Source organism: Populus alba, chromosome 13, assembly GCF_005239225.2.
Source record: "Populus alba chromosome 13, ASM523922v2, whole genome shotgun sequence".
Taxonomy (NCBI): Eukaryota; Viridiplantae; Streptophyta; class Magnoliopsida; order Malpighiales; family Salicaceae; genus Populus; species Populus alba.
The window spans coordinates 1,278,228-1,399,228 of NC_133296.1; the positions used below are offsets into that span (position 1 = coordinate 1,278,228).

A 121,001-nucleotide genomic window follows, 5' to 3' on the forward strand; every position below is an offset into this window, starting at 1 on the left:
GATTATTTTGATAGACTGATCTCAAAATTAATATTTAAAAAATAAAAAATATATCATTTTAATATATTTCAGTACAAAAAACACTTTAAAAAATAACCGCTACAATATTCCTAAACAAGCCCTTATATTAATTACACGATCAAGGTTAAGGTAAAATAATTTATTCATTTATTTTATATTGATGTACTTTTTATTTTTTAAAATATATTTTAAATTATGTTTTACTTGAAAATATATTAAATTAATTATTTTTAAATTATTTTTATAATTTTAATATAGTGATACTGATAATTAAAAAATAAAAAATTATGCAAGGATAGCAAGAACAAGTCCGATAACTAGTAATAGCTTTTACCCCAAAGGCGTTTTATTTCTCAAACCAAGAAGGAAAACGACAGCACAGTAGTAACCCATATCTTTATTACAAGTTGACATTAAACTCGTAGCATTTATTTTTCTTAGAATATCATCAACAACTCACGACTCCCTGTCATCCTCACCCCCGATCATCATCCACATTCAATGTCACTAGTAACCTGTTTTCAGACAAAAGCCATGCACATTGTTAATTAACAAGTATAGATGCTAATTCAAAAAAAAAAACTGTGTGATTGCAGCAAAAGTGACGAAAGGGGCCATAAAACCAACTTGATTGCAAGAATTACGTGTTTTTCTTACCTTTTCGATTAGTAAACTGAAGTCGCCGCCAAGGCCATGGCAGCATGCCCAGCAAGCAATCTTGTCACCAGCTTCAAAACCACTCTCCTTAACAATGGCGGCCCAGTCATTTCTCAGCAATCTGAAGCTCTTGTCTCTGCTTTCATAGTAAACTGTCACCATTCTTTGACTAGGAGGATGCATCCTCACTTGCAATCCCTTTGTAGCCATTTCATCGCAGGCTGGTGTTGGCAGGCTAGTTAAGTAAGCATACGAATCTCCGACAAGAGTTAAGTCCACCATATCATCTGGGACCAAAGTTTTTGTGAATAAATGTTTCAGTTCCTCGTCAACTGGAAGTGGTCGCAGTTCCATGTTCTTGGCTGTTTATGTCTCTTACCCTTTCATCGATAAATTTAACATTAAGGCCATGGGTAATTAATGAATCTTGAGAGGGATTATGCGTGAAAGAGTTGGCCTAGCATAATGCATGATACATGCATGAAATGTTTGCTTCCCCGTAACCTAATCATGTGAATTCTATTGACAGCTACTGACTTTGCTAGCAGCTCAGATTCTTCACTGATGAAAAAAGAAGAAGAAGAAGCACTGTTTACAGATCCATAATGACACTGACTTCACTAGCATCGCAATGAGATTAACGGTAAAACAATGTTTTCGTTTAGTTTATTATTAGCTATTTGGACCTTCGCTGGTTGGATATTTTTTTTAATTAACAAAAAAAATTTATATATATATATATATAGGTTTTTTTAATGTGTTTTTATATATAAAAAAATTATAAGTATACATTGATATACATCAAATAAAATAAATCATGAACTATAAATGTGTGATATGTGTGATATTTTGAATTTATAATTATTTTTTCTCTTAAAAAACATATTAACGATAATTGAACATTTCTTTTTGTTTGAAAAAAAAATAATCTCACCCATTTTTTTTAGTCTTTTTATTTATTACCAGATTCAATAAAAAAGTGATTGTAAAAGATAAAATTATTAAATGCAATCATGTTTATTATCCATGTTATGAAATCCATAACCAGGTTTATTGTGCATGTTCTGAAATTATATATCTTAATAAACACTCATTTCTAAGTTTTTTAATTTAATATTTAATTATCATTAATGATTTTTTTTATGTTTATTATCATATATGATTCTTGATTTATTTATTTAAATATATACATGAAGGTTTTTGATTAATTTGTTATTATAATCTGTTACTAGTGTGAAAACAAAACATAGAAATACATATATATTCCTTTCTTTTTTTTGTTGAAAAAAACTTTATTTACCCGCAGCACGGTCCACTGAATGAAAATTAGTATTAAGAAAAAGAAGAAAGGATCTAAACAACAAGGATTTTATAGTTTTTAAAATTAAATTAAAATGCAAACAGATTTTATAAACTCGCTTGCAAATTAATTTCATGACTCGTGTATGAATAATGAAGAAATGAAAGCCAATAATGTGCAATCATAGCTTCACTGGAAAAGAAGATGTTTTTTTTTTTAATTATAAAACTTAAATTTAAAATTTATTGGATAGAATAATTGAGTCGGATTATATTTAATAAAGTACATGTAAAAGAGTTATCAAATGAAAGTGAAAAATTGAATTGTTTATATTTAAGCAAATTTTAGTCAGGACTATGTCCAAATAATGAATTTAAAAAGTTAATAAATAAATAAATAAAATTTGCATCGTAATTAAGATGTGTCTTTTATTATTGAAAAAGCAAAGTACAAAAAAGTATTTTTAATTGCGGGGTTAATTTAGAAGTGTGGTTTTAATTGTATTTTAAAATATTTTTTATGTCAAAATATATAAAATAATTTTTTTATTTTTAAAAATTAATTTTGAAATCAGTGCATTAAAACAATTTAAAACATACAAAAAAAATTAATTTTTAATAAAAAATTTATATTTTTAAAAAATACAACCATGTTTTCAAATATTATTATAAACTAGAAGGCTTTTCATTTATTAAAAAGTAACTTTCAGCATGGTCCGATTTTTTCAAGTGGCTGGCATTCAATTTCTCTGACATTAGTTTTCACAATTAAAATCTTGTTTAGACAGATGTATTTTTTCTTTATTTAAAAAAAAAAAAAAAAAAAGAAGTAAAGAGTGGAATTCAATTTGTGCTTCTCTGAAGACATGTCGTTTATAATTACGCAAAACTACAGGCACGTGGCTTGCTTTTTCAAAGGTATTTGTTTCATATTTGCCATTCGAACATCTAAATTTGACTATGAGTGTAATCTGGTTTTTTTTTTTAATTAAGTGAAAATTGATCTCACGGTTAGCTCATTGAGTTATCTAGATCAATATAAATAATAATTTAAATTAAAACTAGATCCAAATTAATAAATTTACTAGATAAATCAATTAAGTCAGGACTATATTTTGAATATATTTAAAAGGGTTATCAAATGAAAGTAAAAAATTGAATTGTAAATATATTTAAGCAAATTTTAGTTAGAATAGCCAATTCTATGTCCAATTGAATTTAAAAAGTGAATAAATAAATAAATAAATGGGTTTTTTATTGCAACAAAAAAAATACAAAAAAGTACTTTTTAGTCTTTATTGTAGCCTAAAATGCTTTTTATTTATATAAAGTAACTTTCAACATGGTAGCCCCACCTCCTTCAATCTCCCACCCTAACCATTCCTTATTAAACAAGCACCATCCTTTTAAGTGGAAACCTATTTCAAAAACAAAAAATCCACAATTTAGTTGTAAAAACACTTTGATTGCAATCTCAATACCGTAAAATTGATTAATATAATTTTCAAAGTTAATTTGATTATAAAAAAATAGCACTTACCTTTTCAATTAGCAACCTTAAAATACCATTTGGACCTTGTTCAACATTGTATAGTGCCCAACAAGCAATTTTTTCACCAATTTTGATCCTGCTTTTAGTAAGAAGATCGACCCAATTATTTGTTTTCTTCAATTTGGAGCTATTGCTTGCCCTTTCATGGTAAATTGTCAAGCAATGTGTCATATTTGGTGTGCAAACTTCTATGTCAAGCCCTAGCCCTCATGTGGTTATTTCATCTAGCAATGGCTTCGGTAGACCTTGTAAGTAGCTGTTTGAATCCCCAATTAGAGTTAACCCCAACACGTCATCACTATCCAGTGCTTTTGTGAACAAAAATCTTAGTTCCCCACCAAGTTTATGGTGTTGAATTTGGTTAGGTTGAGGATTTTTCATATTCTTAATCTTAAACTTGTTTGTTGAGAATCACTTTGCCTGATAATGTATGAATTTAATTCCACATATATGATGGAGGTTAATGGTAGTTGTGCTTCAATGTCTTTTCCCAATATAATCCATGTGATGCATGCATAAGATGTGAAAGAAGAATTTCTATTGCTTCACTCATGAAATTAACCATGTTATCTCTATTTACCCTTCACCAATGATTATACAGAATATTTGAGTGTTTGGAAATATAATAATAATTGATTTTTAAAATATTAATTTTTCTTTGAAAATGTATTAAAATAATTTTTTTTTATTTTTAAAAAATAATTTTATATCATCATATTAAAATAATTCAAAAAACATATAAAAAAAAATTAATTTAAGAAAAAAAATTCAAATTTTACCCAACCCTTGTTGAAAACTCAATGTAAAACAAGCTAAATTCCCAAATATTTGTTTTAAAATGATTAAAAAAACATAAAAAAAAATATTTTTTTTTTTTCAAATTTTGCCCAATCCTTGTTTGAAATGCAATGTCAAATAGGGGCTCAAGTCTTCAAATATTTGTTACTAATATCAATTGGATCCTCAAAGTCCCATAAAATTTTTCAATTGAGTCCTCTCAGTCATATATATATATGCTAGTGCATTTGATTAAAAAGGCTTAGCAATGATGAAAAGAAGAAGAAGAAGAACAGAATGATGTACCGTTACTACTCCTTGGCCTTCATAATAATTTAATTTTGCATGTAATTGTCTGAATTTCTTTTTTTGTTTGGGTTGAGTCTTATATACTCTTATTTATTTATTGAGTGAAAAAATTGATCCAGCTAGATATTTTTGCCAAACATGCAGCAATCTACGGATAATGGGATGTTTGTTGCGTTACTCTTTTGGTTTTCTTTATGCAAACCTACACTCTGCAACATAGATTAAAACATGGCTTGACACATGACATGGCTTAAGATTTAAGTTATGAGTTGAGTTGTTTAATTAGAGTAATTAAAATTATTGAATATTTAATATGAGTCAATTAAAATAATATTATTTTATTTTTTTTAAAATTTAAAACAATATTATTTTGATTTAAAAAAAAAAATTAAATAATACTTTAACTAACTGATTAACAAGAATTAACCTTAAGTAAATTAAATTAGCTCTAAGTTTATTTTTTATATACCCAAAGTTGGGTTTAATAAGCATGATATACAATGCATGTCATATAAATACACATTAAACTAATGAAACAAAACTAGTTCGAGAAAGATTTTAGAGAGAAAATAACATACTTAGAGTTGTTTTTCTTAAATTAGAAAACAAGCAATGAAATAAATATGTTTATTATTTCATAATGAAAAAATTTACCAGACATTAATTGGAAACATTAAAATATTAAAATAAATATTTCACCCTTTATAGTTGTTTGGATAAGCCTCAATTTTAATGAAGCAATAAAATAAAATAATTTTAATATGCAATAAAATATTTTTATTTTCATTCATATTCTATAAAAACAACTTTTGAAATGTAATATAACTTCTTTTTTTTTAATTATCATTACTGCTCCTAAAAAAAGCCAAAAATATAATCTAATCTCTACCACAGTTCAATTTTATTTTTTAGGGGTATTTATGCTACTTTTTATTTTTATTTTCACTTGAAAATGTCTACACACAAATAGATTACATGAGTCATGCATATAAATATTTAGCAGCATATTTAAGTAAAACTTTTCATGTGATTTGCAGAAAGAAACAATTGGTCATAAATAGCACCTCGCAAATACATCCAACATAATCATTTCATGAAAAAGTTCATTAAGAAGAAGAAAAAACCCTTGCTGGATTAGAAAAAAAAACCCCAATCCTTTAATAATTAGTATAGACGCATCAAGCCCATATGCTTAGGCTTGTGGGCTTATAGTTTTTTTTTTTTTCTTTTCTTATATCTACTATTTTATCATTTATTCAATATAAATTTTCTCCAAAAAATAATTATTTTTTATAAAAATATCGTTGAATATGTGTGATATTTTGAATTTATAATTATTTTTCTCTCTTAAGAAACATATTAATGATGACTGGACATTTTGTGTTTGAAAAAAATTTAATCTCGCCTACATTTTTTTTAATTTTTTTATTTATTATTTAGATTCAGTAAAAAAATTGATTATAAAAATAAAATTATTAAATACAACTAGGTCTATTCTCCTTGATTTGAGATCTATCATTTATGTTATAAGATTATATATCTTGATAAGCACAACCAGGTTTTGTTATTCATATTTATCTACAACTGGGTCGGGTTTATTGTGCATGTTTTGAAATCATATATTTCGATAAAAATTTATTCTTTAGTTTTTTCAATTCAGTCAATTTTTTTAACATAAAGTTTTTAGTATTTGTTATTATAATTTGTTACTATTGTAAAAAGAACACAGAAATACTTGTATTTTTATTTTATTTTTGCTGAAAATAACGTTATCTACCCGCAGCACGGCCCATTGACTGTAAATTAATATTAATAACAAGGATTTTATAGTTTTTAAAATTAATTAAAATTCAAACAAACCTTATAAACTCGCTCGCAACAACGTGCAAGCACTATGCATATTTCATCTGATGAAGTATTCTCCATATCCTTGTAAAAACGACAATCTCTGATGTGGGAAAGATGGAGAAAAAAGTCACTAAACATCGAGTTATAAAAAAAGTAAGCAAGAAGCATACAATTGCGAGTAAAATCCAGAGGAGAAGATGGATGATAGCGATTAAGAAAAAAAAGTATACTCCTACTATCTATCACGACAATGAAGACGACTAAAGGTTCATTGCACCTCATTATTTGATGGCCGAGAAGGCAACAAAGATGGTCTCCGGGCATTTTGCATGTTCCTCAACTTGAGCGGACTCCATACCAAAGATTTTCGTTGCAGTGCAACTACTGTCGGGTGCTTCGGCCTCCATGAACCTGCCTGTGTTGGAGGACTGCCCATGAATCTACTACTGTTTCTCATAGGTGTAATCTCTGATGCAGTCCTGAACTCTGGCAATGGAGAAAACAACTTTGAATACCTTGGCTTTTTGGGGTCCCTGACAAATGATTGCCTGCCAACTACATTCCCGTTCTTATATCGAGAGGTTTGAAGTGGCGTGCTTATGTTTGAGGTTGACTCTGGACGGAAGGTAGCAATGGATACACGTCTCTTTGGCTGGAAAACCTGTGTTGACATTGGAGGAGGAGGTCTGATTGCAATGGACATTCGCCTGGGTTTCATAAGGCCTCTTGTATTTGTCCCTGACATTGTTGTTCTTGAATTGTTTTCTTTGTCATGCATTGAAGATACAGCAGAATTAGTAATGGTGGTTTTCTGTTTCTGTAGGGGAGATGGCGGAGGCATGAAATTGGTGATTCTTCGCAATGGCATCCTGAATTTTGAAGGACCCAGAGGTGGCTTTTTGTCTGTTTTGCTCTTCTCTACTACTTGTTTCGTAGTCTGAGAAGCAGCTGCAAAAGCTCTTGTTTCTTGTTTTATTCTGATTTTTCTTTCCTCCCCCAACTGATTTTCGAGGTCTCGAACCTGTTGCGAGAAAAGAGTTACTTGCATAGTCTAAAAATTATATAGAAGCCAATTAGGGAACAATAAAAGCAAGAGAAAAAATGTTTCAAGTAATTTACCACTTGTTCCATAACAATAATAAATGAGAAGCAGCTGCAAAATGGAACCTCGGTCATCATTACCTTTTCTTGGAGAGTTCTGCAGATATGTTCTCTAGCAGCAAGCCTCAACTGCAATGATTGCAAGCTATCCTGTAACTTCTTTGTTTCCTTTTCATCATGCTTTAATTTTTCTACCTGCTTACATGTAGTTGAAAAAAAGAAAAATCTGAAACGAGACGAAGTAAACTGGAATAAAAGAAATTTCATCAAAGCACAAGAAGAATACATACCATTTGCTTGTATTTGGAAAGTTCAGAGAGATCAGCCTGTTTGCGAGCAGGACCGCTTTCAATTCCCCGCACTCGACTTGCAAAATTTAGTGAACAAATGGTCTCTCCAACGTCAGCAGCGCTCGGACTTATCTGGACAAACATCAAGGTCTTGCAATCTCCTCCTGCGTTTCACATTTCACTTGGCATCTTTCATTGACAAAAAGGTAACAAAATGTTCAGTAACCATAAAAAATATGCCAAACTTGCTCACCTAGAGAGCTCTGTAGCATATGAGTCAGCTTTGAGTTCCTGATAAGCAAAGAGAATGAATCTTTTCATTAGAATGGTAATTGGATAGTAGGTTTACAGGAGTAATTGGATTGCTAGGTTTACAAGTGAGTGTATGAGATCCACCTGTAGGGAATGTGACCAGTTTTGGATGCAAGAGCTGCGATAACGTCACCAAGTGCTGAAAGAGATTTATTAATGAATTGTGATTCCTTCAACCTTTCACCTTCAACATCAATCTTTCCCACACGCTCACTACCAGCCAAATCAACCATCCAAAGGTGACTCCTTGTCTTCTGCCCATCTATTAAATTCTCTCCTCTTACTGTTACTCGCAGCAAACTGCAAAGCAACAATATTGTGGGCATTATTACCATAACCATTGACTTGATTCATGCATAGTTGGGATTTATCAATCCAAAAAACCATCTTCAACTTCGAGAATCAATGTTCACAAAACAATTGTTTTGACAAAGAAATAAACTAAAAAAGAAGAAGAAAGCAGCAAGTTCATTATTACCAATGAGAACGACTGCTAAGTTCATTAGCGCTGGTTGATCCAACAGATCTAGCACGACTTCCAGACTTGAGCAGCTCCCACACATCCTCCGTGCCATTCACCTGAGCTTCCACAAGTCCTGGGACTTCTTGTGTTCCTTCAGCTGTTTGCTTTATCTCCAACCTTTGTGCGTGCATAAACAAAACTAAAAATTCAACAAACTTGATTCGTCTAACACAATTTATTATCGGTTATCTTTTGCAAAAAAAAGAGAGAGAAAGAACTCGAATGAAAATCCTGCCGATGAATAATTTCCAGTCTACTTTTCTTGGCAATTAGCATGACATTTATAATTTCCCTCATCAAGAAGTAAAGTAAAATCATATATCCGTCTTGTAGCAAATTATCAGTATAAAATTTTTGCAGCCAGAGAATTTGACAAAAATGAACACATTTTGATTGACAGAGCAAATAAAAAACTAAACTAACTTTTTAGTTGGTTGGTTGGAGTTTTCAACCAAGAGGTCCTTTATCTTCTCATTGTAAACCTCCAACATGCTAACAAACAGCTCATATCTCATAACACCGCTTCTTTCTTGGGAAAGTCGGAACAGCTCATCCAATGTTCTGTAGTTGACTCCCCTGTTTTCTGGATTGCCCTCCATGGTAAACGTCTTTCCAGTACCGGTTTGCCCATAGGCAAATATGCAGACATTGTAGCCATCCAACACTGAAGTGACTATTGGTTTAGTTTGGGCAAAAACAGCCTCTGCATATCATTAAGATAAGAGATTATTAGATGCTTCGATAATGCAAATAACAGATAACAAGTTATCTACAGTAGCAATATATAGATCACCTTGGTTATCCTCAGGCCTAAAAACATGGTCGAACTTAAATTGCTTCTTGGAAGAATCAGAGGAAATGATTTGCAGCTCATTATCAAGGGAGGAGTCGAATTCAACGACATGGTTACAACCATTTGTAATTTCGACTTGATTTAGTGGTCTACATCTACAGAAGACTTTGATGTTCCCTTTAAGCTCGATCACCTCATTGTAAAGTCGTTTCCTCTCAGACAACTCTTGTAAATATTTCTTCTTTAAAAGTTCATATTCATGACCTGTCACCAATATTCCATCAAGTAAATATTTAAATTAAACAAGAAAAAAAGAAACCAAAGTCAATTCACTATTCAATACTCACTGAATTTCTGAAGACTGTCTAAAATGTCAGGACCAGGTACTGAATCTTTAGCAGTCTTTACTTGATCAGAAAGACTTGCATGTTCTTTCTTCAAATTCTACAGTGAAAAAACCCCATCAGCATACTTGATGCAAAATCCTAATTTACTGGCAAAAACAATGTTTTTGTAGGTTCTTTTGAGCTCAAGTCAAGAATTTTAAAACTTTACTAATTTCTACTAAAACCAAGTTCTTAATTCATCTTATCCTCCAACTATTATAGCATCAATAGAGCTTAAAAGTTGTACCTGGATTTTATTGCTCAAATGGATAACTTTCTGCAAAATTGGCAGCGTGGGTCCTTGAGTTGGAGAAACTTCTCTGTTTCTGCTACTTTCGTTCTCTTCCTCCGAATTAATAGTTTCTCCTGAAAATTCATTTAAAAAAAAAACCATTCAAATTAAAAGATCTTGAATCAAAACATGTTCAAGAAAGAATATAAAATGTCTACTGTACTACTGCCGAATTTGACTCAATTTTAACTTCTTTTTTTGTAATTAAATTTTATGAGAAAGCAAAAAAATATTTGGGCATTTTAGAAACCCTAGAATTAGAAAGATATCAACAATTGAAGTCAGAAGTCACAATTGAATTCGAAAACAAATAAAGCAAACAATTGTAAATTACAATTTCTAGGTTTAAACAGAAGCAAGTCAAAGAAATGACTCAATTTAAAATTTCTTTAAAATTGAAGGGCTGAAATGAAATTAACAAAGAAAACCAGAAAATTCACAAACCTTCTTCGATAGTTTCAGTCCCTGTGATTTCCTCTGAAGCAAAAATAAAAAATAAAAAAATCAGCAATTAAATAAATAATCTCTAATAATTCAAAAAAAAAAAACCTTAGTTTTATTTCAATTTTAATGAATCATATTTACAGAAACTAAAACTATTTTCTTGACCTGTGGTAGAAGAAAGAGAAGGGTAGGAATCAGAAATTTGAACAGTTTGGATACGATCACAGATCTCTTCGATCATGTCTACCGTCAGATCTGAGAGAAATTGAGAATTTCGATCTATATCAATCAAGAATCATAAAAAAATAATCAAGAATTGATGCCAATCGACAGAGAAAGAGATAGTACCAGTCATTTTGTTGGCCTTGAAATTGAAATTGAGAAAGAAATATTAGAGAAGTGAAAGACTTTTAGGGTTTAAAATTGGGAATTTGAAGTTTGAAATGAGGGGGTGAGATTTGATAGCCGTTAGATTAAAGAGAGAGAGAGAGAGAGCTGTTTATTGCTTTCTAACGGCTATGTAATGGAGCGCTTGATTTAATTTGAAAGAGAGATATTTTGGGCTTGAACAAAGAGAATTTATTGGGCCTACTTATGTGTGATGGGCCTTCTGCTGATAAGGTAATACGTCAAGGCCCATTAGTTATATATATAAATTACTCCCAATCCTCATGAATATGCATTACTTTAGATCATGAAAATATTTATATTCCATGCGACATAATTTTAAAACCCTAGAGAGAGTTTGATCTCGAAGCAAGGTCACGGGTCAAAAGATTAATCTAAAAAAATATTTTAATGATCAAATCCAATATTTTCCTAGTTAAAACTTTTTAAAATGATAAAAACAATGTAATTGTGATTATTTTTTATAAAAATCAATTAGATTTTTGTATGGATTATACCAAATTAATTTTTTTATTTAATTTGAATTGATCTAAATCTCAAATTGATTAAGTTTCAGGTCAATTTGTCAATTTAATTTAAATTTTATAACTATGACATGTGATCTAGCAATAAATAGATTTTCATCCTGCATTTTTTACCATGGAGAAGAGATAAATGTTTTTGTAAATATATGATTTGTATAAAACTTAATTGAATAGAGATTTAGTTTTATTATGAAAAAATGGTCTCAAAATATTTCATTAGTTGAATTAATGAAAAAAACACTAGTCATGTATCTATATATATAGATTTTTTTTTTCAGTTTTGACAAGGGAGATTTGAGAATTTTAGTGTTATTTTAATAGTTTGTCTAAGAATGTATGTGAAATTAAACTTCAATTAATTGAAAGAAAATCAAGATAATTTCACTTGGCATTTCTAATTTATATTCTCTCATTGTCAACTGATCTAGTAATTAATCATATCCCAATTACTGTAACAACATTAAAATAAACTGTTAAAGAAAAATGAGAAAATTTAGATCAACTAACAACATGAAAAAAAAAAGTGTATGTCCTCTAAAAATAAAAAAAATAAAAAAAAAACCCTATATTCATCAATAAATGAGAAATGATTGGTTAGAAAAAAAGAAATTTATCATAGAGGAAAAAAATTCAAATCAATTATTTTTTTACTAACATGGATATTTGAGTCAGCTTACGTGTATTTTGATTAATCTTACAGTTTTTAAAGTTAATAATCATGTAAATTTCTAGTAGCCCTGAGATTTATAAAACTTAAACTGATAATTTTTAGAGAATAAATTTAGAATCTAATCAGTTGAATTATACCCTTTAAAATTAAGGTAGTTTTATCTAGTGAGGTTGTAGAATAACTTACTGAAATTTGAAAAAACTTATTTTTAGTTCCTTAATACATGATTTACTTAAATAGAAGTACTTTACACTTAATTTTCAGTAACAAAGGTGAATTTATCCTCTCTCTTTTTTGTGCATGTGTCTGCTTTGTCTCCAATTAATTCACATAAAGCTTGCTTCACTAGCAACAAAGAAAAGAAAAATAGCAGCTCCATTGCCCCCCATAAATTCTGATAAAAATTCATGTCCTAAGCAGCTTGGCAGTTGGTAGTTAGCTTAGCTTCAATGGCTACTTCAATCCCAAGCTGTTCCTTCCACTCCTACATGGCACCATCAATAATACCAAACAACTCAACCTCCACCACTCACTTTACCTTATCTTTTCCACACACTAACTTAAGTGGGATTTCACTTTGTACAAGAAACTCATCAAGAATCTTGGCAAAGTTTGAGAAATTCGAAGGTGATGATGCTTCTCAAGATAACCTTGAAGAGGCCATGGAGTTACAAGAACAAGCACAAACTGTTCAAGAAGAAGATGACAGGTAATTCAATTTCTTTTGGGTATACAACTTTTCTTGTTTTGTGCTGCTTTTGCTTTTACCTCTAAGTTGATGTAGAGACACAAAATTATAACGATACCCTTTTGTTTCTTTACTTCACTCAGTTGATCCAGCAATTGACTTTGGTTATCAGCTTAAGCCTGCAGTTTAGTGTGGTTAAAATTGGTTGAATTTCCATGTCATAAGCTTGAAAATAGTACTTCAATGCATGTTCTATCTCATATTGAGTTTAAATCTGTATCAGTCAGATTGGGTTATAGTTGATTTAGTGTTTTCCAAAGACTTATCAGTTCATAGAGTAATTCTTCCATCTGTGTATGTATCAATCTATAGAGAAAAATGTGATTTCCTGTAGCACTAGAAGAAAATTGTTCAGATTAGGTGATATTGAGTAGGGAAGGAGAAGGTTTTCTGCATGAATTACATGCAATTACTTTGGATTTCTAGTCCATTATGTTATACTGTATTGGTTAAGCAAAAGTAAAGTGGATCAGTGGTATTAAGATCTTTCAGCATTCATGTTTGCTGACTTGTAATGCTTTATATACTCTGGAGAAATGAAAGCATACTGAGTGATGTTATTTTCTTCATTTTTCAGCTGCCTGCCTTCTGACTTGGAGGGTGCAGTCCGGCAATCTAGCCAAGCTAGTGCTTTGTTTGTGTCTTCAGGAGGAATGAGAGCCATAGTATGTGACATAGGGAAATGTAATCTTATATTTTGAAGTTGAGATCATCTCTGTTTGGAATCACTCTGTGATTTTTTGCAGTGTAGTTTTTTTATAGTGCCATCCTTAAGGTCTAGTTAAGTGTAATCAAGAAACCGAAAACCTTAATTTGTTCTACGGAACACTTGGGTAGGGTTTATCTGTCCAAACCCAGGTCTAAGAAGAGTTAAGAGAGAGTATGAAACATTATTGCATTGCTGGAACTAGGTATTTCAGTCTTAAACCTTTTTGCAGATCCTGAACTGCCTCCTATTACTGAGCTTCACATCAATCAACCTTTTCAATCAAATCGAGAAATTTAGCTTTTAATCTGTCCAGGTTGAGCAAGTATAGGACATGGCTCAGTTCACTTTGCCTGCAAGTTTAAAGGGAAGATATCAGATTCTTGAACTTTTGTAATGGTGGTGAAATTTTTTGCATTAATTGCAATTGAATCACTTAATTTTCTCCATTTTAATTGCTTTTTTTACCTTTCAAGTTTTTTCTAACCCTCTAACTCTTTCCAGGTCGAGCTCTTAATCCCTCAGCTTCAGTTTCTAGACGATGAAGGTGCACAGGCTGAGCTCTGGGAACTGTCAAGGATTTTTTTGGATACACTTATTGAAGAAACAGGAAGCCAGGTATATTTTTACTTTAAAATACTATTGATTATGAAATGTTCCCTAAAGCCACAGTATATGAACAAAATTCTTTATTTATACTAATCACGAAAACAATGCAATCTAAGGATGATTAATTGCTAGAGGGAAATTGATGGCCAATGGTGCCTGACTTCTTCCACTTACATCTTTAGCCACCACGTTCTTGATTCTGAACCTTGCTTGCTAATATTCAATACTCAGAGAATCAAAGCCATTTTTCCAGATGCCGGTGCTGCTGCACTTCTAAAATACCTGTGGAAAGATGCAGCTTTTGGGTTTTCAAGGTAGTTTCCACCATGTTGATCAAATCCTCTTTGAGTATTTAGTTCCTAAAGTCTACCTTGTCCAATTGAGTCTAGCATTTTATTGCATCGGACTTGCATATTAATTGCAGTGAAAGAGTTTCATAGTCGTTCCTTGTAAATAAGAATCTGTACATTTTTAAAGGTTGTACACTTGTTTGAATTGATTCATATTCTTGCATTTATGTCTGAAACTTTGTGCCTTGCTGTTTTACAGCTTAGGTGACCGGAAGCCTGTTCAGATCGAAGATGACATTGTTGTTATGGTTGTTCCTGATTATCAGATGTTGGAAAAAGTGCAGAAAATTGTATCTGATCTATCAGATGATCCGGCATGTTACTAACACATACTTCTTCTTTCTTTCTTTTCTTCATCATGTTCATACACCTCAAGCTAGGAAGGATAGTTTATCTGATGGTACTTCCTCATATACTGCTAGCCAAGGCCTATTATCATGTGGAACCCGCGTCTCATCAGTGAGGATGTAGGAGTTGGGATTAATGTACGGAATCTAAGGAGATACTTTCTGAGGTAATTTTTTTATTCACAAAATATTGCATTAGTCTGTGATTATGTGACAGTAATCCGCTGTATATCATCTATTTTGCAGCACATTCACAACAGTTTATTCAATGAGACCTCTGCCAGCCGGTGCTGTCTTTAGGTGTTATCCAGGGTAAGAGTCACTTGCCACTAAGAACATTTCCACCACCTTTAGGCACATGTGGTCTAAGCTCTATACAATATTCAGCCATATTTCCTGTGGTGTATTGATTCTCTCTGGTAGTTGCATGCACTCCTCATTCTCTCCACCCTAATCATTTCCAGGATGTGGAAGGTCTTTTATGATGATAAAGATAGGCCAAACAGATATCTTCTTGCACAAGAATTCGTAAGACGTCCGGATTCGGAAGAAATCGAGGTTAGTTACCACCAGAAAGTTTTGAAGTCCCCGCATTGAATTAGCAGGGAAAAATAAGATTCTAATGAAAAATTATGTATATTGATTACTTATTTATCGTCTGCAGATAATATTTGGAAATGCAGAAGAGAAATCTGAGCAGGGACCTTCTTTATTCAGCAAGGCAGCAGGCATTTTCTCTTCACTTAACCGATTCATGAGAGTAATTTCCAAGTAGTTTCCTGTTACGAGGGCATTAATTTGGAGGCTTGGATGCGGAAACCAAGTTTTGTGCCCTTGCTAATATTTGTAGCATGGATTTATACATTGTTTAATATAAAATTCTTCACCCTTCAACCTGAGTTTAGCCTTTTTTTATTACCAGTATTAAGAAATATTGGCAATGTCAACCATTACTTGTCACTTGAAAATTTTATGATAACCTTCTTTGGTCTCACACTTTGCAGGATCATCAAGTTCATGCGTTTAAACACTGGTTTTCAGCCGCGTTGAACATAAAAAACATATTCTCAAATCAAAAGACTGAATTCTGAAGAAATAATCTTATAGAGAGGAAGTCATAGTAAAAAAGGTGTAATGCGTATATATTGCTGCAAGAATTAATCCGTCAAGCCACTATGAACACCCTTCTACTATATGCTTTCCTTATAATTTTCTCTTAGCGGCATTGAATGCGATCCATAATGAAGAATACATATTCTTTGTAATGAAATTATAACTAAACAAAAGCTTTAACACGTTAAATTTCACTGACATCGTCAAACACTGTCATAATCATATGATTCTTTTCCAGCCATGCTTTTTCTGTCAAATCCCATTTCTTTCCAAGTATGCTGAAGCTCTCCCGTGACAAAAGAGATCGGTGGACGCCTCAGTGGGTTCTCTTCTGTGCACATCATCCCTGCATTTAGCACTTGAAGACAGCATTGCTCCAGCTTTTGTAAATCACCACTTGCATCTCCTGAAAGTGACTCCTGCTTTAATGACATGTCTACAATTTCCAAAATATGGTGAGGAAATGCAGCGTCCACCCACTTCCTTAGATCAAGTCCATCTGCAAACATTTCGCTTGTTGGTTTCTTCCGTGTTATCAATTCAAGCAGCATGACGCCGAAGCTAAATACGTCTCCTCTAGATGATACTTCAGTACTCTGTCCATATTCTGTTTATAAACAGCAAGTACCCTCATCAAAATGAAAACAAAGAAAGAAAAATATACATCTCAGTCAGATAAATCTTAATGCACTGCCAGGTGAATAGAGTATGTAGACTAGTTTACACAAGTCAATGAATCATTACCACAAGCCAATCAAACGCATACCTGGAGGAATATAACCAACAGATCCTCGCACAACACTTGATGTGGTAGAATATTCAGTTGGTTTATCAGCAAAAATGAGCTTTCCTATCCCAAAATCAGCAACATGGGCCACCATATCATCGTCAAGAAGAACATTTTGTGGTTTCAGATCACAGTGCACGACTTGAGTTGAGCATCCCACATGAAGATACTCCAAGGCATTTGCAATATCTATTGCTATTCCTAATCTTTCCTTCAATGTCAATCGACAATTTTCTCCTTCAGATTCACTTGGATAAAGATGCTGTTCCAAGTTTCCATTACCTACAAACTCAAGGATAAGAGCCTTGAACTGTGAACTCCAGATTGATCCCATCATTTTAACCAGATTCCGATGCTTAATTCCTGACAGTATTTGGCACTCCCTTTTTAGACTCTTGTAACTCTGCCTATTGTCTTCATTTAGAACCTTAACCGCAACACAAGATATGCTATCATCAATCCATGCTTTATAAACAGATCCAAAGCTTCCTCTCCCCAAGAGATTGGCATCATTGAAACCATTGGTTGCAATTTCAAGCTCTCTTTGAGTCAAATTTCGGCCTCCATGAAAGGATGGGGAAGCCATTAGAATTGGCTCTTCAGATTCTGCCTCGGCTTTCTTATTAAATAATTTTCGAACCCAGACCCAAACAAATATCAAGAGCAATAAAGAACTAATCGTAAATGCAAGCAAATAATATGCCCATTTCCTTGCCTTTCTCCTTTTCTTCTGAACTACACATGGCTGGAGTCTCATTAGTGCAGAACCACCACACAAGCCTGCATTTCCTATCATTGAGCTTCCATTAAGATTTTTAAACCTTCCCGTACTTGGAACCTCTCCTGTTAATCTATTATAGGAAAAATTAAAATTCTGCATCACTGAGGCATTGGCAAGCCAGATCGGAACTCTGCCTGTTAATTGATTAAAAGACAAGTCCAGGACTTTCAAATATGTAATTTGTTTCAAGGATTCTGGAATTGTACCTTCAATCATGTTCTTGGATAGGTTCAAGTACTCCAAAGATGCACAACTTCCAATCGAACTTGATATCATGCCAGAAAATTTATTCACTGACAAGTCAATAGCTTGTACAGATACCAGCTTTCCAATACTTGCAGGTATTTCCCCATCTAGATTGTTATTTGAAAAGTTGAGGAAGAGACCCAAGTTAGCCAAAAGGGTAATTTCTGGTGGAAGAGGCCCCTGAAAATTGTTAAAAGATAGATCCAGCTGCATCATGAGAGTGCACTGGCTGAGTTTGATGGGAATATTTCCTGATAAGCTATTCTGAGATAGGTCCAGGTATCTCAACTGTGAGAGGTTACCAAGTGAAGATGGGATTGACCCAGTTATGGAGTTATTACCAAGATCAAGTAAACCAAGGTTTTCCATCTGCCCCATTTCATCTGGAATAGAACCTTGAAGCTTGTTTCTCCCCAAATATAGTCTTTGCAACAGCTTCAGCTTTCCAAAAGTTGCTGGAATTGTTCCATCCAATCGGTTGTCCCACAGATGGAGGGTCACGAGGCCACTCAAGTTGCCAATACTATCTGGAATCTCTCCCCTTATACGGTTATTCAAAAGATTGAAATAATAGAGGTCTTTTGACAGATTCCCAATGGAAGCTGGTAAACTCCCGGCAAATAAGCACGAGCCTAAGTGCAGTTTCTGCAGAAATGAACAGTTTGTAAGAGCAGTAAGAAAACCGAGAGAAGAATTGCTAACCAGGTTGTTGCTATGAAGGTAAAGGATCTCAAGGTTCTTCAACTTCCCCAGTTCCTGAGGAACTTCACCCTCTAAGTAATTGATACTCAAATCAAGCAGTGTTATTTGTGAAAGATTTGAGAATGTCACTGGAATCCTGCCAGAAATGTTGTTGTTCATCAAATACAACTTCTGCAAGTTTTGGAGCTTGTTCCCCATTTCGGCAGGGAGTTCTCCTGATATCCAATTCTCAATCAATGAAATTTCACGTAATGCAGTGCAATTACATAGTGATGCAGGTATTGCTCCCTCAAGAAAGTTCATGTGCAAATACAAAATCTCTAGCCTGGTCAAAGCTCCCAGCTCCGATGGAATTTTACCAGTAAAGTAATTCACAGCAAATTCTAGTCGGGTCAATTCTGTCAGGTTTGATAAAAAGGCTGGAATGACCCCAGTGAGGTTGTTTTGAGAGATAGCTAAAAATGTCAGGTTCTTCATCGAGCCAAGTTCTTCAGGAATGACCCCAGACAGGCTGTTGGTAGTCAAGTCTAGAAATTTCAATCTTTGGCAACCATGTAGTGAAGCTGGAAAGGCACCGGTGAGCTTATTTTCACTCATATTAAGATATTCTAGCTGTGAGAGTGCTCCCAAGGTAGTTGGGATTTCTCCATGGAAACTATTACTCTGCAGAGAAAGCTTGGTGAGAAGAGAAAGATTGGATAGAAATGGTGATATACTTCCTTGTAAGTCCATGTTTGTGAGCTCAAGATCTATAACCCGGTTTTGGATAGATTGGTGGCATGTAATTCCAGTCCAGTTACAGAAGGGATTGGCTTCCTTCCAATCTTGGAGTTGACCTTCTGGATCACTTATAATGCCTGCCTTGAATTTGAAAAGGGCTTGACAATCAGTAAAATTGCAAACAAATGCTGATTTTGCTGGCATGAGATAACAGATGAGACAGAAGACTGTCACAGTGAAGTTTTGATTGTATGACATCCTCTCTTTTGCTCTTTCTTAGCAGAGATAATGGAACAAAATGCTTCTTGATGAGCAGACACAATAGTGATTTTGTTTATACTATTTCTTCATTTTTTCTAAGACTTTTAAGGTAAATATTAACTTAATATGTGAAGAAAGCCAAGAAGAATTAGTCAAACCACCTGCCCTAGTAGAACCCACTTGCAAATTGCTGCAAGTTGATCCATTTTCCCAACTTGCTGGGTGATAAATATTAGGTGAATCTATCATATTTGATTGGCAACACATCAATTCTCTGGCAGCAATCGAGATAAGTATTTTATGGTCCTCACTCATACATGTCAGAAACCTGAGTTAAGGACCCCAATGAGCAATTAATAATATGAGCATCGGTCATAGCAAGCAATAACCAAGTTCAACACACTACTATTATTCAATCCTCTTGTCCTACCAGTTGTTCAGTGGTCTCTATAAGATGCCCACAGTAAACTATAGCCAGTTCAAATTAAAAATGTCAAAGGGAGGAGTGCTTATCATACAAGACACTGGATCCCAAAAGGAACAAAATATGGAACTTTATTCTCTGCCTGATACACCTAAAACTTAGCACACCTAAACTGAAGATATACCATACAAATCCCCTACTCAACGAAGTAGGGGACACATTAATCAGGGAACTTAAGGGATGCATTGCTCAAGGAGTGGAGATGTACAATGCAATGAACTGTAGCAAACAGGGAGTGGAAGGGTTGTACAGCCTGCGTCTACAAAGCATTTCTGTTGTTTGAGAGATGGATTGGGACCAGGTACTGGAGGCACAGGGTTTGAAGAAGAGATCCCCCATGGATCCTTTGCTTTTTTCTTCCAGTGATATATTGATATCAGAAAGTCTCCCATATTAACCGATTGCAGACTTGGTAACTTTTTTGAACTTCAGTATTGCATTTTGAGTCCTAAGAAGCACACAAAATCTGGAAGTATTGATGTCTGCTTCACTGAGAGTTTCAAAGTCAAAACCAATCTACATGTTTGGTTGAGGTCTTTGGTTGCTTCTTTGGCTTCCTGAACCGATTGTTCTTGAACCTAGCTTTAACGATAAGTGAATAAAGCAAGTCTGCCTCAGCTGAACAATCATAAGGCACCTCCAAGATACTGCATTATCAATCCATGCACCAATTAATGATAAGACATAAGAAGTAAACCATAATGGATTAATGGTGAAGTGGCTTTATTTTCTTTGTTGAGTCGCTTCAAAGAGCCTGTAGTTCATCAGCAAAATTTTCCGGGGAGTGTGAAAAATAGTTACCTGTCAAGTAATTCCTCAAGTATAATTCTCTGTGAAGGTGTAACATAATGAATACAGCTTCTGGGGCATTGACCAACTGCAAGCTGAACTTGGTAGTCTTCGCCATGCCCTGTTTACACCGAATTTAAAACCGAAAATGTTAGTAAGAATTCATGTCCTTAATTGGCACTCAATCACACACCAACATTTCTTTGCCATTTTTAACTCCAAACTATAGGATTGTTACACTTTTGAACTGCAATTTTTTCATGTCTCATCCTTCTGTGTAGCTGCTTTTTCGTAAAGGCAAGCTCAGAAAGACCCAGACACCAAAAATTCTGATCACTAGATAGTAGACCAACCTTGAGATGTCGCCCGTGCAGTTCCAGTTGAAGAAGCATAAGTGAAGGCATAAGAGGCTCTTTCTACGCATGAATATGGACACCCTGCAAGTATCTTGAATGGTACAGGTGAAAAACTCAAAAGGGCTCTGACCCAGTTATGGTCCTAACTAGGAATTGAAGTGACAGAGAGTTCATCAACAGTCTTGTTCCTCAACATGTAAGCTCGTGAAGATTTGAAAACCTAAACTCTCATTTCAGACAAGGTTAGAAGATGGCATATCTAGAATTAACGTTAATACCTTTGCCGACACAAAGAACTTCATTAACAAAGATATCAAATGCTTCACACTCTGGCTCTTCAAATGGATCCAAACATTCCCTACAAATGCATCTCCAAGCATTTAGCAAGTCAAATAAAAAAAAATTCAAAAAAGTTAATGACCAAAATCCTCAAATTTCACCTTTCAATGATCTCTGGTCGGCTGAAATTAGACAACATCTACAAAAATCATTAGCACAAACAAATCACAATCATCTTCAAACTCTCACTAATCATCACAAATTCAAGATTTTGAGTACCTCATACGCTTGAATTACGCGGCGAATCATTAAATCAGAGACCTTGCCATCCTTATTAAGATCAGGATGAAATTGCTTCACCTTTATACACCAACAAAACAAAATAATCGATGACATTAGATTTTCATTAAATGAATGATCAACTATAAACATATATTATTATTATTAAACAACTACCACTAATCTTAGCACTATCTTTATATTACATCAACTAAATCAAAGTGAATGTCTTAATACTTTAGCCCTGAAAGCTGCTTTGATCGCGGCAGCAGAGCAACCAGGCTTGATGCCAAGTACTGTGTAAGCTGAAGAAGTGGAGAGAGGGGAATCCTCTTCAGCTCTCCCTAAGCAATGAGGCTTGAATTTAGAAGAAGTTGAAAGAGAAGGGAATAAACGAAGTGGGATTGCTTTGGAGGGAAAGTTGTGACAGTTATTGGGATTTGTAACGGTTTTTTGAAATGGAGGGATTGGAGGGAGAGAACTGTAGAAACACAAGGACTCCATTTTTCTGGTCTGTGGTTGTGATGGTGTTTCTACCTGCTTTTTAACTAACTAGTGGCTCCTGAGAGATGGCAGTTGGGATTTTTTGTGGAGGGAGCAAAACGGTGCGTTTTCAAGGTTCCTCCTCTGGCGTTAGTGATTTCCGACTTGGAAATTGATTAAAAAAGAGAAACCTCGATTTAGTCCCAAAAATAAATATATTCATTCTCAGATACATCTCAAACCTTTAAATTTATCAATTAAATCCCAGACTTTTTCTTTACAGTTCTCAATTATCTCCTTTTGTCTATTAATTTTAATAATTTAACTTTAATGTGCATATTTTCTGCACCAAGATATAATCATATTGAAGAAAATTTGAGGGAAAAAAGTTAATAAATGTTAAAATTATCGGTCTAATGTGCATATTTATGCACTAAAGCAGGCATCAATTTGAAGAGAAATTGACAAACATGTCAATGAACATTAATAGAAAGATGCGATTGAGAAGTTTTTGAAAAATTTTGGATCGAAACGATAAACTTTATAGGTTTGAGACTCAATTGAGAATGAGTTTTTGGGTTTGGGACTAAATTGTAGTTTCCCCAAAAAAATCTGACTTGGTAATTAACTTTTGTGGAACAATTATCCATGCAATAACTTTCTTTTCTTTTCTTTTTTTTCCTTTTATTTTGATAATTGTTTTACTAATTATAACACTTTTTCATAGCAAAATGGATTAAATTGACAAATTATTTAGTTTTACAAGATATCTCAACTGTGAGAGTTTTCCAAGCCAAGATGGGATTGAACCAGCTATAAAGTTATTGCTAACATCAAGAACACCAAGTTCTTCCATCTGCTCCATTTCATCTGGGAGAAAGCCGTGAAGTCTGTTGCTCCCCAAATTCAGTCTCTGCAACTGCCTCAGCTCTCCACAAGCTGCTGGAATTGTTCCATCCACGTAATTTTCCTGCAGATTTAGGGTCACGAGACCACTCTGGTTGCCAATACCATCCGGAATCTCTCCTCTTATGCTCTGTTATTCAAAATATTGAAATGATAGAGGTCTTTTGAAAGATCTCCAATGGAAGCTGGTAAACTCCCAGCAAGTAAACAAGTGCGGAAGTTCTGTTTTTGCAGAAACGAACAGTTTGAGAGGGTAGTTAGGAAACTGAGGCAGGAATCGCTTATCAGTTAGATTTTTTTTTCAATTTGATACTTTAATTTTCTGGCAACTAAGCTTCAGATTTTTTTTTTCATTTTGTTTTCTATAAAAATATTATGTTTGTTTTTATTTTTTAACTTTACCATTAAATATTAAAAGGATATATTTTCATAATATTATCAAATTTTTATTTTTTTAATTGACTATTTGTTAATTATTTTGTTAAATTAATTGTGTTTATTGAATGAAGTTGACTCGAATATTAATTTTTTTTTAATTTTTGAAAAATACTTGTCTCAATATTTTTTTTATACTAGAAAAATTTAACTAAACCTACAACATAGCATGAACCATCAATCCAGTGTATTACATAATTTATATTTTTTATTTTTATGACTTCAAATAACCATTATTTCAGTTTTTTTTTAATTACAATTCACTTAATTTATTTGTCATAATAAATAAATAGGAGTAACAATAACTTGAAATCACTATAGCAAGCAGCATCGCTCTTAATTAAACCCAATCTTAATAATTATAGTTGTTAAAATCAATTTAGGTTGATTTCGATGCCAAACTCAAATTATGAATTGGGTGGATTAATCCCTAGTCAATTAAAAAAAAATCAAAATAATATTATTTAAAAAAAATTAAAAAAAAAAATCAAGGAGCAGCATACTAGGTTAATTGAGTAAATTCTAATTTAACTTTTTGCCAGGACAAAGGGCAAGTCAGATAGCTCCGGATAGACCACCTATAACAGTGATGGCTAGGGTTTATTGAGAAATATCTTGAAATTAATGCATCTAACAACTCAAATACAGGAAAAGAAAGAATGATTGAGTTCTGGGGCCGGAAGAAGCCGTCTAGACGGTACATTTTAGTCTTTTTCTGCTTAAAGAGAGGTTTATTTACCTTTCGACGCTGTGGAAGGTTTACATTTGATGCCACTAACATACCCCACTTGCAAGAACGATCACTGTGGACCTCCATTGATGTCAGATTATGAACTATGGTCATAGCTTGCAAAAGCTGACTAATTTCCTTAGTTTAAGTCAGGTTGTGAATGATCATTAATGGATACCCCATGCCAGCAAGAGCAATGAGCTGGATGCCATATACGCTCTAGCTGTCTTCTAGTTTGAACATTATGATACTGGGCATAACCCAATTCAGCTATCATTAACAGATTCAATTCGGGGTCGACTCAGTTTGTAGATTAGGTAGATCAACTTAAATTATGAATTTAAAAAAAAAAAAAAACTTGAAAAGCTCGTTTTAGAGAATTTTTTCAAAAATAAATCTGAAACCACGTTGTTTTTGGTAGAAAAAAAGTTGTTCATCACATCAAAACAAGGCTCATCATTTATTCAATAGTTGAAAAAATTATAATTGGAGAACTCGACTTACAAAATTCTTGCAGAGATTCAGCCTTTCTTTCCAAATTGATTCACGTAGGAGAGAATGTATCTCTTATCTGACACATAACCTTCATCTATCATGTGCCCTAGCAACTCTGCCAAAACTCCATATATGATCTCAGCTTGTGGGTGCATTTTATCTTCGACAACAAAGCTGTGCAAGTTACTTTCAATCTCAATCCAACTTATTCCAGTTTCTTTGGCAACACACATTTCCTTCATTCTCTTAATAGTCTTTGCTCTTTCTTTCCATCTTCCTTTAGAAGAATATATATTCGCCAACAAGATGTAAGGAGAAGGCTTCTCAGGTGCTGATAAAATTAACTGCTCAGCTGCATATTTCCCCATTTCAGGATCTCCATGAATGCCACAAGCTCCTAGCAATGCTTGCCAAACAAGCACGTCAGGCTTCTTAGGTAATCCCTCAATAAAAGTCTTAGCTTCATTAAGAAGCCCTGCTCGACCTAACATGTCAACAGCACAAGCATAGTGCTCCATTCTAGGAGTGAGCTTATGAACTTCAGTCATGGATTTTAAGAACTCCATGCCCTTTTCAACTAAGCCTGCATGGCTACACGCATGAAGCAATGAGAGAAATGTAACATCTGTTGGCTCTACACCTTTCAATCTCATCTCTTTATATAATTGCAGTGCTCTAGAGCCATCCCCGTGACGAGCAGAAGCAGCTATCATAGAGTTCCAAGAGACTGAGTTCATGCAAGGCATTTGACTGAAGACTTTGGTCGAATCCTCCAAATCTCCACACTTTGAGTACATGTTAATAAGCCCATTGCCAACAAAGGGATTAGAACCAAAGCTCCGTTTGATAACTAATGAGTGAATTTGCTTGCCAAGACCCAAGGACGTATCTGCACCAAAAACCCCAAGGACAGCTGAAACCATGTTCGGGTCAATCTCAGTTCCTGCCTCTAATATTTTCACAAAAAATTGCATAGCTTCTTCCTCAAACCCATTTTGTGCAAACCCCGCAAGAATTATAGTCATGGAAACCTCATCAAGTTGTCCTGCAGACTCAAAAATCTGCATAGCATCTCCCATGCTTCCACATTTGGAATACATGTCCATTAGCGCACTTTCAACACGGAAATCTGATTGAAGACCCAATTTCCATAAATGTCCATGAATTTGACACCCTTCTCTCAATGCCTGCAAACCTGAACATGCCATCAATGAACTCAAATACGTCAAAGAATTCGGTTCTACCAATCCATTAGTCATTTCCACAAACAATCTCAAACTATCCCTGTATAATTCACTTTGTACTAGCCCTGATATTATTGCAGTCCAGGTAATAACATTCCTTTCAAACATCTCATCAAAAACTTGCATTCCTGAACTAGAAAAACCACATTTAAAATAAGATGTTATCAACGCATTCCCTACACTTATTTCCCTCTGAAAACCATTTAAAACCGCCAAACAATGCACTATCTTGTTAACAAAACCAAGCTCAGGCCTATCGCAAGCTGATAAAATCGAGGTCAAAGTTGCTTGATCTAGCCTATAAAAACCCAAACTTTGCATCTGTTTAAAGAACCCATAGCCCACATCAAAACTCCCATCTTTTAAAAACCCAGAAATCATTATATTCCAAGACACGGTATCTCTCATGGGCATTTCATCAAACAGCTTAGCAGCATCAGTTAAGACCCCATTTTTTGCGTACATAGAAAGGAGAGAATTCCAAATGACAAAGGCATTTTGTTCTAGGGGATTAAAGAATTCGTGGGTTTTGATTATAGAGGCAAGGAGAGAAGAACCTAAATGAAGGCAACCTTCTCTTCCACAAATGGACAAGAGGCGGCCTATATCTACATGGTTGAGAAGAAAAGATGAAGTCTTTGAAGATGGGGTGTGATAGGTTTTTGCTTTGAGTGGAGATGTCAAGGAGGTCGCCCATGAGAGAATATGGGAATTCAGTTTGTGGATTACCCATTTGGATTTCATCCATGAAAACTGGAAGCTTGTAGACTACCAAGTGTGCTTTTGACTAGAGGGAAGCAGGGGTGTTTAAATTTTGACAAACCTCAATTTTCCAAATCTATCAATTCTAAATTATGCTGAACTAAACATGTTTTCAATCAAGTCCCTTAAGGATCAAAAATTTCTTAATTGAGTCCTTCCATCCGTGTATGTTAACATTTTACAACATTTTATGCAATAAAATTAAATGGCATATTTTTAAGATGAGTTTAGACATTGTTTCTGAATTTTAGTTCTCATCCAATAAACATTGTTTCTTTTGTTTTCAAATGAGAAATGAAGAGTTCATCGCCTTGGCTTTTAACCTTAATCTATTTTCAGGTTCCAACTTCTTAATTGCCAGAAGGGCCTGTCCCTGGGGTCAGACTAGTCGATGATGACATGCAGACATGACAAAGGTCAGCTCAGCCTAGCATTCCTGCTACAAGTGCAAGGTGATGCTTGTAAATGTCTGTTTGACCAAAAATATAAAAAGGCAAAGGCTTCGTTGTCTTTTACTTCTTTCCTCTCCATATCAAGAAATGAATCGAAAGTAGATGAAAAGGCACAGAAAACCACATCAAATGCTGAATGCAGTTCTTTGAAACAGTCATTTACAATTGGAAATCAAAATACGTACTACTATTACGATATATAACCTCAAACAATAGGAAGTACAAAAATGAATCTGAAAGCTCTCTGGCACCCCTGCTTTATCTTCAATGTTAACTTATACAAGCTCTGTGCTGTGCAGGAAATGAGATAACTTTGAGTCCGGAAGTTGAATCTTTTTTTTATTATTTGATTGATCTGAAAGACCACTAACAATCAAATGTAGAGGAAGTAATCTTACTGAGCTCAATAAACTTCGTGTCCACTGTGGTAATTCCAGCCATGGAGTCTTATCCGTGGGGTAACACCTGGAGGAACTTCAAAAGATATCTTGATGGGCATCACCTCTCCGGGTACAAGTGAAAAGTAGTTGTCTGAGTAATGGACTGGGAGAATTCTTGTATCTTCTCCTTCCTTGTGGCCTGGTTTCGAAGCATGAACAGAGAAATATAGGAAAAAAGCAACTCCTTCATCAGAGCCGTTAATTTCAGAAACCTGCAAATCATCAGTTTCCCCTGAAAAACGTCTGTAGATCCTCTGGAATAAACTAGCCTCCTGTTTTTCCTCAGCTGCACTATTTACAGGCTCCACTGAGGCCATGTCAAAATCACCATCACCAATTCTGGTAACAAAATTATTCTTGTAGGTTAAACTTTTTGAGTCTGGCTTTTTGGACTTGTTTTCGACATGCATTTCCATTTCATAAGTGGACCCTTTGATAAAAGTGGTCGATCTAATCTTAAGGGGAACTCTCTTCTTCCTGTATGGCTCCAACAATTTGTAGTCTCCACCAGGCAGATGCAACCAGTAAAAATTCCTAGATATAACCCCATAATCTGACATCTTGTAGAGTTTGAGAAGAAGAAAGTAGACTGGCTTTGGGTTTTTTGATTTTGGATATTTCATCTCAAGTATGGGTACTGTTTTCTTTGAAGGAACAGAGAGCTTTTCATGCACTACATAATATGGGCATGTTCCTTCGAGATCCCATACCGATGCTTCAATGGCAACATCAGATAGTTGATCTGACAGAGTATTAACAACCTGTTTATGGCAAGAGAAACTAGAGAAGTCAGGGTAAGTATTCCGGAAGCAAGGAATGGATCGTGCCATGTGTAGCACTGTAAGAGATAACTATGCAGTTGGAAATTTCAATTAGATATGTGCCCCAAAGACGTGGAAACAATACAGTTCTAGTATGGTCATTTACCTTACCTCAATAAAATACGTAGCCAAATTTAGCTGGACATGGACTGGCTCTGCAGCACTGCGACAGCCATAAAAACCTGCTGTTTGGTCATGGAGATGGTCATAAAACTGACCTCTAAGACCTGTCCAAGGATTCTGAGTCTTCCAAATCAAAACACCAGTGTATTTGCTCCACATACGGGATGTCCAGCCTTCCAATAGAGCTCTATACTGAATGTAGTTTACAAGCTGAGCCTGAGATGATGGTTTAAACAGGTCAGTACAACAACAACAAAGTCTTAATCATACACCAAATTTGTCTCAATAAAAAGTTTAAATCCTTTGGAGCCGCTTCCATTCATGGAAGTTTAAGTCCTTTGTTTAAACAAGTGGATAGAGGCTTGAAAAAGATTTAAGCAATTGTAAGTAAATAGATGAAGATTTTATATACCTTCAAGCAAAAATCATTAAGATCTGTTGGGGTCCCATATAGTAGAATCTGATTGTGAACCTTGCCTGGTTTTGAATAAGGAATGTATTTGTGGTATTCCCATATGGGGTTTGGCACTTCTTCTACATACCCATCTGGAAGCTTCTTAAACAATGGAATTTTCCATCCTTCTGGCGGCATTGTAGCTTTGATGGTAGCAGCAACTGGCACTCCAACAGAACCAACCTCAGGATTGAATCCATATTTGTAAAAATCATCCTTGAAGAAACTTTCAGGGTATTGTATTTCATAAGGACCATCAGTGAAGTCCCCCTTTCCATTTGCAAAGCCATCCCACATTGATCCTTGGATATAAATGCGTGTACCATCAAGATAATTACTAGGATCTTCCGCGCTTGCAGACAGTTCTTGCACAGACTTGCCGGTGTTATGGAGACTCTCAAAATGAGGATGGAGCTTCAGCTCATCCTTTAAAGCATTGTTGATGTCAGGTGGTGGAACTTGTTCATTTCCACCCACCCAAAGAGCAAGACTAGGATGATTTCGTAGAAGCTTGACAGTGTCTCTTGCACATAGCATAAAAAGGTCATGGTCAAGTGGACCATTTGGATTTGAAACAGGGACACCTCTTCCATCAACATCTCCAGTTATCCAAAATTCTTGCCACACCTACAAGAATTACTACAGTATATGATTCATAGTTTAAAGACTGGGCCTACATATCCCATTAACTTTTAATAGAAAAACACCAATCTAAGGTTGCACATTGGAATTTGAAGCAGGATAATAGGATTAGCAAAATTATCGTCCAGCTTTTAACTGAAAGTATACCCCAATGCAAGCTACAAAAATTAATGATTTAAAGCCCAGCATAATTTGATAAATTCCAAGTCAAAATTCACTCTTGAAGAGACATTTTCAAAACATGATTACATTAAATCACATAGAGAGAATTACCAGCAAACCATAGATGTCACAGTAATGATAGAACTCTGGCCTCTCAGCTAATCCACCACCCCAACAACGGATCATGTTAAAATTCATATCTGCATGAAACTTGATATCTGTTTTGTAGCGTTTTTTAGAAAGCCTTAGCAACCCATCCGACAATATCCAATTACCACCGCGGATAAAAATAGGCTGCCCATTGACCTTGAACAACCTGTTCAGCCCAAAAGATATAAACATAGTTGTGGAATATGAGGCCAGAACTTTTATAATCAATCTGTTACATAAAATTTACACATTAAATACCTTCCACCAGTTGCACTATCAATATAGCTCTCAATTTTACGGAATCCATACATATGGCTCCATGAGTCGGACTCTCCATGTCCCTTTACATCAACAGTAATAGTGACATTGTATAATGCTTGCTTTCCCATTCCATTTGGCCACCATAAGTTGGGCTTGTAGAAAAAAAGCTGCAACATCACACAGTTTAGCACTCAAAAAGAAGTAATGGAAACCAAAATTATATGCATGCAATTAGTTGAAAGTTGAGAACAACGGACAGTCCCAAAGCATAGGTATTCGACATTGTACACGTCTGATTTTTATTAATTTTTTCATGGGTAAACATAAAAGGGCACTCATTATGTTTCCGCATATTGGCCTCAGTAGTAAAGAACAAAAGGCTGCTAACTCTTCATGTTTGTATATTCATTGCAAATGTAAATGGAATTAAAAAGGTGGTTAGTTTCCTCCACTTCATCCCTAATCGAGAATAAAATGCATCGTAGGAAGCCAGGAACTCCCACATTCTTACAGCAATATTCAGTGTTCATCTTATTAAAAGCAGAACTCTGTTTGTTATGAACATGAAATTTGGGTCTCGAACAATCACATGATTTTAGCAGTAAGAGATGTTCAAATGGGAGGATGTATTATCCAAGGCAGACATAAAACTAAAAGAACAAAGAAGGGGAAAATAGAGTGGGCACAAAAGTAATCCTATAGCTAAAAGGGCAGCAACAATGAATGCAAAGAAATGCATTAAGGAACCTCACAAGAAAATCAAGAGGATTATTCAAGTAAAAACATATTTGCACTAGGTTAGGATAAACAACAGGCTATGAGGATTGAATTGAACATGCTTGGGCAAGAACAAGTCAAAAATAATTTTCTTGCCACAAGCTACTCAAAAAAGATCAAATAGATGAGTTCCCTTCAATAATCCCCAACTAGTCATGAAAACCATTTTTATCCTTCATAGTATTTCTATAACTTAGAAATGCAACGAAAGGGCAGTCTGCTCAGAACAACAAAAGCAAATAATGTAATTCACCTGAGGAAATGTATGTTGAACACGTTTTCCAGAGGGGATAGACAGATGTTGAGTCTGAAGATGTTCTACTATGCAAACACCTCCTTCAAGTTCTGATGTCACTTGGATGTTCAGATCACATTCAACAACCGAGGAACTTTTGTTTTCCAACTCTGTTGAAGTATGCAGATATACCCTCTTGTAACCATCAAAAAAGGTTGAAACCAAGTGGGGATCTATTATTTTCACTGGCTGCATCAAATTGGAATGTATGAATATATAAGAATCCAAGCCTTCACGCCTTATACTGATAAGCTTCTCAAACGATATGAATCTTCCAATGTTACGAGGACATAAATAAGCAGGTCATGAAAGGAAATGCAACATGGTATATTAGACTCACCCCAGTGATGGAAATCGATACCTCATCCCATATGCCAGTGTTCCTATCCCTGAAGTAATAGAAAGGCAGCATTAGTTTTCTCATTCACTGCTATAACATAGGTCTGTGATGTTTGAAGGAAAAAACTATAGGATGTGAAGAAAGAATCTGAGGCAAACCACAGTTTTGAAGAAAAAACATCATAAGCAGCACAAGTGCAACAGTAAAATTTATTTTGCTATTCATCGTGAGGTTTTAAAATAGAGCACCTTCTCTTTTCCTGATGCATAAGCTACTCTCTATCCATATAATAACCCACAATCAATAAAAAGGATTTGTATGTGCAATTAAAAAGAATTACACTCTTCAGTTCAAAAAATAACCTTATAGGAGCCATCCAATCCCAACCCTCAACATATTGCGTGGCAACATCTTTTCCAATCTGAAATGAAAAAAAAATAATAATAATAAATGGATGTTAGCTTGAAATTTCTGCTCTCATTAACTTGTCAATTTACTTTCAGCTATTAACCACCCCAGGAAAACCAGAATATCTTTCTGTGGAAGAGGAAAACAGTTAGGAACAGGCAGAAGATAGAATTCATTAATGAGGACTACAGAAATGGTAGTGCACCTCATGATCACCACCCTGCCCCCCTTCTTGGGGAATTGTACCAGGATGATCTGGAGGGTGAACCAGAACAGCAAGCAAGTTTTGACCATCAGGATGTAGAATATCAGTAACATCAAGAGAATGTCTTCGAAACATCCCCTTTGGCAAGATCTTCTTGTTTCCATTTAAATATAGATCTGCCGAGTAATTGATTCCACGAAAATTCAGATCCAGATGCTGGTTTGCTGACTGTGAAAAGTCAAAGAATTAGAGACAATCCAAAGGAAGATTTTAAAAATCAATAATGAGATAAGAAAAAAATAATAATAATGACAAGTCATCATACATTAAAATGTTTGAAAGAAACTCAAATTTCAGCAATGTTTAAATAAGCAGGTTATGCCTCTTCTGAGGTTTCATACAATGCCGCAATCCAGTACCCATATTGATCAATTACAAGATGTAGAATATAGAATGAAATAGTTTGGGAGAAAATCTGAAATCAAGATAGATTCCAGTACACAAACCAAACTGCAGTTTTAATTCATAATTAACCCGAACAGGCAGTGAAGTATTGCATACCAGCTTACACTGAAAATCTGTGAAGAACCAGAATGTATAATACTCCCTTCCAGAATCAGCTATATCAATAATCGCTTCGTTTTCTAACCCATAAAAAGGATCAGGAACAACTTTGTTCTTCACCAGGGTTCCCAGAACACTATCAAAAAAAAGAAGGAAAAAAATAAACAGTAGCGCACATATGTTAATAGCGTTGCTATTGATATTCTTAGCAGATATTACATAAAGATCAATCATGCATTAACTAAAATGCAAGATCATTAAACATGATTGCCATCATATTAACTATTTACGATTCAAAAATTTCAGCAACTAAGTTTACTAGCAAATGTTAAAGAAGGAAAAAAATCTACACTAAATTAATCTTATGCATTATAATTTTAACACCCATGTTAATTAATTACAATTCAGATATTATTTATAAACAATACAGTCACAAAAATAAAAGAAAAAATAAAAAGAATCAGATATTTACAGAAACTGGACACTGGATTCAAAGAAGTTTAAATACTCCTTAATTGATTACTGATATAATTCAGTGATTTGGGCCATTAAATAAGCTTAAAAAAGGTAGAACTAGGATGAGACATTAAAGAATAATTAAGGATAATTGACCAATTAAGTCAACTGGGTCAACTAATAGAGCATTTTTTATCAAACTGAAAACCGATTCAACCAAACAGGGACATCAAAAACCAAAAAAAAAAACACAGAGGGACTATAAAAACATGATCAAATCCAAACAGAAATAAATGGGTTTCTCAAAAAGTAGCCAGATTCAAAGAAAGACAATGAATTTAACAAAATAAAAGGCAAAAATTGAAAATTTGGTATTAATGCATTACGTTCCAGGAACAGCAGCTTCCATCCATGGCTTATCAAGACCAGAAGGAGAATGAGTGGTAGTGAGTTGGGTCCCACTGAGATGAACCTCAGTTGATCTAGCAGCTAACCATCCTGAATCAAGCACTGTCTTCCCTATCTCTGCCATTCACTTTTTCAAAAAAATTCTGAAGGAAAAATCCACTCCAGATCCTAGAAAAAGTGAAGGGAACTCAACACTTCTCAAATAAAATGTAAGAGAAGATAAGACAGATAAGAGAGTAAAGACTCTCTCTCTGTTTATAGACAAAATCCGACAGAAATTAAATAAAAGACGTGACTTGCGAGCCGTGTCTTTTCGTGAAGACGGAGATTTCCATAGATGCTGTAGTTTAACCGATTATTATACAGCCAAGCCAGACAGGTTGTCTTTTTTACCGTGACTGGAAGCATAGTTTGAAGACCTGGGTCGGTGGCCGGCCTGATTCAAGGTTTGGATTCTAGATTTTAACTGAATTATCAAGTTTTGATCGGGTAGTTAGGTTGTTTTTTTAAAAAAATCAAAACGATATTATTTTAGTTAAAAAAAAGTCAACAGATTTACAGCCTAGTCTTGCCGGGTCGATCGGGTCGTCGGGTCAACCCGCCAAGTCAGCAGTGTCACACCAGGTTTTCCCTCTATTTTTTCTTCAGCCTGGCCCGGTTTTAGTTCCGGATCAATCAAGTCCCGGTTCGACTCGTTAGGCTGGGTTTCAAAACTATGACCGGAAGCATATCATTGATTGATTGAAAGAGATTGGCTTTAAGGTCTGAATTAAGTAGTTACGTATTTTTTATTTAAAAATATATTGAAATTATTTTATTTTATTTTTTAAAAAATTATTTTCAATATAAAATATCAAAATAATTTGAAAATATTAAAAAAATAAACAAAAAAAATTCAAAATTTATTGAAACATGGTTTGTACTGCGTTTTCAAACACCTCTTAATGTGTGTGAACCATATTTCTAAAAATTTTGAAATTTTTTTTGTTTGAAATGAAAAAAAATATGTTTTCAAATTATTTTAATATGCTAATATCAAAAATAATTTTTAAAAAATAAAAAATAAAAATTTATTTTGATGCATTTTTAAATGAAAAACACTTTTAAACAGCTACTACTACCACAATATGTGTTTAGGAACGCAAACCGCATTCTCAAAAATTTTAAAAAATTTTTTTACTTAAAATGAAAAATATATATATATATATATATATATATATGTTTTCATATTATTTTGATGTTCTAGTATCAAAAATAATTTTTAAAAATAAAAAAATATTTTAATATATTTCTAAATAAAAAAATATTTTAAACTGTAAGAATCTCCAACATAACTTTTGTTACTGAGAAGTGTTTGGGATCAAAGTTGTAGAACGTCTCTACATAATTTTGAATTTATTTAGGTTTAAAATTAAATTATTATAATTATTATTTTAATACATCACATTAAAAATAAAATTAGACAAGTATTCTTTTAATATATTAAAAAAAATTCTTTAAAAAATAATTTTTACAACATTATTAAATATGTATTTGATATTTTTTACTGCTACTTTGTTTTTTAATTAAAAATATACTAAAATAATAAGTTTTTATTTTTAATATTAATATAATAAAAATCCTAAAAAACATTAATTGAAATCAAATGTTTTCTTATACAAAAAATAATTTAGAAAATTAAAGCTACCACAATGACACGGGATAAGTGAATAAATAAAATAATAATAATAATAAATTATTATTGAAATGGCAATTTTTCACTCTAATCATCCCAGCTTTTAAAAACTATTGAAAAATGATGGGGTGTTTGGAAACATGGTAATGATTATTTTTTAAAGTATTTTTTATTTAAAAATATATTAAAATAAAAAATTTTATTTTATAAAAATTATTTTTGACATTTACATATGTTCTGAAAATATTAACAAATATTAATTTAAAATAAAAAAATAGTTTTAAAATACAAAAACAAATAATAATAATGTATTTTAAAAAATATATAATGCCAGAATTCAATCAATAAAAGTTTTGTGAAACGATGGTACCCGTAAAATTTCGAGAACATGGGGAAAAAATTGTCGATAACTATTTTATATATATATATAAACCTATAAAAGAAATGCATTGTAGAGAGGAAACACTTTGGATTCACATGGTGTTTCCACTCTCTTTTTTTTTCTTCAGTTTTTCTGATTATTTGATTTCTTTTTTTTTTATTTGATCTTTTTACACTATATTAATTTAAAATTTGGTTTTGTTATTTATCTTATTTGGGGTCTTGACTTCTCATGCTGTAAAGAAACAAAGTCAATTCTAAGTTTGTACTCGATAAATATTTATTTACATAAGAAAGTGCCACATATCGCTTTGTCCACCGCAGCACAAATCAAATAACCAGCTATGAAATTTAGATGCTCAATTTAGTAAATTAAATAACATTAAATTAAATTAAAATAATTAGAGTACAAATACCAAATTTTTAACGCTAGCAAATATCAATGACTAAATTACATGAAAAAAATAAGAGATCCAACCTCTTTTTTTTTCTCTTGATTTTATTTTAATTTGATCATTTCTCATTTAGTTTATTTGGAATTGAACTTGATAGTTTTTTTTTTATGTTGTGATTTTATTTTCATTACTCAGGTTACAAATTTGAAATGTTAATATAAGTTTACACTAATTTTTTCAAGTCCTTTTTGTCACATCAATTTTTTTTTTTCAATTTCATTATTTAAATGATAGTTTGATAAAAATTAGGCTTTGTGACTTTTTTTTATATTTTCTAAGGATTTACCATAGTCTCGTGGCTTAAATAACAAGTTTAGCATGCTAGTTTGGGTTGACTAGAATTTTTTTTAATTTTTTATAATTTAATATTTTTTTTTATCCTAGTCTTCGGTATTGAATAGTCAGGTATTGAACTTCATAATTTTTTCTCCTTTTCCTTCTATTTCGTTATCTCATTCATATAATTCAATCCAAAAGGGTTTAGTGGACTTACCCTACTTTGTTAGTGTTTTTTTTTTTTTTTTTTGGAGAGTCATTTATTTTAAAATTGATTTTTTAATTTTAATTTTTAAAATTAAGTTTGTTGGGAATTAGATATCATAATTTTTTATTTACTTTATATAAGGTTATCCTTTATCTTACAACCCAAGACACGTGTTCAACATATTAATTCGAGTTTACTCAAGTTATTTTATTATTTTTTTATTTTTTTTTCATTCAACATTTAAATGGAGATGAACTGATGCTAGTAGTTCTTTTATTTTTAAAAATATTTTTTTTATAAGTCATTGGAATCACTTTTTTTTTATTAATTTACTATTGTTTTTAATCATATAATTAAATAAAATTAGTTTAGTTATAATATAGCATATATCATAATTGGTATATCCTCTCCAATCAATTGTCGAACAAATTATTCACAATTGAACCGGTGCGTTTGCTTGTAAATATTTTTACCACGCGAGCAAATAGCGTAATGGTATTTAATCGATGATAATAGATATCATGAAATTTGAGATTGCTTTCAGCCGTTGAATCCATGGTCATTAATCCTAACTGGCTCAGCGTGTTGATCGGGGAAGTTTGACACCAAGCTTGGTTTTACTTAGTTTTCTAGTCTTCCATGAGAGATCGAGTCTTCCATTAGAGATTGATTGATTAAGCCTTTTCTGCCTCGAACCATGCTAGGAAGTTCACACCCATTGACCAAGCTTATTCGATAGTATAATTATAATTATTTTTTAAATAATTTTTATATATTAAAATATATGTTAATTATTTTTAATATCAACATGTTATGATCTAAAAATTCTAAAAAATATTAATCTAAAATTAATAAAAAAAATTAATTTTTTTTTAAATATTTTTAAAACATAAAAAATAAACATGCCAAAACAATCCCGGTATAAAAGCTTGGACAATTTACTAAGCATGCTCCTCAACAGTCCATGGTGTAGGACCCCGTGTTACAGACAATAAGCCTTTTGTACAAGACATCCCCTTTCCGTTTCCGAGAGTTGAAAGAAGCTTCCATTTGAATAAAATTCGGGAGGGAGCAGCTACATGTTAGAAAACTGGCTAGCATGGACCCATTATAGCTTTTTTTTTTTTTTTTTTTTCTGTATTTTAAAAATATTTAAAAAAAAATTAAATTTTTTTTATTTTTTATTAACTTCAAATTAATATATTTTTAGTGTTTTTAAATCATTTTGATATGCTGGTGTCAAAAATAATTTTTTTAAAAATAAAAAATATTATTAGTACGCATTTTAACACGAAAAATTATTTAAAAAACAATCACCAAACATGCAAGGTTGTTAAAAGGAACTTAATGTTGCTTTTAACTCTTCTTTCCATGGAGTGGAGAGTGCATCACTCTCCATTATTCACTTAAATAAATAGTTGAGAATGACTTCTATTGTTTCCGGCTAGATCTGATTTGGTTTAAAGTCAAATGCATTGAATCGAGTCCGACCCAGTAAAGTAAAAAAAATATTTTTTATTTTAAATTATGTTTTATTAAAAAAAAATTAGTGTTTAATATTATTCAATGATACTACATAAATTAAACATGGATCGTTTAATGATGTGGTGTTTGTAGAATTTGATCGCAATCCAAAAAATTTTTTTGCTAATATTCAATCTGATGTTGTTGCTCACTTAAATTTTTTTTTTAAATATAGTTTTTGTTTGATATATTTCACAAATGATAGAGTTGTAAATGGTTTAATAAAATAATAAAAATTATTTATTTTATAATGAGATGGCTAAAGGCAAATCCTTCTCAGTCCACTGCCTCGATCCTTTACAGAAAGGCTTGCAGCCCACCATTAGGCTCACAAAACCAGACACGTAGGCCCGCCAAGTAGTGCAATCACAGCCAAGTGATAATTTCAAGGTAATTTTTACAAATTGAGATTAAATATTTTTTGTAATCAATTTTAGGATAAATTAAATCCATGGCCGAGCTAATACATAAAAAATTACTTTACATGATTTTCATCTGTATTAAAATCAGAAAGGATAACATAGGGAATAAAAATCCATCAATTACCCGGTTAAAATTAAGATAGATTATAGTCAATGAATATTAGGAATGTTGGACGTGTTTCTATATATTAAAAAAATAAATGGAATATTTTAACCGCGTGGCATTATTTCTTTACAAAAGGCACCACGACACGTGGACAGATCTTGATCAATGATTACGGTGAATTTTATAAGTTCGAAGATCGTAATAAGTATAAGTTTGAGACGTGCAATTGGCTTGGATTTGACAGCTAGTAAATAATTTATTAAAAAACATCGTCTAGTTTTATTCCAAAGAATTTTTATTTTTAATTATTACCATATGCTACAAAGAATCATGACATGGTCTTAAACATTATTATATTTTAGACTGGACCTACCATAAATCAGATCTGATCAAGTAATTAAACCCGAGCATTAATTGATGATGGGCGACCCCTCATCAAAGACTTAGGACCAGATTCAGGATAGTTTTGAATTTCAACACGGTAAAACCTATGCCTGGCCATAAACCCCTAAGGCTTTCGATTTTTTTTTAGAAATATCATTATTTAAAAATAAAATCTAGCAAAATAACACAATTTTAAAAACATCAATATAAATTTTTTTTATATATATATTATGATTGAAAAATATGATATTCAAACTTGTTACGGTTAAAAAAAACATTACATTTTAAGTAAATTATAAAAGAAATTGCATGAATTACGAGAGAGAGGATAAGAGTAACAAGAGACTTTAGATGTTATTGGAACTTTAATTATGATATCATTAGTGTTTAAAATTTTTTTTGACTGGATGAATCCAACAATGCTAAAAAAAATTATCAATAGTAACCCGAGTACCCCGCACTTACCACCCGCATTCTAGTTATTATTGGTAATTTTTTTGGTATCGTTAAATTCATCTTGTTGAAATATTTTTAATATTATTAATAATGTTATAATTAAAATTTTGACGTGTTTTTAAGTTTTTTTATTTTCTTTTTTGTTTTCTCTTCTTTTTCGTGTAGTCTTGAAGATAGGGAGAAAAAAGATTGTAGTGACAGACCCGAGGCAAGTGGGTACTTGTTATATTTTAACTACAAATGTGGCGTACTGCAGTTATTATTAGTAATTTTTTTTGTGTTATTAGATTTATTTTGCCGAGGTATTCCATAATATCAATGGTATTGTAATTAAAACTTTAATATATATTCGAGATTTTTCTCTCTCTCTCCTCTCCATCATCATAATTTCCGCAACTCTTGAAATTTCCTTGAAATATTGTATTTTTCAATCACAGTAGATCTTCAATCCGTGCTATTTTATTGTTTGTTTTTAAATGTGTTATTTTATTAAATCATTTTAAAAAAACCGTACTAATAAGCGAACATACCCTAAGCTTTCTGGGTGGACCGTGTATCATTAATAGAAAGGACATTGCATTAAAATCTGTCCTGCTAGTGGATGATTTTTTGTCTGGAGATTGAAAGATTATCAATGAAAATTTGTATAGAAATAATTTTTAGTTCTTTTACTTTCAAAACACGTCGATGCAAAAAAAAAAAATATATAAAAAAAAATAAAGACTAATAATTCATCGATATGGAAACAAAATCAAGAGTACTACAATAATTTTTAAAACAAAATCTTACAAAATAAAACATAATAAATACGGAGCTTTTCTTTTTTTAAGACGTGCAAATATTTTCAAATTTTTCTATATATGAATTTTTATAGTGTTTATAAAATAATTAGTAATATATTAGTAACTACTTTCTAAGGTTTGTGTTAAAAAAAAAATAGACACGAATAAAAAAAAACATAAAATCCACGACATCCTAAAAATAATAATGATATTTTCACTTAAATTTTTCTCCCCTGGTTATATCTCTTTATTTTTTTTAAGTGGGCCCATGAAAGTAACTATTAAGTTATTCACTGAGCTTCGTAAAATGAAAATTTTCATATATAATTTTTAAAATATTTTAATTAAATAACAATCACATCAAAAAATAATATTATAAAGTTTGGATAAATTATCTTTATTTTTTTCCCTGGGTGTTTAATATAAAATCTTACTGTTATTAAAAGCTTATTTATTAACGTGATGCACCATGTTAACAAACATAAAAAGACTAAAAATCAAGAAAAATATATAAATTGCAAACAAGTAATTTAAAGGTTCAACCAGGTAATGGTTTGCTTGGAAAAGCTATGATTCGTTACCATGACTTTTTAAAAACTATAAATTATAATTTTTGAAAATAACACATGTAAATAATAAATATAATATTATTGTTTAAAAAATCTAAAAACTACAAACATAGATAAAAGCAAAAATCAGCAAATTAGTAAACCTAAACAAGCACTAAATATAATGTGATAATAATTGCTTTTCAAAAGTATATTTTATTTGAAAATATATTAAGATTATTATTTTTTATTTATTGTTTCAAAATCATTATTGAAAATAACATATCAAAACAATATAAAATATAAAAAAATAATTTTAAATAAAAAATAAAAATTAAAAAAAAACACAATTTAAAAGCTTTCCCAATCATACACTAAATGTATTTATATATAGTCCACCCCCCACCCCCCACCCCCTCAATCCATCAAAGTGGGTGGGTCCTTAACAGACATCTTTCCTTTTCAGACATGCCAAAATAATAATATTTAGACCGCGTTTGGGTGACGCTCAAAATCACAAACGGGAGTGCGTAAGTCACAACAACTCGATTAGCCATCAACACAAGCAAAATATAGCCATTCTTGAATCACTCCGGATATCACGGAATTGTTATTTTATTTTTATCAATTAAGTCCTCAAAAACTTACAAAATTCTGAACAAGTCTTTCAAGCTCCGTCAATGTCAGCAAATATAGTTGATTAATTCTATCAAAATTCACATGGAAACAATTTTTTTTTATTATTAATGTGGGTGTTTGGGTTAGTTTCTGTGTACCTCGACTAATTCCACGGACTCTGAAATTAATAACCATGTAAGTCTCTAGTAGATATTATATTAACAATTATATGGCTCGAACCTGAAACTATAAGAAAAATAAACCCGTTTATTTTAAGTTCTTACCATTATGCTATCTACTAAATGGTAACATGAAAATATTTTTTTGACATGGTGCATGGAGAACAATAAGGTGATTTGTTTGATACAATTATGGCATTTAAAAAACCGTTTTATGTTGTTTTATTTTTTATTTTTAAAATTCACACAATTTCATTTCAATAAAATAATTAGGTTGACCCACATCCAATATGATATTTTTAAACTTTAGATATACCTCCTAACTTGCTTTAAAAAAATACTCTACAGTAATTATATATATATATATGTGTGTGTACGCTACTTATTTTTTTTTTTTACTCCATTGTTTTTTGTTTTTAAATTATTTTAATATATTGATATTAAAAATATTTTTTTAAAATAAAAAATATTTTAACATATTTTAAAATAAAAAATAATTAAAAAAACAACTATTATTATAATATTAAATAAGTTTTGGTCAGTAAAATTAGGTCAGTGTTGGTTGTGCCAAAACCCACGATTTCAAGTCGGTAAAATGATGACTTAAAGGAAAAAACTTGTTTAGGGACTACTTAATACTTTCCAAGAGGACTAATTTGATATTTGCCAGCGAACCCTACCAAGAAGTGGACCTCATCTTTATCTACTTTTCTGCCATGTCATCACTTCGTCTTAATCCCCGTGCCCACCCGTCACGATCACATTCTTCAATAATTATTCATGACTTCCTGAAACAAAAAAGTATATCACTTCCATTTATTTTCTTTCCCTCCAAACAAGCAAACACCGAAACATAATTTTCCCGAGAAAATTATTTTCATTCTCTTTCCATGGATTCACCGGCTCAACGTCGTCTCAAATCTATCCAGAATCACATCCTCACTTCCATCTCCGCCGATCAATCCGACTTCCAAGCTAACCTCACCTCCTCCTCACAGTTCGTTCACCGTAATATCTCTCTCTTGATGCATTCCTACACTTACACTTATACTTGTTTATAAGTATCAACTTATGTTTCAAGTTTATAACATTTTTTAGATCGCTAGATTTTATGCGCTTACTGATTTTGAATATGTATTTTTTTCGCGGTTTTTGCGTTGTTTTTTAACGGTTTTAGTTAGTTTAAGCGGTTAAATGAAGCTCCCAACTGTTTTTGATTGCTTGCAAATAAATAATTACTATCATTTGGATAATTGTTTATTTATTTTTAAATATTTATGTGTTATTCTTTTAATGTTTTGATGATTGAATTTATTGTTATTATTATTTTTTTATTTGCTGAGCAGGTCAACAGTACAGTGTTTGTTTACCGGAGAAATTGCAAACAGGGAAGTGGAATGTGTATAGGTAAGCAATGCTTAATTTGCTTCTTGTTTTTTTTTTTTTTAGTTTAATTTCGATTAGTTTGAACTTAATTATTGTTTTTTATAGTAATTAATTGGTTAAGAATTGCTTGATTATGAATTCTACTTGTTTATGTAATGGTAGATCTGCACGGTCGCCAATGAAGATTGTAACTAGGTTTCATGATCACCCTGAGATCGAGACATTACATGATAACTTTGTGTAAGAATCTCAACTACTCATTTTATTGCGTATGTAGTTTAAAGGGTCTTTAATTTTGAAATTGAAACATAAATGGTTTGGTCAATGAAACAGTTTAAGAACAAATAGTTCTAAGGTGCTTATCATAATTTTTTTTCTTTTTTTTGGTGTTTATAGACATGCTGTTAAAACTTTTGGAGATTACAAGTACTTGGGCACACGAGTTCAGGCAGATGGAATGATTGGAGAGTGAGTTGTTAATTAATGGAATTTGATTCTATTTTTTTTTCATGGATTAAAAATTTGACTTTTTATATATGAAAGTTATACATGGATGACATATGGAGAAGCTGGTGCTGCTAGGGAAGCTATAGGTTCTGCCCTTCGTTTTCACGGGTTACAAAAAGTGAGTCATTTTCTAGATAATTTGGATTTGTATTTTGTAGGAGTTATTTTTTTTCTTAAAAAAATGCGTGTAATTGTTTTCACATGCGTATGTAATATTTGATGTTCTGTTATCTAATACTTAGCTTGTGTATTAGCTGACACTATGTAGCTAGCCTCTTCAGTAATGCTCAAATCAAAAATCATACTTCCATGTGACATGTTACTTTTAATGTAGTTGCTTTGACATCAATTTGTTTCTTGTGGAACAGGGAGCTTGCATTGGACTCTATTTTATAAATAGACCAGAGTGGTTGATTGTGGATCACGCTTGTACAGCATATTCTTATATTTCAGTTCCCTTATATGACACACTTGGTACGTACATGACTGATAAAAAATGCATCTTTCTTGATACATTTGTCCTGTTCTTACAATGTCTGATTCTGTGCGCAGGTCCTGATGCAGTTAAGTTTGTTGTGAATCATGCTGATGTGCAAGCAATCTTCTGTGTCCCAGAGACATTGAACACCGTGAGTTTAATCTTTGCTTTTTAAATCTACCCTTCTACATAGTAGAATCCATGTCTAGCTAGGTAGCATCACCTTGGGTTCTTAGTTCACTTCTTATTCTTAAACAAGACTTCGATACATTTTGACTAGGTTAAAGGCCTGTACATTATGAAAGAAACTGGCTTGCTGTGAATTATCTTCACTAAATCATCAATTTTCTGTTCATGCTCAATGTGCATTGAGTTTAACAAACATTGCTAGATGATAGGTTGTTAATACTTGAATCTAGTTGTTATAAAACTTGTCTCAGGAGTAAGGTGATTCAGGTCTTCCAAGTACTTTTCCTTGTTTTCCCCCTCTGCTTCTCTCTTCGTCTCCCTCTCTCGTACAACAGAAAAGGCTTAAATTTTCTTCTACTAATTTTTGTTGCATATTTTTCTGCTAGTTTATTTTGGGAAACGGGAGACACCCATACTCAATGTACTTGAATTGGTTGTTCTAGATTCCTCTGTTCTCATAACATGAGATGATGATATAGTAATGGGTAGAACTTTCTGATAAATAATTGATAACTGAAGCTGGAATCCCGTGGCATACTCGTATTTGGCTATATTACATGTTCTTATCTCATGTATATATAACCTATGAGTTTAGCAGATCTGATGTTAGCTTGATTTGAATTGCAATGTGTCTCATGTTCTCTCCTGGAACTTGCAGCTGCTTAGCTTCATATCTGAGATTCCATCTGTACGACTTATAGTGGTATGTACTTCTATGGTCTTTACTAAGTTCCTAATCAACTAAAGAATACCATGGACCTTATTCTCATTCTGTGTTGTATACTTTATGGCAGGTAGTGGGAGGTGTAGATGAACACTTACCATCACTTCCTTTGGCATCTGGAGTGAAGCTCAGATCATATACAAAACTATTCAGTGAGGTAATTTTTATTCTGAAACTTTGCCTTTCTTATTTTAAGTAGGCTAGCAGTATGTGGCTAAATTTTTTTGGTATGTGGACCATATTAGAACTGTGTAGCTTGAGACAAGGAATCCCTGTTTTAAAATTGAATCTCTTTGAAATTCCTTCTAGAATTTTTTGATTGTTGGTTGTTGAAATATGTTAAAGTACTTAGTTGATTTGACTTGGATGGTTTTTGTTCTCTGGATGGCTAATGAATCATTGTCTCCCATGGTATAAAAATAAGTGATCCCAATCTCTACTTATGTTTTTAGCATTGAGAAATTGACAATATAAACTGAACAAGCCAAACTGTTAGGATTATGTTGATGAGTTTGACGTGTTTGACAAATCAATCACTTTTCCAGTTTAGCGATACATGTACTTTCTTTTGTGTGTTTCTAATGCTTATTGCATCAGATATTTACTTGTAATATTAGCAATAGTTTGATTGTGGACAAGATTTCCACCTTAATTTAAATTCCTAAATTGAAATTGAGAATGGCTTTGTAAATGTTTCTCAACAAATTTTTTATTGTAGACCAGCTTTCTATCTTAATTCAAAATTCACAATCAGACCGGTCAATTCTCAATCTGCAATGCAATAGAAATTGAGCATGTCTGTTATAACTTAAAAAAAATTATGCCACCTTACAAATGGTTTTTATTTTAGGGCTGCAGTAGCCTGCAACCTTTTATCCCTCCTAAACCTGAGGATGTTGCCACCATATGCTATACTAGTGGTACTACTGGCACACCAAAGGTACGATACATGTTTTTTGAAATATGGTTCTCAGCTTTTGCTGCTACTGTCTCATCTCCACAATGATTAGCCTTATATTTCTCTGGAAGGGAGTTGTCTTGACACATAACAACTTAATTTCAAGTGTTGCTGGTTTCTGCATGGCAATCAAATTCAACCCTGCAGATATGTAAGTTTCATCTTCAATTCATATTAAGACTTTGTTGAAAGATACTTTATATACTTTTCTGATTTGACTTCTATTTATCTTTTGCAGTTATATATCCTATCTTCCTTTGGCGCACATATATGAACGGAGTAACCAGATCATGTCAGTTTACTATGGTGTTGCTGTTGGATTCTACCAGGGAGTATGTGACAATTCTGCCTGATACACACACACACACACACTTGTTGTCATGACTCTAATTCCTATTTTAGTTAGGGATTAGTTAAAGAATTTTTATGGTTTGGCCTAGTTCAAGAATGCTGTTGTGAGGTAGAGAACTTTGTCAGGGAGGTTTTATAGTCAAGTCATTATGCATAGTAAATAGGTTTTATCATAGTTTTCTTGGCACAGTAGGCCAAAAGATATCTTGTCAGGAGACCATCTTCTGATCTGATATATTTGTGTCACAACTGTTTTGAGCATGAAATAACCCTTGTAATGAAACTACACATACATTTGAAGAAACTAAAGACTAAACGTTGGTCTGCAGTTAATACAGCTATCTTTTTCAATGCTTAACTAGGTACATTTTGGGTGTCTTCATACAAACACACTTGTGGCTTAGTTTCTCAAACTTGCAGGACAATTTGAAATTGCTGGATGATTTGTCTGCTTTAAGACCAACAGTATTTTGTAGTGTTCCTCGGCTGTATAACCGTATATATGATGGGTAAGATTGTGCTTGAGGAGTGCATAATTTATATTGTTATAATCTTTATGGTCATTCAGGCATGTTTGATAAATTTGATTGTCTCAGAATCATAAATGCGGTGAAAAGTTCTGGGGTTTTAAAGGAGAGGCTATTTAGAGCTGCCTACAACTCTAAGAAGCAAGCATTGATGAGTGGTATGTATAGCCAATGACTAGTTTTTAACATTATAGTTGATATCTTCTCATTGGTGCCCAACCTATCCAGTTTAGTCATTTGTCAGAACACACCACTGAAGTTCTATTAGTAGGTTATAAACCTGATCGCTACATTCCTTAAATAGGAGGTAGTTAACGTGTGGATTCATATTTCTTGTTGTTAATGTTTAGTATCAATGCTTCAGGCCGGAATCCATCACCAATGTGGGACCGATTGGTATTTAACAAAATAAAGGAAAAACTTGGAGGACGAGTGCGGTTTATGGGATCAGGTGCTTCACCTTTATCTCCAGATGTAATGGACTTTCTGAGGGTGTAAGTCGATTCCTAACCTAATGCATTATTATATTTGAATCTCTCTCCCTCTTTGTGTGTGCATGTGCACTTTGTTTTGTTTTTGTTTTTTTTTTTTTTGGGGGGGGGGGGGGCGCATTATTAGCAACTTACATATTTGCTTCAAACTTTATCACTGTTTATAGGTGTTTTGGCTGTCAAGTACTTGAGGGATATGGGATGACCGAAACTTCTTGTGTCATTAGCAGTGTGGACCAGGGTGACAATTTATCTGGTCATGTTGGGTCGCCTAATCCTGCCTGCGGTGAGTGTTACATACTCGGTTGTTGATAGCATAATAAGTTTGCCATCTACATGAGCTGGTATATGAAATTGTAGCATGGATCAGTAATTACAACATGTAGTAGTTTGCTCTAGTTGATAAATATCTATTTTAGTTGTTATCCCATAGTTTTATCGTTTATGAATCGGATGCTAACACATGATAAATAATGAATTTCAAAGATGACCATCACAATTACATCCTTTTATTCATACAAAACATCTTGTGCCTTGAAACTGCTTTGATAAAAAACTGCTTTGATAAAAAGGCACAATGGATTCTAGAAAAGAAAGGAGTGTTGACTAAGTGAATTGGTGTGATGTAAAAATCCTAATGCTATATGAAGATAGAATTTTGGTTACAGAGGCTTTAGTAGAAGTTTAGCTGAAACTGCTGGAGATGCTTTAAATGAAAAAGAACAGCAATAAGCTGGAAGGAAAGCTTAAGAGAAAAAACATTTACTGATTTATATTATTAAAAATGTTGATTATTGACTATTAGTGGATGATTCACCAAAAACAAATAATTACTATTTGGTTGAGGAAGTTTAGTGGGCTAAACACATTAACAAGAGAAGTTCTAGGAAATTCATAATTATGGCGTCCAACTTAGGGTAAGATATTGAACTTTTGTTTTTTAGGGCAAAAGTTAGGACCACTTGATTTCCTGGTACCATGTAGTTGGTCTGAGTGCTTGGTTTATTCATGGTGCTAGGGTAGTCAATCTAAAGAACTTAACCATTTGAAGTCAATGGACTGTTTAATGTATGATCATTTTGCATGATGATCAGCAGATGCAGGACCAACCTGTAGGCTTTGGCAGGCACTTTCTTGTATGTTCTGTGATTCTCTCATGGATATGACAATGGGTTATGAGTTTTAATTCTTAACTCTATATCATTCTTGTGTTTCTATGTGCACATGATTGATTTATGACCTATTGAGGACATATGATTTCTTTTAGATTTTCTGACATGCGTGATTTGTGATGAAAAATTATAATTTCTAAACCCAGCAAAAGGCCATTTGTGAAGATTTTGAAGTGATTGTTGGAAAATTACATAATGAAATTCCTACTAGAAGTTGTTAATCCTCTATCTTGTGTGCCTGGCCAGTTGGAGTGTAAGTTAGTTATCTATAATAATTCACATTTACATTTCTCTTTCAGAAATAAAACTGGTGGATGTTCCTGAAATGAATTACACCTCTGAGGATCAGCCTCATCCTCGTGGAGAAATCTGTGTCAGGGGTCCCACTATCTTCCAAGGCTACTACAAAGCTGAAGTCCAAATGTAATCAACTTTAGTATCCTATTAGATCTTGTTACTGAGATGTTTTGCAAATGATTAGTCTACCTGACTGCTGGCTTAATTGGACAGGAGAGAAGTAATAGATGATGATGGTTGGTTGCATACAGGAGACATTGGGTTGTGGTTACCAGGAGGCCGCCTCAAGATTATTGACAGGTTGGTTGTTTACCTTGGTTTTGTGTGGAAAGATGAATAAAAACAATTACGATGTGCTTTTAGTTTCTATTAATGGAAATTTACTTTTAATATCTTAATATCAGTTGTCCGTGTCCTTCTAGCAATACCAACTATATTGATTGAAGTTTGAATCCTGTCACCTTATTGAAACTGTCAGTTAATTTATGACAGGAAGAAGAATATTTTCAAGTTGGCACAGGGTGAGTACATAGCACCGGAGAAGGTTGAGAATGTGTATACAAAATGCAGATTTGTTTCCCAGTGTTTTATATATGGTAAGAGCATGGGTTTTACATAGAATATCAATCTTCTCAGTTATGATTTATTCCCTGATGGCTTAATTTGTTTGTAGGTGATAGCTTCAACTCCTCATTAGTGGCTGTAGTTGCAGTGGAGCCAGATGTCTTGAGAGATTGGGCCGTGTCTGAAGGGATCAAGGTTGTTGGTTAATTTATTATTTAATTATTTTTCTGTTGGTGACAAATTTCACCCTGGGAACTGTAGTCAGGAGTCTTTTTGAGTGTTATTAAATGAAATAAATTTTGGTGGGGATTCTACTGCTCGCTATTAAACCTAAATGATTGATTCTGTACATAATTTACTCAATGTTACTCAGATCATCGATGATGTCTTTTTGTCAGAAGCATGGTAAGAGCAAATTATGAAACAGCGCATGATGGTTTGAAATGTTGCATCATAATCTATTACATGTTATTAAGAACAACTCTGTAAATCTCAATTTACTGTCAGTACTATTGACAGCAATTTTTTTTCTTTAACAAGCCCCTGTTGTTTATAACACCTGTTCCTCAATTTTGTAAAGACTACAATTTATGAATGCACATTGTCCATGAATGCCGTTGGCCAAACTTAGAACTTATTTCACTGTTCAGTGTTAAGATATCATGGCAGGCTGAATTCTTGAAAGTGGATTGGTCTAGTTAAATACTGTGCATAGAATTCTTTTTGTGACTGTACAGTATGTTGAGATCATTGATGGCCAAATGGCACTGCTTTGCGGTTTTCTTGAACTTTCCTTGTGCAGTATGATGATTTAGGACAATTATGCAATGATCCAAGAGCAAGGGCTGCAGTTCTTGCTGACATGGATCTGGTTGGAAAGGAAGCACAGGTAACTATTTTAGACAATTATGCTTTGTAACCCTTCAATTTGCATTTCCTTCGATATATTTTTAATTACTCGCGTACAAATCTACAGTTGAGAGGTTTTGAATTTGCAAAAGCCGTTACTTTGGTGCCTGAACCATTCACCATGGAGAATGGACTTCTCACGCCAACATTTAAGGTAAAGCTGTCACTAAACATCCTGCCTTGGACAACCTCTAGGCCTGGACAACCTCGATACATGTTTTGGATGTAAAGAGTGGTTATAACTTAAAAGCTTTCATATTGTCTTTCTTACATGCCACTTGTAGCACCAAAATGTGACAGCAATTGCACAGAGAATTCCTTCCGTGTTTTGATCTGGGTAACCTTGCAGGTCAAGAGGCCTCAAGCGAAGGAATACTTTGCGAAAGCAATATCAAACATGTATGCTGAACTCTCTGCATCGGATCCGAAGGTGCCGAAGTTGTAGCGAGCTCACCATATTGGCACCACAGATCCATTTGATTCGTTCTCGACACTTGCAGTTTACAAAGAAACCACAAGTAGCTGACTGTTCTCCAACTGTCGGCCGAATATGCTGGTCACGCAAGGATGAGACCAGCTGTTGTAGTCATCTATTTAGTGTTCCGCAGATTTTTATCTATTAACTGAAAATCGGGAACATTTAATAACATAGAAATCTTCTATTATTAATGATTTCTTCAAAAACAGTAACTGACATGGAGGATGTTTCCTTCCCTCTTAGGTCTCGTGTCGGTCAATTCAACCTAGCAGCCTTGTTTGGGAAATACGGGTTTTTAAACCAATGTTTGTGGTATACTTCAAAAGAAACTTGTTTCATCAGCTAAATGGGGAAAGCTCTAATAAGATGCTGCTTTTGGGATTTTGAAATGCTTAGAGTACTGTTTTCATAGAAAAATGTGCTTCTTTGTCAATTGCAATTTTATTTGTCATTGGGCTTTCAACCCCCCTTTTTTTATATATAAAAAAAGTACAGAATTAAATTAAAGAATACAATTTTTTGTTTTTGTGTTGAATTGATTCTGGTATAATGCATTGCAAATTGCTTCAACTTCACGTGTCCCTTGTTTGATGTTTGGTTTCGAGGAAAATCTTCCCAAGATTTGGACGCTTTCGTTTGTGGAGAGAAAGGAAATGTGATAAATACAATAGGGTCTGGAAATCTAATCACAGGGCATATTAACCATTCTTACATTGAGGCTTTAGCCCAAAAGATGGGTACCGTGAGGTTTTTTGCAATCAAGCCCTGTGTTGAATAACGCCAACAATTGTATGTAACGGCCATTTCCTAAGCTTTTCACACAAACGGGAATAGTTTTCCTTCAATCCTCAAATAAGCCTACTGCTGAATGCAACCATTTACTATACTTTACCAACAGCAGCATGCATTAAAAAAAAAGCAAAAGAACCGCTCACAAATTTCCTCAAATCCCACTTCATATTTCAACCATTCAACATTCATGTAGAAAAAACAGCTCTGTATAGTACAAATGATGCCTTATATTATATGTACAGATAGCTCATCACTCAACAATCCAAAAGAAACAATGGATAGACTAAACAGGATCACTGTTTGACTAGCGGTCGTGTGTTATTCCAAAGCCATTCACGAGCAGAACCATCCAGCAGCGGTGAAACCTGCAAGTCTCTATGGTTAATCTGGGCAATTGTAAATGCACAACTACAATGACTAACCATCTGCCAAAATAAAAATTGCCAAAAGAAGAGGAGGAGGAGGAGGAGGTTTCAGCCTCGTTCATGAGAAGCACGAATTGAACTAAAACATTGTCAACAAATTCATAGACCAACTTCTAAGTTACAAATAAAGAAACATCAATGCTTTTCTTTCTTCTCCATTTCTCTTATGATACAATCAGTTATGTGCAAGTAAATTGTAACTACAATAGAAGCATGTGACTGTTTACAATATTGGTTGATGTGCACTTGCCTTTTCCCAAACTTGGGCGTGGTAATTATTGAGCCAATCGACCTCCCCAACAGAGAGCAAGGACAAGTCTACTAACTTAGTCTGCAATGACCAGTGACAGAAGTTCGTGACAAGCAAGAACTGGAATATAGTTACTACTTCGTAAAAAATAAATCTAGGGATAGAGTGTATCCAAAACACAAAATTCAAGAAGAGATAAATGCTACAAAAAAAATAAAAAAAATCAAGATGAGAGATCAAAATAAGATACTGAATAAAATCAACTATTCTAGCAACCTAAGGTTATATTCTCACTCTGACTTAAGTTCCGGCAGGGGTTCAATTTCTCTGTTGTGGTGCAAACAGAGGAAAATTCAATACTTTTGTCTCTTTGACAACTTCACAATTTGCATGTTAAACTTTACCAGGTGATCACTAGCATACCTGGATGGGGACATAAGTGAGTTTTTCAAATCCCAAATACTCTATTCCTCCATAGCGGTTTGGGGTGTCAACCTGTTTAACACAAAGGAGATTCTGCAAGAAGAGCACCAAGATTAAACACAAGAAAATGCATGAATAATGATGAAGATGTTATATATCAACCATTAAGCAGAACAGTGGACAAAGGCAACAAATATCAACTGTACCATCAACAATATCCAAATAAATGTACAAACAAGGCCAAGCAGAGTATATATGTCCAAGTGTGTTTGCATGGGGCATGAAAGCTCACAGGGGTATATGGAGTGTGATAAGGCATATACTCAACTAAGCTAATAGAATATACAACTCTAGGGCTGGCTGCATGAGTCCCCCTACACTTTGTGTGTCTACCAAGCACTGGACATTTCTACAAAGCAATAAGCCTACTGCCCATCCAATCATGGCAAGAAACAAAAGAGAATTCAAAGAAATTTCCCAACCACCAACTCAAGGTTTACAGCAAATAAAGTATTGAAAAAGTATGACTATCAAGTATACAGAATTCCCCAGAGTGTCAATGACAGAGAAACCATGCTTCCTTCAAACTACATTAATAATGTGGTTGTTCTGCATCTATTAGTATTACAGTACAGATTCTTTCTTTTCTATCACTGTATTTATGGTGCGTGATCCTTGAGAAAAAAATAGCATTAAGGCCCTAACCAAGAAATACTGGACGCGAGTTTCAAATGAAATGGACAAACTCATTATTAGAGTTAAACAATCAAGTGATGTTGTAGCAACGGTAGATTTTCTAATCCAAGGAGATGTAGCTGGATTATTATAGTACCTCAATTCGAATGCCAAAAGCATGATCTTCATAGTACCCTGGTTCATTGCTTACTATCATTCCTTTCTGCAAGGGAGTCATATTTCCATATCGAAAGCTAATACTTTGAGGACCTTCATGAACATTTAATGCTGCTCCCACACCATGCCCAGTACCTAATAGATTGAAGGAAGAAGGAGCATGTGAATTAAAACTTTATTCTTCCTCCTCAAATCAAGTTAGAAATGTATCCCCTCACAAAATTTCCCTTCACAAATTAAGTCCAGTTACAAGTTGGCAGGACAAGTACCATGCCGGTAATCAAGCCCTATCTTCCAAAGAGATGAACGGGCAAATGCGTCCAATACAAAACCAGGGGTATTTTCAGGGAATACTGCCTGATCCAGAGCTATATGACCCTGAAATGTCATAGTTCATTAGAAGATATCAAATTGTTCCATAAAAAAAAGTAAGAAAAACCAAATATAATCATTGTACATAAATCATAGAGACAAATGTATCCAAAGCGGTATGCTTCAAAGGGAGGGAGGGAGGATTTTGTGGCATAAATCTTATCAGTCTAAATAATAATTTTGTAACCTATGATGCCAAATTATCTGTTCTCCTCAAAGCCCCTTCATATGGTGCAACCCTGGGCATGTACTATATATGAATTAGACCAAAAAAAGATCCAGCACCTGCAAAACCCGAGTGAAGCATTCCTTTTCTCGTGCAGTAGGTTCCCCAAAGTGAACTGTCCTTGTTATGTCAGTTGTTCCGTCAACATATTGAGCTCCGCTATCTAATAAAAAGAGCTTTTTTGGATCCACAACACTACAACTCTCTGGTTCAGGTTTGTAGTGTATGATAGCACCATTTGCTCCAGAACCTGCAAGGTCAGATCATCCTAATAATGAAACAGATTATAATAATGATCCTTTTCAATGTGTTACTAGTTACAAAAAAGTTAATATACCACTTATTGTATCAAAGCTAGTATCGATGAAACCAGCCTGCTTTGAACGGAATTCAAGAAGTTTGTCCGCGACATCTACCTCTGTTAGTTTCACATCCTTGTCAATTTCCTCTTCCAGCCAGACCCAAAACTCTGCTAGAGCAGCTGCATCCCTGCATATTAAGTATCACAATGAGCATGTGTTGTAAACGTCATTAGCTATTATTTTTTGGCAAGTAACAATTATACAAACAGGTATAGAACTGAAGATGCAGATGCTTTTCATCCTTAAAGAACCATTATCCTGTGCTCGCTTACTATCTTTTCTAGAAAATTTCATCCAAAGCATGATATCATTCTCACTAAGAATTCCACAAATTTGGCATGATAACAACATACATAACGAGATACAAAAAATTCTCAAGGTTAACAAACCATAAAATTTTATTCCACACATTTAAGATGGTGTATACTAACAACACATATGGATGAGGCTTCATTTTTAAAGATAATTTTATTGAAAGTTATTCCAAGGAGAAGACAGAATCAAATGAGTAGATGCAGAAAAGACAGAAGCTTTGACTTCATGTAATTGCGTATAAAACTGCTCGGAAAATTTGACCTTTGTTGAATAACACCATTTTCAATCTCAGTTTTTAAGGCATGCTAATTTGTGCAGAATACCCAACCCTGGAATTCAATTAACACAACATTCAAGTGTTGGACAGACAATAACATACAATGCACCTTTCACAATCATGAACACAAAATAAGTTCCAATGACAGAGGTAAGTACCTTAAGTGAGAATTGTGCATGCCTTCTAACTCAGCAGAATTTTTCACAGCTTTTGCTAGAGAGATGGGTGAAGCCCTGTAAACTCCAGAAGGTCCCCAAGATTGATCATTGGAACCATTATGTAAGTTACCTTTACGATCACTTGCATGGATTTCAAAATGCCTATCACAGGCAGACTTATATGTGTTGACTATAGCAGCATTAACGGAAGATGTATCAAACCAAAGTTCAGCCCCTTTTGCAGCCAAACTGAAAGAGAGAGAAAATGCATCTTTCAGAGTATGGTCACATAATAAGCCTGCCAGCATATATAAGAAGAAGCAATTCCAAGTCCAGTGCCAGAGACAAAATCACACATTCTAGACTATGCTACACATCTGCATAGGCATCTATGTACATATTATGAAACATGGCACACTTCATTTTGTCTCACAGACACCAGTTTAACATAGGCATATAAAATGTTGACAGCCAGACTAGTCGTCCATTCATCAATAGAAACAAGCTTCTTTAAGCATGAACATAGAGAGTACCTTCTACCTAATAATATCCAGCAATAATACATGGAACGTTTCCTGTGCTGCTGGAAAGAAAAAAGCTATAGCATTTACCTTTCTATCTCAGAAAGGATGGTGTCATATGGCTTCAATTCAACACCTGCATTCTTCAGATGATTCAACACTTCTGGCGTGACTTTAGAGTTATCCACAAATAATTTGGCTCCATCAACCTCTACGATTAAGTATGCATACATAACAGGTGAATGAGGAACATCACCTCCTCTCTGCAGAATAAATAGATACACAGATCATCATTTAGAAATAACAAGTACAGAAGTAGGAAGTATAATTGAACGACTAACTTAAAATTGAATTCTTGCTTTGTGTAAGTTTGACAAATCGATAAAAATTCCAGAATACAATGGCACTGCCATTATTTTAGATTAGTTTTGAAGTAGCAAAGATTACAGTAATGTAAAGATAAGGTTTGCAAGCACCTCTACTGCTGCAATGTTTAAGAGAACGTGTCCAAAAAAGAAGGGGCAGAGGCAATTACCAAATTCAGCAACCAGGCAATTTCATCAAGCATGGAAACAATGATTGCAGATGAAAAAGTATCAAGGAGCTCGGACCTCAGGAAAGACAACTTTGATGCAACATCCACACCAGCATATTTTAGTTCATGTATTCTTATTGGTTTGTTTGGAGGCATTGGCCTTGATCCCTTCCATATTTCATCCACGAGATTTGGATTGTACAGGTAAACCAATTTGTGATTTTTCTTAGCTATAGCTTCTTTCAATTCCTCGGCAGCATCAAAAGAGAAAAGAAACTGCTCCCTTCACAAAGTCAAAGACATGGCATCATACATTGGCAAGGTTGAAGAATGATAGAGTTAATGCATATCATAACTAAACTGATGGTTATAGACACAGAAATTGAGTGGAAGGAATGATTAGAACAATTAACATTTGGAAAGCAAATTATTTCAATAGAAGGAAAAAAGTTTGCAAGCTAAATTCGCACAAGCTCACATGCAGAAACAGAAAATGATTCAGCATGTGCTAAAAACCAATGAATGATGATCAAGTAATGAATACCAGAACTTCAACGTAAATTTACACCAGAAACATAAGAGCAGGAAACTAGGGGAATTCAATTGGAGAAGGTTGAGAAATTGCTCACAGGATCAACACCAACTTTGGCCCCAGGAGCCAAAACATCATTAAGCCATTCGCTTGTTGTCGGGACTCCAGGATTACCAGCCCGCATGAGAATCCAATTAGAATTCAATTGCTTCTCAGCCTAATCATTATAGGAAAAGAAAAATTAAAAATACTATTTCATCTCCAGTTGGAACCACAAACTCCACTTTAATTAAAAATAAACTATTCTTTCAAACCTGGAGAAAATATCGACCATCTGTCCAAAGTGCTGCTTTCTCCTTTGTGACAACAGCAGTGCCGGCACTACCAGTGAACCCTGATATATACGTCCTCCGCATATAACATTCAGCAATGAATTCACTCTAGCAACCACAACGGGAAAGGCTAATTAGAAGTAATTACAAAGCCCCAGTAATATTGTAGTAATGCATGAGCCGGACAATCCTAAAGCATATCCAGCAAATGCAGATGCTCTAGTATCAATAATTCATTAATTACATTCAAAAAACACAAAATTAGCCAACACTAGAGTGATTAATAAGCTGAACTATTATAATTCAACCAACTAACACAAAGAGCATAATTCCATTTCGTAAAAACTCCAAATTCTACTACTAAAAACACCGGAAAGCACCATTTTTTCAATACGATAGTAAAAAACAAAACAACCCATTTAACTTCAAATAAAAATACACCCAAGAAAAATAGACTTTAGCTGCATATCATAAATTCACAGCATGCGCCCCTACAACTTCAAATCACTATAACATTCAAACACCAATACAAATGCATAAAAACATCCAAAACCCAATTGAGTTTTAACAAAAAATACACCAAAAACAGAAACCCAAATAAAAGCTTAGCCAAAAAAGCCTTACTTGGTGAGCATCCTGAGAAGGTATAATATAAGCATCAATACCAATCCCAGGCTTAGAAAACAACTCACGTAGAGCTTGAAGCTTCTCGTCCGGTTCCAACTTTTTTGCACGGCTCCGTCTAATTTGTGAAGATGGTTTTGCAGAGACTGGAGGGCTAGTGCAATTTCTGATAATGATAGGGACTTTAGTGAAATTTTTGTCAAATCTTTGGTGGGTTGTTTTGAAATTTGAAAAAAAGGAACTTGGAATTAAAAGTTTTTGAGAGAGAAAGCGAGAAGAAGCTGAGAGAGAGAGAGGATGCATCACAGCTGGTAATGGGATTGAGTGCATGTTAGAGAAACTCACAGAGAGAAATTGAAGGGAAAGATAAGGTCTTTTTTAGTGTAAAGAGCAATAAAGTTCGCTCCTTTTTTTATTTCTTGCAGAAAATCATGATGACACCTCATAAACGACACCCTGTTTAGGATTTTTTTGTCTGAAACTGTAGATTCTTTCAATTATGCTACCTAATGATTACTATTTTAGCATTCTGGTCCCTCTTTCATGTTCTATTGGGAAAAAGTTAGCGGAATTGGTTTATTTTTTCCTGTTCTTTTAAGTCAAAACAAGACTAATTGGATTTGGAAGCAAAATCTTTCTTATACACACAAACACACACTGTTTATGTATAAATGATTTGTTAAAAATTTGAAAAAAAAAGATTTAATCTTGGATTTTATTAGGAATATCTTAATCATTAAAATAAAAATACTATAAAGTATGAATCAATTCAATATCTATTCTTCAAGGAAAAAATGAAAATTATATTATAATTAAAATAAGATTTTTTTTTTCTACTACTAATAATACTTTTAAAAGTTAATCATATTGATTTTTCAAAATCAAATGAAAAATAAAAAGATATTAAGTTGCGTTTATAATATCCAACTTGTATTTTTATTTATTTTTCTAATGAAATTTTTTTTATTAATGATATAATTTGGCATGGAATACTGTTTTATAAATCAATATTTTACATAATATAAATTAGGGGGTGAAAATTAATATATTCCATTATCCTTTTTCAAGCCAATCAAAAGATTATATTGGTGGAATAATAATAGTTGAATGGTACAATTACAAGAAAATTTAGTTTGATGGTTAATATGAAATATCTACCATATATAGGAGCTGGAATGTAAGTGTAACTTTTTTTAAAAAATTCGATAACTTCTTTGAAATTCCTCCCTTTTTATACTTTTGGAGTGTAATTTGCAGTTCTCGATCGATAGATCTCTTCTTGTCTCTTCACATTAACAATGGCCATAATCACAGAGGAACCAGAAATACAACCTCAAAATGACCGAGAAACAACAGAGGAACCAACTTCACCTTCTAAAGATCCAAAACGAAAGCCGAAACCAAAGCCAATGACACAAACTAAACCACAAACACAAGCACAGACACAGACACAAAACAACCCTTTTGTTTTCTGGTTCTATTTCACTGTCTCAGTCTCACTTGTCACTTTTTTAGCTATTGGTTTGTCCTCTCTCTATTCAAATCCAGACCCCAAAAGTTTCTTCCTTTCCCTCTCCACCCCACTACGCCAACACTACTCAAAGGGGCGTACAATTAAAGTCCAACTGGCTCAAAACCAGCCATCAAGTGAGGTTTTTGTGTTAGAGAGTGGTAAAAGAGATTTTGTGAGTGAAAAAGTTGTGATTGTTCATGGGTTGGGTCTAAGTTCATTTTCTTTTAGGAAAGTTTTAGACCTTTTGGGTTCAAAAGGGGTTCATGGGGTTGTGTTTGATTTACCTGGAAATGGGTTTTCTGATAAGTTTATGGAAGCCAGTGAAGAGAGAGGAAATGGAGTTTTCGAGAGGTTTAAGGATGCCTATGCACTGATTAAAGAAAAGGGTATTTTTTGGGCTTTTGATAACATGGTTGAAACTGGACAGATTCCATATGAGGAGATTGTGTCTCATTATAGTGAAAAAAGGAGTGTTGTTAAGCCTATTGTATTGGGTAGTGAAGAGATGGGCTTGGTTTTAGGCCAAGTGATCGAGACTTTGGGGTTAGCTCCTGTGCATTTGGTTTTGCACGATTCGAGTTTAGGAATGGTGGCGAATTGGGTTTTGAAGAATTCAGAATCGGTTAGGAGTGTGACTCTGGTTGATACAGGGTTGAGGCCGGCTTTGCCTTTGTGTGTCTTGGAAGTGCCAGTGGTCAGAGAGGTTGTTTTAGGCGTTAATTTTGTGTACGAATGGTTGATTAGAATGTGTTGCTCAACGGGGATTGGTGGTTTGGATGTGGCGGCACATAGAATGATGTTGAATGGGAGGGATGGGAGGAGAGCTGTTGTGGCTACAGGCAAGAAATTGAATTCAAGTTTTGATATTGCAGAATGGGGTGGTTTGGATGGGGTAAAGGGAATCCCAATGCAGGTTGTTTGGTGTAGTGGTTGGTCAAAAGAATGGAGTGAGGAGGGACATAAGGTGGCCGATGCGCTTCCACAGGCTAAATTTGTCACACACACCGGTGGGCGCTGGCCTCAGGTGAGAATTCTTACTGTGCTGTATTGTATGTTTTTAACTGTTTATGGGGATTTGTGAGAGCATAAATTTAAATTTTAGTTTACAATGGATGTTTTTGGATATCGCAACATGCTTGGTGAAAATGGTTCTATATGAACGCGTAGACCAATGGCTGATCTTGGATCTTGATTGGTTTGACAGATAACTAGAATGAACGACATGTAACAATGTGCATAAGGTTATACCCGTTATCAAATCATCTGTAACCATTTAGTATAGGTTGAAGTTGGGTTAGTGGAGACTTTGGTTGCTCGACTATGTTAGATATTAGAGTTCCCTACAATTAGGTACCAAATTATTGAACTACTGATTGCCATATGCAACATGTTTGGAGCCAATGTCAATGAAAAATGACTGCTTGCCTATGTTTTTCTCAAACATGTTCCTGGTTCTAACCAGATATAACTAGGAAACGTTTTTTTGGATGATTTGATCCATTTTCTAGATGGTATTTATATTTGTTCCTCTTAACTCATCCCCAATTGATGAAAAGAGCAAATTGTCTGCTTTGTCAAAACTGTCCTCCCTTTCCAATGAGCTGGTTGCAAATTCTGGATGTTCTCACAACAAAATTTCCAAAAAACATAATCTCACTGGTCTTCGAAAAGAGTTTCATAAAAGTGTTAGGTTTTCTATAAGATTTACCTAGTCTTTTCAGTGAAAGAATTGGGCTTGATCTTGGCTTTTGTAATGGCTCTGTTTGTCAATTTGTATTATTTGCTGAGGAATTAGAATTTATCTGGGTGTCTGCATGCCTATTTAATGTTTTGACTAATAAGAGGAAATCACAAATAACCCAAAGCCTCCTTTACCCATCTTCTCAATATTCCTTTCGTTGTTTTAAACCTGCATTTTAACTCGTTTTTGTTCTTTTTCTACCAGAGACCTTGAACCTATCATGTGATGAAGAGAGAACATAATGTAACTCTCTTGCATGGAGAAATGCATGTAATGGAGGGAATGATATGAGCCTAGTTGCTTTTAATAAGTTTTCACTTAGTGACATAGGCTAAATCTTCACATTTTAATATCTATACTTGCTTGATCTTAGACATTGTATAGTTTGACAGATCTCTAACACACATAGGTGCGTCCGAAAAAACTGATAAAAAAACAACTGAAAAAACCGAACCAAGAGAAAAAACTAAAGAAACTAATTTAAAAACAAAAAAATCACTCGGTCCGGTTTAGTCTCTATTTCACAAAGCTGAAACCAATTGAACCAGTTCAACCGAATTTGACCCAACTAAAAATACAAGGGGTATAAATAGAAACTCAACTAAACCCTAAGATACCTTTTTCATTTTATTTTTGTTTCAACCGCTACCCCCCTAACCTCTCTCTCTCTCCCCCCTGTGATTTACGTAACTATTTCAATTTTCATGTAATTCCTTCTCACTAGCTTGTCTTGCTGCTCTTAAATTTGATATTGAAGATTCAATCCCAAGATTTGTTGTATAATGTGGACCATCTTATACTTCTTATATGAATTGTGGCCTCCTGTTCTGCACATGCCCCTGGCTCTCTTCCTCCATCCGTGGGAAGATTTGAAGCAGTTGCCTTGCCCTATCCTATTTTAGACAGTATCATCGTCCTTTCTATCAAAGAGCCTAGCAACAACTGACTCTGATTCCGCGAAAGAGTCTTGCTCGATAATGACTTCAAACAATCCCATCACCTAGAGCAGCAAGCCTACAGTGGTGCGGGTGCATCAACAAAGGTTTCTGCTTGGGTTTTCCTGTACCACATTCATAAAAATTAACAAAACAAGTTTAGGATTTCAAAGTAATAAACCATTTGAAATCTTGCATTTAGTTTGTGCTACGGATAATAAACCATTTAGGTTGAAGTCGAGTTTAGTTGAGCATTGCTGGTAGTTTCTAGAGATGCCTGCATTTAGTTTGTACCACGGACTACTGATAGATGTATAAGATTGGTTTGGGGCTGACTTCGATGAACAATAACTACTTCCTACTATTTCATAAACAGACTGCATCACCAACCAAATAGAACTGGAGAATAATTGTTGTGATGATTAGATTTCAGGTTCTAGATGTTACTTATCTGTTCTTCTTGAATCATCTCATCCATAATTGGTAACTTAACAGGAATTTATCTGCCTTGTTGAAACTGTCCTCCCAATTAGATGAGCTGATTGCAAATAGTGAATTTGCCCCCAGATACTTCTACAGCCAACTTAAACCTTAACATGTGTAGATTGTTCGAAGATATACCCTAATCTTTCCATAGATGCTCAGTGCTATACTTGAAAATAGAATTTGATAAGGAACATGATTCATAAAATTATACGTTGAGTTTCTGCTGATCTTTTTACTATCACCGGGGTTAGTGATGAATTCCTTGTATTCTAAGTCTAGTTTTCAATTTGTTTTGGTGATCTCAGGAAAATGCTGCTGATGAGCTAGCTGAGAATATTGTTAAATTTGTTTCCTCCTTGCCAAAATCAGTTAGGCGAGTTGAAGAAGAACCTATCCCGGAGCATATACAGAAAATGCTTGACGAGGCGAAGGATGGCCATCACCATCACCATCACCATCATCACGGCCATGGTGGTCACGGCCATCATGATGGTCATGGTCATGGTCATGGTCAGACTCATGGAGCTGGTTACATGGATGCATATGGGCTTGGTCATGGATGGGGCAGTTGATTTTTTTTTCGTCTTTTTTGACTCAGCAGACAATATTTGTGGAAACCAATGTTTGGTTTCAAGCATTACATTACCGTCTTCAGCGAATACCTGGTCTGTGTACTTTCCTGATATCCCAACACCTTGATGGACACGATCGTTTCAACCATGGCAGGAGTTTGTAATACAAAGGCACTGTTTGCTTTCCGTGCAAAGGTATTTTAAAAAATATATATATATATATATATATATATATATATTTTAGTATTTTTAAATATTTTAATACGGTGATGAATTTTTAAGTAAAAAATATTTTAAAATGTAATTTATTACTTCACAAAAAGAATGATGGACCAAGGACTAAGATCATCACAACAAAGTGCGGTGATCCTAGGGCTTGAAGAAAACAAAATCCCTAATTTTTTCTTCCTGTAAACCCTGAATTTTTTGGAAAAGAAAAGGCTTCTCTCAAGAGACCAGAGAACTGGAAAGATGGAAGCTGAAGATCCTAATTTCTCCTCACCAAAACGACGCAGCATCAGTTTAAGAGAAATCGTCAAATAGAAAGTCAAACGACCACGTTTCAGGGAGGAGATAAGTGGAATTCCATATCAGCCCACAATCACGGATTGCCTTTGCAAATATTCTACATGAATTCAAATTTTCTAATCTTGTTGGGGATAAGGATGGAGATAAGAGTCAAGAAAATGCTCTGAAGCAAATCTCATCACCCAGAATATCTCGAATCTGCCCAGAAATTTATCTTAGGATTGTTCTTTCAATTTGATTCTTTGAAAACTTGTTATTTCTTTTAATTTCTTTCAATTTCATCCTTATCATCGAATCTTGAACTTTGAAAATTCAATAAAAGATATTCTGTCATTTGGGCTTTCATCAATTCACCATTATCCCAGTTTTGGTGTTTTACAGAGAGTGTAGAGGCTGGTCGTAGAGACACCCACGCAATGCACAAATTCTTTGCTGATTTCTGTGAAATGCTTTGCGTCCGATGCAATACCAATATCTTTTATTTTATTTTAAATTAACACTGTTTATTAAAAAAAACAAGATGGCAAAACCTTGCTCCTATTTGTTTTTACTTTTTTAAAAAATTGTTTTTAGAAAAAATTAAATTTTTTTTTAATTTTTTTTGTTTTAAATATTTTTTTTATATATTTTCATATTATTTTAATGTGCTAGTGCCAAAAATAAAAAAATTTTTAAAAAATTTATTTTAATATATTTTCAGATAAAAAATTCTTTAAAAAATAACCACAGCCACACTAAAATGTTGCCTTGCATTCTTGTTGGCAATGAAAATATTAAAATTCAGAATGATTATAGAGAGTAATCACAACGAAAAATTTAACCATGACATAGTTATTTGAAAAATTTAACCATGACATAGTTATTTTTGGTTAGTTAGGGTTTGACTAATAATATTGTTTAGAGTTTTAATTTTGAAGTAATTTAGAGTTTAATAAATGTCACTATTTATAAACTTGAAATTTATCAAATATTATGTTTTTTTACTATCTTGTTTCGAAACGTAAACAAGTATGAAACTATGCTGTTTCATTGATATTTTTTTACAAAGGTTTTTGCCTTTTGTTTTTGGGTGCTAAAAGGCAAAATACCCAAAATTTTCTCCCTTTTTTTCACCTGGATTTAGAAATATTACAGATTCAGATTCATTGGCATTATTCATTGAAACTGCTATTAGAGGTATCAGAGTTTTTTTTTTTTTTTTAAATAACTTTTATGGTTGTTATTTGAAAAAAATATGGTTAGTTAGATTTAAATATATATTTGGTAAAAATAATGATTGAAGTTTATGTGTAATAAAAAACATGTATATTTGTGTTTGAAAGTGTGGCTGCGGTTGCTTTTTTAAAGTGTTTTTTACTTGAAAATAAATTAAAATAATATTTTTTTTTATTTTTAAAAAATTATTCTTAATATCAGCGCATTAAAATGATCTGAAAACATAAAAAAAATAATTTTAAACAAAGAAAAAAAATAAAAAAATTCAAATTTTTCTAAAAACACTTTTGAAATGCAAAAACAAACATGAAAATTTTTACGAAACTTAGTTTAAAAAGCGTGTAAAAACTATTGCATAAAAACTGCATTTTAAACTCAATCTTTTAGTGGGCTCTGCAACATAAAACACATTTTAGTTTATTACTAAACATCTTACTGCGTTTATTTCATCGCAAATGCCAAAGCTGGAGGAAAACAAACATAACCTAAGTTTTTTTATATACGATTTTTAATTACTATCAAATTAATTAGAGGAAGTATGTCTTTTCACATTTCAAAGCATAGTGAAAACAATGAAATACCTTTTAAAACAAAGTTTCCGATACCAGCATTAAGGGGTAATTTAGCATTTTTCAACATGTGTTTTTTTTTTTTTTCATGTAAAATGAGGGGCAATTTTATATTTGATTATATATATATATATATATATATATATATATATATAACATACAGCGAAACGACTAAAGTGCTCATTGAAAGTACAAAAAAAAAAAAAAGGTCTAAAAAGGTTGTTTTTGTCTTATGACATAGCTTTTTTTTTTAATTGTCGGGTTAACTTAGGGGCAAATAATTGTTTTTACAGAGAAAAATATAAAAAAAGATTGGGGGCATAAATGGCATACTCGCAAGTGTATATGGCGCCTCTTAACATATGAAAATGTTATTTAGTCATGTTGCTGGAAGCATTTTGTGCCTTCTTCCTAGTGATATAACGCTAATAGATATTGGTGGTCCAGTTTGTTGATAATATATATATTTTTTTTCTCTTAAAAATTATATTTTGGTTTTTTTTGTTGTTGATATTTCTATTTTATTTTTTATTTTTTTTCTTGACTCTTTTATAAAAGTTTGATTTATTTTAAATTTCATCATTCAAACTTAATTTATAAAATATTATATTCTCTATTATTATTTTATTTTTTAGGCATTTTATTGAATTGATTTTTTTTTTAATTTCACCCTTCAATAAAAAAATAGTTTTTTTTACCCTCATTCTTTTGATTGTTTTTTTTTGGTCTTTTTGTTCAATTAATTTTTCTTTTCAATTACATGCTTCAATAAAAAAAAATTATTTTGTATTTCAATTTTTATTTTTATTTTTATTTTATTTTTGTTTTGGATCCTTTTATGCAAACAATTTTTTTTTTCAAGTTAATCATTTAATATTTAATTAATTAAAAATTAAATTTCATGATTTTTTTAAATAAAATAGTTCTGACCTAATATCGTAAGCCATATATTTGAACATATTATTAACACATATTGTTAACATCGTTTGTTTTTACTTTTGTTTTTTTTTCAGTTTTGTAATTTCTTACGTTTTCTTTTCTACTCCAGTGGCTAATTTTTATAGTCCTTTTTATGTTTGCATGCAAACGCGGCACAGTGCGGCTACGATACACCTAAAAATCCAGTCCAGTGTCACGTGCCAAATGACCACCCCTGTCCCCAGGCCCTCCCTCGATAAAAATAGCATCGCGCACACAGCATGCTCATCAAAACAACACGGATTTGTTTTGACCGATGGATGGTACGGACTCCCTTTTCTACTATTACCCTCTTCCCAAAAAGAAGCCCCCGGTTTCTCCCTCTCCCTGCCCAAGTGACCATCAAATCCCAACCACCACCACTAACGCCAACACCGACACAATTACAACCAAAACCACCACAAACGCCACCATCAACAACAACAACAACAAAAACTCATTTCCCTTTTACAAACCAATAGATATTAAAGAGAGAGATTTTCTCTTCAATTACAACCCTTTTCACAAACACAAGGCTGCCCCCACATCTTCCTCTCTCGATTCACCCCCCGCCAATACCAAAACCACCAAGAAAATGGACTCACACGTGCTTCTTGAAGCCTTCACTTGCAGGGACACACTAATTATGATCTTACGAAAGCTTGGAGCTCGAGACTTGGCACGTGCAAGCTGTGTTTGCAAGATGTGGAGAGATATGGCTTCTGGTGATGAGATTGTGAGGCCTGCTTTTATGGAACCATGGAAGTTGAAGGATATAGTGGGGAAGCCCGTGTCTGGAAGTTTTTGGAGAGATAGTGGGATTTGGAAGTTTGCTATTTCACATAAGATTGTTAAAGGGGATTCTGTTGCTAGTCTTGCTGTTAAGTATTCTGTTCAGGTAATCAACAAAGTTGGAAACTTTTTGGTTCTTGGTTAATGGTTTTCTTTTTTAATCTTTGTTTTTGTTTGTAGATTTGGAAGTAAAGAAAGGTTGGTTTTTGGCATGTGGGTATCTTGGGATATGCTTTTTTCGTTTGTAGATTTGGATAAAGTAGATATTGTGGTTTCTGGCATGGTTGCGATACGATTCTCTTCTTTGTAGAATTAGAAAAGTTTTTTATTTTTTGGTATATGGGAAATGAGGTTTTTGTGATATGGTTGCTTTTTTGCTAGTTTTTTGTTTTGGTCAGGTAATTGAGAAATGGGATTGGAAAGTTTTGGCCTTTGCCCATTGCCTTTACTCGTTTTCATTTGGTTTATTGAAAGGGGAGAATTGTGGGGTTTTAATAGATAGGAAGTCTAGGGAGTTTGTTACACACACACACATTTTAGTAATTTGGTATTAGGGGTTTTGGATGAGTTAGCTGGTGATAGCATTGTTTTGGGTTTTGTTTCCGAGATTTTGATATGTAACTTCAAAGAAATTTAAGGGATAGATGATGGTGATATTTAGGTGGATTTATGGGGAATTAGCATGGATGGTAGATGAAGTTGGGCAAATCATAATAAGCAAACTTGTGTTTTAGGGGCTGGTTTCTGTAGATCAATATAATAAGAAGTTAAAAGATAACGGGCTCATTAAAAGGGGAGTTAGATAGGCATCCTTGATTGCCATTTTCTGAAAATTAACTGATGTTTTGCAAAGAGTTGGCGAGTTTGATAGATATGTTAATCATCATAGTAGTCAAAGCAATTGGTACCATGAAAGTTGCTATCACAGTATGTCCTCCATTTTGCACGCGATTGGTTTTGCTATTGAAGAATTTACTCTTTGCAATGAGATTTGTTTCGAGAGCAGTATTTATTTATTTATTTATATCAAAATGATTAACATGTAAAGGGATGAGAGTTGGAACCGGTTATTGGTTTCCTAGAGCAGTATATTTTTCATTAAAAGGATATGTAAAGGGATGATATTTTTCTGATTAGGATGCGGGGATTTGCAGCTTATATTTTATTGGGTCAAGACTGTGTATTAGAATGAAAGTAAGAGTTCAAGAGGTTGATCTGCATATCAACCAAGTAAATTACAAATTCTCTGTAGAAGCAATGAACAGAACAACATGTCATTTACTAAGGCACAAGGGGCAACAAGCTCAGTGATACCATTTATTTGATGAACCTGGCCATTCTACTGTTCACACCTTTCTTGTTTTGTTGGTAAAGGTGCTGGTGGCTCACTCATGGCTTAATTCTTGAGTGGTTGCCAGTGAGTAAACAGGATAAGAAGGATTAGGGTTGATACTGATTTTACATAAAGGCCATGCCATATCACTCGGTTAAAACAGATTTAAGCCCATCTTTTGATTATGGTAAGCAGCGATAACAGTGAAACCTTTGTCTCAACTGAAAGATAAACTATAATTCGCAATGAAAATCTCTTGTAATGCCCACTAGAAGTTTGTACTGCATCATATTGGCTATGTTCATTTTCCTAGATAGATGATGAGTAAATTATCCTGTAAAAAGGTTCAAGCTGGACTAAATCCAGTGCATCACAACATTCTATTGCCCCTAATGAGTCTGAGTTGCTTTTTTTTCCTACACTAAAATGCCAACTTTGCAAAATACCATTTCTTTTATTTGTTTATTGGTTGAACAATGTGATATGAGCTTCAGATATTTTCTTTGTTTACACAGGTCATGGATATAAAACGGATAAATAACATGACGAGTGACCATGGCATATATTCAAGGGAGAGGTTGTTGATCCCCATAATCAATCCAAACCTTCTCATAAATGAGACATGCTACATAGAGTTGGATACCTATGCGAAAAGAGAAGTGGCAGTATTATATCCAGAAGGAAAGCCCGATAAAAAGCTAATGTCAAAGGGGTCATCCTCTGACCATGGCAAAAGAAGGGTTATCGATTCCTTAAAGAGAAGCATGCAAGTTGATGATGGAACTGCTCAATACTACTGGTCTATTTCAAATGGTGACCCTCGAGCTGCACTCACAGAATTTTCAGCAGACCTTAGGTGGGAGAGGAATGCAGGGCTGGGCTAGCTGGAAATATGAAAACGCAGTGCACCTACTAAGTACTGCTCTGAATCAAATTCCTTCCTTATATGGTTTGGGATTTTCCATAACCTGTATAATGTAAACAAACTCCAAGTTGTTACCATCATTTTCATCTTTCCCTGGGATATTTGCTCTTCAATTCAATCAGATGACGATGTTAAAGCTTCTGTTGTGCCTATGCTGTAGCCAACTTCCACAGTTTTGGCTTTCCTGTTCTCTACTGTGTAATGATCCTCGAGCTTCATATGCTCGGATCCTACAACTGAGTTTGTAATGTTGGATCTCCACCTGCCTAGTGCAGGTCTTGTATGGATATATATTCTCATCACATGAGAAATGAATTTGTCCAAATTTATATGCGAGATGTCGAAGGAGTTCATAGTCATATCTTTTGAAGTGCTGCTTTACTGTGAGACTGTAATATTGTCAGAAACACCAAATAGTCAAAAACCATCATCCATTTCATTTGTAAGGATGGTTTTCTTTGTTTGTCCATGTAAAATACCCTGTTTTGCCAATGTATTACTACGTTTTTTTGGATTGTATTCAACACCGTTGTTTTATTTTCATTTAACAACTCTTTCAATCATAGTTATACAATCTAATCCGGAGGTGACTAGGGTTGCATGTTTGCAGGACAAGCAGGTTAATCTAATCCGTGGTGAACGGCAGGACACAAATCCGGAGATTATGAGAAACAATTTTTTTTAATGAATACACCAATTTGTTCGTTGAAGACCAACTTAAAAGACCCTTAAAAACGAAAATTAATCTCAAGAAAGTTTTTAACTTGAAAAAAAGGTGGTTGAGTATAACAGATTTGTGTCCTGCCGTTCACCACGGGCCGGTCAACTTTTTTTTTAATATAGAAAAAATACTAAGAAACAAAGATTTAAAACTCAAGTCATTTGTAATTTAAATAATATAAATAAAAAATATTAGGCTTTAAACCCCTTTGTCTCTCATCTTGACAAATATGGTTTTTAAATCATTTTATGATGTGTTTTTCAAACGAGTTCAAATTGAGGCCTAGGTTAACAAGTTATTAGGTTGACCTGTCGGACTGGACACGGCTTGATGGTTCTTGAATCATTTTACATGTTATTTTCGAAAGAGTTCAAATTGAGGTCTTGTATAATTGAAAAAAAAAAATTCGAAAGATATTTGCTGTTGTTGATTGACCACGACGAACGGTGAGGCACTAAAGATACATGGTGATATTGTGATGGGAGGTCTTTGATAAACACAAGTTCGTCTAGATTTGTAACCTAGAGAATTAACAGTAGTTAAGGATTACTAATTCAAGTAAATATATTTTTAGTTTCCCAAGTCCAATCATTTGTTGTTTTTAAAATACTTGAATTCAACTTTTTAAAACAAGACCCCTGGAATTGTTTAGATAATTTTCTAGAAGTAATAGTCTTCTCTCAAGATTAGTGTTACAATGAGTAATTGAAAGATACTACTGGCAATGGCACCCTGACAAACCTAGTGTGCCCTTTATGTTTCCTTCTATCGTGTTTTGTATGCTAGTAGACAGGTATAAAATTTTCTGCCACCACAGTTAAAATGACCACATGAAAAGAGAAATATATGCTGTTGAATAAGTAAAAATAAGCCTCTGAGAGCTGGTTCAGATGCTCAAGTGTTTTTGGATGAGGAAGGGCTTGATGCAGATGAGGATTTGGACAATTTCAGCTCTTTTTCGTGTTGTTCCTTCAGAAAGCTCTGGGCAGTCTCTGTCACAATCTTGAAGAAGAAGCTGATGAGCATGAGCCATATGACAGTGTTCCATATTGAAGCAAATGAGAAGTCCCATTTCTTCACCTAAGAAATTAAAAGAAAGTACCTTAGTGCACATTAGAACAAGCACACACACATCAAGGGAATCCTGGAGGCGCATAAAATACATATTCAAGCATCGCATCTCGAAACACCTCTAGGTAAAGAGCATGTATCTATAGATTACACGGGCACACATGTGCAGGCTCAAACGCATGGTGAATTAAGGTATTTCATGATTACATGTGCAAGCAAACTTCTGCAATCGAGAATATATAAATATACATTCATAACAATGATTTGAACTTTTTGAAATCAAGGAATAGAATCAGAATCCATTCTTTGATAAATGATACCAATGCCAAAAGCACAACGGCAGCCAATGTAGGCAAATGTGTGTTCTGATTCTATAGTTCAGTTGTATTACCTCAACGTTTGAGACTGGAGGTGTTGGTGCCATATACTTGTTTCTAATAATTTGTAGTTTTGCAATAAGTTTTGGCAGGACCGTGGCCAGTCCAGGAACAAAGCTGAGCAATCGAATCAGCTCATTTTCTATTAAGTCAAGGAGTTGATGGTTGCATACTGAGATGATGAAAGCTGTCTGCAATAATAAAGACAACATAAGCAATGTCAACCAATGATCAATATGAATTGAACCGAAAAAAATTTCACAAAAAATTGAGAACCTGCAGCAACCAATTGGAGATGGTACAGTGTGTTTGGATAAGTAACATGTGCATCATATCATGTAGCAGGAGAAAATAGAGCTTTGCGAACCTGAATGTGTGTTTTGATGATTGCCTTTCCTATCAATGTCGCGAGGAAGAACTTCCAAAATGGAACTCCAAATTGCCCACACAAGATACCAGCAAGGTCAAAAAGAGGATTTGGCACCTGCAGTATACCATTTAATTGCAAATTGCAAATTCAACTACAGTGTTGATGGTGCTAGCCATAAGATCGTTGATCAAAAAAGAATTTTTCATGAAAAAAATATAACCAGAATTTGACATTTGCATTTGAGAAAGAAGAGGGAGTGCAGGTATGCATAGTTGCAACAGCCAGCATGGGACCAATATAGACAAGAAAAAACAAAAGATAGTTACTACATTTATGCAAGTAGATAATTCTGTCATACTTCCTAACTTCCTCTACAATGACAAAGAAAATTACTTGATGAGTTAAATCAGGCAGAATAACTGCAGTTGCAAATCTTGTGCTAGAAAAGGAAATCATTATTATGATTCACAAGGTCTCATCACAAAAAAGAACGAGAGAAAAAAATTACCGAAGCAAGGACTAAAATTGAGAAGAAGTTCAGATACTGTGAATGTGAAAGGAGCCAGTTTTTAATCTGTTTCATGTGAGTGGCCATGACAGTGTTATGATCTTCTGCTGAAAAAGACTCGAATTCTTTCATGACTTCCAGCTTGCTACCTGACATGCTAGCTGCACATGCATTTCAAGATAAAACTAAATTAATTAGAATCACATAGCAGTGAAATGAGTAATACTGCTATCTTGTAGCAACAAAAAAATGACAACGCAATTCATGTCAAGCAATTCAGACGACAGAAAAATGTTGTCAAGGACTGAATTCCCTTCCCTTGCAGTGCTAAGAAACCCACAGGAAGAGACTAGTTCAATGGTGACCATTAATATACAAATTCAATAGACTCACGTGATGAAACACCTTAGGTCCAAAGCCACCCCAACAATTACCAACCAATCAAAATCAACTTCTCAACGAGCTATAATTTTCCCAAACCATTCTTTTAATAATGTTATGTGCACAACCTCTCAACACAAAGGCATACTTGTTTATAAAATCGCTCATAAATCTTAAATCCACACAGCAACAGATATCACTGCACATGAATCCAAGTCAAACTTATCAATTTGGGCACTTAAAGCAAGCAAGAAGAAAAGACCTATCCATTTCAATATTTGTAATAACTTAAACTTCAATAGTTGTAATAACTTAAGCATTATCATAGTTGTAGGAAATAAAGAACAAAGAATCCCCAAGCAAATTTAATATGTTTCTACCGGTCAAAGTATCCTTGGAACAATCCAAGCAGCACTTGAAATCCACTAGCACAAATTTAGTTTATATTCTGTTAAGAAAATTAGAGCATCTAGGATATGTGCATGCGTGTGTGTACAAAACACACACACATACACACGTGCAAAGGCCTTCCCAGGAAAATAGTTGTCCAAGACATTAACATAAAGACATGATTCAGAATAGTCACCAGCTCTTGATATGAAATATGGAGGAAGCTCCCCAAGTGCAGTTCCGATCCCCCACAAAACAGCCTCAAGTTGAATCTGGGGCAAAATGCTGGTCAGTGGAATTCTCGAGCCTTCTAATGATGAATAAATTGGAGGTCCAAATGCAGTGCAGTTTCTGTCCAGCCATGAAGGACCGCTGTATAGTTGAATCGTATCATATACTGAGCTTTTTATATCAACTCGACCACATTGTACAGCTTTAATTGTAAATAGAGCAATATGTGGGCCTAAATACAGAACAAATGTATGCAGACCAGATCCTGCAGAGAAGAAAAGGTTCAAAATTTCGAAAACTTTCCATGTAAAATCACTTGAACAAGATCAAATGAATCAGGACCGAATTAGAAAACGAGACAAGAATCCATTCTGTGGGAGCATTTGTTTGCTTAATCTGAAATAGAACTGAGATTACTGACCACAAATCCCTTGGAAAATGTCTAAAAGCTTCTTTATGGTACATGCTACTTAAGTAGCTTAAATATAGCACATAGATGAGTCTGAACTCCGAAGCTCATATCTTTGAAACTTCATGTATATTATCTTTAGCTGATGATCATTAGTCTGTACCAACCTAAGGTTTTCTTTTCAAGTATAAGAGTCAAACTTCAATGCATTTAGTGTCAGATTCCAATCTTGATTTACTATTTTTCCATGCAACATTTTTGTAACCTGTAAGACTATGGCAGCAAGTTCCTTTCCATGTGTTTCAAGTTCACAAAAAATTGTATGCATGAATTGAAATGCTCAACAGAAATTAGAGATAAACCTTCATTCAAAAGTATGAAATATAATCCATGCAAATCATCTGGAAAAATTCATTGAAGAAACAGCAAATAAGATACAAAACATGAGCAATTCTTTTACCTAGACCAATTGATGATGCTACACCAAGTGCCAACCACCAGAGTCCAAATCGAAGATAATTAACAACTTCATGGACATGCTGCAGTATCATCAAGGACTTGAAATCAGAATACGAACACAGCCTTTTAGTTTCAACTTGAAAACAAAAAAAAATGGAAGCATTTTACGAATGGGGAAATAAGCTTAAATCTGCAAGTAACAAAATCCACAATAAAAACCCACCAACCAAATAATACTTTCTAGCAACATCAACAATCCATTTTAACATTTTCAGCAAGCTTATCACCGCTAGTTTTTTTTTCTTCCAAAGAATACACATATGGGTATCAATTAATCAATAAAAATCACAAAAATCTACAAAAAAAGAAGAAGTAAGGCAATAACACGTTACCTCTTGATAAGGGCAACCAGTGGTGATGACAAGAATCCCAATACTTCCTATAAAGGCACTTATCAGAAGCAAAAGCCAACCACTTTTTGCAAACAATCTCTGGAGACATTGAACTATAGCCAATACAAAATATGTCAGGGTCTTTATAGGCTGTGTTGCTAGTGTTAGATTCTCTAATTCCTGTCTTTGTTTCTCTCTGATTCCTGCAAATCATAAACAGTTTTAAAAATAGACCTTTAACTCACAATGTAACAAAATAAAATAAGAGGTCAAAAGCCCTATATAAGTTTCTTAATTCCCTAAACCTTACGTTAACATAAAATCCTTTAATTCAATTATGAAAATATAAAACAAAATTCGGAAAACCCATTTTTAAGTTTCTTAATTTCCATCATCACCACATTAAGCTCACTCTAAAAAACCACACAAAAAAAAAGTCAGTTCTCAAAAACCCAGAAAAAAATACTAACAAAGAAATGTAGTTTTTCTCTTTTCCTCCTCGTTCCCATTAATTTTCTAGTGAATCTACCAAGCAGATATTTACTACGAAAAAAGTAACAGTCTTTACTTACTAGAAATTGACAAGTCGTTGATGCACTGTTGCTGTGTTTTTGGGGTCTCCATTGCTTGAAGAAGAGAAGAGAATATCAGTCAAATGCTCTATCTTTCTTTCTCTTTCACCCTCTCTAAACCAGAACAAAAAATTCGATACCCTTTAAATTCTACGTGCTGTCGTTCCTATTGTATAAAGACAGAGAAAGAAAGAGCGCCTCGAGAAGCGTAAAAATGGATTGTATTGGCAAAGGAACCAGCCGATGGAATTTTTTTATAGTAGAAAGCAATGTCCACGTGAAGGAGACAGCGACAGAGACAGGACAGGGCATGAAGAACCAGGAAGGACCCCATGATTATTATTATTTACGTTGCTGCATATTACACTCCTTAAATAATATATTTTTAATTTTAAAAAATTATTTTTACATGCATCAAAATAGTAAAATATATATAAAATTAATTTTTTTTATATAGAATATGACGTTTAACTGGTTGTAATTACTTTTTAAAGTAATTTTTATTTAAAAATATATTAAAATAATTTTTTTATTTTTGATATCAATGTATCAAAATAAGATAAAAATACTAAAAATATATTAATTTAAAATAAATAAATAAAATTAATTTTTTTAAAAAAATACTTTTAAATTATAAAAACAAACAAAAATATTTTTTATCTGCAGTTTCCAATTATACATTAAACTAAACAAGAGTGCCACATATTACAGTTTGAAATCAATTCTCATGTTATTTTTTTCAAATGTTGTTGAGAAAAGAGATAAATATATAGATATTTTATATAATCTAGTTTTAATGTTATTTTTTATTTTCAGTATATTCAGTGCTTATTTTTTATTTATTTTTGTGTTATTTTTAAATATTTTTTTATTTCCAGTGTATTTAGTAATTTATTTTTATGTCATTTTTAAATATTGAATTTCATTTCCATTTTTGAGTTTCAAAATAGTTATAAATATAATATTCATTAAAACTTCTAGATTAAATTTAAAATGTTTTTAAACAACTTTTTTATGTAGCTTATGGTTACTATAATAAAATAAAATAAAAAATAACAGAGAAAAAATATATTTGATTAATAATATACAAATATAAAAATAAATATATTTTCGAGGAGAGTTTACAGTGAATTTATATACTTTTAAAACAAGATAAAGGGGAGAGACAATAGTTATTATTTTTTTATTTATAAAATATCACTGTAAAAAAAACTATTAATCTCAAAATTATTAAACTAAAAATAGAAAAAAAAACTGTTATATTAGTTTTAAACAACTCATAAGTCAATTTAGAACAAGTCTCAGGTCACTGGTCAGAAGCGTCGATTTAAGTTGATCTGAGTCAATGCAATAATAAAAATACTTATTATCATAATTTTAAACACACAACTCGGGGGTTGACCTGAGTTTTTGACCATGTCATATTGTTTGTCATTCCTTTATTTGTTTTTCTTAAACCTAGATTGGTATAGACCCTAGATCAACTTGTCATATCAATTCGTGTTTTGTAATCAAAGCTATTATAATCAGTGGCGGAGCCACGTGGGGACAAAAGGGGGCAATTGCCCCCTTAACTTTTTTTTTTTTTTAATATTAATATATTAGTTTACGAAATGTTTTACTGCAGGAAGGAAAAAGGAAAGCTATCAATTGTTTATAATTATTGACTTGTAATATAATATAATATAATATATATACATAGCTCATTGCATAATTTTTTTCCTTTTTCCTTTTGTTTCCCTATTAAATTGAGGGTACCAGTTTTAAAATATAGAATCCCTAGCTATCAAAAATTATTTTTTGTTTCCTACTTTTGCCATGTTATTCTTTTCATGAGTTGCTCTGCCGTTTTGTTTTTTTCATGAGTTGTTGTTCTCTGCCTCTCTCGTATGCAAATTTCTCATCAAGTGTAGGTAATTAATTAATCTTTTTTGTCTTTTGCTTTATATTTTAGGTAAATTTTTTTTATTTTTTCTATTTATTTCATTGTTTAATTTTAATTTTATTCTTTTATAATTAGTTATAAAAAATATTTGGGTTTATGAAATTTATAGATTTTGATATAAATATGTTCAAAATAAATGTTTAAATTTACTAATTTAATCAATTAAATATTTCTTTTCTTATTATAAAGTAATAGATTAATATTCATGTAAAACCACTATTCTTGACATTTCTTGTATTGGCAGAGTAGTTTATTGAAATTTAATATTTTCAAATGACTTGTTTGTAAGTAAAATATCAAGTAGAAAACATGTTTTTCAAGAATTGTTTCTTTTACACATACACTAGGCATTGCTCCTCAATTAGATATCTAGAAATAATTAAGTATAATTCAATCAACATACTTATTATATGTATATAGATATGAATTGAAATAGGTTTTGATTTTGATGAATTGATATGTATTTTGCTATGAATTTCATATGGAAGATTTAGAATTATTGTGTAACTCAACTGATTTTTATTTAATAGTGAATTATTATGTAGTTGTGTTAATTATTATGTAGACACTAATCACGAGAACAATTATAATGTAAGTTCTTTCATTTTGAAAGTACTTTTAAATTAATTTTACTTGATATGAATTAGTATATATGCTTTGAATTGATTTCTAATGTATATCTATATAATTTAGTATTTGTTAATAATTTGCCCCCTCGTTAAAAAAACTCTGGCTCCGCCACTGATTATAATATTATTAATTTCAACACTTGATATAAAATTAAAGTAAATAAACTAATGTCCAACTATATTTTTAAAATATATAAGTTTGATAATAATACATAATAATAGTAAAATAGATTTTTTATGTTTTGTTTTTTATAACCAAACATGATACAATATTATCAAATATAATTTTATCTTTTTATTTTAACCAAAAATTTAATAAAATAAAAAATTAATATCTTATTCAATTTAACTATAAACACATCATACAAGGGGAACTAAGTTTGATAACCATGACTCTAATATAAATACTAAGTTTTATTTTTAAATAATGATGATACATTAAGAATAATTTAAATAATTTTCTTAAATCTTAACCATAAAATTAAATTTCAAAAAATCAAAGAAAAAAAGTAATCTGACTAATCTCTTGATGCACAAGTCACCTTTTTTTTTTTTTTTTAAAAAAAAAAAAACAGATTGAAACTTGCACTCAAACGTTCAATCATAGTAGTAAGAACGAAAGAGAGAGGCAAATTCCCTTGTTACATCAACTCTCTCTCACCCCCCCACTCACGCATTCTTGGTTGCGTGCAGCAAATTCTGACACTCTTTTCACGAGGTATCGTTAAAGCATCTTTAATATAAAAAGCTAAATTAATAAAATAATTTTTTAAATAATATAAATATATTTTTTTTTATATTTATTTTAATAGTAAAAAACTATTTAAAAAAGCTATTTATATTTTAATATATTTAATATTAAATTTATTTTTATATAATTATATAACTAATTTAAATATTTTATATATAATATAATTATGATGTTATTAATTATATAATTAATACGAGTAATTTATAAAAATAATATAAAATTTAATTAAATAATATAAAAGTTAAAAGATATAATTTAAAATTAAAGTTAAAATTTATTTACATGAATATTTTTAATTTTATATGTTACTGTTAAAAATTTATTTTTTTAAAAGTAAATTCAAATTCAAACTTTGAAAAAATCATTAATATTTTAATTTTTTTTATTTTTTTTTAAATTCATACTTTGAAAAAATAACCACCACCATTTTAAATTTTAAAATTTTAAATTTTGAAAAAATTACCGCCAACAATTTAAGATTTTAAAATTTGAAAACAAAACCTATCTATAAATATTCTCATATATCTTAATATTTTTTTTCATTATTCTATTGTTTTCTCTCCAATCAAAAATATATTTCATTAAAATTCATCATTTTAATTTTAATTTTAATTTTTATGATGCCTTTGATTTTGATGATGACACTCCTATATTTGCTTTTCAAGTTGCTAAAAAAGAATTGAATAATCAAAGACGGAGAAAAGGATATCGTCGTTCTATTCTTGGTCATAATATTATCAATCATAATAAAAAAGAATGGTGAGTTAATATTATATAATAATTATTTTACTGAAAATTTTAAATTCACTTAAATTTAATTTCTAAAAAATTTTAGGATCAGTCGCCATCTTTTTTTTCAGATCATAAATGCATGGAAGCTCACTACATCTTGGATTCTCTTTCATGTTCTAAATCTAATTTTTTTGCAGGTAACCCATCAAACTGTGAACATTTTCTTACACATTTATGCAAAGTTAGACTCAAAATACACGTATTTTTGTGTTGAAGACTTTGGTTTTCATGCGGGTTTTTGATTTAAATGGGAGCTGGTAGGTTATTACCCTCCTTGTCTCTGCTAAATTTGGTTTAGCTTTAGTTTTTCTTTTCTTTTCAAATTTAGCACTTTCAACCAGGAAAAGGGTCTTTTTGCGGTCAAGTAAAAGTTTGAGTAGAGTCGAGTAGTGCTTTATGTTATCCAGAATTGCTTTAATTTTGTTTATTTTTAATCAACTGGGACAGATAGAAATTATAGGATTTTGTCAAACGTAGAAGATGCGACTGGAATGTGAAAAAAAGAATGATTTTTTTTTTTGGTGAAAGAAGAGAGCAAGAAGATATGTGAATATTGATGTTAATGATTCTTTTGCACCGATTAATTGTTTTAGAGTGGGCAACTTAAGTTGCTGGTACAGGATTTAATTTGTTGGCTGCAATCGTATAACAATGAAGGGGAGGTTTTGAGGTATTAAGAGGGATTGGCAAAATTTCTGGTTGGCAATGTATGTGAATGGAGAAGATTGTGTATGGATTTTGTTTCAAGGAAAGGGAGATAGTGAGTTAAATCTGTTGGTTTTTTGCAGATTTGTTTCTTAATATGCTTATAAGTGGTCTTTATTCACACATCACAGGGCATGCATGCAAGCTTTTTGTGGAATCTAAACTTAACATTTTCCCTCTCTAAGCTTCTACCGTTCTGCATATTCATTTATTATCATTATCATTATCATTATCAGCATCAGCATCAAAACCGAAGGTATATTACCATGTTTCTGATTTTTTTTTTTATGTGTGTTCTTCTTCTTTGAGGTCTATGCTATCTTAAATCTGTTGGTTTTAGGATACCCACTCGAACCTAGATTTATTTTGTCACACATATATAAACACTTGGACACAAAGATACTTGCTTTGACATGGGTTTTATTTATTATTTATTTTTGTTTAGATGGCTTTTCATGCAAGGAGCTAGGAGATTGTTGGAACATTGTGGCTTCTAAAGTTTGTTTGAAGTTTTAGTCTTTAGTTATGTAGAATAGTTATTTCTCTTAGCAAAAAGTCTTTTTGCAGGCTAGGAAAGTTTGAAGAGAGGTAATATTTTTCAGGGGCTAAGAAGTACTTTATGTTACTAGAATTTCCTTATTTTGGGTTATTTTTTATATTGAACTTTTGGGATGTGATAAAATTAGAGGAAGGAGTTTGGAAAGTGTGGAAAATGTGATTGAGAAAAGGAATGGGTTTGTTATGAAAGAAGAGAGTAAGAAAATTTGCAATGCATGGATACAAATATCGTGGAACGAAGAGTTTCTTTGCATTGGTTTAATAGTTTAGACTTTATGGTGGCAATTAAGTTGCAGGTATAGGATTTTGGTGGTCGCAATCATATTTCAGAGAATGAGAAGTATCTGGACACAATGAGGGTGGCAAACAGTTCTGGTTGGTTGTGCTTCAAAAGGAAGAAAACAGTGTGTGGCAAGGATGGGAAGATCATGGGCAAGATTTTGTTAGAGGTTTTGTTTCTCTATTTTCTTTAAAGTGATGTTTATTCAGGCTTCACATAATTAACATACTATGAAGATTATGCTAGGGCTTAGTAGGGCATGCTCCAAGCTTTCTTTTATAGAAATCTAAACTCAAAGTTCTCTGGATTTCATTGAGAACTTGGCAGCTAATGGTGACAAGAGAACTAGGGAGGATCATAGGAGGAAAATAAGAATGTATCAAAGAAGCAAAAGCTGGATAAATCTATGGAGGAGCAATTTGTGAGGCTTAAAAAGATGAAAAAACAGGAGGAGGTGGGTCCTGTTAGGTTGGGTCCAAAGACTTTTGTTTCAGCAGTGGAGATGTTCGATTTTTTCTACAATTCCTTTCATTTTTGGCCTCCCAATCTTAATGTCAACAAGTTTGAGCACATGGTTCTAGTGGAGTTGCTTATGCAGGATCATTTGGAGCCTGAAAAAAAGATTGGTTGTGGGATCCAAGCTTTCCAAGTCCGTTTTCGTCCAATGTGGAAGACACGGTGCATCTTCCTCATTTGGGATGATGAGTTTGTTGATGATTTCAGTTTCTGGAAGTGCATTGATAATATTCTTCCCCTGCCCGAGGACATGAGAATAAAATCTGATGCCACCCTATCTTCAGGTGGTGGTAAGAGTCGCAAAAGGAAAGGTGGTGGTGTGAGAATAGGTGAACACAACCATGGAAGAGGTGGTAAATCAAGAAACTGAATCATTATCTTTGATTTACCTGGGGTTAGAGGTTTCATAACAGCAAAATGAGGGTTGCTTGTCTTCAACTTTCCGTTGTCTGCACGTTGATGTGATTATATAAACAGATTCCATATGGCATTTAGTAGCTTCAGTTTGTTACTCATGAGAGATTAACAAGTTTAAATCTGGAACATCCTTTGTATGTCGATAAACTCTTTTGATTTACTCAACTAAGAAATTTCAACTGAATTTCATCCAGGTATTGCAAATTGCTCAGCTCTGTGTGCGCGCACTTCTATGCTTCTAGCTCCTTCACTCTTTCCCATTCTGAATAAACAGGACATGATGGCTTTTGTGAATTTTAACTTGCTCCTATGCATACTCTGGTCCTTCATTGTCACGTTGATCTTATTCAATGTGAATCATTGCCATTTAACTCCCAACACACATGCATATGCATGCATACATGTGCTTCAGACCTTTTTAGTTGGTCCTGTTGTAATGATCTAGTTATGTGATTCACAAGATTACTTGCTAAAGTCAACCTTTGTCCATAGTTCACTGATTGCCTCAGGCTAATGTGTTATTCAGATATTGCACAGTTTGTAATTATTGTACATCTTGGATGGATTTATATTTATGAACGTGATGTGAATTTTCCAACTTTGGAATGGGAAATCTCCAACTAGTCTATGCTCAGCTTCTGCTGCATCATCTGAGTGCATCTTTACTGTGAGGCTTTGCATAATCGTAAGCATGTTATCAAGAATGAGGTGCACTAATGCTTGTTTGCCACTTTCATTCAGATATCATGGATCCTCAATTGCCAATGGAAAAGGTATCTTTTGGCCTAAATTCTACCGAGGAAAATAACAAGATAAATGTAGTTCTAGTGGCAACTGGCAGTTTCAATCCTCCAACTTTTATGCACCTGCGATTGTTTGAGCTGGCAAGGGATGCATTGCAATCAGAGGGATACCATGTCATTGCAGCCTACATGTCCCCTGTCAATGATGCATACAAGAAAGCAGGCCTCATTTCTGGGGAACATAGGTTGCAGATGTGCAGCTTAGCCTGTGAAACTTCTGATTTCGTAATGGTTGATCAATGGGAGGTAAACCAAAGCACTTACCAACGTACTTTGACTATTTTGCAAAGAGTCGAGAGTTCATTTACTAATGGTATGAAAATGTCCAGAGAATCCCTTAAAGTCATGCTTGTTTGTGGTTCTGATTTACTCCAGTCCTTTGGTATTCCTGGGTTTTGGAACCGCGATCATGTAAGAACCATATGCAGCAACTATGGTGTGGTTTGCATTCGCAGAGAAGGGCAAGATATTAAGAAGATTGTATCTGAAGATGAAATTTTGAATGAAAACAAGGGTAATATCAAAGTTACAGATGATCTTGTACCAAACCAGATCAGTTCAACCAAAGTGAGGGAATGCATTTCAAGAGGGCTGTCCATAAAGTACTTAACTGCAGATGGAGTGGTTGATTACATTAGAGAAAAAGGTTTGTACCTGAACTAAGATGAGAAAAAAAGATGAACTTGTTTGCGTCTGTCGTTCATTCCAACTCATTTATATCCAGATGATTCTTTTCTTCTGAATCCTTTTGAAATACAAAGAATGATCTCTCGTCGATCATTTCTGCTATCTTCGAGCTGGGGATGTGCTTTTTTATTTTATGAAAGTCTCCTTTGTATCATCAAACTTCGGTTCATGCCATTCCTGAATTCTTTGCTCTTAAAATGAGTTCATCAGACTGCATTGGTTCATCCCTCGAGTAACTCTGACGAGGTCGGTGCTTTGAAATAAGTTACAGCCCATAATTCAATTGCTTGCGCTTAATTCTCTACTGCAATATGATCACCTTAAGATCTGCATTCACGAGGCAACTCATTCATCAATATGGATTTAGATGACTTCAAAGCGTTCTCTTTATTATTCAAATATTATTTCCTATTTAATATGAAATGAAAAAAATAATATATATATATTTAATTGAGTTGAGTTGGATAATATTCATTTTCTATTTATTAACCCATCAAGTAAAGTAATTATAAGAAGTACACATCAATTAAAGCCTTCAATTCCCCTCCCCTCCCCTTCTCTTACCAAACCAAACGCACCATAAATGTATTGCCCAATTCTCAATTTCACCCCACGAAAGAAAATGTTGTCAACTGGGTCCTTAACATCTCAGATATTTCACAATTGGATCCTTTTGCCTATAACAACTATTAAAAAATAAAAATAAAAATAAAAATTCAAAGTCCCCTCATTACTAGTTAAAGCAAGAGATAGTTGTTGTATTTAGGAGTGGTGTATCTTAACTAGTGAGGTTTTAAGTTTGTTTTCTAGAGGTTACTAGTTCGAGTCTTACAAATTTCATAACTATTAAAAATTTATATAATTTTTAATTTCAAGACTCGTAAAATTAATTAAAATACACATAAATTAATCCAAACACTCATATTAATAATAATAATAATAAAAATAAAAATACTTGTTGCAGCGGTATGCTGAATTGTTGACACCCATGGATTTATTGTTGGAAGAGCATTTATAATGACTTAAATGTTTGAAAGCTGGCACCGTTTAATGTATTTTAAATATCTATTAAAAATTATTAAATTAATTTTTTTAGTTTATATATGTTAATATTAAAAATAAAAAATTTAAAATAAATTATTTTAATGTAGTATGAACATAATAAATTTACAATCACAGGCCAGAAGTAGTTGCATAATTAATTTCGTACAGCTAGATGAGCATTAAAACAAATCAACCAAAAAAAGGTGAAATACGTGCTTGTTTGCTATCTTTGTTCGTGTGATCGAAATTAGCATGCCGTGTTATATAAAATACTCAGTCTATCTATGTGGAATCTTATCAGAAACAGTGTAAGTTTTTGAATTAAATTAATTTTTTAATATAATATTTGGATTTTAATCATCATGTTCTCATTATTTATTTATATTTTAGTAAATTAATAAAATCAAGGACAAGACAGTGGTAAAATATGAATTGAGAATTAATATAACAGCATTGGTGGTAATCATTAATTCGTTTTGGTTTTTATATAAAAAAATAATTAAATTATTTTTTTTAAAAAAAGCGAAAATTAATTTAAACTAATTAGCTTTGATTCCATTTAATTTTTTAGAACAAAAACTAATTCAAACTAGTTAGTTCAGTTTTTTCAGTTTAACTTATTTTTTTTTAGTTTGACTCGTTTTTTTTTTTTATTTAGGTTCAATTCGGTTTTAGGCTTATAAAATCAAAATCGAATTAAACCGGTTAATTTTTTAAAAATTTTAATTGATTTAATCGGTATTTTTTCTCACTCTTAAACCTCGGCTGTCCTCAAAGGGCATAACATGATGGCAAATGGTTTGAAATCTGTACAGCAGATCTCAAGTTCAAGTTAGGGCGTGTACCTCTTATAAAAACTTGGGATAGCCGGGGTTTTACTCGTTTATCTGGCCATAAAATACGTTTTATGAAGAATAAGATTTTCTTGAATCCAAAAAAAAAAATCATCTAACACTTATACGGAATATATAGTACTTGGTCAAGAACAAGAATGCTATTTTTGGAAGAAAATCGCTTCATGTCAAGATAACAGAGCAGTCCTTGCTTGGGGGGGGGGGGGTGGGTCTTTATTATTATTATTATTATTATTATTATTTGATAATCTAGGGTGTTCGGATCAGCTTGCGCGTGCCACAACTAATCCCCGGGCTTACTGAACATCTTGCAAGCCCAGTGAGCATGTAAGGCACCGCGGGGGTGACAAGCGTACACAAGTGGGGGGGTGTCTTTATTATTATTATTATTATTATTATTTGATAATCCAGGGTGTCCGGACCAGCTTGCGCGCGCCACAACTAATCCCCCGGCTTACTGAACATCCTGCAAGCCCAGTGAGCATGTAAGGCACCGCGGGGGTGACAAGCGTACACAAGTGAGGCTTGAACCCTGGTGTGGAGAAAGAGAACAAGTCTCTTCAACCACTAGGCCACAACCCCATGTGTATCTCTTTTATTATCTTATGCAGACAACTGGAAGAAGTGCTATAGTGTAGTTTGTAAATAAATAATAATAAAAAGAAGATATTTATGGCATGTTGAAAATAAATGTCCCTCCTAATATTTTTAAGTGTTGTTTTTTATTGTATAGTAAATTAAGTTATGGTGGATAGACTTTTTTATTTGGCTTTTTAATATTATTATATGGATATTTATAATATTAAAAGATAATATTTGAAATTTAAAATTTAATATGAATAATTATACTGTTACATGAATAATCATGCTATTTGATGAACAATCATAATATTTCGTCGTTATGTTTCAAGTTTATAAAAACATGTTACTATATAGAAAAAAAACACAATAAAAACATGTATTTTTTCTTGGTCTTATCTTTTCATTCATTTAAAAATTTAATTATATTTTAAAAATATTATCTCTATATAAAATAAATAAATACCTTAAGATAATATTTTCACATCTCTAAATCAATTTTATATTTGTTTCCATCCTTAAAAAAGTAGAAAAAGCTTGAATGCTTGTAAAGATCACAGGGGGGGCTGCGCAGAACAAGCCACCAAGAAATATCTTCTTGAACTTGGAAAAGCATATAGAGTCGACCCCTTCTATTATTTTATGCATGTGAGAAGCAAGGCATGTTAAATAAATAACAATATAACTTCTATATTTGCAAAAAACAAAGCAAAAGAGAAAAGTGATGAGAAAAAAAACAATATCAATCAGCCAGAACCACATGACTTTGTACAGGAATATATTCAAAATGTTTTGCTTTTTTGCCTTCAAACCCAACTATTGGGTCCCACATCGGCCACCTCCCTATGTGGATATATATAAAAGTATATTACTATGGCATATATTAAAGATATAAAGCCAAAAATATTGTATTTATATTAAAATATATTAAAATAATATTTTTTAAAATATATTTTCAAGATCACCATTCTTAATTATCCATGGTACATTTTCTTTATAGCAGCAGCCCTTGAAGGGATTCGATGAGAGGATATGCAATTTTTATCAGAGGATGAACACTTGATCAAGCACCCTCTATATTTTTTATTTTTTCCTTAAGAAAGGCAAAAGAACAGGGCACAATATGAACAAGATAAGCTTCTCAGCCATTACCACACATTAATTCATGTTCTTTTGTACGAGCATGCACGTTTGTTTTTATGTTTGAATATTTTGGAAAAAAATTGTCCTTTTGTTTTATATTATTTATTTCATGTTGTTTGATGTATGAATATTAAAAATAATTTTTTAAAAATAAAAAGTTATTGTTTTAATATGTTTTTAAATAAAAAAAAAAACTATAAAATACAATCACTGCCACAATAAATACCACCATAACGATACCCTTCTGATCTCTCACCCTAACTTGCAACCAACAACGACAAGCTGTCTTTAGATTCTTTGTAACACAGCAAGCAAGCAAGCGAGAGAGAGAGAGAGAGAGAGATGTTTCAAAACATTATCGATGCCATTACTGGTAACAGTGATGGGAGTAAGAAGTTGAAGTGTGGTGATGGTGAGTGCAAGAAAATCAAAGGGACTGTTGTGTTGATGAAGAAGAATGTTTTGGCTTTCAATGATTTCAACGCATCAGTTCTTGATCGTGTTCATGAGCTGCTAGGTCAGAGAGTCTCTCTGCAACTCATTAGCGCTGTTAACAGTGACCTTCCAGGTGAGTAACAGTTTTATTTCTTCATCTTGTTGCTTGTTTTTTATGCCTTTTCAACCTCGAAAAACCATTATTTTCTGGTGGGATACTTTGAACCTGTGCAGAGGGATCGGAGAGATAGAAGAGGACAGTGCTTGATTTCTTACACTTACTAGTTTCCATGCATGGTTCACCCTTGAATATGCAGTGGACTAATAGCTATATTCTCAAGGAAATTAGAGGGAAGTAAAGCAAGCAAAAACGTAGCCTTTAAAATAAAAAACAAATGAGCTCAAACATAAAATTTATTTGATTATAAAAATAAAAATATAAAATAAAATATAACCGAAATAGTTTTGGAGTAAATTTATAGGAAGGATAAGGAGACTTGTCTTCTTTGTCCCTCCTATCTCGGTGTTTTTTTTTTTTTCCCGAGAAAAACAGCAAGTATGTTATTACTAGACATCACAGTGAAACAAAGTTTCTAAGAGGTCATTTTAATACTTAATTAATCTGAACTAACTTAACTTATAATTAGAACATGGCTTAACAAAATTCATTTATAATTTAACTGTAAATGGACCTGCTAAGATAGTTATTAGCTAATTGATGAGGATTCTGGTGCCTTTTGTAGAGAATGATTTGAAAGGGAAGCTAGGAGAGCCTGCATATTTGGAAGAATGGGTCACTACAGTCACTCCCTTAACCGCAGGCGAGGCGGCATTCAAAGTAACCTTTGATTGGGATGAGGAGGTCGGAGTTCCAGGGGCATTCCTGATAAGAAACAATCATCCCAGTGAATTCTACCTCAAGACTGTCTCTCTTGAAGGTGTTCCTGGCCATGGCCGAGTCCACTTTGTTTGCAACTCATGGATTTATCCTGCAAAACGTTACAATAAAGATCGTGTTTTCTTCACTAACCAGGTAATTATCAAGTAACATAGAGAGATGAGGTTAGATGTGAATATTTGACTGAGCTACAGTAGATTCTGATACATTTGTACAGACATTTCTGCCACACGAGACACCAGCACCGCTACGTAAATACAGGGAAGAAGAACTGGTTCATTTGAGAGGAAATGGAGAAGGAGAGCTTAAGGAATGGGACCGCGTTTACGACTATGCTTACTACAATGATTTGGGAGATCCTGACAAGGGTCCAAACTATGTCCGCCCTGTTCTTGGAGGGTCTTCTGAGTATCCTTATCCCCGTAGGGGCAGAACAGGCCGAGCAGCAACAGAATCAGGTCATTTACCTGTTGATCCAGAATCTCACATTTTATGTTGCATTTTACACTGCTTGACAATTGTAAAACTTTTCCATGATCTTGTTGCAGATCCCAACACAGAGAGCAGTCAGCCACTTCTGATGAGCTTAAACATTTATGTTCCAAGAGATGAACGATTCGGTCACTTGAAGATGGCAGACTTCCTTGCTTATGCACTGAAATCTATAGCTCAATTCGTCAAGCCTGAACTGGAAGCATTATGTGACAGCACCCCTAATGAGTTTGACTCCTTTGATGATGTATTGAAACTCTACGAGGGAGGCTTTGAGCTTCCTGAAGGTCCCCTACTAGATAATCTTCGGAAAAACATTCCCTTGGAGATGCTTAAGGAAATTTTTAGAACTGATGGCGAAAACCTCTTCAAATTTCCAAAGCCTCAAGTGATTCAAGGTTTGAACTAAAACATTTTAACTCTATGTTTGGAATTTTTCATAAACATACACTCACCCATCTCCCTTTTGGCCACTAAATTATGATATCCTTTGCAGATAACCATTCTGCCTGGAGGACTGATGAAGAATTTGGCAGAGAAATGCTGGCAGGAGTAAACCCAGTTATCATTCGTCGTCTTGAGGTAAGCTAAAGTTCCAATAGAATTTTCTGTCTCCGAAATTTATATTTTTTGTTTTTTCTCTGTGTCTAACAACAAATCATTGCAGGAATTCCCTCCCAAAAGCAAGCTAGACAGCAAGCAATATGGTGATCAAAACAGCTCAATAACAGAGGAGCACATCAAGGACAATCTGGATGGACTGACCATAGATGAGGTACAATTGAGTTTAAGATCAGATCTGTGAATGTTTCACAGAATGAGATGCTGAATTTAGTCACCCCAATAAAGAAAAAAAACAACTGTAGCTGAAATTATTTGTTGTTGAATAGGCAATCAAGAACAACAGGATGTTCATATTAGATCATCACGATGAATTGATGCCATACCTGAGGAGGATAAACACTACTACCACAAAGACTTATGCCTCAAGGACTCTGCTTTTCTTGAAAGATGATGGAACTTTGAAGCCACTAGTAATTGAGTTAAGCTTGCCTCATGATAAGGGAGATAAATTTGGAGCCATTAGCAAAGTCTATACCCCAGCTGAAGATGGTGTTGAAGGTACCATTTGGCAGCTGGCTAAAGCTTACGTGGGTGTAAACGACTCTGGTTACCATCAGCTTATTAGCCATTTTTTGAACACTCATGCTGTGAGTGAACCATTTGTGATTGCAACAAATAGACAACTCAGTGTGCTTCACCCGATCTATAAACTCTTGGAACCTCACTTCCGCGACACAATGAACATAAATGCGCTTGCTAGGCAGACACTAATTAATGCTGGTGGAATCCTGGAATCAACAGTTTATCCTGCGAAGTATGCCATGGAAATGTCATCAGTAATTTATAAGAACTGGAATTTCACTGAGCAAGCACTTCCTGAAGATCTGAAGAAGAGGTAACCTTCGTAGTCTACTCTTAAAAGGATAATTCATTGTTGTTCACAATTTTCAGGAACTAAAACTTCAGTAAATGATGTTATAATGCTTCAGGAAACTAAACTTTGGCTATATTCGGTGACAATGTTGTGTATTTCATAGCAATAACATCCTACCTTGTTTGTTCAGAGGAGTGGCAGTTGAGGATCCAAAGGCTCCACACGGTGTTCGCCTGCTGATAAAAGATTACCCATATGCAGTTGATGGGCTAGAGATATGGTTTGCAATCAAAGAATGGGTCAAAGACTACTGCTCTTTCTACTACAAGGATGATGACATGATTCAAAAAGATTCTGAACTACAATCATGGTGGAAGGAAGTGAGAGAGGAAGGGCACGGTGACCTGAAAGATGCACCCTGGTGGCCAAAGATGAAGTCTCGTGAAGAGCTAATAGATTCATGTACCATAATCATATGGGTGGCATCTGCTCTCCATGCAGCTGTCAATTTTGGTCAGTACCCTTACGCAGGATACCTTCCCAATCGTCCGACCATAAGCCGTAGGTTCATGCCTGAAGAAGGCTCTCCTGATTACGAGGAGCTAAAGTTGAACCCTGAAAAGGCTTTCTTGAAAACAATCACTGCCCAGTTGCAAACACTTCTTGGAATTTCCCTCATTGAAATTCTGTCCAGGCATTCCTCAGACGAGGTGTATCTTGGGCAGCGAGACACTCCTGAGTGGACAGCAGACAGAGAGCCATTAGAGGCGTTTGAGAAATTTGGAAAGAAACTGGCAGTTATCGAGGACAGGATGTTCGATATGAACAAAGATGTGAGCCTGAAGAATCGTGTTGGCTCAGTCAAGGTGCCATACACTCTGTTGGTTCCTACCAGTGAAGGTGGACTCACTGGAAGGGGAATTCCTAACAGCGTTTCAATCTAAAGCTTCTCTACAAAACTATTTATTGTACTTTAATATCATTAATTTCTTGATACGACGGTTCTTTGTAACGAATGAGTTTAAGCATTTTTAATCACCAATATCTGTAATTCTGGTTGTAACGAATGAGTTTAAGCATTTTTAATCACCAAGACATAGTTCTTGTTGCTGTTCTAAAGTTTTTCATAACTTAAACCCGTTAGACTCTGCAACGCAGAAGAGATTCCTGCCAGGCTAACCTTAAAAAAATGAGAAGGGAGAGACATTACTGATTTTTTTTTTTTTTTTTATAATCATCGAGAATATATTAAAAAAACCATAAAACTAATAGTCAAAATAAAATATAAGAATATGATAAAAAAAAAAACTAAAAAAAACTGATGTAAAACAACAAAAAACAAAGAGACTATCTAAAATTTCTTATTTCATCATAATTTGATGCCATTAATAGATCTTAAGAATGAATCCAGAATATATAACCAAATAGCAACATGATGAAAGATGATAGAGAAACAATTAAATAAGCTTATAGTTCTCTTCTCAAAAACAATTTTGTTCCTCAACAACCAAATTTTCAAAATAGTATTGCTGGAGATTAGTCTCCAAGCTAATTTTTAAAATTTACCTTGCACCATTCCAGGTCACTGTAGAAGCAATGAGTCTAGTATGCTTGGTAAATAATATTGGATACCCTATCAGTCCAAAACTTTTATTCAAATACTTCACGAAAAGTTACTGTATATAAAAAGTTGCTCTGAAATTTTTAAATCGAAGCCGTAAAAGATGCACCAGCTTGTGTTACGGGCAAAACATTCCAGTAACAGAGAAAAGAGTTTGTTTTCTGATTGAGCCTCTCCTATTACAACGTACTCCTACAATTACTCTATGTTTTTGTTTCCCTTCAATTTCTGCTGTTGAAGAAAGTAAGCCCTAGAAGAGTCTGTTTTCTGTTTAGTTAGATGAGGCTTCTAGCTTTCCAGGCCTTTCTCAATTCGGTTTTGTTAATTTCTTCAAATTTGATGATGTCCAAGTCTCTTGACTTCATGAAGCATGCTCAGCTTGCTGTTTGACACAGAATTCAAAACCAGAGAACTGATGAGTCTCTAAGCATCTAATCTATATTATCAGTTGGATAAATATGAAGGGGATTTCATAGTCATTATAATCGATCATGTCTCTTTTCCTCTTCCTTTGCCCTTGTATTAAAACCAGAAGCATCCAGTTCCATCATTTTCTGCAAGAGAAGCAAGCTTCATAGCTGCTTCTTCAAGCTGTTCTTGATCCCTAGAGTTTTTTTTTTCAGCTAACTGAGATCGTGCTTCAGAGAGCATTTCCTTCTCTTCCTCGTCCATATCTATCAACAGAATCCGGACATGCAGGATTAGGTTCCAGATTCAAATCAATCTCACCGGTAGGCAACTTGCATGGCATCGTCTGGTTCATAAATAGCTACCATCCTCAAGAAAAGCTGCGCCAAGTAGCTTAGCTAGATAATGCAGTTTCTCATCCTCTTCTCTTGAGTTGTTGGCAGGGATGATAATTTAACCAATTGAACCAGATATATGATTTTTTTTGGATAATTATTTTACGAAATGAGTAATAGATAAGATAAAGATTCGTGGTTTGTGCTTTGCTCGTGTGCCAATTAATTTTTTTATTTGACATAAAAAAATCCAACATTGAAAAAAAAATAACACAGATAAATTTTTTTAGTAAACTGATAAAAAAAATAACACAATGATAAATTGATAAATTAGTAATTTAAATATTACAAATAAAAAATATAACAATAATAAATAAACTAATAAAAAAAATAACAAAGAAAAAAGATAAAATGAAAAAAAAAACTCAGTTAAATTGGGTTAATTTGCAAACTCTGCAACCATGAACATAAAATTATAATAATCTCATAGAAAGAAGAGCATCAAAAAAAATATTTGAAGATCAATTCCTAATAAATCAAATAAGATCATAATAGTTCTATATAAAATAAAATGAAAAGAAAAGAAAAAATCTTAAGCTCAATCTTTAGCAAATAAAATGTTAAAGAATGAAAATTTAGAAAAGGTTGAAAAAACTCAATCTAAGTCCACCCAAGTTGAAATGTAAAAACTTTGACTCCATCATGATGCCATGGTAATTGCGATAGAAAATAAATTAAATAAAATTATGAAGTTTAATTATTGTAAAATCTAACGTTGAAAGATAAAAAAAAAACAATGAAATTTGTTTTCGAATCAACCTAGATTAATCTATTAATCTCGCTAACATGGACATATAATTGACATAATCCAATAGAAAGGAAAGACAAAAAAAAGCACAAAAAATATTTTTTAATAAATTAAAATTAAATGTTGAAGTATGAAATTAAAAGAAATCAATTTAAAAATGACAAAAAAAAACTCTCATTAACCTTTTAAATTGGTAACTCGGTTATAAATATGGGACCGACCCAATAAAAGACAAACCATACAAGATAACAAAGCAAAAATAAAAAAAAATTAAAAAGAAAAAGAAGAAGAAAACATCAACTTAAAAAGAGGGGGAACCAAGCAAACTCGGATGATAATCTTAAACTTAATTTAATCTCTAAAACTCGTAATGCGTGAAATTCTAGACCTGAGTTGAACTAAAATCTTAATTATGAACCAATTTAATTTTAGATGATAAAATTGTAAAAAAAATATCAATCTAAAAATCTTAAAAAAAAGAAGATAACAATAATAATAAAAAAAGGGGTTCATATTTAATTAAAAAAAACTCATGAAAAATAAAATTATATATAAAAAAATCAAAACAAAGATCCCAAACAAAAGAAATAGTTGTGATTACTAGTTGCTTGTGTGCTCCTCCGTACTTCTTGCTGTTATTTTGTACTTATTCTGTGATGAATATAATATAAATATATTAGAAAACTGGACTTCTGTCTTCTCTTGTACTTTCCTCCCTGCACATCTCTTCAAGTTATGATAAAACAAATGGTAGCTTTGTGATCACGTTACAACTCGACTTTAAAAATTCAATATATTCTCAGAAAATGATCACTTTCCAAGTGCCAACTAACTACATTGATCGACCAGTTGACTGGGATCTCAGAATCCCACTGTTAGTTTTTCAAAACTATATATCTTTTAAAATTCAATATATTCCTAAAAAATTCATAGCTCCAATCCCCATATCAATCTATTTAAATCAAACTAACATCATAAAATATTAATTAAACATCTTAAATCATCCAGGAAAATCAATCATAAAAATTTCAAGATCTTACCTTAGAAACCCTTATCTCCAACTTTCACATCTTTCCTTTTCTTCTTCCTCTTCCTTTTTCCTTCTTTCTCTGTTCTTCTTTCAGTTCTGTGTCTCTCCCTTCAGTAATTTTTGGTTTCTTCTTACTCTCTCTTTCTCTACCATTTATATATATATATATATATATATATATATATATATATATATATATATATGTATTTTATCAAATCATGTGAATTGTCTAATATACTCATGAATCATTAATACCTGTAATGATATACACAAGAGCACCACAGATTTTTTCAAATCCATTTTATTTTTATTTCGGGTATTACGGATCCAGAGAAGTATTCATCTATACAGATGCCCAATTGCCTTTCTTTTATTGGATTATTTTTTTATTCCATTCGAGGTCTCAGTGTCATATATTTGTATATTTCCTCATCAGATCAAGTTGAATCAGATATAATGTAAATTAACACAGTCAAAATCTTAAAAAAAACAAAAACAATGAGGTTCATGCGGGCTTCTATTGTACCTGTCCTTGTAAGGAGTAGGCCAGTAATTCATGAACGTATTAAATGACCAGAGACAGGATGGTTGAATATGAAACGAAGACTCGAGCAAAAAAAGTCTTCCTTTCCTGAGAGAATGCAATAACTAGAGCAAGTTGCAATGTGAACAAATGAAGGTGCTTGGTCTTGGCCATATCTGCAGTCCCTCTCTATAAATACTACCACACAACCGTTCCCTTGACGCGCATTACATTGTTTTCTAAAGCCACCTGTAGATTGAACTCTTTGTTCAGCACCAAGAACTGAGCAACAGAAGAGAGGAAAAGAAATGTTTCAGAACATTATCGATGCCATCACTGGTTGTTGTACAGGGGACTGTAAGAAGAAGATAAGAGGCACTGTTGTGTTGATGAAGAAGAATATTCTGGACTTAACTGATTTAAATGCTTCGATTCATGATCGTTTTCGTGAGTTTTTAGGCCAAAGAGTCTCTCTGCAACTCGTCAGTGCTGTTAACAGTGACCCTTCAGGTACACGCACAATCTGTTCTTCTTCTATCATTTTGTTGCTTTCTCATTACTTGATGCCTTTTCAGCCCTAAAAGGCCATTTTTATTTGTTCTTTTATGGTGGGATATGTTCTTTTTTCCTGGATCACTGTAGAGGAGGTTTATTAAAAACACCTAGAATTATGGAACAAGGAAAAGATTAAAAAAAAAGCCAGAGGAGAGAGTATAAGCCATATACCAGAAAGAAACCAACAAAAATTTATCCTAGCAGTATCTATCATGTAGGCTGAAAATCATGACTCATTTCGCCATAAAAATTACTAAAATGCGAAACACACTAATTTGTGAGCTGCCTGTAGTCTGGTGTTTATACAAGTTCTGCTCCTTCAAGCACAAAAAAGGAAGTGATGGACTGGTGATTTAGTATAGATTAATTAAATTACTTGTCATAAATCAATTAGCTCCTTAAAAACCAAACAGATCATGGACTTGAACTTGGTTCCTCGTATCTGATGAAAGCCTTTGTGGATATTCTCCTACTGATTGGTATTGGGTGGTCTCCTGGGGTTCTTGGTGGCCTAGTTGTTGATAAGTCTTCTGGCTCCACAACCCCATCTGACTCTGCGGTTTGAACAGAATGATTTTTAAGGTTTTTTTTTTTTTTTTTAAATCAAAATTTGAGTTTAAATGGGTAAACTTATCTGTACCTAACCTGGGGCTTGATATTATAACTTAAAAATTATTTTCAATGCATAAACATTTTGCAGCAGCTACCTTCCATTTGTCTGATTCAGCTGGATGCACTATGTGTTAGTGATTATGACAGGCATATACAATTAATTAAAGATGACCTTGGCTTTCAACAAGCCACAAGCCACAAGCCACAAGCCAAGCCACAAGCCACAAGCCACAAGCCACAAGCCACAACCTACCCTGAAAGTGAAACATCGCAGTGGAATATCTTGATTTGCATGGTCACTATTGACCTTAAAATCCAGCCTCGGTTATCTATAAAGAACTTCAACTTGAAAATGTTGAGTGGTCATAATTGTAGCCCATCATTATTACTTTAGACCTGCAATTTCCTAAGATTGCACTGTTAGCTGACTGATGTGGATTTTGATGCCCCTTTGTAGCGAATGATTTGAAAGGGAAGCTAGGAAAACCTGCATATTTGGAAAAATGGATCACTACAGTCACTTCCGTAACAGCAGGCGAGACGGCATTCAAAGTTACCTTTAATTGGGATGAGGAGATTGGAATTCCAGGGGCGTTGCTAGTGGAAAATAATCATCAGAGTGAATTCTACCTTAAGACTGTCACCCTTGAAGGTGTTCCTGGCCTAGGTCAAGTCCATTTTGTTTGCAAATCGTGGATTTATCCTGCAGAACATTACAGTAAACGTCGTATTTTCTTCACTAACAAGGTACATAAGTAACCATAAAAGGCTGAAGGTAGTTGTACATGTTATCCTGAGCTAACGTTTTTGATACATTTGATAGACATATCTGCCACACGAGACACCAGCACCGCTTCGTAAGTACAGGGAAGAAGAACTGTTTCATTTGAGAGGAAATGGAGAAGGAGAGCTTAAGGAATGGGATCGCGTCTATGACTATGATTTTTACAATGATTTGGGATCTTCTAAAAAGAGTTCAGAGTATTACCGTCCTGTTCTTGGTGGCTCTTCGGAGCACCCTTATCCTCGTAGGGGAAGAACAGGCCGCAAAAAAGAAGGTCATCATCCGGTTGAGAATCTCAATAATGTCATCGATGGAAATCAGATTTTTTTACTGTTTAATTGTGTTTTTATCCTTCTTGTCATTTCTAAAGTTGTTCGATGATCTTGTTATCTCAAGCAGATCCCAACACTGAGAGCAGGCTGCCACTTCTGAAGAGCTTAAGCATATATGTTCCGAGAGATGAACGATTTGGTCATCTGAAGATGGCAGACTTCCTTGCTTATGCACTGAAAACCGTAGCTCAAGTTGTTAAAAATGGAGCGGATGCATTTGTTGACGCCACCCCTAATGAGTTTGACTCTTTTGATGATGTATTGAAACTCTATGAGGGAGGAATTGAGCTGCCTCATGTTCCTCTATTAGATAACATCAGGAAAATCTTTCCCTTGGAGTTTCTTAAGGAAATTTTCCGAACTGACGGGGAACGTTTTCTGGAATTTCCAATGCCTCAAGTGATTCAAGGTTTGAACTTAAACATTTAACTCTTTATGTTTGGGCTATTTTATAGGCATACATTCACCTATCTCTTTTTCTGACAACTTAATTGTGATATGTTACACAGATAATCATTCTGCTTGGAGGACTGATGAAGAATTTGGCAGAGAAATGTTGGCTGGAGTAAACCCTGTTCTCATTCGTCGTCTTGAGGTACACGGAAGCTCTAACAAATCTTTCTGTTTGGAAAATTTATCAAGACAAAGAACCATTTGGGAGTTTATGGATCACAGATCTTCTCATTCTTTGTTTCGAATAATAATTCATTGGAACGCAGGAATTCCCCCCGAAAAGCAAGCTAAATAGAGAGCTATATGGTGACCAAAATAGTAAGATAACTGAGGAGCACATACAGAACAGTCTGGATGGACTGACCATCGATGAGGTAATGATCTATCTCTATTAGTTTCTTTGACAGTCGAGTTTACAAATCGGAACTGCTGAGTTTAATCGCCTAGAAAAAGACAATTTTAGCTAAAAGAGTGTTTGTTGCATAGGCAATCAGGAACAACAGGATGTTCATATTAGATCATCATGATGCATTGATGCCATATCTGAGGAGGATAAACACTACTCCCACAAAGACTTACGCCACAAGAACCCTGCTTTTCTTGAAAGATGATGGAACTTTGAAGCCAATTGCAATTGAGTTAAGCTTGCCTCATGAAGAGGGAGATAAATATGGATCCAACAGCGAAGTCTACACCCCAGCTGAAACTGGTGTTGAAAGTTCCATTTGGCAGCTGGCTAAAGCTTATGTGGGTGTAAACGACTCCGGCTATCATCAGCTTATCAGCCACTGGTATACTCCGGCTAAGAAAAATCAACCACTACAAGAAAAAAATATTGATGCAGTTGATTGAATTAATTTCTGTTTCTAAATTTTCTTGTTTTTGTAACAGGTTGCATACTCATGCAGTAATTGAGCCATTTGTGATTGCAACAAATAGGCACCTCAGTGTGCTTCATCCGATACACAAACTTCTGGAACCTCACTTCCGGGACACAATGAACATAAATGCACTCGCAAGGCAGATCCTCATCAATGCTGGCGGATTTCTGGAATTGACAGTTTATCCTTCGAAGTATGCCTTGGAAATGTCATCATCACTTTACAGAAGCTGGGATTTCACTGAGCAAGCACTTCCTGAGGATTTGAAGAAGAGGTAAATCCTAGTCTATTTGTAAAGGCTAATTCATAGTTGTGATAATAAAAACATACAGAAATGTATGCTGATAAAAGACTCCAGGAACAATAGCTCGAGTAAATTCCATAATGCTTGGGAATTTAACTTTGATGAATGCTCTAACAACGCTTTATTTTATTCAGAGGAGTGGCAGTTGATGATCCAAATTCTCCGCATGGTGTTCGTCTCCTGATAAAAGATTACCCATATGCCGTCGACGGACTTGAGATATGGTCGGCGATCAAAGAATGGGTCAGAGACTACTGCTCTTTCTACTACAAGACTGATGAAATGGTTCAAAACGACACTGAAATCCAATCCTGGTGGAAGGAAGTGAGAGAGGTAGGGCATGGTGACCGGAAAGATGCACCCTGGTGGCCAAAGATGCAGACCCGTGAAGAGCTAATAGAATCATGTACCATAATCATATGGGTGGCATCTGCTCTCCATGCAGCTGTCAACTTTGGGCAATACCCTTACGGAGGCTACCTTCTGAATCGTCCAAGCACAAGCCGCAGATTCATGCCACAGAAACACTCTCCCGAGTACGAGGAACTCAAGTCGAACCCTGAAAAGTTTTTCTTGGAAACAATCACTGCCCAGTTGCAAACACTTCTTGGCATTTCCCTCATAGAAATTCTATCAAGGCATTCCTCAGACGAGGTGTATCTTGGGAAGCGAGACATTCTTGAATGGACAGCAGACGAAGAACCAACAGAGGCGTTTAAGAAATTCGGAAAGAAACTGGTTGTTATTGAGAAAGGGATATTAAATATGAACAGAGACGCGAGATACAAGAATCGTGTTGGGCCAGTCAAGGTGCCATACACTCTGTTGGTTCCTACCAGTGAAGCTGGGCTCACTGGAAGGGGAATTCCAAACAGTGTTTCAATCTAAAGCTTCTCCACAACACCATGTATTCTAGCTCGATATCATTTGTTGCTGTGCAGGCACATATGTCCTGCTGTAATAAACTTGATAAATAATGAAGAACAGAAGTTCTCCACAACACCATGTATTCTAGCTCGATATCATTTGTTGTTATGCAGGCACATGTCCTGGTGTAATAAACTTGATAAATAATGAAGAACAGAGGTTCTTTTTAGCCCTCTGATTGACATTCAACTACCTTAAACACTGTACATAGTCGGCTAATTTCCATACTGTGAAGTGTCTGTGCTTCCAATGGCTTGTATCACCAAAACCAAATTCAACTAGACCAGATAGAGGTTACAGGAAAACGCCATTTCTTGCTTCAGGAGCTCAAAATGATGGCACATTTCTTCTTCGTAAGAGTGAAACTACAAGTAGAGATGGATATTTTCTTGGTGAAAACTTGCTCTTGTTAGTTATTGTTATAAAGAAGTGATTCCCCCTTCATTAACTTGTTGAATGATGCACAAAAGCTATTTGAAGTTTGAAATTGTATTAGAGGTTATGGTTTAAAGTGGTTTTGTTAAGAAATATATTAAAATGATATTTTTTTTATTTTTTAAAAATTATTTTTGAGATCAACCCATTAAAAAGATCTTAAAACATAAAAAAATAATTAAAATTTAAGGAAATACAATTAAAATTATATTCTTAAATAGAGTAACGTTTGTCTATATGGTTCAAACGACATTTGATTTTAAAAAAAAAAAACATAAAAAAATAATGTCTTTTCAAGTTAAGTATAGTTTGAAAAGCAATATTGTGTAGACAAAGATCCTCCCAAGAGGTTAGCTAACTAAAAACATCTATTTAAACATTTTTAAATAATTTGTAAATTATTTTAAGAAACATTTTTATGAATTATTAAATTTCAAAAATATATTAAAACAAAATTTTCTCTTTTAAAGCTTGAAGAAACCTAATTCTGCCTAATTATATGGTTGTGCTCAACATAAGAAATAGCTAATTAAGAATTAAAATGTTTGGTTTAATTGAAAATCAAGATGTCAAAATTCGTTCACCAAAGAGTTGAGAAACCTTCCACAAAGTCTTCCCTAAGAAAATTGACATAATAACATGATAATGCTATAAAGTATGGTATCAAAACAAAATAAAAAAATAACCAAGCACTCAAATGCAAATAGACCAAAGTTAAAGGTCCTCAAATGTCAAACCAAAACAAAATAGTACACGAGAAGCTTGGTCTTGCTTCAGTACCTTCACGTCTACCACACATTCCTTATTAGTTATGACACCGAAAGTAGAGTCACGAAATAACTGCACATCTCGTAATGTTTATACTCATTTCTCGCAATGTTATTTGCTATGTCATAATAATTCATATAACTTAAAAGCACTGTATCATTTCTTATGATTTATCAAGAGGGAAACCCTGGCGCCAAATTAAAACAAAAGACAAAAAAATCACTGCAGAATTCGAAGCTCTGCATTTCTTCTCTCAAATTTGTAATGGTAAATTTGGTAAATTAGGTGAAGATCAATGGCAGATTCACAGCCTACGGATTCTTCAAAAATCTTCAGCCTTCGAATCGTATCGATCGATCACTACATGTCGCCTCCGATTCCTGGCGTCGATATTTGTTACAGTAGCTTTCAAGGTAACACAGAATGTACACCAAAAACCACTTGTCGTTCTGTTAATTTCAGAGACCTAGGGACTAGGGTCTCTAATTTTTTGATTTGTATGTAATCTTGAAGGCGGAAAAGTGAATGAAGTTCCAGTAATTAGGGTTTATGGCTCTACACCTGCTGGTCAGAAGACTTGTTTGCATGTTCATCGCGTAAGATTTTATCACTTACTTTTCCTGTAATTAATTTGGTAACTAAGTTTTGTAATGGGCAAAATTAAGGATTTTGAATTTGACTATCGTGTAAATGTTTTAAGACTTTTGGACTGATTTTTTTTGTTACTTGTCTTCTTGGTTTTTATTTTTATTTTTTTTTATTGATGACTTCGAGCTAAATTAGTTTTTTGAATTTTTTTAGGCTTTTCCATATTTATATGTACCGTGTTTGGATATTCCGATTAATGGAAATCGGGAAGGTATGATTTACGATAGGAATATTTTTTTTTCTTTGTGCTTTACAATAAATGTGTAAGTGATTCTTGAAGATGTTGAATTTATGCAGGAGATGCTTACACACATGCTATTTCGCTTGCTCTTGAGAAAGCATTGAAGGTTTGCTAGAATAAATCTTGCTGTTGATGCTGTTTTTTATGTACATGGATGATACTTTTAAATGATGTGATTCATGTGAAGGTTTTTGATTTGAGTGCGCAGCTTAAAGGAAATGTGGGTTCGAAAAGACAGCATGTGCATGGCTGCAGTCTTGTGAGAGCAAAGAAGTTTTATGGTTACCATTCAGATGAGGAGTTGTTTGTCAAGATTTACCTGTATCCAAGTGTTTTGTTGTGCATATTTGTGTTGTAGTTCTTTCTTTCCATAGTACTTTGGAGTTACTGTACTGAGCTCCTTGATAAATTCTAGATATTATCCACATGATGTCTCTCGTGCTGCTAACCTTCTTCTGGTAAAGTTCTGCTACCTGATGTGGATGTTAAGTTGTAGTGGGATTTTTTTGCTGATATTCATATCTGTGATCTTTTCCAGTCAGGTGCAGTTTTTGATAAAAGCTTGCAGCCTCATGAGTCTCATATTCCTTTCATTCTCCAGTTTCTGGTAAATTTCATATCCATTCAATTCTTATGCTATATGATTGTTAGGTGTGTATTCAAGTCAAGTGTATGTACACGCATATTGGTTTCATTGACAGAATTTCTTAATCTGTAATTGGTTTTGTGCTTGCAAAAGGTCCATTGTGTACTTTAAAATATCCCTTTTTAAAAATAAAATAAAAATTGCCATGTCACTTAATTCCAGGTAACGTGCAAGAGTTCTTTGTGAGTTGCTAAGCTTCTCTTCCTTGTAGGTTGACTATAACTTGTATGGAATGGGTCATTTACATTTATCGAAGATGAAGTTCCGTAATCCAGTACCGGATTCTTTTACCCCAAGAAAGTTTAGTAACAAATGTCAAAATGGACCAGAGATGGATGAATCAACTTGCATTTCTGCTGATTTACAGGTCATTCTTTTGACTTTTCTGTGCACATTCTCTTCAAATGTTGGCGAACATATCCCTGTAATTCACATTCTCAGACTTTTTATGTTGTTGTGAATCATTTTCATTAGGCAGATTCAAGTGGTGGTCAGTGTTTGGTTTCCCCAGTTTGGATCTCATCTACTATTCCTAGCAGTTGGATGTGGCAATTTTCCAGTGAATTTGATGTTTCATCAGACCAAGACATGCAACGTTGTAAACGTCAAAGCGTTTGTAACCTTGAGGGAGATGCCACCATTGATGGTTTGTTTGCTCCATTGTTGTGCCACTGAAACTATTTAAATTATGATTCATTGCTAAAATCGCTGACCATTTGTATGTTAGCAGATATTCTTAATCAGCAAAGTAAAATGTATACATCCCTCTCACAAGCACGTTCAGATGTGAAAATGGTGCAATCACTTATACCCATTTGGGAGGTTTGTTCCATTTGCTGCTGTTTTACATGCAATATGTGAACTTTTATGTTGTCTGGATATTCCTTTTTCAACTTTTCCCACTGGTGATACAGGAAGAGCATGAAAGGACTGGCATTAATGAGGTTACCATTCTGCCTGATCCAGGAAAACCACTTCCAGGGGATGTTTTGAAAACTCTGTTACATGCTCTTGAATTTGAGAGAAAACTTTCTGGATTGTGTATCAAGACAGAAGGCGATTTACCTTTGAGTGAAAGTAAAATAAATGTTTTGCCGACAGTGACTTTTACAACTGATGGAGAAAATTTGGCTGAACATGAAAATGTCAATTCTGATAATGCCAATGAAGAATTTTTAAAGTGCTCTGCAGAACAAGACACTATTCAATCTTCAGCACAAGGTTCTGTATGTGAAGAGACAGATGCAACACCCATGGAAATGAAGGATTCATGTTTGAAACTATCATCTGAAATAATTGGAACAGTGGATCCAAAGGTAGTTCTTATCTTCTTCCCAACTATAATTTTCTTTTCTTCAATGTTACCTGGCGTCTTTCCTATACTTACTGCAGTGTGATTTGCAAGGGTGTTTTGAAATAGAATGGTAGAGGGATCTTAGGGTTACATTGAATGCCTCTTGATTTCACTTTGGTGTTGTTTCATTCCATGTTTGTAAGTGCTGACTTGTTGTATCTATATCGGACATTGCTTTATAATCATCTCTTGTTGTCATCATTATCATGATTTTTTTTTAGCAAGCTCAAGTCTTATAACTGTTAAAGGAGATCGTTACTAGACAAGCATGTAGCATTACTCATGGTCATAGAAAGCTAAACTGCTACCACAATCTGAAAAACAATTTCAACAATGAAAATTTCTAGTGAGCAATTTGACTGCTAAACTCACAGAAAATAGTGTTTATATTGTGTTTTCCTAAGTAATGGACATGATCATTTCAGAACTTACTGAACAGCAAAGAATTATAACTAATGATGGAGACGAACCAGCTCATTCTTCTGTCTTCTCATTTTGTGCTGTATATGCTAGAGGGACTTAATATATTCCCTAAACATGTTTTTCAGGTTGCAGATGAAGAAGCCTTGGGCCTTTTAAGGTGGCTTGCCACTTCCCAGGCTGCTGAAGATATAAACTCTGATGATGAACTTATTTGTGACACAATTCTGAGTCCCCTTTTACCTGCAGCGACCATTGATAAAGTTCTGGAGAAAGCTAATATAGATTATGAGACTGAGTCTCAAAAAGAGTGTCAGGATATTCTTGATTCAATTGAGGATTTAGTTAACTTTGAGGATTTTAAGGAGAAAGCTTCTCATTCTGTTGATCATAGTCCTCAAACTTCATTAGAGAAAAAATTTCCCCAGTCTGATACTTTGCGTGCATCTCCTTATGGATCCGCTGGAAGTTCATTTAAGGTGGAGTCAAAAAGTGAATGTAAAGGGTATTCACAGGATCAGATATTACCGACTACTGACAGCTGCATCAGTAATAAGCAGAAAAGGAATAGGTCATTGTGGTGCTCATTACCTTTTTCTATAAACCAAAAGGCGAATGATGACCCACAAGTTGCCAGGTCCAAAGTTGTTGATCTTCATGTTGATGAAAGTAAAAACTATGCTGGAACAGTTGTTACTGGAAATGAAGAGGCAAAATGCTCTGATGCCTTACTAAATGCAGATAAAAATGCTTGTGAAGCAAGTGTTTTGGTTGGATGTTCAGTGCGTGATATGATGAGAAGAAAACGGTCCCGCCGAACTGCACAACATGGTGATGGATCTGTTCGGGTTAAAAATGTTCATTTGGGAGGAGAACAGGATGAATCCAATATTCTCTTTCCAAAACAATTGGATTTACATATACTACCTAATGATGAGAATGATAAAAGAGTTTATGGACCTCTGGACTTTAGGCCATCAGTTAACAACCAACAAAAAGAGTTTTTGGAGACATGTGTCCCTAAAGCCATACCCCATGCATCCAGCAGTGCTAGCTCAATGCAAGTTGTTACAAAAACTCTCTCAGCGGACACAAGGAGAGAAGAATTGCAATGCACTTTCACTCCCACGAAGCAAGATGCTGTGGTTTCTATAGTTGACTGTGAAATTAACAAAGGCAAAGAGTTTGATTTTGGAGGTGTAACCTCTATAGAACCCATTACCTCTACTGTCAGTTCCAAGTTTGATTCCTTACCTGATAATTACTTGTCTAAGCATATACTTTTGGCTGATAAGAGAATACAGAGAACTGAAGCTGCTGGTTCAAACTGCTCACCAGCTTTGCCTATTGATCATGATATGTTTGCAAGAGATAGTTATAACCCCAAATATGTTCATCAAGGCAGATGTTCCTTGCAGAATTTATATGACATACCAACTACGCATCTCATTGGCATGGGAATGTCAGTTGAAACTGGTCTGCAGAGTGAGAACTGCGCTGCAAACCAGGAAGGAGATTCTGGTCTATCTATACTTGGAAGCTCAGCACCCGAGGCTTTCAAAATGGGAGGAGAAACCGTAGACCAACTTGGGATGACCTTTTGCAAGAAGCCCCCCACTGCAGAATGGAAAGATGGAGCATCTGAAAATGTTTCCTCTTCACCTGCTCCATCATTTCTTCCCTCTTCTGCAAATGTGGAAAACAAAGACAGGACATCAGGTTGCATTTTCACTTTCCTTGGGAGAACATTTAGCTTCTCTCTCTTTTTTTTCACATACAAAAAATTTGTACATGTAGTCTAGTTTAAAAGTGATCTATTAGTTATGGCTAGTACTGAAAGGGGATTTTAAGCAAGCTTAGCATTCTATTAAGTTTGTGCTTTTGGTTGTTTTGACATTTCTTGTTTTTTGCATGCTGTCTTATTAGTGCCTGTTGGAAATTATTGCTGATCAACCTTTTTTCTATTCATGGGAGTACTTTAGGTGAACATCTCCCTTTTTTTTATGGAGATTATCATGATAAGAAAGGAGTGGAAATCAAGTCCTCTTCAAACATTGATTTCAATGCTCAACAAGAAGCTAGCATTGGTGTCCCAACTCACTATCTTAACGATGGTTCGGTCCTGTACCTTTTGACACATGTGTTTTCACCCCCCTCTGTAGATAGTGTCCATAGATGGTTACTGTGTGATGATAAAGGTATGATCTAGAATTACTAATGAACATGTCAGATAATTTTAATTACTTGAATTGTTTTCTTCTCAAACTCTTAGTTATGAATTTCCAGATGCTTTGAGAGAACTCAATGCAGTGTCAGCAGAGCCTTTACTTATGAAAGGTAGATTTAAATGCTTTTCATGGGCCCAGAAAAAATAAAATAAAATTCTAACCGAGGACTCTACTGTTTTTTCCAGGATCTTCTGAGATTGGTTCACAAAGCTGGTTACCCATTCATTGCGATAAGGTTTTAACTGAACCAACTCCTGTGGCTCATTTGATGCCTATCTTGGATCAAGCACCACAAGCAACAAATATGAATGATAATGCAGAATCTCACCTTTCTAGTGATGAGGCTCAAAGAAAATTGCAGAGTGAAGGAAATATCATGAAACTCAATCCATGCACCAATTGCCCCATGGATATCTCTCAAATTTCAGGCCCAGATAGGACATCAAGGCTCACTCCACTTAGTCAAATTGGGTTTCGGGATTCTGCCAGTGTTGGTGCCGGGCAACAACTGACATCATTAAGTATAGAGGTACTGATAACAACACGCGTATGGTTTGACCACATTGGTATTTTTCTTGTTTCTATAAGTGTTCAAATTTCCTTCCACCTATATGACCTTGGGCATACAAGTGGGCTTGAAACTTTCCCAATATGGTGAAAAACTGTATCGTGCAATCTAGTGTTTTGGCTAAAAATGTACCTTGTGATTGGAGTGAAACATTCCTTACAGGTTCAAGCAGAATCTAGAGGAGATCTCCGACCAAATCCTCGGTTTGATGCCATCAATGTTGTTGTTCTTGCGTTTCAGAATGATGGTGACTCTGCTGTTGAAGTTCATGTGCTTTTATATAGTAAAAGTAAATCTTGCCAAAGGTATGAATTTCAATCTCATACTTAAATTTTCTCTGCCCATTTTGTTTTCCTCATATTTGTTAAGTTGCGTATTTTCTATCTCTAATATTCTTGATGGTTTTTTGAAGTGCATGATTAGTGGAAAAGCAGTGGTTCGCATCACATGCTCTAGTATTGTTTGAGTTTTGGAGTTGTGAAAAATGAAGATTGAAATCTTTTGATTGGTGAAAAAAGAAAGAAAGCGTAGACTATTCTAATTTGTTTTGCTTCATTTGTCTTTTTTGCAAATTGATGGTATGTTCAAGGTTTTAAGTTGGTACCAATTGTTAATTACCGCAATTCTAGAGCCTGATCTTTTTCTTCAACTACATCACCAACACTCTGTATCCTTAAATTTCTATTTTTCCACAAATCTTCTGCACAAAAGTATTTATCACCTTTTTGTACTTGTCTTCTTGTATTTGCAGGAGTTATGATGGAACATCTGGGTGTAGTGTGCTTGTTTTCTCTGAGGAGAAGCACTTGTTTAGTCATTTTATGGCGATTATTGTTTCATTTGATCCAGATATTTTAATGGGTTGGGATGTACAAGGTGGTTCTCTTGGTTTTTTGGCTGAGAGGGCTGCACATCTAGGTATAGGCTTACTTAATAATATCTCTCGGACACCATCAGAAGCCAACATAGATGTTGGAGAAAGAGAAAATTCAGGAAAGGTAATACTAGATACTATGCTTAAAGAGTCATTAATTACTGATTCTGCACTTGTAGAAGATACAGTAATTGAGGATGAATGGGGCCGAACTCATGCCAGTGGTGTCCATGTCGGTGGTAGAGTTGTCCTCAATGTATGGCGACTGATGCGTGGTGAAGTAAAGCTTAACATGTATACTGTTGAAGCTGTTGGTGAAGCTGTTTTGAGGCGAAAAATACCATCAATTCCTTACAAAGTGTTGACAAAATGGTTTGCAAGTGGTCCTGGACGAGCCAGATATAGATGCATTGAATATATGATAGATAGGGCAAAATTGAACCTTGAGATAATGAATCAACTCGACATGGTACATTTATAAGGACTCATTGTTTGCATGTGTGATTGTTCTATCATTTTCCATCTTTGTGAACTTGATGGGAGTGCTTTTGCAGATAAATCGAACATCAGAACTTGCTCGTGTATTTGGCATTGACTTCTTTTCTGTTCTTTCTCGAGGTTCACAGTATCGTGTTGAATCTATGTTTCTGAGATTGGCACATACACAAAACTATCTTGCCATTTCTCCTGGGAATCAACAGGTTATTGCTGAATTGACAAGATCTTCTACCATATGTTGCTAATAAGGTTCTATCTACTTGCTGTTATGCATTTACAGAAGTTTTGGCACTTTGATTTTGTAGAATTCTGTGGAAGGTTTGCCAAAACGTTTTCTGTGTTGTTTTTCTTATTATTATGCCGGCTTATCGAGTTATTGCCTGTCTTCAAGTTTTAAGTTTGAAAACTTGGCCTGTTTGTTCTGCTGCTAGATTCTGGCAAATTCTTCTAGCTGCTTTCCATTGATGTGACTCCACACTTCTGCACTATGTAATTTTTGTAGTCAAACATCAATGGAAGTTGCAAAATATGATATCTTTATATGTTCACAAACTTACTGGTTGAAGCGTAATTACAATGTTTTTTATCCAGTTTACTCTGAACCTGAGGACCTGATCAAACTATGTTGCTAGCTACCTTTGAGATTCCTGATCACATATATGTTGAGGATCTTGATTTTCTGTTTTGTGGATTTTAAAGCATCGAATAATGTTTTCTTCTTTTCTTCCTTGTTGGCCCATTCTAGTGTTTACGTTGTTGGAGGCTATGCTTGCCTAAATGTTTACTGTAACTTTGGTTATGTATAGGTGGCTTCTCAACCTGCAATGGAGTGTTTACCTCTGGTGATGGAGCCAGAATCTGGTTTTTATGCAGATCCAGTTGTTGTCTTGGATTTTCAGTCTCTTTATCCATCGATGATAATCGCATACAACCTTTGCTTTTGTACGTGTCTTGGAAATGTTGCACCTTCAAAGGCAAATACACTGGGGGTTAGTTCATTTTCAACAGATCCAAGTGTTTTGCGAGATTTGAAAGATAAAATACTGTTTACTCCAAATGGCACTATGTATGTGCCTTCAGAGGTAATTCATTGAATTATTTCTTCTGTAAATCTTGAATTTTGCTTGCTGGGAATATTCAGTATTTCTGCATATCCCTAACTGGCTTTGGTTCTTGTGGGCTTTTTTATAGTTGCACAAGTTCTCTGAAAGTTGTCATGTGGTTGTGCTGCAGCCTTAAGTTTAACTACAGTTGGAGGAATTATTATTTCATGTATTGTATGTAGAAAGATTTAACATCTAATCAGTAGAGATTTGGACTGCTTCACTGTGTAGTTTAAATATGACTCTTCTATGAGTTTTAGTGACCGGAGATTTTGTTTGACCGTTCACATAGAATACAAGTGGGATTATATTTTGTTTTATCCCCTTTTTTTTCTACATTTGATGCTCTGAGATAAATCTTGCCTTTTTCTTTCAAATGCTTTTTGTAAGTGATGTGCGTTTTTTTCCATAAACAAAATAAGTGAAGAGAAAGATGAAAGAATAATTTGTCTCTCATCCATGCCATTCACAGATTCGAAAAGGTGTTCTGCCCCGTTTATTAGAGGAAATATTGTCAACTCGAATAATGCTGAAACAAGCAATGAAGAAGTTGGCTCCCTCACAACAAGTTCTTCACAGGGTATGACTGTAATGAAATAATTTCTAGTCAGTTGATCAATCTGCTCTTAGGTACAGGCTAGAAATGAACAACTTCTTCTTGACTTGCATGGCTTTTCTAATTCTTGTTTGAAATGGTTTAAAATTCCCTGAATTCTGGAGTTTTTGCAAATAACATCACACTGAAGGTAACTGTAAGGTGTAACATTTTGAAAGACACAAGTGAAAGGCATCATTTTGTGCTCTTTCTCTACATGTACTTTTAACTTTTTTCTCCCTTCAACATCTGTCTTATTTTATCCGTCAGATTAAAATGCTCTTGGTGAATAAATCCTTTTCCAATGGATCTATACTAAATTACATGGAATTTCTTTCTGCATGATTTTGTTCGCAATCCTTCTTGAATAAATAAACATGGAGTTGTTTCTTCAGTTGTACTGTAATTGATTTTATGTGATTATGCTTGGATATGATCTTTAATACACTAATTTTTGGTTCTTTCAGATATTTAATGCAAGACAGCTTGCTTTGAAGCTGATCGCAAATGTAACCTATGGCTATACAGCTGCTGGATTTAGTGGTCGCATGCCTTGTGCAGAGCTTGCTGACAGTATTGTTCAGTGTGGCCGAAGCACATTGGAAAAGGCTATTTCTTTGGTAAATGCAAATGAAAAGTGGAAGGCTAAAGTGATATATGGTGATACTGATAGGTATGTGATATCTAGGAGTTAAAAGCATGTGATACAAACTCAAATAAGTTTTACTATGTTCTTCTTTCAAAATGGTAGGTTAACTTTTTGATGTTTGGCTTGGATGACATTTTACATAAAAAAAAGACATGGTCATAAAGTGTTAGATTAGAAAGACTACCGAAGTTGATTTTTTCCCGCCAATTCCACCAATTTAAAAGTAATTTATTTTATTTGGAATGTTACTCACAAAATCCGATCACAAGTTGAGGTGTTTGGAAGGTCATATGCTGTTTGCTGGCCTTCTTTTCAGCATCCTTGGAAAGACATGTTTGGCTGATATACTCAGAAACACATGCACACACATTCTTCTCAGCGAGTTTACAGACTAGTGCTGCGAAAATGTCTTCTCAAGGAATAAATTTTGCTCAATGCCTAGCAAGCTTGAGGTTTAGTTCTCTTCTTCCAGTGTCTCTTACATGTATGAGGTTTGGTTTATGCAGCATGTTTGTCCTCCTCAAGGGATGCAGTGTCAAAGAATCTTTTCAAATTGGACGTGAAATAGCATCAGCTGTAACTGCAATTAACCCAGATCCAGTTACTCTCAAATTGGAGAAAGTCTATCATCCATGCTTCCTTCTTACTAAGAAACGTTATGTTGGTTACAGTTATGAGAGTGCTGATCAGATTGAACCTATGTTTGATGCTAAAGGTATCGAGACAGTTCGCAGAGATACTTGTGGTGCCGTTGCCAAGATAATGGAGCAGTCGCTGAGACTCTTTTTTGAACATGAAGACATCTCTGAGGTGGAAATTGATATGTTCTTTTGCCCCTTTTTTAAGCAATGTGATGAAAATGCTGAAAATCTACTTTCAAGCTATTGATTTCATAAATAGGTTTATTGAAAATAATAGTGAATGGTTTGTTCATCATTCAAGATGAAAAAATGAAGGCTTTAGTTACCAGATGACATGGCCAGCTGTGGAACTATATATCAATGAGGACTCCCTCAATGTTTGTTCTGGCTAGAGTTTCTCTTTTGAAGTTTTATGGATTTTCCATCTATGCTTTTTGAGGGAAAGTTTTCCATGTCCTTCTGCAGGTTAAAACATATTTGCAGCGTCAATGGACACGGATTCTATCTGGAAGAGTGTCTCTTCAAGATTTTGTTTTTGCAAAAGAAGTTCGGTTGGGTACCTACAGTACAAGGGCTTCTTCAGCACTCCCACCAGCAGCAATTGTAGCTACAAAAGCAATGAGAGCTGATCCCCGGGCAGAGCCATGCTATGCAGAGCGAGTGCCTTATGTTGTGATCCACGGGGAGCCAGGCGCTCGACTAGTGGATATGGTTGTTGATCCATTGGACCTCTTGGCCATTGATTCCCCTTTCAGATTAAATGATGTATATTACATCACCAAGCAGATAATCCCAGCTTTGCAGCGAGTTTTTGGACTTCTTGGTGCTGACTTAAACCAGTGGTTTTCAGAGATGCCCCGAGCAGCCCGGGAATCTTTTGCTAAGCGCCCTTCATATGCTCCAAATCCTCAAAGAACCAGAATAGACTATTATTACCTTTCAAAACACTGTGTCCTGTGTGGTGAGCTGGTCCAAGCATCAGCACATATATGCAACAAGTGTTCACAGAGGGAAATTGCTGCTGCAACAGCTGTGATTGGAAGGACTTCCAAATTGGAGAAGGAGATGCAACACCTTGCTGCTGTAAGAATTTCTGTCATTCTCTCATGAATTCTATTTGATATTAGGATTACAGGAGTCAACACACTTGTGATGTATCACTGTCCATTACAATTAGATCATAATCACTGAAGTCTATCGACTTCCATGATGTGACACATAATTCAAGTAACCTAGTTAATTCAGTCAGCCTCTCTGCTTGTTCATCTTTCTATTTTTGCCTTCTCATAACTTCAGTTCTTATTTGGATTGAAGTATTGGGTTGCAACAATTTAAACTGAGTTCACATTGGATTCAAAGAGTGTTGATTATCTTGCAGATATGTCGACATTGTGGAGGTGGGGACTGGCTTTTGGAGAGCGGGATCAAGTGTACCTCACTCGCATGCTCAGTGTTCTACGAGAGGCGTAAAGTTCAGAGAGAACTACAGGGTCTCTCTGCTGTTGCTGGAGATAAAGGTTTCTACCCTAAGTGTATGGTTGAATGGTTTTGATGCCTGTTTCTCGTACATGTATTGCTTGAACACACGAGGAAGGCCCTTTTATGTTTCCCATATCTTCCATCTACACGTTAAAGCTGGTGGAGTCGATCTCTTTTGACCAAACATTCCTCAATTGAATCCACCATGTCCATTACTCATGTTTCAGAGAGAATTCAGCATTTTTTCTGTTACTAAATTATGATAATGACTTGAGAGAGGAAGGAGGCATTAATATTGGAGAGAGAAGTAGTTAAACTTTAAGGGAAGGTATTGATTCAACCTCATGACTAGTGCTGGTTGATCTAGGATGTTTTTGGAAATATAATGTAAATCATGTTATTTTAAATTATAATTTTTTTTTGTTTAAAATGAATATTTTATGTGTTTAGATTTTTTTTATATACTGATATAAAAAATAATTTTTTTTTAAAAAAATAAATTATTTCGATATATTTTTAAATTAAAAATATTTTAAATTGTTACTATTACTATAATTTTAAACACATCTTTAATAATCCAACCATTAGGTATTACTAAATATATGTTAGATTAGATTGATAAAGTTTATACATTTCTAAATAATCTAGATTAAAAATAAATACAAACTATAAAAACAACTTGAAAATCAATAAAAATTATATAAGAGTGTTAAACAAATATAAATGATTTTGAAAATAAAAAATACAAGTTTCCTTGTAAATTGAGTATCTTGTTACAATGAAAAAAAAAAAAAAAAAACAAGAGCATGCTTTGAGGATGCATTATTGTTTTTTATTATTATTATTATTATTTATTATTTTAAAAAAAGACCTGCCCCTGAATCCTTTTAAGCACATTCAATTTCTCATTTGAGAAAAAAGAAATACCGGCTTTTCTATTTTTTATCGTAGTGTTTGTTTTTATTTATTTTTCTTGAGAATTATAATTTTTTTTTTTTCTCAATTTCTACTTGCCTGTTTAGGCCCATGAACACTTAGGACACAACAAAACCCAAAAAGGGTTTAAGACCTAAACTAAAGGGTTTATGGCTCAAGAAGGATTTGCTCTCTCGTCTTCTTCATCTCCTCTCTCGGTTCCAATGAAGGTTTTTGCTACCTTCTAATCTCTCCCTAAAAATGGCACGAACACCAATCTCTCTCCTTCTCTTAAGACGCCTAACTCTCTCTTCCCAAAACCCTAAATCCCCACTCTCTCTCCTCCTCTTTAACAGCTTTTACCTTAAACCCTACTCAACCACCACAACTGATAACCCCTCCACTGAGCAACCAAAACCCAGCCCTCTCTCAGCTCGATTGAGCTTTGTCTTTGATCAAATTGATTCCATTGAACGTGAGCGTGCTGAAAAACACCAAACCCTCCAAAAAATCCGTGCTTGGCGCCAATCCAAAGACACCCCACAGCAAGAACAGCAAGAGCAAAACCCAGAAACCATTACTACCCAAAACCAAGAACTTGTTGGGTCTCAAAACCCAGAAACGATTCTCTCTCAAAATGAAAATTTGGAATCTGGGCTAAGTGCTGATGGTGATACTAGCGTTGATCTTGAAGAGTCTGATCTGATAGAGTTGAAGAGGAAGGAAGTGGAGTTGGTGCATCCATGGCCAGAGTGGATAGAGTTGATGGAGAGATTGGTGCAACAGAATTATTTTGATCATAGAAGGAAAGTTGCGGACAATATGGTAGAAAGTTTGGGACTTGATGTTTCTGGGGTTGGGTATGATTGTGATGGTGATGGTGATGGTGTTGGCATTGATTTTAATGATTACAAAACTGTACAGACTGCTTGTCTTAATTTTGGCAAAGACCGGTTTGATATCTTCAGGTTTGTGTTGTTTTAAAGTTGGTTACTTGATTGCGGAAATTGAATGGAAATCGTTGCTTACTTCTTTCTCTCTGTTGAAATGCATGCGAGTTTTTCTTGGAAGTGCTTTTGTGAGGGTTATAGGATATTTGATTGTAAATGCAATTTGGTGGTACAGTACAGATTGGCTATAATTTGTTAGAAGCTTTGAGGTCAGTATGGTCTCTGCTTCTCTTTGTTAAATTCCTTGCCACAATTATTTTATCAAAGAACGAATGAGAGAAAATGGTTGGAATTGTGAACTGTAAAATACAACCTGTAGGATCGTCTAATATATGCACTGTACCATATTTACTAAACTAAGCTTTTTGGCTTGCTGTTTCAATCTCTCTGTTTTCTCAAAGTGAAATAGTACTGAGTGTAACATTGTATTCATGAATCTGAGAGGTGTAGCAACGAATTTATTTTATTATTTAAAATAGTTAGCATGCTTATTACGGAATTAAAATGATTAGAGGATTGATTATGAGGATTTCAAGACTTCACTGACTACTTGTCTTAATTTCGCTAAAGATCAGTTTCATATCATGAGTTTGGTGGGTAGAGTTCATATTCTTGTTCTAAAAGTTTCTAACTTGGTTGCTTGAATGAAAGAGCATTTTTTGGTTTAGTTTTTTCTATGTGTCTGGTAATGTATATGATTTTTTTGGTTGAAGTGTAATGGGATATGGAATACATCTAAATGCAATTTGGTGGGATTACACAAATATGAGTGAGTAGATGTTTTTGTGGTTTGATGTGGTTTCAGATTTTCATGTTTAAGTTTTCCAATGCTGTTTTCAAAACGCATAAGCTTTTTTAGCTTGAGGCTGTGTTGAATTCTGCCAGAATTTTTGCTCATTCAACCATGGAATCAGGCTTCGTAGGTTTGGGTTCTGTGGTGAAATCAACTGTATTAACGTTCATCAAATTATGAATGGAAGAAGTGGCTGTGGCTGCATTGAGCTCTGTGAACTATACAATCTAATATAGTCACAGTTCAATCTTTGCTAAACTAAGCTTTTGGCTATATGTTCAATTCTGTGTTTTCCAAGTGTAAACAGTGTCCTACATCCTAGATGTATGAAACAACAGAAGTTTTAAATTTGTATTTTATTTTGTGATGCCTATCATTAAAATACACGTTTTAAGTGCAAGATTTTTAATCTAGGCTTATATTCTTGATGTTTTACAAGTAATTCTATTCTAGTTATGGTCACTTTGCTTGACTTGTGACGAGAAAGAATTGATTTCAGGTCCTTGTCGAGACAGGATATTCAAATTTTGGTAGGCTATGGATGCCCAAGCGTGGACAAGAAGGTTGTCTTCTCTTCAAAGCTTTTGAGGAAGCATGTCCACCTTGATGAAGGGGATGTAAGTGATACTTTCTTAGACTTCTTAGTTACCTATTCATACTTTAAAATAGTGATATATAATCTCATGTGGCTTTTTTTTGAATGACATCTTGTGACATGCTCTTATAATTTGCTTTCCTTTGGAATCTCATCCGTCAATACAATTGTTTGCAGGGGCTTCATAGTATATGTGCCCTTGTTTTTTGGATGTGTCACATCCTCTACCTGTTAAACTTGGAAGTGAATATGTAAACTGTTCTTTTCATATGCTTTCATATTATTGTCTTTGAAGAGGATAATGTTCTTCCTAAACATGTTATAAGCTGGACAGGGTGTTCAAGTTAAAGATAGTTGTTGTGCCAAAAAGTCCAATATGCATTTGCACTTCTATAAATTTATGATTGCTTAGCAATGGCTATTTTAAAGACAACTGCCTTTGTTTTTCAGGTCTGTAGTAACTGCAGTCTGAGGAGCTCATGTGAAAGAGGATATCTAATAACTAATAAAGAGGACGAGGCACGGACTATTGACCTTATGAGGGTTCTTTTAGCTCATGGTTTTGAATCCATAAATGGATCGGTAACCAATAAGTCTCTTCTGAAACAAAAATCTGTCAGAACTGTTGTTCGTAAGTTACTTCATGAGGTTGTAAAGTTGGGTGCAGTTCCAATAGATCCAAATCTCCCCCCTCCAGTGATTAAAAGGCCTCCACCAAAAGTGAAGCAACCTCCTCCTCCTCCCAGGAAACGAGTCGGACGTGATGACATTGAGATGAAAAGGGGGGATTGGCTGTGTCCCAAGTATGTTCCTCTTTATGAGTTTATGACTTCCTCATGTGCAGTCATATATTTTTTTGTTCTTAATGTAAGACTGCTGGATGCCTAATCTGGGGATGCACTTAGGCATTTTCTGAAACTTCTGAAAAATTATTGGACTCTTTTTCTCTGCTGCTCTCTAGGTAATCCTATGAATGTTTTGTCCTTTTTTGGCTCGATCTATGGTTCAACCTAGGTAATCTTATGTGCATCCTTGGAATATCTGTAGTTACATGTGGTACTCTTGCCAGGAAGATCTTAAATGCAATTGTCATGACAAGTTCAAGAGTTTTAAGAACAGAATTAGCTAGTTGTTTCAACTACAAAGACAAGTTTTAAATTGTGTTTTAAAACCAGCATTATCTAATTTTTTCAACTATACAGTTATTGTCATAGTTTAAATGCTTTATTGCTAAGAATGCTGCCTATATTTTCTCAGGTGTGACTTCATGAATTTTGCCAAGAATGCAGTATGCTTACAATGTGATGCAAAGCGGCCCAAGAGACAGTTGCTTCCAGGGGAATGGGAATGCCCAGAGTAAGTCTTCCATTGCAAATCATTAGTGTATTTCCCCACTTTACTGTCTTTGTTGCCACATATTTCCAAATCATGTGGTGGTTATAAGTCTCTGCTTATTCTGTATCATTTCTATACAAGAAAACAATGCAGCTTCTTTGTAAAATTTTCTGTGTCGTGCAGTTTGTTGGTAAAATTTTGAAGTGTTTTGCTCTTCGCAATGGCAGGTGTAACTTCTTAAATTATAGGAGAAACATGGCATGTTTCCATTGTGATTGCAAGCGTCCACCTGATGCATTTATGGAAAATAAAATGGAAGAAAGGCAGTATGGTAGCAGAACAAGGTCGGAGAAGATTGTCAGCCGCCCAGAAGTTTCAAATGCCTGGAATTTTGACTTTGATGACAATGAATCAGATGGGGCAGATGTTGCTGCTTTTGAGCATGCAGATTCTACATCAATGGTTGAAGACTCACCTCTGGAGAGTCAAGCTAATGAAGGAGATTTTGGACGGAATGCAGACGCTTTAAATGGAACCAGAAGAATTTCAAGGGTCCATGAAAGAGAATATTCTGATCCTGGGCATGATGGATTTGGAAGGGGGTTTGATGATTTTGATGATGAAGATGATATTAACAGTTATGAAATAGATACCCAAAATAATAAACCTGCATGGAAGACTTCTCAAAACAATTTTGTTGATCAAGGGATTTCTGAATTGGAAGATGATGGAGGTTCTGATGACAATTTGGGCAGCCGGCTCATGACAAATCCTTCTGTTAAGCCATCAAAGCCCAGGAGTCAAAGAGCAACTTTCTCTGGCTCTGATGGGAACGGACTGGGTATTGATTCAGATGAAGAGCGCTCAGTTCATCCGAAATGGAAATCCAGTCATGTTGCTGATGTTAGACACAAAAATAGAGGTAGAGGTCCAACGGGCCCTTCCAAGGGATTAAGTTTTGGGTCAGACGAAGTTGATTCTGATGTGGATGATGATTTTGGTTCCAGCCAGAGGAAACAGAGAACAAAGGGTTATGGTAGAAGAAATGAGAGAAATTCTGATTGGGAAGATGCTTCCATTTCTGGTTCAGAATCCGATGGCAATGATCGGCGTTCCAGGAGAAATAAGTCGGGAGGTAACAAAACTGGATTTGGTAGAAGAGATGACAATTTTAGGGATTGTGATAATGACTTTGTGAGAGACAATGAGATGAGAACGAATGGTAAGATAGGTGATAGAAGAAAGTCTTGGGGTGATGATTTTGATAGATCATCACCTGGTCCCCATGGTAAAAATAGAGGATTTCGAGGCAATGACCGTTCTGGGTGGAAAATGAATGATGCAGGTGGTGAAAGAAGAAAGTCTTGGAGTAATGATTTTGATAGATCATCACCAGGTCCGCATGGTAAAAACAGAGGATTTCGAGGCAATGACCATTCTGGGTGGAAAATGGATGATGCAGGTGGTGACAGAAGAAAGTCTTGGAGTGATGATTTTGATAGATCATCACCAGCTCCTCATGGTAAAAACAGAGGATTTCAAGGCAATGACCGTTCTAGGTGGAAAATGGATGATGCAGGTGGTGACAGAAGAAAGGCTTGGGGTGATGATTTTGATAGATCATCACCAGGTCCTCATGGTAAAAGCAGAGGATTTCGAAGCAATGACCGTTCTGGGTGGAAAATGGATAATGCAGGTGGTGATTCACGGAATTTTAATGGACCAAAACGAGAAGGATTTAGAAAACGACAAGGAGGAAGGTCGCAAGAATACAATATGGACAAGGATCCCGGTGAATTTAGAAATAGCCGACGTGTTATTGAAAGGTAAATTTGAGCTACAAATGACAAGCATGTACCGTTTCAGAACATGATTAGTTTTGCTGCTAATAGCTCGCAGCTGTGAAATCAAGTGGTCATGTTGACTTTACCTGGGAAGGCTGTGATCGGAAAGCAGAGATGAAAATTGCTAGTGCTGCTTTCTTTTGTATACGCCGCCACTAGTTGCTCCACCCTCAAGAATAATGCCATATTAGCTGCTTTACCCTGTAAGTGAGATTTGGTGGGTCACCTGTTTTTTTTTTCTTTTCATCGTACTGTTGTCAAATTTGAGATTGAGTGTCGGTAATAGAAGGAAAGAAAAGGAAAACCAATGACTTGCTTTGGTCTTTACATCCTAGCATATGATTCTTTTTATTTCATGTTTTTTTAATTTTATCTCATAGTTGCATATACTACTAATTTCTTATGTTGTTTTATTTGCACGATAACAAGAAATTGCATCTCGAAGTTTTTTCGAACAATTTACAGATCCATTTTCGTTCATATGCGTGCATGATATTTTTATGGTTTGAATTAACCTTGTCGTTGTAACCTCATGTGGATGATGGAATCTACTTTTCCATACTCGAAACCATGGCTTAGAAATGATACTGGCGTGTCAGGGAGTCTATCAGTAGAGATCAGATGGTTAGATAATTCTGAATGAGTCTCTGTGATCATTCAAAATCATCGAATAGCATTAGATGGCAAATTCAGATCAAGAATTTCCTGTGCTGGGACTCATTCAGAATTATCTACAAGAAGGTCAACTGCATTATTTGTTTCTGAAAACATTAACTGGATACATCATGGTTTGGTTGCCGCATGTTCTTATAATGGAATCTGTTTTTCATTCCTATAACAGCTCCTTCCCTAGTACTCATTTCTTCTTCGCAGTCACCATGCCATGTGCTGCCATTCTTACCAACCTTTCTATTCTTGTTTTTAGTACAATTGACCGTTTTCTTACTTAGTGTTGTAAAAAAGTAGAGACCATTATTACCTGACTTGTGACCTTTAAACCTATTGATTAATTCAGGTTTTTTTAACTGATTTTTTTTTTTAAAAAATTATTTTTTAGTAGTGCACAACCCTACTCTCGTTTTTCACAATGCAAAACAGCCCTTCTCGCTTTCCTCTTAGATACAAATTTTTCTCCACTGATGAAGAATTGATCGGCTTTTATCTAGATAAAAAAGTCAATGGTGAAGGTTTGCTTGCCAAAGCTGCTAGCTTGTTCAAGGACTGCAATATTTATAGCGAAGAAGAACCCTGGGAGATCTTCAACAGGTTTGAAGGTCACAAGTCAGGTAATAATGGTCTCTACTTTTTTACAACACTAAATAAGAAAACGGTCAATTGTACTAAAAACAAGAACACAAAGGTTGGTAAGAATGGCGGCACATGGCATGGTGACGATGGAGAAGAAGTGAGTACTAGGGAAGGAGCTGTTATAGGAATGAAAAACAGATTTCGTTATAAGAACAAGCGGCAACCGAACCATGATGTATCCGGTTAATGTTTTCAGAAACAAATAATGCAATTGACCTTTTTGTGGATAATTCTGAATGAGTCCCAGCACAGGAAATTCTTGATTTGGATTTGCCATCTAATGCTATTAGATGATTTTGAATGATCATAGA

The 121,001-nt window shown here is 34.1% G+C and overlaps 15 protein-coding genes across 25 annotated transcripts; 9 read left to right on the plus strand and 6 right to left on the minus strand.

Annotated features, from left to right (window-relative positions):
• Positions 1-6,580: 6,580 nt before the first annotated feature.
• On the minus strand, positions 6,581-11,094 carry LOC118060782 (kinesin-like protein KIN-14S). The gene is made up of 13 exons (XM_035074050.2): positions 10,953-11,094; positions 10,770-10,859; positions 10,605-10,637; positions 10,116-10,234; positions 9,830-9,926; positions 9,483-9,746; positions 9,113-9,392; positions 8,645-8,806; positions 8,251-8,466; positions 8,108-8,145; positions 7,855-8,018; positions 7,646-7,759; positions 6,581-7,484 (listed from the first exon to the last, which is right to left on the minus strand). The coding sequence occupies exons 1-13, from the start codon at positions 10,957-10,959 to the stop codon at positions 6,732-6,734; spliced, it is 2,337 nt and encodes a 778-aa protein (XP_034929941.1). The 5' UTR covers positions 10,960-11,094; the 3' UTR covers positions 6,581-6,731.
• Positions 11,095-12,491: 1,397 nt separating this feature from the next.
• Positions 12,492-15,860, plus strand: LOC118060789 (uncharacterized). Its single transcript, XM_035074057.2, has 9 exons — positions 12,492-12,915; positions 13,532-13,619; positions 14,165-14,278; positions 14,501-14,583; positions 14,819-14,933; positions 15,042-15,133; positions 15,213-15,278; positions 15,431-15,524; positions 15,631-15,860. Exons 1-9 carry the CDS (start codon positions 12,656-12,658, stop codon positions 15,739-15,741), a joined length of 1,023 nt encoding a protein of 340 aa, XP_034929948.1. The 5' UTR covers positions 12,492-12,655; the 3' UTR covers positions 15,742-15,860.
• A 224-nt stretch (positions 15,861-16,084) lies between these two features.
• Positions 16,085-19,884, minus strand: LOC118060784 (uncharacterized). Its single transcript, XM_035074051.2, has 2 exons — positions 16,846-19,884; positions 16,085-16,686 (listed from the first exon to the last, which is right to left on the minus strand). Exons 1-2 carry the CDS (start codon positions 19,571-19,573, stop codon positions 16,283-16,285), a joined length of 3,132 nt encoding a protein of 1,043 aa, XP_034929942.1. The 5' UTR covers positions 19,574-19,884; the 3' UTR covers positions 16,085-16,282.
• Positions 19,885-20,113: 229 nt separating this feature from the next.
• Positions 20,114-27,251, minus strand: LOC118060790 (pentatricopeptide repeat-containing protein At3g05340). The gene is made up of 8 exons (XM_035074058.2): positions 24,852-27,251; positions 22,001-22,217; positions 21,764-21,844; positions 21,646-21,683; positions 21,484-21,563; positions 21,203-21,286; positions 20,862-20,970; positions 20,114-20,707 (listed from the first exon to the last, which is right to left on the minus strand). Exons 1-8 carry the CDS (start codon positions 26,798-26,800, stop codon positions 20,566-20,568), a joined length of 2,700 nt encoding a protein of 899 aa, XP_034929949.1. The 5' UTR covers positions 26,801-27,251; the 3' UTR covers positions 20,114-20,565.
• A 146-nt stretch (positions 27,252-27,397) lies between these two features.
• Positions 27,398-34,112, minus strand: LOC118060785 (mannosylglycoprotein endo-beta-mannosidase). 2 transcript variants are annotated; one of them, XM_035074052.2, is made up of 11 exons: positions 33,755-34,112; positions 32,910-33,048; positions 32,349-32,576; positions 32,098-32,156; positions 31,736-31,784; positions 31,354-31,584; positions 30,321-30,490; positions 30,024-30,228; positions 29,067-29,735; positions 28,643-28,870; positions 27,398-28,471 (listed from the first exon to the last, which is right to left on the minus strand). In XM_035074052.2, exons 1-11 carry the CDS (start codon positions 33,898-33,900, stop codon positions 27,674-27,676), a joined length of 2,922 nt encoding a protein of 973 aa, XP_034929943.1. In that variant the 5' UTR covers positions 33,901-34,112; the 3' UTR covers positions 27,398-27,673. The 2 variants fall into 2 exon arrangements, with proteins under 2 accessions (XP_034929943.1, XP_073260092.1); XM_073403991.1 differs by lacking the exon at positions 33,755-34,112 and having other exon boundaries at positions 32,918-33,048.
• Positions 34,113-42,559: 8,447 nt separating this feature from the next.
• On the plus strand, positions 42,560-51,210 carry LOC118060787 (long chain acyl-CoA synthetase 7, peroxisomal). The gene is made up of 23 exons (XM_035074055.2): positions 42,560-42,798; positions 43,137-43,197; positions 43,339-43,416; positions 43,573-43,644; positions 43,720-43,801; positions 44,052-44,157; positions 44,236-44,312; positions 45,009-45,053; positions 45,145-45,231; positions 45,925-46,014; positions 46,104-46,183; positions 46,271-46,364; positions 46,804-46,892; positions 46,980-47,068; positions 47,275-47,404; positions 47,569-47,687; positions 48,873-48,996; positions 49,084-49,170; positions 49,363-49,466; positions 49,544-49,629; positions 50,237-50,323; positions 50,411-50,497; positions 50,693-51,210. The coding sequence occupies exons 1-23, from the start codon at positions 42,681-42,683 to the stop codon at positions 50,786-50,788; spliced, it is 2,088 nt and encodes a 695-aa protein (XP_034929946.1). The 5' UTR covers positions 42,560-42,680; the 3' UTR covers positions 50,789-51,210.
• A 549-nt stretch (positions 51,211-51,759) lies between these two features.
• LOC118060786 (aminopeptidase P2) lies at positions 51,760-58,234 on the minus strand. The gene is made up of 13 exons (XM_035074053.2): positions 57,818-58,234; positions 57,176-57,301; positions 56,959-57,078; positions 56,330-56,605; positions 55,885-56,057; positions 55,274-55,522; positions 54,499-54,650; positions 54,221-54,411; positions 53,833-53,941; positions 53,544-53,698; positions 52,712-52,804; positions 52,289-52,369; positions 51,760-51,978 (listed from the first exon to the last, which is right to left on the minus strand). Exons 1-13 carry the CDS (start codon positions 58,145-58,147, stop codon positions 51,907-51,909), a joined length of 2,127 nt encoding a protein of 708 aa, XP_034929944.1. The 5' UTR covers positions 58,148-58,234; the 3' UTR covers positions 51,760-51,906.
• An 815-nt stretch (positions 58,235-59,049) lies between these two features.
• On the plus strand, positions 59,050-63,250 carry LOC118060788 (protein AUXIN RESPONSE 4). Its single transcript, XM_035074056.2, has 2 exons — positions 59,050-60,354; positions 62,798-63,250. Exons 1-2 carry the CDS (start codon positions 59,116-59,118, stop codon positions 63,062-63,064), a joined length of 1,506 nt encoding a protein of 501 aa, XP_034929947.1. The 5' UTR covers positions 59,050-59,115; the 3' UTR covers positions 63,065-63,250.
• Positions 63,251-66,572: 3,322 nt separating this feature from the next.
• On the plus strand, positions 66,573-69,902 carry LOC118060791 (F-box protein At1g55000). The gene is made up of 2 exons (XM_035074059.2): positions 66,573-67,231; positions 68,974-69,902. Exons 1-2 carry the CDS (start codon positions 66,611-66,613, stop codon positions 69,340-69,342), a joined length of 990 nt encoding a protein of 329 aa, XP_034929950.1. The 5' UTR covers positions 66,573-66,610; the 3' UTR covers positions 69,343-69,902.
• Positions 69,903-70,748: 846 nt separating this feature from the next.
• Positions 70,749-75,516, minus strand: LOC118060792 (vacuole membrane protein KMS1). The gene is made up of 8 exons (XM_035074060.2): positions 75,265-75,516; positions 74,693-74,895; positions 74,302-74,380; positions 73,398-73,697; positions 72,431-72,591; positions 71,920-72,036; positions 71,567-71,743; positions 70,749-71,184 (listed from the first exon to the last, which is right to left on the minus strand). The coding sequence occupies exons 1-8, from the start codon at positions 75,314-75,316 to the stop codon at positions 70,999-71,001; spliced, it is 1,275 nt and encodes a 424-aa protein (XP_034929951.1). The 5' UTR covers positions 75,317-75,516; the 3' UTR covers positions 70,749-70,998.
• A 3,847-nt stretch (positions 75,517-79,363) lies between these two features.
• LOC118060793 (nicotinamide/nicotinic acid mononucleotide adenylyltransferase) lies at positions 79,364-83,571 on the plus strand. Of its 8 annotated transcripts, XM_035074068.2 has the most exons (3): positions 79,364-79,518; positions 82,599-82,906; positions 83,036-83,571. In XM_035074068.2, the coding sequence occupies exons 1-3, from the start codon at positions 79,461-79,463 to the stop codon at positions 83,321-83,323; spliced, it is 654 nt and encodes a 217-aa protein (XP_034929959.1). In that variant the 5' UTR covers positions 79,364-79,460; the 3' UTR covers positions 83,324-83,571. The 8 variants fall into 8 exon arrangements, with proteins under 8 accessions (XP_034929959.1, XP_034929952.1, XP_073259872.1 ...); XM_035074061.2 differs by having other exon boundaries at positions 79,365-79,518; positions 82,599-83,571; XM_073403771.1 differs by having other exon boundaries at positions 79,407-79,562; positions 82,599-83,571.
• A 3,622-nt stretch (positions 83,572-87,193) lies between these two features.
• Positions 87,194-91,289, plus strand: LOC118060796 (probable linoleate 9S-lipoxygenase 5). Its single transcript, XM_035074071.2, has 8 exons — positions 87,194-87,535; positions 88,146-88,435; positions 88,518-88,758; positions 88,849-89,190; positions 89,289-89,374; positions 89,460-89,567; positions 89,683-90,251; positions 90,421-91,289. Exons 1-8 carry the CDS (start codon positions 87,310-87,312, stop codon positions 91,172-91,174), a joined length of 2,616 nt encoding a protein of 871 aa, XP_034929962.1. The 5' UTR covers positions 87,194-87,309; the 3' UTR covers positions 91,175-91,289.
• Positions 91,290-95,080: 3,791 nt separating this feature from the next.
• LOC118060797 (probable linoleate 9S-lipoxygenase 5) lies at positions 95,081-99,992 on the plus strand. The gene is made up of 9 exons (XM_035074073.2): positions 95,081-95,465; positions 96,580-96,869; positions 96,946-97,180; positions 97,306-97,647; positions 97,748-97,833; positions 97,958-98,065; positions 98,178-98,482; positions 98,583-98,846; positions 99,011-99,992. Exons 1-9 carry the CDS (start codon positions 95,264-95,266, stop codon positions 99,762-99,764), a joined length of 2,586 nt encoding a protein of 861 aa, XP_034929964.1. The 5' UTR covers positions 95,081-95,263; the 3' UTR covers positions 99,765-99,992.
• A 1,183-nt stretch (positions 99,993-101,175) lies between these two features.
• LOC118060799 (DNA polymerase zeta catalytic subunit) lies at positions 101,176-113,380 on the plus strand. Of its 3 annotated transcripts, none has more exons than XM_035074076.2 (24): positions 101,179-101,419; positions 101,520-101,602; positions 101,808-101,865; positions 101,952-102,001; positions 102,104-102,216; positions 102,311-102,353; positions 102,434-102,502; positions 102,753-102,908; positions 103,016-103,187; positions 103,272-103,363; positions 103,456-103,857; positions 104,444-106,034; positions 106,298-106,513; positions 106,602-106,652; positions 106,729-107,072; positions 107,274-107,416; positions 107,863-108,454; positions 108,540-108,686; positions 109,290-109,565; positions 110,059-110,166; positions 110,649-110,854; positions 111,337-111,640; positions 111,937-112,554; positions 112,850-113,380. In XM_035074076.2, the coding sequence occupies exons 1-24, from the start codon at positions 101,302-101,304 to the stop codon at positions 113,021-113,023; spliced, it is 6,126 nt and encodes a 2,041-aa protein (XP_034929967.2). In that variant the 5' UTR covers positions 101,179-101,301; the 3' UTR covers positions 113,024-113,380. The 3 variants fall into 3 exon arrangements, with proteins under 3 accessions (XP_073260072.1, XP_034929967.2, XP_073260071.1); XM_073403970.1 differs by having other exon boundaries at positions 108,612-108,686; XM_073403971.1 differs by lacking the exons at positions 111,937-112,554; positions 112,850-113,380 and having other exon boundaries at positions 101,176-101,419; positions 111,337-111,406; positions 111,502-111,640.
• Positions 113,381-113,993: 613 nt separating this feature from the next.
• LOC140954471 (uncharacterized) lies at positions 113,994-119,507 on the plus strand. The gene is made up of 5 exons (XM_073404101.1): positions 113,994-114,833; positions 116,108-116,225; positions 116,654-117,006; positions 117,461-117,559; positions 117,766-119,507. The coding sequence occupies exons 1-5, from the start codon at positions 114,127-114,129 to the stop codon at positions 119,366-119,368; spliced, it is 2,880 nt and encodes a 959-aa protein (XP_073260202.1). The 5' UTR covers positions 113,994-114,126; the 3' UTR covers positions 119,369-119,507.
• Positions 119,508-121,001: the final 1,494 nt, after the last annotated feature.

What these genes read in the sequence shown, in the direction of transcription:
- LOC118060785 (XM_035074052.2), bottom strand. Translation starts at nt 33,900, where the DNA reads ATGGCAGAGATAGGGAAGACAGTGCTTGATTCAGGATGGTTAGCTGCT. An exon ending in CAGATTTTCAGTGTAAGCTG is followed by an intron (nt 32,577 to 32,909) that starts GTATGCAATACT and finishes GACTTTTCACAG; the next exon opens with TCAGCAAACCAGCATCTGGA. An exon ending in GTGACATCTATGGTTTGCTG is followed by an intron (nt 29,736 to 30,023) that starts GTAATTCTCTCT and finishes TAATTCTTGTAG; the next exon opens with GTGTGGCAAGAATTTTGGAT.
- LOC118060787 (XM_035074055.2), top strand. Translation starts at nt 42,681, where the DNA reads ATGGATTCACCGGCTCAACGTCGTCTCAAATCTATCCAGAATCACATC. An exon ending in ACATTACATGATAACTTTGT is followed by an intron (nt 43,417 to 43,572) that starts GTAAGAATCTCA and finishes TGGTGTTTATAG; the next exon opens with ACATGCTGTTAAAACTTTTG. An exon ending in GCAGATGGAATGATTGGAGA is followed by an intron (nt 43,645 to 43,719) that starts GTGAGTTGTTAA and finishes TATATATGAAAG; the next exon opens with TTATACATGGATGACATATG.
- LOC118060797 (XM_035074073.2), top strand. Translation starts at nt 95,264, where the DNA reads ATGTTTCAGAACATTATCGATGCCATCACTGGTTGTTGTACAGGGGAC. An exon ending in AATGCCTCAAGTGATTCAAG is followed by an intron (nt 97,648 to 97,747) that starts GTTTGAACTTAA and finishes TATGTTACACAG; the next exon opens with ATAATCATTCTGCTTGGAGG. An exon ending in TTCTCATTCGTCGTCTTGAG is followed by an intron (nt 97,834 to 97,957) that starts GTACACGGAAGC and finishes ATTGGAACGCAG; the next exon opens with GAATTCCCCCCGAAAAGCAA.
- LOC118060792 (XM_035074060.2), bottom strand. Translation starts at nt 75,316, where the DNA reads ATGGAGACCCCAAAAACACAGCAACAGTGCATCAACGACTTGTCAATT. An exon ending in CAATTTTAGTCCTTGCTTCG is followed by an intron (nt 72,037 to 72,430) that starts GTAATTTTTTTC and finishes GGTATACTGCAG; the next exon opens with GTGCCAAATCCTCTTTTTGA. An exon ending in CTCCAGTCTCAAACGTTGAG is followed by an intron (nt 71,185 to 71,566) that starts GTAATACAACTG and finishes TTAATTTCTTAG; the next exon opens with GTGAAGAAATGGGACTTCTC.
- LOC118060791 (XM_035074059.2), top strand. Translation starts at nt 66,611, where the DNA reads ATGGATGGTACGGACTCCCTTTTCTACTATTACCCTCTTCCCAAAAAG. An exon ending in CTGTTAAGTATTCTGTTCAG is followed by an intron (nt 67,232 to 68,973) that starts GTAATCAACAAA and finishes TTGTTTACACAG; the next exon opens with GTCATGGATATAAAACGGAT.
- LOC118060782 (XM_035074050.2), bottom strand. An exon ending in TTCTCTTTCTTCTACCACAG is followed by an intron (nt 10,638 to 10,769) that starts GTCAAGAAAATA and finishes TTTTTGCTTCAG; the next exon opens with AGGAAATCACAGGGACTGAA. An exon ending in GACTGAAACTATCGAAGAAG is followed by an intron (nt 10,235 to 10,604) that starts GTTTGTGAATTT and finishes ATGAATTTTCAG; the next exon opens with GAGAAACTATTAATTCGGAG.
- LOC118060788 (XM_035074056.2), top strand. Translation starts at nt 59,116, where the DNA reads ATGGCCATAATCACAGAGGAACCAGAAATACAACCTCAAAATGACCGA. An exon ending in CCGGTGGGCGCTGGCCTCAG is followed by an intron (nt 60,355 to 62,797) that starts GTGAGAATTCTT and finishes TGGTGATCTCAG; the next exon opens with GAAAATGCTGCTGATGAGCT.
- LOC140954471 (XM_073404101.1), top strand. Translation starts at nt 114,127, where the DNA reads ATGGCACGAACACCAATCTCTCTCCTTCTCTTAAGACGCCTAACTCTC. An exon ending in GACCGGTTTGATATCTTCAG is followed by an intron (nt 114,834 to 116,107) that starts GTTTGTGTTGTT and finishes AATTGATTTCAG; the next exon opens with GTCCTTGTCGAGACAGGATA. An exon ending in GGGGAATGGGAATGCCCAGA is followed by an intron (nt 117,560 to 117,765) that starts GTAAGTCTTCCA and finishes TCGCAATGGCAG; the next exon opens with GTGTAACTTCTTAAATTATA.
- LOC118060786 (XM_035074053.2), bottom strand. Translation starts at nt 58,147, where the DNA reads ATGCACTCAATCCCATTACCAGCTGTGATGCATCCTCTCTCTCTCTCA. An exon ending in ATCCTTTCTGAGATAGAAAG is followed by an intron (nt 55,523 to 55,884) that starts GTAAATGCTATA and finishes TCTCTCTTTCAG; the next exon opens with TTTGGCTGCAAAAGGGGCTG. An exon ending in TCACTTATGTCCCCATCCAG is followed by an intron (nt 52,370 to 52,711) that starts GTATGCTAGTGA and finishes TGGTCATTGCAG; the next exon opens with ACTAAGTTAGTAGACTTGTC.
- LOC118060789 (XM_035074057.2), top strand. Translation starts at nt 12,656, where the DNA reads ATGGCTACTTCAATCCCAAGCTGTTCCTTCCACTCCTACATGGCACCA. An exon ending in CAGGAGGAATGAGAGCCATA is followed by an intron (nt 13,620 to 14,164) that starts GTATGTGACATA and finishes AACTCTTTCCAG; the next exon opens with GTCGAGCTCTTAATCCCTCA. An exon ending in CTGATCTATCAGATGATCCG is followed by an intron (nt 14,934 to 15,041) that starts GCATGTTACTAA and finishes ATATACTGCTAG; the next exon opens with CCAAGGCCTATTATCATGTG.
- LOC118060799 (XM_035074076.2), top strand. Translation starts at nt 101,302, where the DNA reads ATGGCAGATTCACAGCCTACGGATTCTTCAAAAATCTTCAGCCTTCGA. An exon ending in GTGCTGCTAACCTTCTTCTG is followed by an intron (nt 102,354 to 102,433) that starts GTAAAGTTCTGC and finishes GATCTTTTCCAG; the next exon opens with TCAGGTGCAGTTTTTGATAA. An exon ending in GCATTTCTGCTGATTTACAG is followed by an intron (nt 102,909 to 103,015) that starts GTCATTCTTTTG and finishes CATTTTCATTAG; the next exon opens with GCAGATTCAAGTGGTGGTCA.
- LOC118060796 (XM_035074071.2), top strand. Translation starts at nt 87,310, where the DNA reads ATGTTTCAAAACATTATCGATGCCATTACTGGTAACAGTGATGGGAGT. An exon ending in CCGAGCAGCAACAGAATCAG is followed by an intron (nt 88,759 to 88,848) that starts GTCATTTACCTG and finishes ATCTTGTTGCAG; the next exon opens with ATCCCAACACAGAGAGCAGT. An exon ending in ATGGACTGACCATAGATGAG is followed by an intron (nt 89,568 to 89,682) that starts GTACAATTGAGT and finishes GTTGTTGAATAG; the next exon opens with GCAATCAAGAACAACAGGAT.
- LOC118060793 (XM_035074061.2), top strand. Translation starts at nt 79,461, where the DNA reads ATGGAAGCTCACTACATCTTGGATTCTCTTTCATGTTCTAAATCTAAT. An exon ending in TAAATCTAATTTTTTTGCAG is followed by an intron (nt 79,519 to 82,598) that starts GTAACCCATCAA and finishes ACTTTCATTCAG; the next exon opens with ATATCATGGATCCTCAATTG.
- LOC118060784 (XM_035074051.2), bottom strand. Translation starts at nt 19,573, where the DNA reads ATGTCATACAATCAAAACTTCACTGTGACAGTCTTCTGTCTCATCTGT. An exon ending in TGTTGGTTATATTCCTCCAG is followed by an intron (nt 16,687 to 16,845) that starts GTATGCGTTTGA and finishes GTTTATAAACAG; the next exon opens with AATATGGACAGAGTACTGAA.
- LOC118060790 (XM_035074058.2), bottom strand. Translation starts at nt 26,800, where the DNA reads ATGAAATCCAAATGGGTAATCCACAAACTGAATTCCCATATTCTCTCA. An exon ending in GCGTAATTCAAGCGTATGAG is followed by an intron (nt 21,684 to 21,763) that starts GTACTCAAAATC and finishes TGATTTTTGTAG; the next exon opens with ATGTTGTCTAATTTCAGCCG. An exon ending in TGCACGGGCGACATCTCAAG is followed by an intron (nt 20,971 to 21,202) that starts GTTGGTCTACTA and finishes CGGTGTAAACAG; the next exon opens with GGCATGGCGAAGACTACCAA.